Source organism: Sciurus carolinensis, chromosome 3 (assembly GCF_902686445.1).
Source record: "Sciurus carolinensis chromosome 3, mSciCar1.2, whole genome shotgun sequence".
Lineage (NCBI taxonomy): Eukaryota > Metazoa > Chordata > Mammalia > Rodentia > Sciuridae > Sciurus > Sciurus carolinensis.
Genome location: NC_062215.1, coordinates 162,625,740 through 162,769,918, shown reverse-complemented (window position 1 = coordinate 162,769,918; position 144,179 = coordinate 162,625,740). Strand labels below are relative to the sequence as shown.

The following is a 144,179-nucleotide window of genomic DNA, read 5'->3' as shown; positions in this document are numbered from 1 at the left end:
GTTTGTAGTCTTCAGAACATGGACAATTGCCTCCAGACCTATCTAACGTGCTCCTGTTTTGCCAGGCTCCCTAAGCCAGTGTTGAAGTCACTCTAGAGCCATATGCGGAGAGGCACCAGCCACGGATCCAGCTCCTCCTCACATCAGGACACAGAGACTCTTTCCTAAGGGCAGGAGTTTTTTAAATATCTTTTTTTCGTTGCAGATGGACATAATACCTTTATTTTATGGTACGTGGTGCTGAGGATGGAACCCAGTGCCTCACAGGTGCGAGGCGAGCACTCTACCACTGAGCCACAATCCCAGCCCAGGGCAGGAGGTTTGAAACCTTTGCTCTCCCTAACATTTCTCATTTCCTGTTTGTATTTGACCAGGATCAGGGCTCTGCCCAGTTTCCAGGTGGGTTCTGCTTTGGCACCTTGGGAATAATGGCAGGAAAACCCTCCCTTCCCAACCACAGTGAAGGAACTGCATGGGTCCAAAGGGTCCTGACCCACTCTGCACCCTGCCTTCCTCTGCACAAGGTTCCTCCTGAGCTGGATCTGGAGATCCATTCCCTCCATCTCCTCTCCAAGGACGTCCCATCCTCCACTACAGGAAGGTCTCTCTTGGGTCCAGGACCTCCCACCTACAATGTCTGTCCATTTCTGTGGAGCTGACTCTTGCTGCTGGCAGCCAGGACCTGACTCATCCATAGACTTGACACAATCAAGGGGAAAAGTGGTGAACTCGAGGTGTCAGTGGAAACTAAACAAACGAGTGCACAAAGGCAAAAAAAAAAGTAGAAAACTAAAACAAGATGAAACAAAAACAGAGCATCCCAGAGTTGTAGGGCAATAAGAACCAGTGGCTGGAAACACGGTGGTTTATCCCAGGGTCCAACTAGTCCCACTTACTCCCCAGAACTAACTTCAAATCCTCCCTCAAAAATCAGCTTCCAACCTTAATTTCTAAACCTTACTCCTCGGACAGCAAACTCTAATATTCTAATACAGAGACAGTCTTAGTAGTACTGAAAAATTTTTAAAAAAAAGTCCACATGGTATAGTTTAGGAGCCATTAAAATAGGATTGCCAGACAATTTGAATTTCAGATTTTTAGCATAAGCCAATGTCTTATGCAATATTTGAGACAAACTTGTACTAAAAATGTGTTCACTTTTTCTGAAATTCAAATTGAACTAAGAACCCACATTTTGACTTGTTAAATTTCAACTTTTAAAGTCACCATGCAACCCATTCAAAAACCACTTCCTTTCTGACCACCCACATTACCGATTCCTAAAATTGTCATCGGTTGGTTCTTCAGATCTCCTAGGTGTTCACCTAAGGAGGGATGCTTGGTGAAGCACAGGGCACAAGGCAGAGGAGTGATAGAGAAAAGTGGCACAGAGGTGATAGTTCCAGAACCAGCGGCTCTGCCTCTTAAAAGCTGGACCCCTCACTGATACTCTACGTCCCAATCTTTTTTTAAATTTTTTTTTTAAATTTTTACAGACTGCGTTTTGATTCATTGTACACAAATGGGTACATCTTTCCGTTTCTATGGTTGTGCATGATGTAGATTCATACCCTTCGTGTAATCATACATGTACGTAGGGTAATGACGTCTGTCTCATTCCACCATTTTTCATACCCCCCCTCATTTCCCTCTACATAATCTAAAGTTCTCTCTGTTCTTCTCTCACCCCCCACCCCCATTACATATCATCATCCACTTACCAGGAAAAACATTCAGTCTTTGTTTTTTTGGGATTGCTTAGTTCACTTAGCATGTTATCCTCCAATTTCACCCATTTATCTGCAAATGCCATAATATTATTCTTCTTTATGACTGAATAGTATTCCATTGTGTATATGTACCACAGTTTCTTTATCCATTCATCTGTTGAAGGGCATCTAGGTTGGTTCCACAATCTAGCTATTGTGAACTGAGCACTTTACAGAAGAAGATATACAGGAAATTAATAAATATATGAAAAAGTGTTCAACATTTCTAGTAATTAGAGAAATGAAAATTAAAACAACTCTAAGATTTCATCTTACTCCAATTAAAATGGCTATCATCAAGAACACAAACAATAACAGATGCTGGCGTGGATGTGGGGAAAAAGGCACACTCATACATTGCTGGTGGAGTTGCAAATTGATGCAGCCACTCTAGAAGCGGTGTGGAAATTCTCAGAAAACTTGGAATGGACCCACTTATCCTACTCCTTGGTTTATACCCAAAGGACTTAAAATTAGCATACTATGTCCCAGCTTTGTAGTATGTAAAATGATAATGACTGTTACCCCATCCCCTCGTGCTCTCAGATAATCCTCAGAGGGAACATGATCTGAAAACTCTATAGGATATATGCCCATCTGGTGGTGGTATTGTTACTTATGGAAAGAAACAGGAGGGAGCTGCCATGGGTCAGATGATAGCTAAGGGAAGGTAGGTCCTCAGATGGCCTTTTCTGTGTCTTGTTCCTCGCTGCCAGTAGTAATACCTCTTGCCATCAGACCTGCCCATTTTCCATCCCACCTCTAAATTGCATTTCATATCATTATTTGTCAATAGGATTTATTTTTGGACTTCACCACAAACTTTCTTGCTGGGCGCCACCAGGTTCCATTATGTAAGTGTGGCGGAGCTTGGCCTGCTCTCTGCTCAGAGGAGAAACTGCCAAGGGGGTCATGGGAGACAGCAGTGATACGGGACCCTGTCCTCTGAGTCAGCCCTGATGCCAGCTGAGTGAGGTAAGCCTCCGTCAGGGCCTCCATTCACCTGCTGGCTTCTGGCCTCTCGCTGGCGATGAGCCCCACACCCAGCAGGCTGGCTAGGGTGTGAGTAACAGGACAGGTTTGTTTCCTGTGGCTCCTGGCTGGAAACTAGTGGCCTGGATTCCATACATCAGTAAGAGGAAAGACAGCGAGCTGGCTCTGGCCTGGAGTTAGCACTCGCCACCCTGCTCTCCAGGCCACCTCTCTGGACTCCAGAGGTTCCGCAGCCTCATCTGGGATGCCCCAGGAGCCTGAGAGACTCTCCAGACCCAGCCCTCCCTCCTATCCCTCACCAACATAAGTAGCAGTTCCCAGTTTGCAAGGATATAAGGCTTAGGTGTCTCCTCTGAACCCGAAAAAGAAAACTCTCCAGAACAGAGCAAGCGACCCTGGGTTCAGGGTCTCTTAGGAGGGATTATTCTGTGTCATAGCTGAAAAGGTTTGAACCAGTCAGAAGACCTGCACACTTTGCCCTTAGAGGCAGGACGTGCATTGGAGAGAGTGGGACAGGTTACAAAAGGAGGCACAGATGGTAACCTCCCTTGAACTTCATGACCCTGAAGAAGGGATTATGTATACAGGCCCAGAAGGAAAGGAGCATTTGTGATTCTTTTACACCAGGAGGAAACGCCACGACACATCTGAATGTCAACTCGGAACACACAATCTCCACAGGAACAACTTCGAACAGAGCTGCCTTCTCCACGCCCAACTCTGGTGATTAAAAAGAAGCAGCAGCAGCAACGGTGGACTTCAAATTTCAAATTCTTTCATTCAGTACCATGTTGGCCGTGCCCAGGCCTGACAACCCCATCTGTGCATAGACCAGCCCATCCTTGCCCTTCAACCCTTCAGGGGCTCCCATATTGACTCTGGGTTCTCCAGGCCAGGGACCTGCACATGAATTAGTCAGATGCAAGCTCTTGTGTGCACAGAAATCATGGAATCCACAGCTCAAAAGCCTAGTCAGACAAGGAGAGGCTGGAGGGGCCCTGGGAGAAGGTACAAATGGTCTCCAACAGGATGCAGCCCCTGGGGCTCCATTCGGAGCACTAGCACCTAGTCTGGCCTGGGGCCTTCTCGTGCTGGCTCTCTCTGAAATGTCTTCTCTCTGTCCCTCCAGACCAGATCTTGTTTCACCAGATTTGGAACTCTCCAAACTCTTTCCTGCTGTGAACTGATTTATTTGGATGCCTCTGTCAGACCATGACTGAAGGGTGTCTGGCCAGCCAGGAGCCCAGCTGTGGCAGATGTTGCCTCGGAATGCCCTGCAAGGCAAGGCTCACACGGGCTCTGCTCACCCCTTCCCCTCGTTCCTCCCTCCCCCTCTTGGGAAAGACTTGGAGGGAGGCTGAGGACATCTGCACAACTCATGGGAACCAGGAAAGAGAATAGGCCATGCCAGGGACCAAGAGAGCAGGAAGGTCCAACGCTGGTACAGCATATGCCAAGGAACTGGGTCTAGACCTGTGGCCACCCATGCAGTCTGGCTATGAGCCAGCATAGAGCCCCCAGGTCCATCCTCTGAGTTCATGTCTAACTTCCTAACTTTGAGATTCAGCTAACCAACCCAGGTGAGTCTCCACCCAACGGATCTAAGCTCCCCCTCTTGATCACACAGCATCTGATCCTCCTTTAATAAAGCCCTTGAACCCCCAGTGGTCCCAGTACAGAGCTGATTACCAACCTGCTCTCCAGAAAAAAAAAAAACAAAGGTATATGTAAAATAAATGTTTTAGATACAGGGATGTGCAGCACACAATTTATAAATGAGAACGGAAATAAAAGTACTCTTTGTGGTAAATTCCACATAGCCAGTTGATTCTCAAAGAATGTTTTGGTGGATTTTTGCTAATCTCTGCGTCACCAATGAGCCTGTGGTTGCGATTTAACCATGATTGGACAAAGGCCTGTGTTTGCAAAACTCTCCAAAATTTAAGTTGGGATCTGGTAGGGGCTCTGAGGAGCCAGTTGATGCTGGTTCCAGGGCTCTATGGAGCTGGCCTCTGCCGGGTGCCAGGGGACAAGGCTCGTCTACCTATACACTCGGTACCCACCACTGACTGTCCAGTGCGGCACAGCACAGCAGTCAAGCTGCTCCTTGACGCGAGCCTGCTTGCGTTAATTCCCTGACAGAAGAGAGCCAAGTAAGTTTGATCTGATGGAGTAAGAACAGGTGTCCAAAGGGAGCCAGTTCAAGGATTGATGGTGGCAGGTGGTAGGTAGCCAAGCAGACTCCATAAGCAGAGTGAGTCAGACTGGAGGGAAGTGGCGGCATGGAATGGAGAGAGCAGAGGTCAGGGAGGGCACTCCCAGGGGAACCACGGACCGGTCAGGCGTGGTGTGCAGGGCTGCCTGCCCCGCACTCAGACCTCTCGTGGATTCTTTCACTCGGCAAATATTTATCATCCACTGTGTACAGAGCACTGTCACAAGTTAAACAAAGTCCTGTTCTGCTGAAGATTAAGTTCTATGAAAGAAGAGACTCAATAAAGAGCCAACAAGCTCCCCAGGGTGGAGGACGCTCTGAGGTAACAAACTTTCAATATAAGGAAGAACCTGATGCAGAACCTAATCCCTAAGGATGCCTTTTAAACAGGTGCTTCTCAAAGAAGAGTGAGGCCTGGTCCAGCCAAGGCAGTCTTTCATGAGGGACTTCTCAGGACTCTGGATGTGCTCTTGGGCAAATTGAGTCGGTGGCAGGTGCTACTAGGCTGCAGGACTTGTCAAACTTGCTTTATGGATAGAAGAAAATAAAGTGGAAGGGGGTCCTAGGTGAAGAGCCAGAGGACCTAGCGTTCTCTGCACCAGAAGTTCAGAGACTTCTGGAAACACTCCTTCCAAGTCCAGGTTATGGAGACCTGAGTAGGAAAAGTTCAAGGGGAAGGTTGATCCAGAAATGTAGCCCATTGGCCAAGCTCCTGCTGTTTTGCACTGCCCACCCCCCACCACACCCCCAAAGGGTGTGTGGCCCCCAGCCCCTGGTGGCCCTTGGCCTGCATGGGTGCTCCCACCACGGTCTTTCTAGAAATAGGGGCCACCCTTGCTATGGTGTAGTGGTCCCACTTGGCAAGCAGACAAGTCCCTGCACAAGTTGTGCATGGTGGCAGATCCCTGAGGCCGTGCCAGAGAGTGGGACACAGGGCCCCAGACGACCCAATAATTGTTGAATTGTTGAATTGGTTACCTGGGGATTTCTCAACTGTGCCCCATGGGCCCCTGGGATCCTCCAAGATGTGTTAGGGGCCACTGACAGAGCAACAAGACGCCGAGGGCTGGGGCTCTGTCCTCTCCCTCTGTCAGTCAGGGAAGACCATTTGCTTGACACGGAGGCTGCACCAGAAGAGTAGTTTGATACTTAAAAAGAAAAGCATGTTTCCAGCACACAGAGGGTTTCAGTGTGTGCCCTGGCCTGTCCACACACAGCTAGCTGCCTCCTAAACTCTTCTCCCTTTAGAATAGTCCTCCGCCTTCCCTGTGAACTTGGCAGTTGATCAGATACTCTTCCACCCCCAATTCTGAAGCAGGGAGGGAGATGGAGGGGAAAACTCAGACCCAGAGAAGTGAAGGAGCTACCGTCAGGAGCAGAGCAGAGGTGTCTGGACAAGCCCTGCGTCAGCCACACAGTTTGGAGGTGCCCCAGGTCCTCCCTGCCATTCCTTCTCCCGGCCCAAAGCCCCCTCGCCCTGTGGCTGCTGCCCGAGACCTCACGAAGGCCCTCTTTGCCTTTTGGCCCTCCTTCTTAGACTCGCTCATGGCGAATTCAACCAATTTGGGAGCCAGCTCTGAATGACAACTATTTTCCCCCAGATTCCAAATCCCTTGAACTGACGCTTCATGCCACACAGGCCGAGCCTGGGAGGCACATCTGGGAGGTATGTCAGTGGACCTCCCTCGCAGATGGGCTTTCGTGGGCAGGAGCGCCATTTCCTGCCCTTCCACTGGGATGGCGAGCCAAGAGCTTAACAGTGCCTGGAGAAGGCTACCAAGTCCCTCCGAGCCTGTTTTCACCTCTCTGCAACATGGGGAGACCCTGCTCCATCACTCTACCTGACCCTGCGTTATAATATCAGCAATGGTTGGAAGTGTCAGTTACCCTGCAATCCCACTGAGAGGCACAAAGACACATTGTTTCCTCTGCAGCGACCCAGTCCTGGCTCCCCCAGCACCCACCCGCCCAACAGACGCCCGACCTTGACCAAGGCATTTGCCACTGTGACTCTCACAGAAGCCCGAGATAGTCAGCCCTTATCTGTCTTGGGAATAAAGTTGCTGGAGTCTGATTAGAAAGGAGAGAGTCCAACAGAGGACCTGTATTTTCTGGAGGGGAGATGGCAGCGGGACTCAGCCCCACGGGTGGAGAAGGGGTCAGCCCTGTGAGCAGCTCCATTTCTGGCAATGGCACCCTCAGCAGACCTCGCTGGAGCCAGCCAGTCCAGTCAGACTGATTAGGCCAATTCGCTCTTTATCTGGGACCAGCAGATAAGGCTGCAGCCCCAGAGGGGTGACTGGGATGTGCCCAGTGGGAAGGAGACCCAAGGAACACTGTAGTTGGGGGGAGGGCAGGGTACAACAGTTCTCCCCAGAGCTTCTTTGTGGAGTCAGGGAGGTTTTCAGGCAAGATGGGGACACCAGACTTCCCCCCCATACACCACCTGGATTCCCGAGTTCTGTGGCCCTCCAGCTCTAGACTGCATCAAAATCTCCTGAAGGGCTCCGTAGGACACAGACAGCTGAGCCCCTCCCCAAGTTCCTAAGGCTCTAGATCAGGGAAGGACTGAGGATCGGCCCCACTGAGGAGTGTCCAGGCGATGCCGCTGCTGCTGGCCCAAGCTCCTCACTTTTCGAGCTGCCGCCGAGGCCCTAGTCAACACATCCGGCCTCAGGCAGCCCCGTCCTTCAGGGATTCCTCAGACATCTTGGCCAGTACTTTTAGGCAACAAAGGTCAGCAGAGATCTACACCTGAGCAAGGGCCTAGCAGGGATGCGCAGCCACCTTTCTCCCTGCAGGCTTAGGGTGATGTAGGACCGAGGGTGAGACACGCACTGCCCCTTCTCCACATTCCTCCCTTGAGGAGGTGGGATGAAGTGGTTTTTCAGCAAGCCCCTTCCTCTCGTTCTGTGAAAGGGGAAGGGATGCCAAGCTTCCCCTGCAAGATACTGGAGGCCACTCTCTTCTCTCTGTTAACCAGAATGTTGTATTAAACAGGAGGGTTTCATTTTTAACCCCTAGCTCCCAAATCTTCCATCCATTCACATCAGAATGCCCTAAGTACCTGCCCAAAGAATTGACTATCAACTTCCCAGCTCGGGTTCCTTCTCTTTGCCTCTTCCCAGACTTAAGATTAGAGCAGAATTTTAGTTCTGCAGATAGTGAGGTTTGATCCATTTTTAACAGTCAACTTGAAACCTTTTACCTGGGGCCCTCTGGTGCCCTCCCAGAACAGAAAATTCTCCACAATTGTCTCTCCCACTGGCCAATATTAGTCACCCAGGCTGCACTGGAAGGCACAAGCTTTCTTGGTTTCAACCAATTAATAGTGGGAGCTCTGGCAAGAGGCCCAAGGCCTACCTCTGAATTCCTAGCAGGACCTCTGGCTTCCACCATGAGGCCTTGCAGAGTTGCACAGATCTCTCTGAGGGGAAAATGGCGCTGCAGGCAGACAACCTGTACCCATCCCTCTTCCTGCTTTCAAATGACAGCCTCCAGGCAGAAGACTTCATCATCTCCTCTCTCTCTCCCCTTCCCCATACCCCCATTCCTTCTAATGCTACTCCCATCTAACTCCTCTGTGAACTCGGAAGGAGACTCAGAGAATGTGGATTACAATTCTGAGCTTCAGTTCCCACAAATGCGAGACAGGCAGGGTGCCCACCGACCCAAGCCCTGGCTGGCATCCTGTGGACTATGTGTCTCCACAAAGGTTGCTCGGTGGCAACCCTGTGTGTCCTCTGTGTGTCCTGCCACTCACAAGTGCTTTCCCTCATTTGTCTATCACTGGCAAAATCATGGAGTTGGCCCAAGGCATATTCTCCTAGTGTTGGTGGGTAAGTGAAGCTGAGACCCCAAGAGGAAAAACATCTGCAGAGCATTGCACAGTGAGTTAGTTCTTGGTGGGACTGAGAACAGAGCCAGGGTCCCCAGGCTGGAGCCCAGATCCCTTGCCTTGCAGTCATCTGGGCCTTGGTGTTGCTCCTGACTCTGATCTACCTGCACGTGCTCAGGTGGTCACAACAAGGGTGGTTGTATAAACTTTGCTGACACCAACCTAATCCATTCTCTTTTGTGATATTCGATCAATAGTATTCCCCACAGAGAAGAGGAAGGATCTAAATAACGAGGATACAGGAAAAGGAAAGGGCAGCCTGCAGCCCAAGGTGAGCTAAAGACTCCTCTAAGAACCAGGAAAAAGCATTCTCCCACCATCTCTCCCAGAGCCCCAAGCCTCTTGCAGGAAGAGCCGCAGCACGGAAGTGCCAGGCCAAGCACACTGCGTGAAGGGTGTCAGGGGCCAGGGAGAGGGAAGGGCCATCCATGGGTTGGTGGGGACAAGGGAGTGGTCCTGGAGCTGTGAGACAGGACCCATCCAGGGCCCCTCTGTGAAACAGACACAATCCCGAAGGACACCAAGAAGGGGCAGGATGGCAGAAAGATATACAAAGGGATTCAAGAGGATTTGGTCACCAAGTTGCACCATCCATTTCCTGGAATCCAATGGTAGTGAGTTCTGAGAATTCGGAGTGTCAAGGGCAGTGGGTGGAAGCCAAGCAGGGGGACACAGAGTGGAGATGAAAAACAAGCAGACAGCCAGCTCATGGCGGAAGGAGATGGCCTTGCTTTCCGGTCAAGTTGGGTCAGCAGGTCCGGCTCTGAGAGGTGGGAAGGGGCCTGGGCACCCCTCTCCCAACCTGCAGTATTCCTGTCCCCACAGGCAGCCCAGACTTCCAGCAACGCTCCTGACTCTCTCTCTGGGCCTGGAAAGACTCGGAGGTGGGGGTGGATGAGCTTCTCCCCGGGAGGCAGGGAACAACAGTCCTGTGGCACTGGTTCCCGTCCTCCTTCCTCTGCAGGTCTTCCTACTCCCCTACCTCTTACCCTCAGTCCGTTCTTCTCTCCCACTTGTCTTGCCCTGCACCCTTCACATTCTTCTGTTTCCTCTTTGAAACCCTCTTTGTCCACCTTCACCCACCCGTCTCGTGGTTTTACATCCATAACTCCCTGGGGATCCTTGCCCTGAACCCGTCTGTGACCAGTGAGTGGGTCTGGGCTGCGAGCGAGGAAGGGTACTTCACTTCTCTCGAGAGGCACAGGGGCCTCCTGTGCTCCCTCCCTCCCTCCCTAAGAAGCATGTCCCAGGCCCAACCACCTGCCACCGGGAGCTGAACTCACTGATTTCCCAAGCTGACACAACCTTGCCATTTGCCCTTTTCCCTTCCTCCCCCTTTACCCAGCAGGACCTAGGAAAGAGGAGGATGCTCCGTCCTTAACATGCACCAAATTATAAAACCAGACACGGCAGCCTCCCCCACGGAGCCTCCGGCTCCCTGGGAGAGGACTGCTGTTGCCTTTGGATGGTGTGGGGCACAGCTGCTCTGACCACACTTCCCAAACCAACGTTTTTGTAATGGGGATGTGTAGAGATTACATATTCTGTCCTGGGCTGGGTCTTGGGGGATACAGAGTAGGGGTTCAGACGAGCTGTGTCCAGCTGCTTGGGTGTTTAGCCGAAGAAACCAAGATGACATGGCGTGCAATGGCAAAGGGCTAGAGACACGACACACTGGCCCCTTCCTGAGGATCCCCCTCAGCACTTCTCCTGCTGTCTGACATCCTGTCATTAACCGAAGATTTTCTAAAATGCAAACGGAGCTGGATGTCTCCTACAGGAGCAGTTCCCAGAAAGGGCATCACCTCAAGATTTGTCTAAGCGAGTGCAGGAAAGACCAGCCCCTTTCTGCAAGCAAGTGTATCTTATTATCCCCCCTGACTTCTCTCTGGGGTCTGTTGGGTGGTACACTTGGTAACTGAGTCATAAGCAAATGATTTGGAGGATAACATTGTGATCCATTATCTACATTGATGCAAAAACTCCAGAAAATTCCTTTCTCATGTATGAGGTTCCTAAAATTAGTCTATGTTCCTGGACTTGTCTTGACCATCCTGTGACCAGTCTTCCAGCCTGGAAAGCCATGCCCACCTGGCCAGCTGAGGAACTTCCTGATTCTTCTTGACTTTCCTGATGTTCTCCTCCCCTGAGCTCCCAAAGCATCAATTGCCTGAATGACCATCTGGCCTCTGCAACCTCTCAGTTCACATAGCAGAGACCACCCAAATTCCTTTTTGGAGACTCTTTGCACACTCCTGCATATTTGGAGCACCCGTCTAAGTGTCTCTTCTTTGGAAGACTACCTTTGGCCTACGAGAGCTGTGTCCCCTACATACAAGCAGGGAGCCTGACATGGCTGGGAGTTTAGGATCCATGGGGCAAACTTTAGCTCCCTTGTTTCAGGACATATTTTAGTCAGGATCCAGTCTCAGAAGACAGAAACCACACCAGTTATTTTAACAAAGAGAATTTAATATAAGGAATCATTCACTCACTATGGAGAATGGAAAAGGATAAAGGGAACATTACAGTATCAAAGAGGTAGCAATCATAAGCAGCTCACATCCTTAGTCTGAAAGAACAAATGGAGCATTAGAATTATTAAATATGAAAAGCTTGGGGGTAGACTTGCACTGAGCTGATATGCAGCCCTCAGAAGAGGGTGTCAGGCAGCTGCTGATGGTACTTCTGAGGGAGAATCATGGACCTGGTTCTACAGGTGCTGGAAAAGTCACCAAATGAAATCATCAGCTGCTACTAAAAGGAACTGCCACTGCCAGACAAGAAAAGTCACCAAAGTACCTGGTTCTTGGGACAGTGCAAAACCATTGCCAATGGTAGAGATTGGCACAGGAAGCACAACGCGAAGAGAGAGCAAACAGGACGGAGCATTGCCTAAGCCAAACTGGAGGTTGCCTGCAGAGACCAGAGTACTCACCTACAGAGTCACCAGAACAATATTGCCTGCAACTGGCATGTTTGCATTCCAGTTCCAATTTGAAATTAATAGATGACAAAGCCAAAACTGAAGCACAGATCTTTTATTTTGATTCTCTATACCCATACTCTGATGCCCATATTCAGGAATAGGACCACTACTCTGGAGTAAGTTTAGATTTTTCAGGAATAGGATTAGTTTATTCCAGAAGACAGTAAAGAAAATGCCTACTTAAGACACTTAACCAACTAGAACATTGAATATGTAAACTGCAGACTGCCCCAAATAGAGAGAACTCCAGGGACCAGCTAGAACCACCTCCTCTCCTCCCATCCACAGGCCCTCATTAACAGATGAAGCAGTATCACAGGGACCACGCGGTCAGAGGGCAACAGGACCAGCCCTGGAACTGGAATCATTCTTTCATTATTTACTGCATGTCTTTTCTTTTGGCCATGTGTCTATGTCCTTGGAAAACGTCTGTCACTTAAAGTATCCAAGAATTGGGAAATGTGAAATGGAAGCTATGCGGTGGCAGAGAGGGCTTTTTCTGTATCTCTTTCAAGTTTCTCTCTTTATCACTTCAGGGGCTTCATTTTTCACTTATTTTATCTGTGGTTCTCACCATGAAACAAAGTTCAGCCAGTGGCTGTGGTTAATGGAGAAGTTTGGTGCGGCAACACAGCATGTCCTCCATAGAGATTGCATTGTCCCCCATAACTCACGGACCATCACAGGACCCTCTCAAATCTAGGCTTTCTGCTCTCTGAGGCCAATATATCTTAAGAACCTGGGTCTTGATAGTTAGGGTGTCTTTCTCTAGATCCATACCCCACCCTGGAAAAGGTATGTGTGCCAGGACTGGGTGGCACAACTGCGCCCCCTGGTGTTCTGGAGGAATGGCTTGTCTTAGACCCCGGTGAGGTTCAGTCTGGTTGGAAATCAGCATCCATGAAGGATGCTAAGGGAGCTAAGTTTGCTCAATGGCAAATTTTTTATTGTGCTAAATAACACATGAGGTCTACTCTCAAATTAACTGTACAATCTCATATTGTTACTATAAGTGCAAAGTCATACAGCAGATCTCTACAAGTTTTAAATCCATTGTATAACAGTTCCTCATTTCCTCCTCCAAGGAGCCCCTGGAAACTACTATTCTAACTTCTGCTTCTATTAACTTGACAACTCTAGATATCTTATGTAGGTGAAGACATGATGTACTTGTCCTTTAGAGACAGGTTTTTCATTTAGCATAGCATCTTCTAGCTCATCCATGGTGTTCTCCTAACAGGGTTTCCACAAAGGAACCTTTAACAGATCCAATGGGAAGCCTCACAGGAAATGGAGAAGTCCAAGTTTGTTTGGGGGTTGAAAATTCTCAGGTTCTATTCTCCACATTTCCAATAATAATAGGCCCATCTTGTTGTTGTTGTTGTTGTTGTTATGATGCATACAAATGTGCTCTGGGCTAAAGCAAGGAAGTCAGAGAAGACCGATGAGATCTTGGAGAATAGAGATGTGGCTGCATTTCTCCTTCACTTGAGTTTTAATCAACAGGGCTTGTGCTCACTAATTGGAGGCCTAAGTTGAAATTTGCTTTCTTCTACTCTTTGTTCTCCCCCCCTCCTTGATCTACATTGATAAATCTCTTTCTCTGAGTATCATTTTAACAGGGAAAAAGGAAAATCAAGGTCTTTGCAATTCTATTTATTGATAAATAGTTTAAGCCTTTTCTTCATTAGAATTTCTTTAAAGCACTTGGTAAGGCAAATTGAAATTCCAAGAGTCTCACTTAATTATGGAAATTTAAGCACCAGGTAACCCATTTATTACATGAACACACAGAAAATAGGGATGTGATGATAGGATGGGAATTCAGACCTTCAAATACTCAATATCCCAACATTGGGACTGTTTTTAAAACATCTGTTACCCGTAGGAGTACATTCCAAGACCTCCAGTGGATGTCTGAAACCACAAATAGCATGGAGCTCTGTGTATATATTGAGACTCTTTCCCTTTTTACCGAAAGGAAGAACTTCATGGCCTCTCTTTGACATATCCAAATTGCCAGCATCACTACTCTTGTACTTCTGGGCCATTATTAAGTAAAATAAAGGTTCCCTAAGCACAAGAACTGCAGTATTGCAACAACAGACTTGATAACACAGGCAGCTACTCATTGGCTAATGGGGACATGGTAGTATATACAGTGTGGATACACTGGACAAAGGATTGATTCATGCCCCAGGAGGAAGAAAGCAAGGTGTGAGATTTCATCATGCTACTCAGAATAGCGCACATTTTAAAACTTACAAATTCTTTATTTGTGGAATTTCCCATTTAATTTTTTTAGGCTGTGGTTGACTGTGGGTAACTGAATCCATAGAAACTGAAGTCAAGGGGGAACTTCTGTATTGTGTGCCATACACACATACATTGGTGGGCATTTGCACTTTTCAACTGATATCATAAAGAAGCATTTTCAGAATTCGGAAAAGGCAGGGGATTTAAGAAGGAGGTCATCCATTCCTTTTCTATTCAAGTAGAATAGTGCCCTTAACCTGCCTCCACTGTGCTAAAAAAATCTCCCAAGCTACAAGATTTTACAACCTCTTTTAGTTTCCACTCCCAGGTCATTGCTAAAATTCACCCTTAATGCTCTCTCACATTGCAGATGGGACTACAGATCAATACAACATGTTTGAAGGGCAATTTAGAAAAAAAAAAAAAATATATATATATATATATATATATATTCCCATAATTCCACTTTCAGTGTTATATCATAAGAAAATATAAAAATACTAACAATTACCAACAAAGATATAAATCTTTATGTATATACTTGACAAAAATAGATCTTTAGAGATGCACTAAATATAAGATGTTGATTAATCAATTATGTCAACCCAAATAATAATGCAGTCTTACACACACACACACACACACACACACACACAGATGTTTAAATGATACATCTTCTGTCTCAGTTTTGATTGAGACCCTAGAAAGTAAAGGACAAAATCACATGAGTAAGTATTCAAGCATCCCACATGGGAAAGTTGTGAGAGAGTCATGAAGGGGGCAGGGAACATCCCCAGGTGACACCTTCGACTATTGGGAATCAAAATCATGGTTCCATGCTCAGCCTCCCATCTGAAGGGGCAAATTGAGGTGCCTTCCATGGGGCTCCCCAGAGAGGATCCAGTGGGATGGAACCCCAGTTGTCCACACTCTTTATTCACCTCCTTCCCTGTTCCATGTGCCCTGTCCCCACCCTCCTTCCTACCATCTATTTCCCATTATGAATGAAGCCTGGACTCACATCCTTCTTTTAGATTCTGTGGGAAGGTGAGATAAAATTAAGTCACCCCTCCAAAAAATATAATATCATCTTGAGTTCAGGTTTGGGGACATCAAAAACTCAGGAAGGGGTTTATGTACAAAGAACCTATGTTTCATACCCCATTCAAAGCAAGAAAACATAAAAGGGAAATGTGGTTCTCTGCTGGAACAAGGGAGAGGAAATGCACTCACACACAAAAAGCAAGTTGTTCAGGAGCTTCCCAACTCAACGGTGTCGGCAGTACTGCCATCGCTATTTTCAAACACTAGGGACGCAGACACTGGAGGACAGGGTCCTGCCCCCAGACACCCACAATGCTGGAAACGGACTCAAAGGGCTGGGCCCTGTTTAAGGCAGTTCCTCTTCCCAACACAATCCTCATGCTGCCCTGTCATTTAGAAAGGAATCAGGCAGGAGAGGGCACGGCATTATGGCCACCAAAATATAATACTGAGTGACGGGACTGGGAGGGCTGAGATTTGCTGTCAGCCTCTTGTTCCCAACCTGGAGCCCAAGCCATATCCAGGCAACTGATTCTCTTCTCCTTGGTTATAATTCCTTGAACTTCCTTCATGGATTTCGAACTGTGCTTCAAGGAAAAGGAGGAATTCTGAGGCTAGGAATGAAGTGGCCCTGGCAGTGAAGGAGGCCCTGACAGAGAGGGTGCAAGGGTACAACCCCAGATTTTTATCCCCCACTTACCTGCCTAGGCTGCAAACTGACCTATTGACAAATGTAGGCAAGAATGAGCCACAGAGGACAGAGGCAACAAGGTGCCTTTAGGGTCCAGGCAAGTACAGTAAGTCACCTGAGCGGGAATTTGTGGAGATAAAGACAAATGGAAACCTGCATGTGCCCCTGACAGGAGCCCTGAGTGCTAGGAAGTTAGGATCCAGTGTTGATAGACATTACAATTTTGGGGGGGTACCAGGGATTGAACCCAAGAGCACTTAACCACTGAACCACATCCCCAGCATTTTTTATTTTTTTATTTCGTTAAGTTTCTTAGGGCCTTACTAAGTTGCAAGGCTGACCTCCTCTGGCCCTTAGCCTCCCGAGTTGACATTGCAAACTTTTAAAAGCAACCAAGAAGTCCACAATCTAAATTTTACATGGAAACACCTGATTTTTCAGTAGGCGCAACTAGTTGGAATGGTTTTGCTCACCCCATGGTGGCCTGCACTATATTTGGCTCCTAGACCAATATGTGGGCATAAATGACAGGAGTAAATTTATCCACTGTAATTGGAGAATGTATTGAAAGCTCATAGTACTGGACAAGCATTAAATTTCAAAATCAAAAAAAAAAAGGAGAAAGATTTTAGGAAACAAGTTGTAAATGTGCAAGAGGGGCTATACTCAAATTCATAGGCTTATGATCTTGAAAGTAATTTGGGGTCAGGTTCCACACCTGATATTATGTGTTATATAGGAAATGTGACTGTAATGTCATGACCAGTATTGCATCATACAAAGCCCTGAACTTATAAATAGCCTGTTGACTGCCTTCTTCCCGTCACTGGCTTAATTGCCTAAGCAGCATCTGGTTTAGACTAGTAGCTTCTCTGCCCCAGCCCCATTCCCCTGCACCTACCCACAAAATGACCCTTTTAACAAGAAACTACCATCCCAAGATTGACCACTGCATGAGGATGTCAAACAGAGGGCACACACTACCACAGCGAATTAATGGCATTTTTAGGAAAAGGAAGCAGAGAGACCTTTTTGGAGACCCCAAGAAGGAGAATCCAGCCTCCCTGGGGCTAGAGGACTACGGGGGTTTTAGTCAGCTTTTCACTGCTATGACTGAAAGACCCAATAGAACAACTGTAGAGGAGAAAAAGTTTACTTAGATGCTCACAGTTTCAGAGGTCTCAGTTCATAGAAGGCTGGTTCCGTTCCTCAGGGCACAGGTGAGGCAGAACCTCACAGCAGAAGAGTGTGATGGAGGAAAGCTGCTTGCATCATGATCAGGCAGCAGAGAGAGACAGAGAGAGAGATCTCCACTCTCCAGATACAAATATATACCCCAAAGCCATGGCCCCAATGCCCACCTCCTCCAGTCACACCCCACCTGCCTTCAGTTACCACTCAGTTAATCCCATTGGGCGATTAATTCACTGATGGAGTTAAGGCTTTCATAGCCCAATCATTTCTCCTCTCCACCTTCTTGCACTGTCTCACACATGGGCTGGGGGATACCTCACATCTAAACCATTACAGGGTTATGAAGGCCAGCTCTCCCTACCTTTGTCTTCATGTGATTTAGTCTGATTTGAGTCCTCAATTAAGCACATCCTAAGCTGTGTGATCTTAATTATTCAGGCTACTCAATTATAAATTTGGGGTAATGATGACTTCAATGGCACAATGAGATAAATGAAATAATGGTTAGCACAAGCTCTAATGCAGAGCTTACCGATCTACAGCCCACAGTCCAAAGCAAGCATTTTTGGAAAGTGTTACTGGAACATAGTCATGAACATTCACTTACTGTATCTGCTTTAACCCACAGACTGAAATATTTGATATCTGGCTCTTTACCTTTCAAGGGACCTTATCATCTCACATGACTCACAAAAGCTGTGTAAAGTATAACTTGGATCGTGATGGCTTATCTCATGCAGGACTTTCACCAATAAGTATTGAATGACCTGGACACTAGATTCAAACTTTCATATTTTAAAGTCTCCTCCACAGTTACTAACTTCTGTAAGTTTTCTTCTAAGTTTAAAGCTTTAGGCACCTAAGGAGATCTTCCTGTACTCTTATGCTGGTTCCTTGTAGCTTTTCCTTAGATTTTAAGCTCTTAGAGGACATGAACATGCATATGGGTGTTATTCAAAACTAAAACAAACTCTATATAAGTAGCAAAAATAGTGTGTGAATAGTCAAACTATGGAACCAGCCCAGGTGACCCAAATGGATAAATAGATAATGAAAATGTAGTATATGAACATAATAGTGTTTTGTTCAGACATGAAGAATGATATCATGTCATTTGCAGGAAAATGGACTGAATTGAGAACTTTAAGTTAAGCAAAATAAGCCAAACTCACAAAGCCAAGGGTCATATGTTTTCTCTTATATGTAGAAGCTAAAGACAAAAAGGGAAAAGGAAAGTAGGGAGGAGGTGTTTTGTGAAAATCAAAGGAAGATAAGCAGATCAACAGAATAGAGGGAAAGGACCAAGGGAGAAGAAGGAGGGGAGGGAAGAGAGATACACTGAGGAACAATATTGACCAAATTATATTGTTACATTGTATACATGTACAAAAGATATAACAATGAATCCCACCATTATGTATAATTAAAATGCACCAATAAAAAATATGGAAAAATAATAGATGACTAACATGAAGCAGGGAAGGCTTCCAACCCCCTTTGTCCTTGCCTTGTCCCTGAGGCTAGGACAGCGCATGCACATTGGTACAACCTGCTATCACAAGACATACTTATCAGATATTTTCACAACCTACCTCTGCAAGGTTCAGTTGTATTACCATCATATGACTTCAGTGAACTACCTCAAGACGCTCTGCTCTTGGTCCAGGGATACTGTCATATTATCTTCAAGCAATTAACTGCTCTCTCTCCCCAATCCCACACCAAAACCAAATGTAACTGCCAAAGAGAAGTACAGGTTCTGCACTAGGTAAGAATAGGACAAAACTCTGGGCCCACTGAGGTTGGCTGAGCAATTACAAGACAGTCCCTATCTCTTCCAGTTTCTGCATCTTTTATGTTCCAAGGGAGATAGGAGAATTGAGTGTCGGGGCCTCCAGCTTGCAGATTAGCTTTGTCACTTCTAGCATACAGTTTTTAGGACTGTACATGTGATCACTTAGGGAGGCAACCTGGGATTAGCAGAACTTCTGCAGTTTGATGGTAATGAAGTGAGGGTAAGAGATGACCTGGTATCCTTGTGTAAATAACACAAGGTTCAAGTTCAGTTACTCAAGGGTTCCAAATACCTGTACAAATTATTTGTCCCTAAATTTCCTCAACACTGTATTGTATCTGGAGTACACAATCAGGAGAAGTTTGAGAATGTTGCCCTTTAAAAATATTCCAAATACATATATGCTGTTCTAGACCTATTAGGTTTTTGTTCTTTCTCATGTTTACAGCTTCTGGGTTTTGTGTTAGGATGACCTGGGCTTGTTTCTAGAAAAATGTGTATCTTTGATCCTGCCAACAAATGAAACTTGACGTGTGAGCTGATAGAAATCTGGTTGTTGCATACCATGGATCCCCAAGCCTAGCCTGCATCTGGGCTGGTCTACAGGGGTTATCAAATCAAGTAAGCCCTTTGCACATCCAGAAAGCATCTTGATCTGTCCCAAACCAAAGCTCAACCAGAAATTTCTTTAGTAAATCTCTAAAACAGGAAAAAGGGCAAAAAATGGCATATTTCCTCCTGACTCACTTGCTTCTCTTTCCACCTACCACACCCCACTATCCTATGTCATGAAAAAAAAAAAAAGTTGGGAACTCCAGGGACCACAGATCACTCCTCAGCTACATATTAAAACTAAAAACACCCCCTCTTCTTTTCAGGGAAAGGAGAGAAACTTTATTTAGAGACCCTGGGGTGGAGAGGAAAAATCCATAATGATTATGGTGGTCTTGGGCCTGATGCAAAAGGGGCTTGTCTTGCCATCCATGGGAATCATGACTTGGTAAACCACAGATTCAAACAGTCGCTTCAGCCAAAAGATTGACGTATGTGATTGACTAAGAAGACAAACAAGAAAATGTAAAATGTATACTCCAGGAATCCACGTGTTCTCACATAGGGACTTTCCCACCTGAGTTTCCCAGAGATGCTACCAAAACTTAGGGTTTCAAAGTAGTTGAGAAATCCACCTTCAAGAGGTGGATCTGCTGCTTATGTCAATCTCTCCACTCATTGGACGAGTTTAGAAGGAGACTTTACAGCACAAAGAAGACAAGCAATGAACTTGGGAACTTTGGTTCTCTGCAGGACTGAAGAAGAAATGGGGAAAGAGTGGATGTTTTGTTTGTTTGTTTTAGTTTAAGGAGAATGAGAGAAGGGGTTGTTAGGAAGGAATTGGGGACATTCGTTTGAAAGGCGAATGAAGAGCTATGCTTTTGACAAAGGTATGCCATTTTAGAAAACTGGTCAAGCCAGGATGACAATTCCTCAGTTATGAGTTGTCCCCTTGGCAATCTGAAAATGTCATTGATACCTTGTATTTTTGTTCCTTTTCTGGCCTACTTTCTTTGCTTTTTGCCTTTGTGGGAAATCCATCAGGAGACATGCAGAACACGTGCATCTACAGACTTTGACCATCTTCTCACGTTCCCCAGCTCTGGCCATTAGTGAGGTCCTGGGAGACAGGGGCTGTTCTCCCTATCATCCACCTTGCTCACCCCAGTCCATTGGTCCAAATCCATCCACCCATCACCCCCTTTATATAAGTGGCTGTGACACGGGCACTCCTGGTGAAAGGACTTGATGATTTACGATGCTTTGTCATAATGACTAAAAGGCAAAAGGTGAGCTTGGTTGGGTGGCTGGGGAAGACTGAGATATTTGTATAAAATCAAGAAAGCACCCATGAGGCCTCCTTGAATCAATGGCCTACCATCAGTAGAATCCAGAGAAGCCCCACAAATAGTATGAACAAAGTAAAATTCCCTTGCTTTTCAAACACAAGGCCAGAATTTCCAAAGCCCTAGTCACTGGCTCATAGGTTTGCTTTCCTGATTTGTCTTGTTTCTGGAAAGCTGTTGAGCAAGTGCTTGAACAACATAGAATTTTTCAATGAATTTATTGAGGTACACTTGACATATAATAAGTTGCACATACTTTTAATGTCAGATTTGATAAGTTTTGACATTGGTAGATGACAAACCTATCACCACAAATGAAAACAATAAGCATATCTACCTCTTCCAATAGTTTCCCTGGGCCCCCTTGTAATCTCTGTCCCTGCCCTACCCCCACCTCAATATGGAAGTCAAAGTTCTAGACCAGCATACTACCCCTGGTTCATTCCCCAAGAACCCCACAGACACAGATTCAACTTCCAGAAGTCAGATGTCTATCTGGGAAGAGAAGACAAGCATACAAAGAGAGTTCTGGACAGATTCTAATAAATGATATAAAATGTACCCAAAAGATACATCACAGGAGTTCATGTGAAGAAATAACCATAGAGTTAGGGGCCCTTGAGTTTTGAGGAATGTATCGGAACTTAACAGGTAAAAATGCTTTAAAAATCTGTATGAATCACTGAATTTTCCTTGAACAGCTATACTTTTTCTAGTTTTTAAGTAGCCCAGTTTGACTCCCACAGCAAAGATTACCTGAGGAGGAGTATGTAGGACATGGCCCTGTGCTGGAGGAGAATGAGGCGGATTTGGGAGGGGGATATGGAAACTGAAATGTTATGGGGGAAATGAGCTTCTTCTTGTAGACAGTAAGGAGTATCCCAGACTTCTTAAGCAGAACAACAACAGCATCATCCTTGCTTTAGGAAGTTTCACTGGCTGCCATTTTGCAAGATAAGAGAGACTCAAGTGGCCCCTAAAATAACATCGTCCAAAGACAATAAGGATTGATCAAGGGACTGACCCTTTGGGCCACGGGAATGTGGGCACCAAGAAGGGAGACTCAACAAGGACTAGAAAGCAGAGGGCAGAGTCCTGGGATGCCCCTAGTTTCACGCCTAAGTTAGTTGTCTGGTGAGTGGTGCCACTTTGCAAGGCCAGCTTGGGTGGTGCCAAGAGATAAGTCACCCCTCTCTTCCTTTAAAGTGGAGCTAAGGAAGACTTCTCTAAAGGCAGAGAACTCTATGGTTTTCCTGACATTCTTTACCCTAATGCCAAAGGCAGGGAAGAAGATAAAGAGGAGGAGGTGGTGGTGTGGACCACGTATGGGTGTACCTGTGAAGTGCTCGAAGTGAGGAGGGAGACAGGGTGGGCTTCGTGAACAGGCATCACAAGGAACCCTGAGGCCAGAGGGACCCCAGGCTTCTGTCCCTGTCTTCAAAATCCTTAATTTCTTCCCATGAGTCTGGCATATTCATCTTGCACAGTGACCTATAGAGAATGTAGCTAGTTCTGGGGAGACGTGACTTTTCACCAGGAACAGAAGTCACAGGAAGGAGCAACTAAACCAGTCCAAACCACAGCTAGACGTGCAACAAGAGCATGAGGAAAGTCTGGAAGCTGTCAAGTGGGGCTCCTGTGCCCACCTGAAGAACCTTCTAGACTCCCCCACCTGAATTTTACAACCTCAGTTCTGTCTTTGTTTCTTTGTAGCTTGAGGAAAGTGTCACTACCACTTACACAGGACAGTGATTTACTGAGGAAACAAATATTTCTGCCAGGTGACAGAGTCCTCACCAAACCCCAGAATATCTCCACAGCATTATCCTTCACATTTCCTCCCGGAAAAGAGGACAAGACTGCCCAACAGCAGAAATTTATTGACAATAAAATCTGATTACTGCAACATTCAAAAGCAACTGGAATGTCTTTGGTCTTTGTTAACGTAAATACAACTAAATTTACTTTTTGAGATCTCCAAATGTGGGAATTCTGCCCAAAAGAACCCTGGGGAAACCAAATAGGTAGTGAGACTGTCAGGCAAGACTTCCCGGCCAGCTCCATCTCCTAGTAGTCTCGGGACACACAGCAAATTATACTTTGCTTTTCTCCTCTTCTTCACCCACAGTTGATCACCCTGAAGACAGGAAATAGAGGTTCAGCAAACCAAGTCAGAGAGATCAGACTGAATTGTGGTGTCCCCTGATCCAACCTTGCTCAGTGGAGTTAGTTCAGGCATTTACATTAAAAGGAATCCAAAAATAGTCACACCTCATGACATTTTGGTCAACAGTGAACTGCATGTAAAACAGTGGCCCCATAAGATTATGTCACCTGGTGATGTTATAGGCTAGAAGAGCTAAATCCCCTAAGGACACTTTTCTTAAAATATATCTTCACCATTAAGCAAAGCCCAGCCATATTGGTTATCTCCTCTGCCAATTCTCTAGCACTGGCATGATGGTCACAATGCTTTGAAATCATGCGTGAATGATTCATGAGTCAATTATGAAGGCATTGACCTTCATGTGCAGTAACCTCTCTTGGACCTTCTCCCCTCTCAGTGGCCACTCTACCACCAAGGGCCAGAAATCCTCAAACTCACCTCAAGTGACATGATTTCAAGAGGGCAAGGGCCACAGTACATGACTCAAGGAATATGAAGACAGATGAGATAAACAGAGAAAATACTCAGGAAAATAAAAGATAAGAAACAAACTGTGTTCCTCATGGCACAGTGGCAAGAAGCCTGAACTGGGGATCAGGAAATTTGGGCATGAGATCTAACATTGCCTATAATTTATGCCTTTGTCCAAGTTTTCCTTCATTCCCAAGTCTACTTGTTAGGAAATTGTTTCTCAGAAGCCCTCCAACTCAGAGTTCCTTACTGTAATTGGTAGATTGATTAAAATGCTTTTGTTCTTAAAGACCACATGAAGCTAAATGATTTGATACACGTTATATTTTCATGCGATCACCCTTTCTAACATCCCAGGATGCAGCCCTACTTCTGTCTTTAACTGATGGGAACTGCATTTCCAGTGTATCCTTTGAAGAGACACCTGTTTTACTATGTTACAGATGGTTTTAAGGTTAAGGGGGACGGGGGAGAATTAACTTTATTTGGACACTTAAGGATAAAATTTGAATTTTCTTGGTGAAGGACAAAACTTGAATTTTGTGTACCACCATACCACGTGACCTTACTGTTAGTATGACTTGGAAAGACAAGAGGGATGGAAAGAATGAACTGATTTTTCAGAAGACTAGAAATAACTAAAAGCAAGAAGTTTGCTGCATCTCAAAAGGAGAACTTATCATTTGTCCAGAGGATCTCCAAATTGACCACCTGCCTCTAAGAAGACTAAACTTCCTTTTTCCCAGTTCTCCCTCCTTTCAATGTTAGATTCCTTCACATGATCCTTGGAGCACATGTGTGAGAGAAAAGGCAAACAAAGTGGAGAGTCAAGGTCAGATATATTTTCAGGTCAAACAGAAAAGGCAATGTGGAGCAGTGGGCAGTTCTTGGCCTGGGGATTAGTCATCCTGTGTCTGTTCCTGGATCTTCCTCTGCCCAGATATGGAACCTCAGATGAACCTTGGCTGCCCAAAAGAGCAGGGACAGGGCCCTTGAGGAGTTCTGAAGGACTCCACTCTTGGGATGGGTCTCCCACCTTTTATCAGCCCAATCTCTCTGTTCCAAAAAAAAAAAAAAAAAAAAATTGATTATATGGAAAGACAATTTGAGAATACAGTAGAAAAGATAGGAGAGGAACCTGATAGATAAATGGAAGAGTATACCAACAAATCTGCAGGCAGAAACCGGGCCATCAGCAGAACCAAGATGTCTGTGTTTTCCAGAACTGAATGGGAAAGGTAAATGCAGTTGATGTTCCTCCTTCCTTTTTCTCTGGAAACCCCCTCTTGGCTTGGGTCTCTGGTCTCCCTTGATTCCCTACTAAAGATACCAGATGTGTGCGCTTTCTCAGTCACTTTGACTTCCCTCAGCCTGGCCCAGCATCCTCTGCCTGTTAGAACAATAGCAGCATCAGCAATACTACAAGAGACAGGGTGTTCATGTGAACAGGGTAGAAGGTCCCCACTCCCCAGCTGAGGTCAACATCTGGAGAGACTTAGATTTCAGAGAGGGATTCAGACTGAGTCATCAGCATGTGTAAGGGCTGTCAGCAACTTTTCCATGATCCCTCTTAATAAACCCCAAGTCCCAGCCTGCTGGGAAGATCCAGCCCTGTGAAGACATCTATTGGACTCCCCAGGAAAATTAATGCAGTTACTTTGAATTGGAGAAGTAAGATGGGATCCAACTAGAGATCTGTTACTTCCAAAACAGTAACACCCTACACCCACCCTTCCTAACCTAAGGACCCAGCCAGTGGAAGAACTGGCTTCCAAGTTCTTCCCTGCAGTGCTACCCTAACTATCCCCTAGGAGATAAAGACACCATATTGTTCATCCACCTGTGTCCAGGAAAGACAACACGTGGCCCAGAGAGAGGAAGAGCTAGTAGCTCCTCTTCTGAAAAGGCCAGGAATTCTGTCTCTCTAATGTTCTAATCCCTATCAGAAAATATCCACTACCTTTCATCAATCAGAAATAAAAATAAAAGCAAAGTGTCAAAAAGGAACAGAAACTAAGTTGCATTGGGTAAGCCAACACGTAGGTGGCAGGCCTACATATGAGGTTGTCCCTGCTGGTCCTGCGCTGGGTTATCAGAAGTAGCTCATGAATCCTCTCCGTCTGTTTCTTTACTCAGAAATATAAAATAAAATAAAGCCAACAGGAGTAAAGGTGAGGAGACAATGAGAAGACTGAACGAACAATGGCTCAGGGGAAGGCCTCACTCTGGGCCCTCGGAGGGTCAGGAGTGAGCTCACTGCTCTGTCTAAATTGCCCTGGCTCATGCAACACTGGAGCCGAAATGGAAAGAGAAACAGAGCAGGCAGCAGGGCCCAGCTCAACTTTGCTCTGTCCTCACCCCAGGAGGTCTGATTGGGAGCCAACTCAAACACCCCCAGCCCCACCCTTGCTGGACTGTGAAGCGCCTTCACCACACTGGGCTTTCTGCAGCTCAAATTTCTCAGCCGGGGTGTCTGGAACCAGAGCTGTTCCTCAACCCTGTGCAAAGGGGGCCTGTTTGTTTGTTTCTTCACCAGCTCCCAAACCTAACTATCTTCCCTGTGGATCTCAGTCACTCTTTGGCCGAGCAGGTGGTTCTAGGGTATGAGGGAATGGGGACAGAAGTAGTATCTAGTCTCAAGAACCATCCAGAGAACATTTCTCAAACCAAAACGGCCAGTTTCTAGCCACCAATTAGGCATTGGGAGTCAGCACAGAGCACCAGAGAGGTGTGATGGGACAATGTCCTTTGCTCCCTTCACTCCCTTCTCTCCACTTGCACAGAGCCACTCGGAATGTGTTCATCTGTCACTTTCCATAACATACCAAAGAGGCTAGACTGAACAAATATTTACTGACCACCTACTGTAGACCATGCTGACATCTGGGGGGGGGGGGGGGGGGAATGAAATAGAAACAAAAAACAGTCTCTAACTGTGAGAATGCTATTTCCAAAGCCAGATCATCTCAGATCACCTGGTCCAACCTGCTCCTTTACAAAGTCCGGAGAAGTCCAATGAGGCCCAGAACAGACACACCACACGGCCTCCTGTTGAGACCTGTTTAACACACATTATGCAAAATGGAGTTCCACACCATCAGAGTCTGTCATCTAGACCTGAAGTCCAGGGTTATGGGACAATGGTCTTTGAACAAATTTTAAAGGATGATGAAAATTTATTAAATAGGAAAAGTCTTCCTTGAAGGTGTGGATCAAAATGGAGAACAGGATCACTAAAAAGGTAAAAGAAGGACTTCATATTCATTGAGCAAATGTAGTCCACCAATACTTAGTGGGCTCCTATTCTGGGATAGGACTGTTCCCTGTGCCTGGGGACTGTACAGTAGTGAAGACAATGGTTAATACATGCTTTCATGAAGGCCGCTGGCTCGTAGACAGGACACTAGACTGGAGTGGACGAGAAGCTCCTGAGAGGCAAAGTAGCAGACTGTTTTATAGCTTCCTCCATCCTTGTATGAAGAAAAACCACTGAGAGAAGGACTCCAGAAAAACCTGCTTAGAAACAAGAGAAGGGGAAGGGTCACTTTTAGAATGATTTGGATGTGAGATGTCCCCCAAAAGCTCACATGTGAGACAATGCAGTAAGGTTCAGAGGAGAAATGATTGGGTGGTAAGAGCCTTAACCCAATCAGTGAATTAATCCCTGATAGGATTAAATGAAGTGGTAGGGTATGGCTGGAGGAGGTGGGAATTGGGGCATGGCTTCGGGGTATATATTTTGTATCTGGAGAGTCTCTCTCTCTCTCTTTCTGTTTCCTGAAGATGTGAGCTGCTTTCCTCTGCCACGCTCTTCCACCATGATATTCTGCCTCCCCTTGAGTCCCAAGGAATGGAGCTGACCTTCTATGGACTAAGACCTCTGAAACCATGAGCCCTCAAACAAACCTTTCCTCCTTTACAGTTGTGCTGGTCAGATCATTTAGTCACAGCAGCGAAAAAGCTGACTAAAACAGTCACTATGGAGGCCACTCAAGGAATCCAAGTTTCAAAATATGATTTGACATCTATAGGATCTGAATTTCAGGGAGTGGGGCTTGTACCATCTCATCTTCTAGTCAGCCAACCTTTGGTTAAGAATTCCCTGTGTATAAGATTATTTGAATAAGGATAATGGCAGTGGGGAGAAACACAAGGACAAAAAGAAGAAATAGCTCTTAGGTTCTACTGAAATTTGTTTCAAGGATTTACTATGAGGAAGAAGAAAAGGTTGATGACCAGCCTCCAGACACATAGACCCAGAACCATCATTCAGCATCTCTATTTAAAAATCTCAAAAGAACTTCCAACCCAATACGGTCTGCTTTAGCCAATGCATAATCATCTCTGGGCCTGTGCCTGGTCTTCACATCACTGAATAGCACAAGCAACCAGATAATTTCATTGCAAAGAAATAAAAGCCATACCCTTGACACCAGGTGGTACCTCCCACCTCCAGTCCTTCAGCGAGACTTTGCTTCTTGCTCACCTCTCCACATCTCCATCAACACCCCTGCCCCGTATCTAAGCCATTATGGAATCTTACTCTCTCCTGAACCAGTGTTACTGGCTTCAGCCTCTCACTACATTTGCTCAGCTCCCTACTTACCCTCTGCTCTCCACCCACCCCGTGGCCTCTCATCTCACCATGTCTCCCTCTTTGCATTTTTTAAGTCTTCCTAACGTGGATGGTTTGGTCTTTGCCTCTTTCTTCAACCTCATCCTGCACCATGTTAAGAAGTTTCCCATAACCCCAGCTTAAGAAATCACTGATTTGTGTAGCTAGCGGATTAATGGCTCTCCCCTGACTAGGCTGAACATTACACACACACATACTTGTTTGTATACACCGCTGTCTTCCTAGCACCTAAGTACATGGCATATCCTTCACAAACATAACTATCTGTGACTGAGACTTTTTAAAAATTGTCAGACCAATGGTTCTCAAGCAGGATGACTTTGCTCCCTACTCCCCCAGGGTCCCAAAGGGACAGACAGCAATGTTTGGAGATAGTTTTAGTTGTTACATCTGCCAGGGTTATACTAACATATAGTGGATAGAGGCCAGGGATTGCCAAACACCCCACAATGCATGGAACCCACCAACACTTACCCAGCCCTTGGTGCCAAAGGTGCTCAGATTGAGAAGCCCTGAGTTAGAGGAAAGAGAAGGAAAATGTATATTTTGATCATACTGAATTGGATCTCCTAGAGTCAAGTGCTTATAGAAATACATTCAATACCTCCAGATGCTGAGAGACGTGCGTATTCACACAATCAATGACTGATGTATGCCCTACAGGCAAGAGACGCATATTTTAATGGCTTCTGTTACTCTCCAGATGCCAAGCACAAGGCTGAGATTTAGTGGTTCAGTAACACCTGTCTGTAACCCTCACTTAACCTAAAAAGGACCTCAAAACTGAAGACCAGCCTTGAGCTGCCTTCAGGTGGCTGCCTTATTTCACATATTTGACCAAAGTGTAACAAAAGCTAATGACATCACAAAAGAGCCCCACCCACCTGCCACGCCCCTTGGCTGTCACAATGGCTAAGGCCTTAAATACCCTGACTCCTGGCCTCCGGGGCTTTGCAAAGCCCCTCATTTTGGCAGAAATTACAATGTCGACCAGCCGCAAATTAAAGAGTCATGGCATGAGGAGGGGCAAGAACCGAGCTCCCCACAAAGGTGTCAAGAGAGGCGGCAGCAAAAGAAAATACCGGAAGGGCAGCCTGAAGAGTAGAAAACGGGGCGATGATGGTGAGTGAGGGGCAAGTAGGAGAGCTGGTAAACTTGGGGACATGGTGCTCCCCAGACCCATCCTCCTGGAGGCAGCCCTTACCTGACCCCGAAGTCTCAGCCTGAGATTACTTCCAGCGACGCGGTTCCTGGGCAGTTTGGGCAGGAAGAATCCTGATAAGTTGTTCTAATGGGTGTCCCTGTTGCAAACCTGTCCTTCCCCTACAGCCAATCGCAATTACCGCTCCCACTTGTGATCTACTAGTGGGCCCTGCCTTGGTGGACTTCAAACAACACCAGGCAGCAACGAGAACAGAAGGGGGACTGCCAAGGAGACCTGAAGTTAGATCGAAGTCAGAGAAGAACCTATGGTGTGGATAAGATGCCAGTCGTGATGAAGTGAGGGATGTATATGTTGGCTGTTCCTCCCCAACATCTCAATAAAAATTTGAAAACTGAAATGTTTCCTTTGATCCTTTGGAAAAACTTGGTTTCCTGAGCTAGGGGTGAGAATTGGATGGAAAGAAACTATTAAAGATGACTTGGAAAATATTTATTTGACCATGCAATGGTGGTCCAACTCTAGCCAAGAAACATCACTTAGTTTTTTTTTTCCCCCTTTTTTTTGTCTCAATGAACCAGTCCTCTCCCCAACATGGACAGGGAAGAGAAGAAGAACTATCTGAGTTTTAAAGAGGCTTATCGTAAGTCAAAGTCTTGACCCAGAGCTATGGACCATCGGGAGGGGCTTTCTAATTCATTGATAACAGCCTGCTAGCCTAGACTTAGGTTATTTTGGTTTCTGGTTTGAGATGAACAAGTCTGGAGGCAGGAACATTGCCTGACTCTGATGTCATAAATGAACCTTAGCTGGGTGTGACTAGCAGTAGGAATTACCTCAATCTGGGTGGACCTTATTGATCATTTGGGAGAGAACGGTCCTTGGAGCTCTGCTCATTTAGGAAATGCCTAAGCCCTCACTTTCCCTGGACCTTGGGTTGTGACAGTTTATAAAGCCTCTGGCCAGGGATCTGACACCACCTCTCAGCATTTATTCACTTAGAAGGGGTCATTATTTAATGAACTGAAGAACCAGCCACCCACGTGGATTCTGGGGAGGCAAAAAGTTTCCAGCAGCGAGTAGTGGAGGGCTCTGTCTGCTGGTGACAGAGCAAGAGAAGAGGAAACTCCTCATATTGCCAATGAAACAATTGTGTTCGGGATTGGAAGACTGTTAACAAGGTGACCCACAGGGACAGAAAATTCGTGCAGGTCTTTTCACTTGTTAGAAGAGTTGCTTGGTGCTCACTGTCTCATGACCCTAGAGAATCTGCACACCATTCCAGAGTCATGTTCAAGTTGGTGGGGAAATCATCTTACCATCAAGCATACAGACCCTTCAAACTCCTCTTCAAACTGAGCTGGACTTGTACTGATCTAAGGTTTCCAGTTTCCTCCTCTAAAATGGGAATAGGGAAAACACTCCCTTTCTCTCCCTGATCCTCACAATTTTGCCTGTTTTACCTCCTAAATATTCCTTTTGTCTGTCCCTTTTTCTCAGATTGGTCTCAAAATGATCCTCTGTGTTTAAAGAAGTTAAAGAAGTTCTTTATTTCAGTTAATAAATGGTTATCATTTATTGAATGATCAGAATAATTCCATTAATGAGTCCATTAAATGGAATCCTTCCTTGAGAAACCGCAAAAGGGCTAATTGGAAAGAGTTGGAACCCACCCTGCCCTTGTGACAGCTGAGAAGTCCTCTACCTCCTTGCAGCCCCCCAGAACCAAAAAGTAAAAACTGTTATTTGGTTGTCAAGCTTTTGTTGCTCTTGCTACAGATTCTTCTAGATTAACCCTTTAGGTTGGGTTCTTAGAAGCAGAGATTGAAACAGATTTGAATGCAAGGTGTGCTTTGGAGTCTAACCCTCAGGAAGGAAAAGGAGCGCTATGCAGAGGAAGGGCTGAATGAAGCATCAGTCGATCGGGTAGGAGAGCCTGCTAGGTGTCCTGCACGTGACGGCCAGTGGGTTCCGGCAGGAGGCTGCTAGCGTGCTGCACACCTGCAGCCTGCCACCCACCCCTGAGCCTACACTTGCTTTCTGATGGCCTGCATTTCTTCCCCACCTCTGCACAGCTCACTGCTCTGTCCCTTCTACTTCGACTGTGTGCCATGGGCCTTCTGGTGTTCTCACGCAACTCAGCCATTGCACCCTGTGCCCTGTTGCCCCTGTACCGTGCCATCACCCAAGTTGCCCATAGGGTCAAAAATGACCTCCCTATAGGGCCACGGGTCAACAGGCAGGAACGAACCAGAACTACAGTAGCGCAGAGAGCCTGACATTAACTACCCACCGGAAACCGGCTATGACTGGAGGTCAGCCTGGTTAAAGGCCCTGTCACACTCTTGTGGGAAAAGAGATCCCTGCAGATGGCTCAAATGAAGAGACATCATTAAAGAGACTATTTGCTGAGGAGAGACACCTACAGCCTAGGATTGGTGGTTTCAGACCCTTAGATCGAAAGGGACAAAAGAAGCCTATGGAGAGCCAATGGGTTCAGGCAGATGGGCCCCAGGGGGAAAGACTGTGTGAAGGAGGATCACAGTGGTGACCACAATCTCAGAAGTAGAGACCAAATACCGGGAAATGTCCTCTGATCTCCTGTTGGCCACACTCATGTAGAAGCCAGTAGGCAGGGCATCCCAAGACCAAGTTCAAGGGACAGCATGTTGGAGAAAGCTCTGCATGCAGTAGTAAGAGCTGACACGACTTTGTAAGGGTGATGTTCTTTTTCTTGAGATTTCTTCAAGTTTGCCACGTTAGCATCCCATTTGTCTTCTCCCATACATTGTCACAGGCCAAAGTCCCTTCAGGAAGTGGACCATGACAGGATTCAAAACTAACTCTTCCAGGCTTCTAAGCCCTTAGCTATAGAAAAGCACATTTTCATGTCATTCGTGTGACGGTGTTTACCCCAACCCAAGACACCGTAATGTTCTAATGCAGCCTTGTATTTCTGCAACTGTCTAAACATTGAAACACTTTAATTAACCATGAGGACAGGAGCGTGGAAAACAGCCTGCGGCTAGTCAAGGTAGACAGATCCTCGCCCGGTGACTTCAGCCTTTACCCTCTTGGAGAAGTTGTGAAGGAACAGCAGCCGCCCGGAAAATTCTGTTTATAGGAACATTTTCCAGGCCCACATATTGGAAATTTTCCAAGACTGGTGTTGACTTAGTCCCTGCCCTCCAGGAACATTCATTCTGTCCCTCTTTATGGCTCCTGCAGGCCTAGCACCTGTGAGTCTTTGGACCATCGTGACACTCCTTAGGGAGATAGGAAGACCATTCTGTGTGATTTTTCTCCACCTCTCCAACCAAGGCAGAATTTGTCCCTCTCCCAGTTTCTTCTGGAACGTCATGTCCTCAAGTCATCACTTGTTTGGTCTTTTTGGAAAGTGAAAAATCAAATCAAAAAAAAAAAAAAACTAAAGATCTTGGCGGCAAACCCTTCTGGGTCACCTTGACCTTGGATACATGGCCTCTACTGCACTGGCTGCAGGTCCCTTGGGAGTGGTGAAGCTCAAAGGACCCATGTGCGGATGGAAGAGCTATGGGGAGCACAGTCGATCCCCACCCCTCACCCCAGGCCTCTTCCAGATGACCCTGGGTGGGTCCAACGTGTCTCTGCAGACAACCGCAAGCAAACAGGAAATTCTGGAGAAAAACTCAGGGCTGAGCTGGGGAGATGAAGGCAGAAATGGCAACTGAGAGGAGACTGTGTGCTCTGGGGGTAGTTGGTACAAGTCAGACACGCCTGGGGCTTGGCTGTCGGGGTCACCCAAAGGTTTTGTCCTTAGAGACCAGAGAACAGCAGCAGCCTGAAAATTTGGTCTCACTCTCTGGCTTTGAAATCTGAGCACTCATGGCCAGGCCAACCCCAGGGAAAGGACCAAACAGAACAGGGTCTTAATTCCTGACCTCTAGGTGCACCTGGTCTTAGTTTCCAGACTGGTCTGCTTGGCCAGGTTGATGAATGACACAGCTATTTTCCTCCAACAGAGCCTGCCTTTCCCCAAGCCCAGCCCCACCCAGGCTTTCTCCCTCTCCAATCTTTCACCAGGCCCAACATGAAAGTTCTCCTCCAGCAGAGCCCGGCGGCCATTCCTACTCTTAGCCCAGAACCCCAAAGAGGTGCAGATGAGCCAGATCTTCATGACATCCGGCACTGCATCCCAGTGTCTGTATTCCATCTGAACCCACATTCCCCTCTTTGTGACCTTGGTGGACCTATCAGTCCTTCCTTTACACAATTTTCTTCCTGTAAATGGGGCTACTTCATCTCTTTCCATGGCTCAACTCCACCATTGCTGTAGCCAAGTGTCCCCTCTGGCAGAAGGGAATGGGGCATTCTGGGCAGCTGGCATGGCAAAACATGAAATAGATGGGCACTGGGGAAGTCCCCATGTGTCTGAATGACTACTGTACAGTGGCGGGGTCTAGGTGATTTTTGAAACTCCATTAACTTCATCTTCCATATCTGTAAAATGTCAGTCATAGTATCTATCTCACAGGGCACTTGGGAGAACTTAAAATGCTATAAACTATAGGTCCTAAGTTAGTTGGAAGTCCTCTTTTTCTCTCAGTCTGGTATTTTAAGTATCTTGTGCCTGTCTGATCCTGGCTCGTGTCCCTACTTCCCAGTCTTTGGTCTCCAGATGCCATGCCACATAAGGCTGAGTCCTGCTCCTGTGGACAGGTTTCGCCAATGACCTATACCAGCTCTGCAGAAAGCTGACTGCAGGCTCCCATTGTGACCTGGAATCTCTCAACCTGTCCTGAGCCAACTGCCTCAGCTAGTTCCTGACATCAGAAAATACCTACACCTCCCTGGGGCTTGTTTTCCTCTCCTATCAAATGTAGGAGATGGGGATGATCTTGTCTTTCCAAACTGACCACAGACTTCAAGAAGCAAGACACAAATCATCCACAAGTGTTATGGTTGGGATGTGAGGTGTCCCCAGAAGCTCACATGTGAGACAATGCAAGGAGAAATGATTGGGTCATAAGAGTTTTAACAAAATCAGTGAATTTATTGTCTGATAGGGATTCAATGAAGAGGTAGTGTGTGACTGGAGGAGGTGGGAATTACAGCGTAGCTTTGGGGTATATATTTGTATCTGGCAAGTAAAGCTCTCTGCTTCCAGATGATCATGTGAGCTGTTTCCCTCTTGCCACACTCTTCCCCCATGATGTTCAGCCTCACCTCAAGCCCTGAGGAATGGAGCCAGCTGTCTATGGATTGAGACCTCTAGAAACCATAAACCCTTAAATAAACTTTTCTTCCCTGAAATTGTTCTGGTCAGATCTTTTAGTCACAGCATTAAAAAAAATGACTAAAACAACAGTGAGGGACATAATGATCACATCAGCGCACACATAGTCATTGTGGGGAGACACCCACCTTCTAACTTAGTATGCTATAAAAAGGTAAATCTGACCACAGATACTGGTGAAGGGAGACCAAGGATGGCTTCATAAACTTATTCCTTTGGATCATGTTTGTTTATTTGTTTGTTTCCTTTAGCAACAGGCAAGGATGTCTATAATTAATTAGCTATGAAGTGTTCCGGTCTAACACACAGGTGTTTTATTGAAAAAGACATACAGAGCTTGAATTTCACAATCTGTGGGGATTATGCTCAACAGTGCTTTAGAATAAAGCCCTGAAGAAGAGATCCACCCTTATACAGGAATAGAAAATGGAACTTTATTGAAATACTGTTTTCTTCAGAAACACAGAAGAATAATACCACACCAAGTATACGATGCTACTAAAAGTTGGATTGGGTAGAATCAGCTAGAAGTACTGTTAAGATGGAAATTCTGACACTGTAGGTCCAGGGTAGCCTGAAATTCTGCTTTTCTAAGCAGCTTCTGGCTGGTGCTGATGCTGCTGGTCTGGGTACCAGGCAGGAATACCCAGAGTGCACACAGTACTCAACTGGAAGTCCAAAGAGCAGGTCCCTCACTCAGCTTCTCTGAATTTCCATGGCAATTCATCAACCCTCTCTGGGACTGACTGTGCTTCCCAAGATGGAAAGAAAATTAAGGGAAGAAATGATCTCTCTGTTCTTTCCAGTTCTTAAAAAAAAAAAGAAAAAAAAAGTACTAGATTAAAGAAATACAGACAGTAGTCACCATCTCTGTGACTTTTCTTCTAGGAATCGGAACCACAAGGACAGGTAGAGGACCTGACCCAGGGCTTTCTCTGATGCCTCTGAACTCTGGGCTGTCCCCACCACTTCATGGAACTCATCCTTCCCAGAGACGTGTAAAAAGAGGGGAGAGAAGAGATGATGAAACGCCGCTTCACACAGTGAGGCTTCTCCCCCATCCCTCTCCCTTTTCTGTTTGCTCTCCCAGACTGCATATCATGAGCGATATCCCACCCCGCATGATGCTCAAAACCTGCCTCCATTTGCATTTGGTTGAGACCAACAAGCAGATTTAGCTAACCCAGAAGAAACAGAATCCACTGGGAAGTTGGGGAGGAATAGGAGAAAAACCTGGACAACAGACCTCACAATGGGAGCTAGGCAGGCAGCAGAGAAGAACTCAAGGCAGTCCTTCCTGACCGCTCCAGTCGGTGCCCATTCTTACATCACTGCCTTCAAAATTCAGAGCCCCAGGAGAGAGGATGTGTGGTCAAGTTTCTGTTACAGTGGAGCAGGGCTGGTCCTGAAGGAAAATGGAGAGACTGTCGCTGAACGAGAGGAGATGCATGCCGTCCAGATACGACAATATCCTCTATAGACGTAAGAAACTGCTTCCCTACCATGCAAAGAATCCGGCGGTACCAGCTGCACAGGGTAAAAACAGCATTTATAATCACAGAGCTGCCCCCACCTTGAATTCCTACATCTGTGAACACCTTTAAAACATTACACTTTTCCTATAAAACTGGTATCTTAGCCCAATAAATTAGCTTCAAGTATATAACATCTATTGTACTTTAGCCACAGAACCAGAAGTTGGCTTCATTCCCCACGTAGAAAGTTTTTAATCTCATCGGGAGGATTACGGCAAGTGGCCAGCAAGGAGAGAGTCACAGAGGTCATGGCAGGACTGAAGCTGGTTGGATGGCCAGACTCGTTCACAGGTGTGCCCATTTTATATTCATACCTCGGCAAAAGTAAGTGTTTCTGGAGATCATGAATTCTCTGGAAGTGTCCAAGATGGACACTGTGACATCCATGAAAGTCAGGAGTATCATGATACAAAGTCATGGTGGGTACAGAGGCCCCGACCTCAGGGAACTGCCTCTCCCTGTGTCCAACTCCCAGGAAGAACAAGTGCCCTCCTCCCCTCTTCTACTCCACACACCCAGAAAGCAAGAGTGTTCCGCTTTAGCGAATAGAAGCCCTCTGAGGTCAAGGTCTTTCTATCCAGTATGGAAGTCACCAGCTATATGTAGCTACGGAACTCTCGGAATAGGACTAGTTTGAGTTGTGATATGCTTTCACTGTGATACCCAGGCCAGCTTCCAAGATTTCAGTATGAAAAGAAAATGCAAAATATCTCTCTAATTTTTTAGGTTGACTATGTGTTGAAATGACATTTTAGATATATTAGGTTAGATAGCTAAAATTAATTTGACATGTTTCTTCTTTGCCTTTTTAAAATGTGGATACTTATACTAGAAAAATGTAAATGGCAAATGTGATTTGCATTGTATCTATTTCTATTGGAGCTGCCCTAGGCTTCCCTGGGTTGTGACAGTTCAGTGACTCCTCAGTGGAGTCGCTGAGCTGCCCTGTACTCGGAACACAAGCCAGCACCACGTAGAGATGAACCGAGTCCGTTATCCACCTTGCCTCTCCCAACTCTGTCTCACTTAGACCTCCTACTCCTTCTCTTGCTCCCCCCGCACCTTGTCTCCATTTGTCTTAACTTCATCTTTGAGGTCTAGGGTTTGGAAGATGGTCACTGCATGCTGTTTATTCTTGTAACATGGTCAGCCTGTTGCCCTCCATATGTCTAAATGATTGCATTTTCTAGATATCTGGGGGTAAAATTGCCCAAAGCTGTATATTTGTGTAGATTCCACCCAGATCATACTCAGCTTCTAAGGAAGGGGCTCGAAGTGGTTCATTATGAACGCATACAAAAATTTTAAAGGTTTTTTTTTTTTTTTGATGTATCAGGAAGTTTTATGTGACACACACACAGGGAGAACTGACATCTAATTATCACCATGGTCTACTAACATCGCACTACCTGCTAAATCTCTTACATGTATACGGAGGCAGCAAGCAGAGAAGAAAAATAAATGGGACAGCACCAGCTGTAAATCCTAAACATATTACTGTACATAAGCTAATTTGAAAATAAACCTTCGGAAGCTTTTACACCCAGGAATAAGAAGAGCAGCAACACTAGAAAACACAAGGCACCCTGACAGATCACACCACCCTCTCAAAATGGATAGTATTGTGATCTTTTTCTTATGGATGAGAACCTGAGGCACACGAAGTTCACCCAGTTTGTCCCATGGCTAGTGGGCAGCAGCGATACCGTGGATCCAGGCCATCTGCTCTGTTTCTGTGTGCCTAGCCACTAAGCTGCTGCACCTTGTCCAGGTAAGGGGGTTAACGCCTCTGCACAGGAAAGAACACACACCAGGTGGCCCAGTTAGTGACAGAGGCAAAACCAGAACTCTGCTCTCACTGCCCCCACATGGTCCCAGTTTCCTGCCCCTAAAACCAGACCACAACAGTGTCCAAAGTGAACGAGGATTTTGACAGCAGACCAAGGATGCTTTCAGGTGGAAGACCAGGGGAGCAGAATCCAGCAGTCGTTACTTCTTTTCATCAGGCAGAGCCAGGGCCAGCTGATTCAGACCCCAGGTAACAAGCCAGAGCAGAATGACCAAGGGCTTCAGCACCAGCCCCCTCTACGTGTCAATCTTGCCTCAACCACTGAACAGTTATGGAACCTTGAACGAGCTGCCCAGCCTCTCCAAGGTCTGTCACTGCTCTGTGCAACTGGGTTAAGAACACGTCCTTCTAGAATCAGGGTGGGAATTTGAATAAAACCCATGTGCAAAACAACTTCACACATACCATGTGTATCCTAAGTACTTTATAAATATTAGTTCCTCTCTGGAATCCCCCTGGATCCCTTCAACTTCAGTGAGAACCAAATAGGGACCCTGATATTTCTAGAAAAGGATCCTAAGTGGAGTAAAATAAGCGTGTAGCTCTAGAGGGTTACACGCTGTTCACAGCATAGCAAGTTGGGCAAAGTTAACCACAGGAGATTCGCCCCACAGCCTCACTGGCATTGCTAGAAAGAAAGAGGAGGATTTGGTGACTCTGGCATGAGTCACAGAAGCCCTTTGTGTCTCCCAGGAGAGAAGAGGGTGGGGCCTCAGGCTGGGGGAATGGGGGAGGGCTGGCAGCCTCAACTGTATCTAAGAAAGGCTGGCTTCATGCCCAGCCTGGTGTGCTGTAAGGGTGGTGGGTGGAGGTGTCCCGTGAGGTGGGGACAGGTGTGCGAAGAGCAAAGACTTGGAAAAAGGGAGAGACCTCCCTCTTACTTCTCTCATCTTGCATTTTAACTAATTAAATTCCATTTTTTAAATTACAAGGCTAAAAGGAGGCCCATTTTCTATGCCTCAGTTCCCTTGACTGATAGTCTGGTACTGGAAACATCACGGAGCCCTCAGGGGACAGCCAGGGCCCATCTTCTCCATTTCCCTAAATCAGCACAGACAAACAGGTGAGACCCCAAGACTCCCAAAGCCTGGCACGAACTTCTTTCTAGGTCTATTTGACTTTCCAAGGTCTCAACTAGAAGGTAATCAAAGACTGAGGGGAGACACCATTCTGCAAAGAGACCACTTGAGTGCCTCACTGTCACTTATCTCTTGGAAATTCCCACCATAGTTGACAACACAACCTCATGGGTTTTTTCCTAATCAATGGAGGCAGAAATTAGTGGGCTTTGTCACTTCTCAGTTTCTGGCTGTGTTTGCCGTTCTCCAGGTGCTCAGTCCCCATGGGTACAATAACATCATAGCTACAGGGCTGGGGCCCTGTGGCCCTAATAGAGCACAGTTTCCCTCAAGACAGCCACCGTCAGCTCTGTCTCATCCACACTACTTGCTACAGGGTCTCCCAAGTTGGAACAATAGCCTCCCCACTAAATCAATAAGGGTTTGTTGAATGTCTACTCTGTACTGTATTTATAGTTTCCCACAACCCTCTATGATGGCAGCCAGTGTTCCGTAAAAATCCGTGGAGAGAAAGGCTATTGTACCATATACCAGTGCTCGTGTTGAAAGAGTGGCCCAGATCACGTTCGCCCTTCAGACATGCCTCTGAGGTAAGGAAGGCAGCAACTCAAGAGGCAGGTCATCCCCAGGAGGGTGTTAAGCACCTGAAAGATGCAAAACATTGTCCTGGGGCCATCAGGCTGTACATTATGTGGCACTTAAATGTATCAATTTGATCAAAAAGGGTAGGGGAGAGCTCCATAAACCCAGACTGCTACCCCAGACCCAGACATTCCCAGGAGAACAGGCAGTGCCATGTTTCATACTCCACTGTGTTCCCAGATCCTAGGACAGTGCCTGGCACATAATAGTTACTCAACAAATATGTTGAGCAGGTGGACATCTGGATGATGGTGGCAGTTCTGAGAAGGGATCACATATGTCTCCCAGTAGGAGGAGAAGGGAACAACAACAGTGAGGAGTGCAGTTGGAAAGGATCTTAGAGTCCTTCTAAACCAGTCTCTCAGGTTTATATGGAGAATTGAGGGCCCAGGTCACATGGCAGAGTGGTTTGGGAGACCTAGATCCCTGTTCTGACAGAAACTCAGGGGGAAAAGAAGAACTGTCCATAGGGATTGGAAGTCGTCTTTGTCAACCCGTCACTCCTACTTCCACCTCCATCCCACGGACTAGGTCAAATCCTCTTTCTTTTATAATAGAAAAGCACTAGAATGCATCACTTTTCACATCCATGACTCTTTTCTTATGTAATCCTCTGATTGTAAGCTTCATGAAGCAGGGGGCTTGGTTTGGGTTTCTTTCTTTCTTGCCAACCATGGTAACCCAATAGTCACCACCATAACTGGATTACATAGTATTTGTTAAATGCATTTGTTCATTATACATTCCCTCTCAGTTACAAACTAATTTTCTTACAGACTCAAAAATGGTTTTCATTGAAAACACAGTCACCTGGTGACTGTAAAGTTGTGTCTGAGAAGATGATCAGAACTGAAAAGGATCATCCCTGTCTGAGGAAACTGGTGAGAACCAGAAAAATGTATGGTTATTGGAGCAAAGTAAAGGGGTTCTGCTTTCACAAAAAGAGCGGGTGTTTTTCAAACCTCAGACTCATACATCTGAGCTGAGAGAGTGAGCGTGCGGGTCTTGCTCCAGGGCATAAGTGTGGGAAGGACAGGAGAGCAGAAGATTCTGCTAGTGGAACTAAGAGGAAGCAGTTACCACCAGTGTCCAAGAGGTAGCTGGCCTGTTAGAGAAAAACCTGGACCTGAATTTGGGGATATTTGCACCCAGAACACCACTGGAAAGAACTCAGTATCCTCTAGACTCAGCACTAAGAGAGGAAGCAGTGCTAGCCAGGGCGAAATGTAACCAGGAGTTTTTCTTCAGGTTTGTGTTAATTTGTGCCAAGTTAGGTACCTATTGATCATTCTCCAACAGTAAACTTTGTACTAAGATTGTGAACTTTAGTTAGAAAATAGAGAACCATAGCATGATACTCATTCAGTATCAAGGAGGATTTCAGATTCAGAACTTGAATGAGAAGCTGAGTCATGGAGGAAAATTGGGGCAAGCGAAACAATGTAACCACCAAGTCAGGTTGGCACCCATAAGCTGCGAAGAACCAGGGAGCTTGTCTGCAGAGCGCAGGCAGGAGCTCAGACCAAAGATTTTTGAAACTATGGTGGGTAGAAGTTTAAACAACAGCAATGAAAATATGAAGAGTTGATCTTTCAAAATGCAAATATGAAAACTCTTAGACCCAGACATTTCTCCTTAGAGGTCTGCTATGGTTTGAATATTCGTGCTCCTCCAAATTCCTGTGGGAACTTAATTCCCACCATTCCCACCGTAACAGTGTTAAGAGGAGAGGCATTTGAGGGGTTGGAGGAAACTAGATAGGCCTGCTTTTGCTCCTTGGCTTATACCAAGTGAAGATACGGCATTTTCCCCTCTGTAGCTTTCTAGGTGCCATCTTGGAAGCAGAGACCAGACACCCAACCTGACAGTGCCCTGACCTGGGGCTTCCCTGATTTCACAACTGTAAGAAATAAATTTCTGATCTTTTTGAATTACCAGGTCTTGGATATGTTGTTATAGTAGTATGAACTAAGACATCATCTGTTCTAGAAAAATCTTTACACCTCTGCACATGAAGTGTTCCATAATGCTCACGGCAGCATGTGAAGCATAGAGTTGCTTAAATAACAAAAATCGGCCATCTGTAAAGTCTAATGAGGACCTCTCCATTGTAGTACACCATAGAGTACTAAATAAATACAGTAATATTACAGCTATCCCCTGATATAGTAGTCTACGGCAGTTAAAAAGTGAGTCGGTATGTGTTTGTGCACTGACACACACATACACCGATGTACTGATTTAGATAGGTTTCCAAGTCATATTTTTAGGTGGGACAAAGAAAGCAAGAAGGAATACAATGCATACAATATGATCCCATTTAAATTTAAGACAACAGAACTTTTCATATTTAAAAATAAGATGGATGAATATAAGTACATATAAATATATACATATGTATCAATACATCAATCTCACACATGTGTACACACACACACACACACACACACATAATTTTGTGTATTTTTAAAATATTTTCACCTAGTTGTTAACAGTGATCATCTCTGGGGAAAAGAGTAAAATTAAATGATGAACAAAGAAGACTTTTGATTTATCTATATTGTTTAAATTTTATTACACATTACTTCTATAATTAACTTTTTAAAAACTTCTTGAAGCTGCAAGCAATTTCTATCTGGCAAGAAATGGAAACATCAACAGTTCTTTAGAATAGAGTCTCTTTGTTCATAGGAAATTGCCCACATGAGGCTTTTAGTGAAATAAATGGACTGTCTGATGTGCTTGAGATGTTCTTGCCAGGAGAAAAAGTTCTTTGAGGGTGTTACTATTTCCTGTGCTAACATGTTCCTATGTTGGAGCAGAATGGACTGGACTAGGAGGTTATTGAGGACAGAGTCCCAGATGAGAAAGGAATGAGGGCCAAGAAGACTGGGGGGCATTTATATCTCATCCAACATAGGCAGGCTCAGTATTTGAGCCCTTGTGGTTACAGGTTTGAGAATAAGAAGATTGAAATATTCCCCCAAAATATTTCATGAGACTCTGGCTACAATCTATATGCTTTCTGTGCCTACCTACCATAGGAAGCCCTGAGTCACAAGACACCCTTCCTGCATGGAAACACTTGTGCAGACCACAGGTGGGTGGTTATTGTGAATGTTATCTTTTTCACATTGCATTTTTGAATAGATCAATAAAGTTACAAGTTTTCATATATTTATTTTGTATCTGGCTACCTTATTAACCTCTTGTTCATTCTACCAAATTTTAGTTCATTTGATGTTTTTTTACATATGCCATCTGTTATGGACTTAATTGTGTCCCCTAAAATTCATTAAGTTGAAGCCTTAATGGTTCAGAGTTCAGAAAATGACTGCATTTAGGGAGAGGACCTTGAGAGAAGTGATTAAGTTAAAATGAGTCCATTAGGTGGGTCTTGAACTGCTTTGACTGTGTTCTCATGTGAATAAGAAACTTGGACACACAGGGGGACAATTCACAACCTGTGAAGAGAGAGAAAAAGGTAGATATCTGCAAAACAAGAAGAGAAATCTCAGAAGAAACCAGAACTACTGACCCTTTGATCTTGGAATTTCAGCCTCCAAAACTATGAGAAAAAAATAATTTCTGGTTTACTTTTAATTTTTTTAATTCTATTTGTTCTAATTAGTTGTACATGACAATAGAATGCATTTATACATTTTGATAACTCATACATTAATGGAGTGTAATCTCATTTTTCTGATTGTACATGTTGTAGGATTTTATCAGTCATGTAGTCATACATGTACATGAGGTAATAATGTCTGTTTCACTCTACTATCCTTCCTACCCAATATCCCTCCCCCTCCCTTCACTCCCCTTTACCTAATATAAAGTTGTTTGTTTTTGTTTGTTTTGCAATGCTGGGGATTGAACTCAGGGTCTTGCGCATGCTAGGCAAGTACTCTATCACTGAGCCATATCCCCAGTCCAAGAAAATTAATTTCTGTTGCTTAAATCACAAAATCCATGGTATTTTGTCATGACAGCAAACCAATGTATCATAATACAATCAGAAAATAAAAAGAAGTTTGACTTCTCTTCCACCAGAATGCTACCAGTTATTTCTGTTTCCTGCCATGTCACAATGGCCACCATATTATAAAGTGTAGGGTGTACCATGAGAAAGAAGGTCCTCATTTGACTTCCTAATGGGGTCATTTTTATTGATTTTGTGATTCTTAATGAAAGAATTAACTGTGAAAGGTGTACATGTCATTTGACTAAACTTGTCCGGGGTTTCATTTGATAATAAGATTCAGATTTTCAGTTTCTAAATCAAACCCCTTCCTTATTCTATCTTCTCACCAAGCAACTGACTGACAAGAAAGAAAGAAACTGTTATTTCAGAAGAGAATGGTATTTACTACCCAGTGTAATGATTGCTTCTGTCTGGGGAGGAAAGTGTCCTTTCTGCTACTAACTCTTGTTTCCCTTCCTTGAGAAGAAGAGGGTTTTCTCTCAGTGAAATACAGAGCAGAAGAGCTACAAAACAAACACCCGCCTCTTTGGAGCAAGCTTCCAGCCCTTTCTGCTCTATTGTGTAGGAAGGGGCCCACGCTAGAGAAAGCCCTTGGTGTGGTAGGCAGCTTTGGGGATGGTCCTAAGGAATCTGGCCCCTGATGTTCAGGAGTGTGGTCTAGGCACTGTGGCTGACTTCAGTGAGCAAGACTCAGCAAAAGCGATAACATGCACCTCAAGTTTGTTGAAGACTCTGGTGTCAGTCTTGCTCACCTCTCCTGCTCTCATTCACTCACCCCGATGGAAGCAACTGCCATGTTGGGAGCCGCCATGTGGAGAGTGATATATGGCTGGGAACTTAGGGAGGCCACTGGCCATCAGCCAGAGGGGAACAGAAGATGTTGGCTCAACAGTCTGTAAGGAGCGGAACTCTGACAACAAGTGAGCCTATCAACAGATCTCCCCCAGCGAAGCCTTCCAGTGAGGTAGCTGCATGCTAAGAAGCTCAGAGCCAGGGCACCCAGTTAAGACACACTCGTCTTCCGGGTCCCCAGGAACGCAGAACTCTGATTTGGGGAGTACTTCTTACACTGTAATATGTAATGAATGCATTTGTTCAGCCTGAAAATACAAAGGCCTCAAAGCTGCTGAGAGTTAGTGAACCTATAGGCAAGGACTTTCCCTCTCTGGGAATCAGAGCCTCCTCTCTGTGGAATGAGGAATGTGGGAGAGAGATCTCTAGAATCCCTTCCAGCTCTCATGCTTTATGGCTCTCCTGAGGCAACCGCCCAATCTCTTCCTCCTCCCCTCATCACCACCATTCAATACCCGGTCAGGTGCCACCCCTCTCCAGGCCTCCCGCCCTTCCACAGGACTGCCTTGGCTGCTCTACTCAATCCTGCAGTGAGAAAGGAAGAGGGATCTTCCCGGAGTGAAGAGGCTCAGCCCCCATCCTCTAGCCCCAGCCTTTCCAGAACTCCAGGAGCTGACGTGAATGCACACTGGGGATGGCCCCACCTTCTGGATGGTTACTGACGGCTGCCCACTGCCACAAACAGCCCCCAGCCCTCCTCGAGCCTTATGAGACCCATGTCACGCATGCTTCTGCGTTCTTCCACAGGGGGTGCTAAGAGGAACTAAATGCCTGTCACTGGGCTTTGGAAAACACGTGGGCCCAGAGTCAGCCCAACGCAGCGAGCCCAGCAAGTGGCATCTCAGGAGACCAGGCCCGTCCTCCCAAAGTGCTGACATGTGCTTTCTCCAGAGCATCTGGGTCACGTCCAGGGGAGCAATCTGCATGCGTAGAGGGAGGCAGAGAGGCCATCTGCAGGGTGAGTCCAGGTTGGGAAGCTGGGACTCTCTCCTTCAAGCCACTGTAATACCGCTGGATTGCCTGGGTGATGTTGAACGTGATCTCAGTCTAAGCCTCGGTTTATCTTCCTCTAGGACAGGGAGAAATCCCCAAGCGATTTCTGCCTCTCCTAACACCCCTCTGGCATTTCTGCTGAAGCCTTCCTCCCACCACACGGCAAACCCCTCCTCACCCCCTGCCCTCACAGGCACGCCCCTTCCTGAGAGGGCTCCCTGTCTCCAGGAGGGAGACAGGGTCTGTTCCTCAAAGGTCAGCCTGGAAAAGGGAACTGCTGGTGGTGTAGAGTTCAGAGCCTCTCCCTCGACTGTTCGGAGGGACCCTTGTCTCTGCAGAGTGACCAGTAGTTCCAGAGCTGCAGCAAATGGTCCTCGTGTTCCTGAGGAGAAAATGAGGCACAGAAAAAGAACTGAGTTTTGCTAATGCATTTTAATGGTCTCACTCCACCTGCATTCGTGAAATTCCTCCCAGAGGCTGAGCCATCCCTTCAAGCTCAGAAGAGTGCAGGCCAGAGAGGACAGGCATCCTCCTGCCTCTTTCCACCACACAGAAAAGAAAATATGGCTTAAGTAGCTTGAGCGTTAGGCATTTGTTGGCTCCTCTGATTTAAAAAAGATGAAAGGCATCCTGGCTTCAACAGTTTGACTTCATCTTGACCCCCGTTCCCCTACTGTTCTTAACATGGCTACAGGCAGTCCCAAGATCACAAGCATCCTCATTCACATCTAAGACTGTCAGAACATCCTGGCTCCAGCACTCACAGCAAAGTCCCAACGTTAACCGGGATTTGACTAGCTTAAGCCACCCAGAGGTGATGGTTATTGGGGATTGGATATACTATTTAACTTAGCTCTCTCCAGAGTCAACAGCAAAAGCAGTTTCCCCTGAACATTTAAATTCCCAAATTAAAGTGGAAGCCTTTTGGAAGGAGCAAAGGGGAAAATGATACTTGGAAGACAACCAACAAGTATCTGTTATAGATACAAAATGGTTCTTTGAGTTTAGAGCCCCAGGTCTTTAAAGTGCTTAGTAACCACATACTCACCCTCCCTGGACTTCTGGATAATGACAGGAAATCACACTGTGTCCAGGCGAGCGTGCCTATGAACACATGCAGACACTTTTCCTCTTTAGAACCCAGTTCTTCATCTGGAAAGCAGGAGTTGGAGTAGGTGGTCTCTCAGTGCTGATCCACTTCCCAGGTTCCATGCTTCTGTGTAAAGCAGATCCGTCAATGGCTGTCTTGCTGGTTAGTCTCTGTAGCAGGCCCATCTCTGCACTTCTTAGCCCAGGGTATTCCAGGACCCACTGCTGTGGATTCTGTACCGAGGCACCCTTGCCAATTGATTCTGGAAGGGTTCCTCCAACAAAAACACAGCAGAGGTCAAAAGTTGGAATAGGGAATTGTGGGGTATCTTTCTTACTCCCTCTCTACTTTAGGTCACATTTAGGGCAGTGTCTGTCCCTCTGTGGCCAGGGTGGGCCGTCCTCTACATTTCCAGTTCTTGCTGGAATTCTGGTAACAATGGACCTTCCTCCTTCTCCCGAAGGCCTACACAAGTTAATGGCTTGCTACTGTTGTATTCTCTTGGCCTCAGAGTTTCTTATTGGTTTCTTTAAACCTGGCTACACCTCTGAAGTTCTTCTTCCTTAGTTTCTTGGTTCATTTGGGGTTTGGTTTTTCTTTCTTTTTCATTTGAACTACTTGATTTGGATTCTGGTACCCTACTACAATATATATATATATATTTACATTCCTCTGCTAATATTCTTCTAAGCAAAAAAAAAAGTAAAGATTTTTTATCCTCATGTTTTTGTAAACATACAGGCACAGAAATCAATGGCTACTCAAATTATAGGATCAGCCTAGTGCCTGTCAACAGATGAATGAATAAAGAAAATATGGTACATATACACCATGGATTTTTTTCAACCATAGAGAAGAATGAAATCATGTCATTTGTAGGCAAGTGGATGAAAATAGAGAACATCATGTTAAGTGATATAAGCCAGATGCAGAAAGACAAGCGTCACAGAGTGTTTTCTCTCATAATCCTGTTGCTGATCTATGCTTCCAAAAAACCCTGAAGGTACAAAGGGACTTTCAGGGAAGGGGATGGGGACTAGGGAAAGGGAGAGGGAGAGGCACAAAAGGGTAGAAGGGAGAGTTGGTACGATTAGCATGATGCGTACACGCATGGGAAGGTCACAGGGAGATCCACTGATTTGTGTGATTAATATGAATTAATATTTATAATAAAAAATAAAGAAATGGTTAGTACCCTCGGGACACAAATATGGCAATTTGGCTAAGTTGGTAGCAGTGATCAGAACGTTGGGTTGAGGATTCTGAGTCTTCCTAGCAGGTTGAATAGTGGACCCCAAAATGTATGCCCATGACATAAATCTCAGAACTTGTAAGTGTGACCTTATTTGGAAATAGGATCTTGGTAGATGTAATTAAGATCCTATCTTCCTGTGTTGAGGATGGCACCCCAAATCCAAAGTCCAGTGTATTTATAAGAGAAAGGAAGGTGGGCTTTGAGACAGAGAAAAAGAAGACCCTGTGAAGATGAGGCAGAGATGGGAGAGATGCAACTGCAAGGCAAGGATTGCAGAGGACCCCGTGGAGTCACCAGAAACTTCGAGTCTCCCTCAGAGTCTCCAAAGAGAACTGATCCAGCTGCCACCTGCATTTCAGACCACCAAGTATTGGCCTCCAGAGCTGTAAGAGAATAAATTTCTGTAGTTTTAAGAATAGTTAGTTTGTGATATTGTGTCGTAGAGCCCTGGAAAGATAAGAGAGGCTGCATTCTAACCTACAGCCGAATAGAGAGCCGCGCAGCCCGGGGCAAGAATCCACCGTCACCCTTGTACTGGTTTGGACTGCTTAGAGACCTGTGGGCCTGTGAGAATGTCTGGGATCCAGTGAACTTCCTTATGAAAACCTGTGTATGCGGGCATGCAAGCCTCCAATGAAACCAGTGGAATACACCATGTACGCTTCAGAGGAACCAGGAATGATCGAGAAGAGAGGACAGAGACAGAGACGGTGAGGTTCCCAGGTTTCATTGCAGGTGCACGCATGCACAGCTTGAAAGCAGAGACTGTCTGCTTCACTTCTCTTTTCTCCACTCATTGTCCTTGTGCCCGCAAGGCGCCTTGCACACACAAGACATGGGATCAAAGTTGGAAGAATGAATGGAGAATAAAATGAATTAATTGGCCACTTAGTGAATTCCCAGGCTGTGAATTGGAGCCAAGAGAAGCAGGTTGCTCTTGGATACACCAATAAATCCCTGTGCTAATCTACCCTTCCAAATAGGCGCACAAAGCTAGACTGAGAAACAGAAATCTGTGGGAACGTCAAAATTTGAACCAAATTGAATTACCTGTGCCGAGAACTGGTTCAGACTTGTCCAGGCCCCTGTCCACAACTCTCAGACACACTGTCCTTTCCAGCAGACTCGGGTATGCAAGAGGGACTGAGCTGACCCTGTTAGGTTATTTAAACATCTTAATCTGATGAGTGATTAAAGCAGTATTGCAAGTGGCCAACTCAAGAGCCAGCTCTCCTAGCCCCAGATCCTAGCTGTGCTACTGACCATCAGTGTGACCAAAGGGAAGTGATTTGCGCCTCTCTGCCTCAGTTTCCTCATGTGTAAAATGGGGATAATAATAGTACTAGTCCATAGGGCTACTGTGAGGATTACATGAGCTACTGTTTATTAACTGCCTAAGACATTGGCTGGCAGAGAAAGGGCACTACATAAATAACTGCTCTTCCTAGAACTTACTGCACGCAGGTATAACTTGACTGAGTCCACAGAGCTTATCCCTTGTACTCAGAGCATATTGGGGAGTCCAATGAAGAATCCAAGGACTGTATAGACATGGACTCAAGCCAAGGGTCCACACTCCTTTCCTTGTCGGGACAACAAGAGTCTTGGCCACATCTATTGACCGTGCCCTGGACTTCCTTTCCCCCATAGCAGTCCATCGGGAAGGTCTGAGGAGCTAGCGGCATAGACTAAGCATAGACAGAAGAGCAGTAGGGGCAGAGATTGCAGGAAGCCCCAGAGGCTTGGTATGAAATGCCTTCTCAGCTTTATGTAGACTTCAACTTTCTCTCATCCTTTTCTGAGCCGAGAACACTCATTTTGTGAAAAGAATAACAAAGATGCATATATGCCTATAAATGGAAGCTGAAGTGGTGACCGAGGGCTTCCTCCTGCCAAGGAAAACAAGTGCAAAGCACTGGAGCAGGAGCCAGGGGACCCCATGGAATCAGAGGCTCTCCATCTCCCTGGGACCCAGCTCAGGCCTGTGCAGGCCTGGTCGTGTGGGAACAGCAACCCCCTGGTCCTGCAGCAAAGGTCTGCCAGGAACCTTGGGGCCACGGACCAGGAGTTGCCGGGAGCTGAATGCTGCAATTTGCCATGGGAAAGGAGAGAGACAATTGGAGGCTGGTGGCCCAGAGAAACCACTGTTTAATTCAACAGGCATAACTGAATGATTGCCGTGGGTGAGGCCCAGAGCGGTGGGGCAGAAAAAGTGAGGCCATCGTGTCTCCCCTCCCCGAAGACCTAGAGGCACCGGGAAAGGGGTCTGTGAAGGAAAGGGCGAGACAGAGATGTCAACAGCCCTTTCCAAACATTGACTCTGCTCTGAATGAGGAAGAACTGGGTTTCCCAGGAGTGAGCGGTCACCCTCAGTTTGAGAAAGTGGCATTAGAAGTAACTCTTAAAGGAAGGGCAGGATTTGGACTGATGGGGATGGGGTCATGGGAGGGCACTCAGGGTAAAGTGACCAATGTGACAAGGTACAGAGGCAAGGAGACAAAAGTCACTTCCTGGGGAAGCAAGAGGTCTAACCTGTCTGGTTGAGCAAAGTGCAAGAAAAATGTGTAAGTGAGCAACTTAATGAAGGACCCTAAAAATTGAGCTGGAAAACCTGTGCCTGGCTTAGGAATCTGGGGAACCCAAGGAGCATAAGACCAGCACTGAGCATAAGGATAATTTATGGGTAACAAGTAAGGGCAGGTTGGGAGAAGGAAAGAATGGAGGGGCCTCACGATTATGAGCCCTTGGAAAGAAAAATACCTAAGCCTTTTGTGACACTTCAAAAATATCCTAGATTCCCTGCCACCACTTACCTATGAGGACCCCATCTGCCTCCCACATCTGTCCCATCTCGAGCCACCCTCACAACGGTCTGCCAAGGCTGGCTCTCTTCCTGGTTCTCTAACATACCAAGATTTTCCATCTCAAAGCCTTACCTCATCTCCAAGATCCCATGATCCATCCCTTCTCTCCCTGTGCACACCAGCTGTTCCCCCTTGGAGAAGTGGACTCTGGTCCGCTAGGTACCAGAATCTGAGCTGGTTTGTGTTAATCACCTTGATTCACAGGATGCTGCAGAAGTGATCCCAGACCAGTCTAGATCCAGCTTGAAGAAGACTGGCAGTTTCCTCCTCCTTCCTGCTCACTGGAGAAAGCCACCCTGACAGAAGTTCAACTATTTTGAGCCCCCAGGCCATCAGCAAGACCGTCCTACACATGTGAGAAGTCAAAGGAGAAAGACCATGGATAGCCAACTTCCGGTTTTTGTAACCAGCCTGACCCAAAGGCTAGACATGTGAGTCAAGGAACTATCTTGAATATTCAGCCTGGTCAAGCCTTCAGATGACTCCAGCCCCACGTGCTATCTGACTACCATTGCACAAGAGAACCCCCAGGAAAACCTAGCAGAGCCTAATCAATCCACAGAGCTGTGAGAAATATGTTCTTGTCATAAGCCACTAAGTTTTGCAGTAGTTTTGTCTTTCCTCTGAAATGTTCTTTCTCTCTCACCCTTGCATTTCAGAGGAAAGACAAAACTCCCCATGGCTCCCTTATCTTTCTGTCCTCCTCTCTCCAGGCTCAATTCCGCTCCCCCCGCCCCACCCTGCAGCATCAACAAAGGATGCCCATAAACCGTGGGAGCAATTTCCTGCTCACTGTGTAGCCCCTGGTCTATCTCAATGCAACCATATCTGCTGCCCCACATCATGGAGGGGACCAGTTAGTTTCAAAAGAGGAATTCACAGGGCTTCTCAATCACCTGCCTGGGAATGGTTGGGAGCTAGAGGAGGGCCACCGCCAGAGGCCCCCGGAGCACTGATCTCTGGCCCTGGCAGAAGCGGTAGCTGCTATTGCAATGTGCTTCTGCCATGACCCAGTCCTGGGGGAACATCTGCAGATCACTAGTTGTCTTGGAATAGGCCATGGGAAAGTCCAAGAGCAGCCACGGCTCTTGACAACCATCCCAGAATCCCACTGGAACTCTGTGCCAGAGTACATGGGGCCCTAAGGTCTTGGGTTCTATGCTATTTTATTCATTTTTAGTTTTTGGCTGGACATTTAGTTGGGAATTTAGAACACTGAAGCCATCCCAGGGCATTTAGTTCCAAGCATGCCACACAACTCGCAGCTGATAACTAGGGACCTGTGCTCAGCTCATGCTTATCAGCATGGCTAATAAGCAGAGCCCCCAAGAGTAGCTGACAGAGACCCCAGTCCAGGGAATCAAGAACTGAGACTTAAATCCAGATCCTTGCCTCTGGCACCTAAATCCTCCCACCAAGGCCAGGGAAACACAAGTTTCCATGAGGACAGACACCCACTTCTGAATCCCCAGTACCCGGAGCAGCCCCAGCACACCGTAGATCCTCAATAAGCATTGCCTGAGGGAGGAAGAAGTGCCAGGCTATACAAAGAGAATCTCCAAGTACAGGGACCTCCCCCAGAGAGAGCATCTCACTTAGGTTGTGATAAGAAGCCAAGGCTTAGCCAAAGGTAACCCATGGGCCAAATCCTGTGTTTGCACATACAGTTCATGAGCTAAGAATCTTATTAACATTTTACATGGTTGGGAAAAAAGAAAAGAAAAATAACATTTCATGATAAGTCAACAATGACATTCAAATCTGTATCCATAAATAAAGGTTTTTGAGAACAGACACTCCCACTCACACATTGGCACTGGCCGCTCCAGCGTTTGCAAGGCGATGCAGAGCTGGGTACTTGCAACAGAGACTGCCTGACCTGCAAGCTAGATAGATTTACTCTCTGGACCTTTACAGAAAAAGTTTTCTGACTCCTAACTCCATAGTTTTGGGTTAAGTGTTGTTTTCTTTTCTTGTTTGTTTGGTTTGGTATTTTTGACTTTTTGATTTTTGGTATTGGGGTCTGAATTCAAGGGCCTTCTACCACTGAGCAATATCCCCAGCCCTTTTTAATTTTAACTTTGAGACAGGGTCTCACTAAGTTACTGAGGCTGACCTCAAACTTGGGACTTTCCTGTCTCAGCCTCCAGAGCCACTGGGATTACAGGTGTGCGTCACAACAGCCAGCTTGAGACTTAACTCTCTCTCTCTCTCTCTCTCTCTCTCTCTCTCTCTCTCTGTGTGTGTGTCTCTCTCTCTCTCTCTCTCCACACTTCCACCTCATCCTTTTTAATAGAACCCTTTCTAGAATGATTTTAATTACCTTTATTGGTATGACTTATTTGTCTGACAGTTATTCTCCATGAAAGAAGAAATCTGCTTAAAGACCAAGGGGAACTAGGGAAGAAATTTTTGAAGTATTCCAAAAGGGGAACCTCAAAGAAAAACTTAGTCTACTTTTTGATATTGCTAAGAGCTAGAATGGGCAGGATATGAAAAGGGAATCTTTCTGAATTCTCCGATGGGCCACGTCTCCTGATGATGGAAAGCCACGCCTCTGTCCAGAGTTGCTTCCCGCCTTGCCTTCCTCCATACCTCATCCATCCTGGGCAGCATGAACATCACTGTCTTCAGAAGCCTCCCCACAGCCATTCACAGTGCATGACGCACAGCTCCCTAGAGCAACAGAAGTCATGGCATGGCTTGTCTAGGTTCAGATGTGGCAAGTGGTGTGCATCCCTCCCTTCCCACAAGCACAGACAACACCCGCCCACCTGTCACAATGATCTGGTGGTAATAAAATGCCACTCCTTGCCATCTATCCCTGGTTCCATGTTTGCCTCTTGACAATGAACTCCTTGCAAATAGAAATTCTATCATAGTCATTTTGTTTCCCTGCACCTAACCTGATAACTATGAGGCCTAACTTGTGGTAGGCATTCAACTAAAGTTAGACCTCTCCTCCTCTTCCTTTCCTTAGGCTGCTCTGCAGCTAGGAGGCACAGAATGGAATCCAAGGATCTTTCTAGTAAGGTGCTGCAAACTACCTCCCCCAAAACTCCTGTAATGGAAGCAAATCCTCCACAGGTAAGAAGTTGAGCTTCCCAGAGTTTCCATCACCTTGGTGTCAACCTCCATCTGGGATTTCCCAGTTACCCACAGTTTGTTGGCCCCTCTCCTAAGAGAGGCAAAAATTATATTCCCCTAACAGGGATAAATTTTTCTGTTTGCTGTCTCAAAGACGAGACCAAGACTGAGCACCAATAGTCCAAGTTTATTCAACAGTCAAAGAACTGAGACATAGGAGTCTAGCTCACAATTCAAGTCCTCAACTTGTCAGGGATGGAGAAGTCATGGGTACAGGGTAAAAGAGATGGAGGAGAAGGATAGGGCAAGAAAGGGGAAGAATACTCGTGTCTGTTCTTGGAAGAAGTGGAGACTTTCCAGGGATTTGGGTGCCGCCTTTCTTTGTTCCTATTATGGTTCTTCTTGGCCATAGTCAAGACATTTGTCAACTCTCATGGCACTGGTGGGGGCTGGGAGTGTCACTTAGCACCCAGGAATTATAACAGGGCTTGGTCTATCAGGGGCCATTTTGGATCTAGTTGGTTTCCACTGGTCTGTCAAAAAGGGCTCTCTGCCCATAAACGTCCTTAGAGAAAAGCAAGGTCAGGGTTTGTTTCCACTTGCTTAAGAACTGCCTTGGTTTGGTTTTCTTCTCCTGTTTGGATAGGAAGGTTCCAGCCCCATCTGAGTCCTCTTCCTTCACCTTGGGAACAAGCAAAAAGAAATGATCCCCTCTGCGGCCAATACAAACCCCTGATTCCTTTTGGAGCTGATGGAAAGAAACTTTCCATACTCTTCTTAAAGAAGAGGGAAAGACGATCTCCTCTTTCAACAGGTATTTCCAGCTGCTGGCAAGGGAACTGCAAGACATCTAACTACAATAGCCTGCCTCCCAGCTGCGGTTACCCCAGCAACCTGGAACTTTCACAGACTGCCTTGGATACAGAGGGCCTTGGAAACAGGCCTCCTAAGCAGCCACATTCTTCAGCACTGACTCCTTTTGCAAAACAGAACCCTCCTAAACTTCAATTTAATGGGAAAACTTAAAATTGCCTTTCTGAAAAATAACAGAAACCCCACTCAGTGTTTTTAATCATGTCAACCCATAATGCATGAATATGGACAACTTTGAATTTAAATCCTACAAGTGAAAATAATCAAGTGCTAAGCAAGAATTAAGAATGGGAGATGGTCATCAAGTAGACCAAAATGGAGACGGCCGCGAAGGAGATTTTGGGATGGTGGTCCACAAACCCGAATCAGAAGAGACTGACCTCAAAAACATGTTCAAATGCCAATATCTAGGTCCTCTTCCCAGAGAAGCTGATTGTTTAGGTCTGGGATGGAACCTGGATCACTTTTAAAACTCTTTCAGTGATTCTGATGAGTATTAAAATTTGAGAACCAACGGTCTGAAGACTGTTCCTTGCCCTGTCTACATAATACTCCAAAGGTCTACTGGGTCTTAGCTCCCTCCATTCCTGCCAGCCCACAATTCTAGAACCAGAGTAACAGGAGCTCATTTTTTTTTTTTAAAGGAAAAGGATGAAGCTGCAGCCCCTAAGTGCTTGTGTGTTTTGCTAAGAGCTGAACAAAGGAACCTGGGGGTGTGGAAGCCCATCTGGCCCTGGTCTGTTGGAAGGTTATGTCGTTTCTTTTGGGCTGGCTGCCTGGTTTCCGTTGGGGTTGATGCCTAGTTTATTTTAGGGGCTGGGTATGCAAGCTGGTAGGCTGACCTTCCTTGGCTGTTCCCCAGGGAGGAGGTTACCAGGCTCCTGCTGTCTCTGTTTTACCAGGTAGCCCAAGATCCCACTTGAGGAAGAGGCTAGACCATAATGCTCTCTGTTCCAGAAATATTCAGAGTCAATAGGAACATAAGTTTTATTCAAAGCCCAGCTTGAAGGAAGATGGAAGAAATTTATTGTTTCAAAACTTGCATCTCCAAGATTCCTGAAAATTAGCAGAACTTTTAAAGAAAGTGACGCGAGGCAGGAGAAACACACCTGTAGATTTAGTTATCCCGTGTTAGGCAGAATGGGGGCTCATGCTCTGCTTCTTTACAACCTTTAAGCATGGAGGATCACGGTCCGTTAGTTTCCTCCTCTCAGCAGGAAGACATTTGTTCTTAATTCAGAAGGGGCACCCAAATTCACTCTGTTTCATCAGGAACTACAAGGTGTGATTTCCAGGGTATCCACGTAATGGAAGCTGACTGGTAGTAATAGCTGGGACCTCTCTAAGCCTGGGGAGGAAGCCTTCTGGGAGAAGAGGTTCCCTCAACATGAGCCTTTGCAGGTGGTCCCAGCACTGCTACTCATAAGCCATGTTTTGGGGGCTAACTACTTATCGTCTCTGGGCCTCCGCTCTCTCAACTTTGGAGCAGGGATTGAACTAGGTAGAAGCAGCATAGACTAGTAGAAGAAATGTGGGTTCTGAGGCCAAAAGATTTAGGTTCAAGTCCTGGCTCACTACTGATTTGCTTTGTAATGTTGGGCAAGTGACTGGGCCTCTTTGTGCCTTGGTTTCCTCATCTATAAAAGGAAGCTAATGATTCCTCCTTAATAAGACCGGTGTGCCAATTAAAGGAGACAATGTGTGCTTGCCTTAAATGCCACTTAAGATCACACACACACACACATGCACGCACACATATGCATACTCCTTAACCAGCAATCTGATGAAGTGGGTGCCAAACTCTAGCAGAGATGGTAGAAGAGAGTTTAGGGGAGGGAAGAGATTTCCACACAGAGCATGTAAGGAGGAAAGGAAAAAAAAATTTTCAAAAGGCAACAAGGTTTGAGTTGGGTTTTGACAGATATTTAGAATGTGAATAATCAACTAGAGGAAAAAATCCTGCAGAATAGAAGAAAAATCAGGGAATCTGGGTCAGGAAATTGTGGGGGGGATTGTAGCCCTCTCTGCCCAGCTTTTTGGTCTTGCTGATTCTCTGCTGTATCTATAAAATGAGCTCGTGGTGAGAATGAATAAGATGGGGAAATATCTTGTATGGTGCCTGAAACATGGAAGTTGTTCAATAGATGGATGGGTGGATGGATAGATGGATGGATGGATGGATGGATGGATGAATTCCTGATGGGGATAGTGGGATGAATAAAAGAATGGAAAGAGTAATGCTCAAGCCATCATTATAGGTCACTAAATACTTTAATATAGCTCAGTAATTTCCGGAGTGTTCATGGAATGCTAAACCCCAAGATATTCTTGGGAGGAAATATGTGTTTTCTAGTCAATTAAATTTAAGAACAGGCAATATGATATAGACCTCTCTGAAAGATCTGCAATAAACATCAACATATAAATGATCCTGAAAAGTTCATTCTAGCTTTATCATACCTAGTAGTTCCCAATTTAATTCTTCAGAAACCTATTTCCCACAGTAAACCTGTTAACTTTGCACTGAAGTTGACAGGGATCTTCCTAGAGTGAACTAAGGGGTGAAAACTTTGGAAAAATTGCCTGGGCCTTTCTTTGTGCTGAACGTAGGAATGCATGGAAGCTCTCAAATGAGGGAGGCACACAATCTGGAAACCGAGAGACCTCAGTCCCCTCTGCCCCACAACACACACACACACCCTTCCAAGCCTTAGTAACTTGGGCAACCTTTCTTTATCTCTACTTTCTCATCTATAAAGTCATAGTACCTACCTCATAAATCATTGTGAGAACCAAAGGAGCCACGTACCTGAAGGGGGCAGCACTGAGCCTGGAGCACAGGAAGCACTCATTGAGGAGAAAATGGTGTCGTGGTTATTACGCCATCATCTGAATATTCTCTGACAGTCACTCTGCAACATCAGCATGTCTTTTCCTTTGAGCCCTGAGACAGGAATCCTACCACTTTCCACCTCCCTCTCCCCTGTGGGGTCAGCCTAGAGCACAACCCAAGAGCAGGCACTAAGGCATTGCGCGGAGGGCAGGATGGGGTCTGCTTTTGCTTTCTCTAAACGCAGAGCAAAGAAAGGGAGTTCCTTCAGAAAGAGGCCACCTTCTCTAAACCGGTCTGAGCCGGAAGTGTCAACTCCCACAGGCTGGCAGCTGGCCACCAAGAGGTGGAGAATCTGCTTGGTCACTTCTCAACAGTAAGAGCAAGTGGCTTAGAGAAGAAGCCACATATAATCCCTGGAGCTCAGTCAAGTGCCTCCTAAAGAGAAGAAAGTGGGGAACATAGAGCCACTAGTTTCAGGAACTGAATGTGGCCACAAGGCAGGGACAACTGGCTTCATGTCAGAGACTTCTGTTCTACTCAAATGCCACCACCCTGGCAGGATGGCCTAGTATCATCTAGCCATCAAACCCAGCTCTCCTCCCTTTGCTGAAGGATGTCAGCCACAGGCAACAGCACTCTCCAGGGAGGTTCATGGTCATTTCTCTTCCTTGATTCATTATTCACTTAGTATTGCATATTGATAATACACTCCAGTGAATAGAGTTGCACATAAAATGGGAAAAATATCTGCACTTAAAGAATTCACATTTTATTTGAAAAAGACAAATATGCACGAGTCAACAAGACGTAAAATACTGTCAGGCCATGGGAAGTGCTTTAAGGAGAAATGAATCAAGGGCAAGGGTGAGAGATGGATGGATTAGAAGCTGGGGAGACAGTCGAGCCCCTTCATGTGAGCTACCACCTGAATGGAGCAAGGGAAAGAGCCAGAAAAGATCTGGAAAGAAAGTGCCCCAATGGAAGGTCAGCAAGCACTGTGACCCTAAGACAGAGATGAACTCAGACTGTAGACCAACAGCCAAAATGGCTGCATCTCATGGCAGGAGATGAGGTCAGAGTTCACAGGAAGGAAGCTCAGCAGGCCTAGTCAAGGTCTTTATTTCACATGTGATTGGAAGACAGTTAATGAATGAACGGACAAAGAGCTCACTCTGACTATCATGTGGGCTCAGAGAGATGGCTGCCCAGTCTAGCTGGGGCATGGTGACTTGCACTAGGTGTGGGCAGGGAGGAAATGAGACTTGGGGAACATTTGGAAGGTGGAACAGCAAGACCTGCTGGCCAGTGGAACACAGCCTGTGTTTGAAATTGAGGAAGAAAAAGACACTTCCAGAGTAGCAGTCTTGATCCTGAGATACAGCAGCCTGCAAGGGGATCATTTCATGGAGGGAAGACAACTCTAATACTTTGGATGAAATGCCAACGGGACATCCAGGTTGAGATGTTAACCTGGCAGCTGGACATGTTTTCAGTCCATCCATCAACACTGCAATCATCAGCACAAATGTTTAAAGCCTGTTGGATTCCTGCTTCCAGGCTAGATCCAACAGCCGGATGATGCCTTTTGAGAATGAGACTTTACTAAAATATACTTAAGTTAAAAATTTATTTTATTTTGTGAGGGGAAACTGAAGCCCAGAGAGGCAAAATAACTCCTTCCCTCAATGTTAAGTGGCAATTTACATACAGAACTAGGACAGAGATCCATGTCTTAGGCACTGACTCCCAGCTACCCAAGTCTGGATCCTCTCTCTCCTGTTCTCAAAATTCTTTCACATTGATTTCTTGAGGTTGTTTGCACAGTATCTGGGTTTTTTTTTTTTTTTTTTAAACTCCCTACAAGGAAAGTTTCTTCTCTTCTTCTTTGTTTTTAATCTTACCTAATTTTCTCTACAGTTTAGGCTCATTTCTATTTTAATCATTCTTTTTAGTTTAAAAATGTGCATGTTACTCTACTTGCCTCTTAAGACAATTATGTCAGGTAAATAAAGTAAAACTTTGGGTTGCCGTTTATAGATGAGGAGACTGAAGGACTGAGGTCAAATGAGGCATATTCAGTCCCATAGCTAGGTTGAGACAGCCCAAATTAGAACCAAGAAGGACACCTTGAGTCTTAGCCCAGGCTCTATCGACCCTGTGGGCCAGAGAAGTCTTAAGCCCACATCTTCCCATCTTCGGCAGCTGTGGACCTCTCCGTGTCTCTTCATTTGCTGCCCTCAGGATAGCTGAAGCGTGACTGGCCCACCTGCCTTCTTCCAAGAACCTTCCTGACACTGACGAAATGACCTTCCGGTCTTTGCCTCTCCAGCATAGCTGCACCCTCACATGCACCTCTCGGGGTCACAAGAATAAACACAATGATGATCACAGCGCCCCACAGCCTCGGCCTTGTGGTTGAACTGTTGGTCCGCCCTGGAGGGGACCCATCTCCTTACCGCCTCAGAAGGGTCTGCAGGTTTCACTCAGGACAGGACAGTGCTCTGGGGGAAGGAACAGAGGATGGTGGGAGCTGAGTCAGTGCTGCAGTCCATATCCGTCTCGATCTCCATTCCCAGAAGTCCTTTCCACACTGAGGTACAGACAGCTTACACCCTCTTTTAGGCAAAGGATGTACTTTCCAAAGATTATCCCACTTCCAAAGATTATCCCAGTGGTCTATCAATATCCCTATCAATCAAAGTACTCTGACCACTTATCTCCAACGCAATACCCATAATGTCTGTCTAAGTATTTATAATGATATGCATGTGCTACATATCAATCAGTTATCGATACAACACAGTGTTCACGGAAGTGGAAATTGTGAAGGATGACATAAAAAAACATGAATAGAAGTGCTGACAATTGTTCCCTGGCCCTGTGACCCGTTCCACACACTCCCCTCTTCAGAGGACGCTTGCTCCATCAAAGTCTTTGAACTGAAGTCACAAACTGGCAGCCTGTAGGCCGAATGTAGCCCACAGACATGTTTTGCTTGGCCTAAACAATGTTTTCTAAATTTTCTGTTAGTTCCTACACTTAAAATTTGGACAAGTTCATATAAAAATCTAGAGGTTTTTCTCCACTTTATTCATAGCTTTATTCCCAGTGTCTGATGTATAATAGGCATTCAGTAATTATTTGTTTAATTGAATTTCCAGCTTCTCTAAAAAAGAAAGAAAGAAAGGAAATAAAACACTGGCATTTGTCCCTGGCTGTGACCACCTGGAGCTGAGCAATCCTTTAGCAGGGTGCTGGTCAGCAGTCCTGAGCCGCAGTCCCCACCGCTCCCTGGTGTTCCATATCCAGCTTCACTCATGCCTGTTACCACCTGGCACCTGTCATACCTGAACAATGTCTCTGTCCTAGGGTTTTCTCATAGTGTGATGACCCCATCTGCCACCAGCGGGTCAAACCAAATCAATATTCAATCTGGAGTCCCATGTCACAGGCTTGTGCCTGATTCTGCCAATTACCATGTTTGGGGAATTTGCTCTCTAAACCAGTTCTCCTAATCTGGAAAATTGGAATAGTAATTCTTTCTTCACAGATTGTTTGTCAATCACAATAAATAAGATAATATCCACAGGCTACTCTGTAAATTGTAAAATATTATGAAAATGTGAAAGCTTATCATTACCACAGCTGCATTCGGCCTCCAAAAGGACTAGCTGAGGGACAGGGATGGAGGCTCCTCATGCCAAGCCTAAGCTGACCACCCGCCCCAGCGTGATCCACCTCTTGGTGCACCCCTCCCCCAGTTCTACCACCACCACTTTGGATTGCTGTGTTTAGTGCATAGACAAAGGGACAGGCTAAAGCGAGGACAAAGTCACAACCCTGAAGGCTGGGCTCAGCCTCTAGCAATATGGACTCCTTTGTTCCACTCTTGCTCATTTCTAAGTCTCTAAGTCCTCATGCTTAGTGCACCATCAGGTGTAGATCCCCAGGCCTCCCTCCTGAGTGGCCAGTGTTGCACCCAGGGTCCCTGCATTCTGGATCCGCAGAGCCAGTCGCAAAACCTCCACCTTTATTTCCTGGGTTACAGATCCTTCACGAAATCCCAAGAACACTCTTCACCCCTTGGAAATATGCCCAAGAGAGCTGTCCTCCTCCACCTTTTCATCAGCAGGGAGACCATTTCTATCAGACACGCCTCTCCCCACCTCCCTCCGGCTCGTCCATAAATGCTTTCTCAGTGGTCATCTGAATTATATAAAATTACTAGTATTAAAGCTTTTGTGACCTAGGAACAGGGACAACTTCACTTAATTCAACTTCATACATCTACGCCAGTGGCCCAGCTTTAGGGGGTTTCTAGGATCTTCAAATTTTCCTATTTGAAACTGAAGCCAGTTGTTCTTAGACATTTTTTTGGTGAGTGAACAGTGGTGCTGAGAAAAACACTTCCTCATCTTAAATATGCCAGGGGTCTCATTCCTCTCAGACCTGAGTTACGGTTGCCAGATAATTGCTTGAACTACAAAGACACATCTGAATGAAGCAGATTTCAGTTTTTCTTTTTCTCCTTAAAGAGAAAAAATGATAAAATATATACTGTTGGTTTGGGGCTGAAGAAGAGGAAGCCTTTCCAAGGCAGAAGGCCATCGCCATAGGATCTTTCACCTCCCGCCATCTTGGAAGTCCCACATTTTCTCTTCTCTTGTTCTAGCTAGCTCTCCTGACTCTTTTGTAAGGGCACTAATCCATTTATGAGGGCTAGGTACTGGCCTAACCACCTCCTTAAATTTCTCCTCTGCATATCATCACCTTAAAGGTTAGATTTTCAAAACATAAATTTGGGGAGGACCCAAACATTTTGATCATTGGATAACCGAAATCTTATGGTGTTGTTTTTGTCAGCTTTTTCACCACTGTGACTTAAAGATCTGATTGAACAGTAGTAGGGAGGGAAAGTGTATTTAAGGGCTCACGATTTCAGAGGTCTTAGTCCACAGCAGTCTGGCTTCATTCCTCAGGCTCGAGGTGAGGCTGAACATCATGGCAGAAGAGTGTGGCAGAGGGAAGCAGCTCACATGAAGATCAGAAAGCAGAGAGAGACTCCACTTGCCAGATACAAATATATACCCCAAAGTCACACCCCCAATTCCCACCTCCTCCACCCACATCCTACCTGCCTTCAGTTACCATTCAGTGACTCCCTATCAGGGGATTAATTCACTGAGTGGGTTAAGATTCTCACAACCCAGTCATTTCTCCTCTGAACCTTCTTGTATTGTCTCATATGTGAGCTTTTGGGGGACACCTCACATCCAAACCAAAACATGTTAAGTTAAACATTGCTTTTGCTTGTGGGGGTCCTCTTTTAGAAGGCAAATTCTATGCATATTAAATGCTTCTGAAATGATTCCTGGGAATGCTAGTGTCCCAAGAGATGTTCTTGGGTGTTCATAAAAAATCAGTTCTTTGGTCAAGTCAAAGTTTCCTTTGACTGCAGGACCATAATCCATAGAGGGAGTTTTGAGACACACAGCATCACATTAAAGATTCAGACTGACCTTGCAATAAAGAACTCCATTTCACTTTGTTTAATCTAGTGTTTCCTAAATTTTCTTAGCAATGGAAACCTTTAATTTTTTTATCACTTCCTGTTCCTTTATGTCCCACAGAACACACTTGGTAAAATCCTGATCTAATCCTTGGAGGTGGGGGAGTGAGGAGTTGAACCCTTTCCTTCCTCTTGGGTATGTAGAGAAAGCAAGACCAGTGGCGTGCACCAGACCTCCCATCCATCACCATCAGCTCCACACCCCGCCCACACATCACTGACACAGGCTTGCAGATGACTTTCCTGCTCTGTCCAGGACACATGCAATGTCTACAAAAAGCAAGGGATTCCAAACATCCACTCCATCCTATCACTCTTCATGTATCTGGGCCCTGAGAAGCCCAACATGAGCCTACAACAGACACAATTAAGCCGAGGAGATCCAAGGGCCCTGCCCAAGAGGGAAGGGATTGGGAGGCCAAGTATGATATGTTCTCTTTAGTCCCATTGCCCAATTTTGATCAGGCACACCCTGGTCTCTAAACTCATGCACAAGGGCTTTAACCTAGTCCCACCCAGGTGGGAGCCCCTTGAGTCCCTTGCAGAAACCACGGACTTGGACGACTTGGACGTGAGGCCTCCTCATGTGATCCAGTTCCTTGTAATTTATCTGGATCCCACATTTTAATATTCAAATTTTTTCTACTCGTTATTATTTTCTTTCGTGAAATCCAGAAGGTTTGAAGCCATGTCTCAACCTTTCTCTATTTTTCCCTGCAGGATTAGTTCTCTGGGATAGGTACAGTGTAACACTGTATTTAATAAAACCTTTTTTGCTCTTACCCACCCCAGAAAGAAAGGGATATAAAATAGGAAATCTCTTTTATTTTGTTTTTTAAGTTTTTTTGTTTTTGTTTTTTCATTTGTTTCTTATTTTTACACACTGCATTTTGATTCATTGTACACAAATGGGGTACTTTTCATTTCTATGGTTGTGCATGATGTAGATTCACACCATTTATGTACACAGGGTAAAGATGTGTCTCATTCCACCATCTTTCATACCCCTGCCCACTCCTCCCTCTCATTTCTCTCTATGCAATCTAAAGTTCCTCCATTCTTCTCTCACCCCCCACCTCTCACCCCCATTATATATCATCATCCACTTATCAGGAAAAACATTCAGCCTTTGGTTTTTTTGGGATTAGCTTATTTCTCTTAGCATGATATTCTCCAGTTCCATCCATTTATCTGCAAATGCCATATTATTATTCTTCTTTATGGCTGAATAATATTCCATTGTGTATATATACTATAATTTCTTTATCCATTCATCTGTTGAAGGGCATCTAGGTTGATTCCACAAACTAGCTATTGTGAGTTGAACTGCTATAAACATTGATGTGGCTGTGTTACTGCAGTAGGCTGATTTTAAATTCTTTGGGTATAAGCTGAGGAGTGGGATAAAGCTTTTTCTCAGCAGAGGATACAATTGATAATGTGAAAAGAGAGCCCTGTGAGGGCAGCCACCTGAGCAGTGGCTAGAAGGAAAGAGCCCAAGAGGATATTAAGTGATGCTCAAGAAGTGACCGATACAGTCCACCCTCTTTACCCCTCAGGTCCACTCATTTCCCCCCTGCCTTTAGTCCAGTCTATTACAGAGTCCCTGGAGGGTGCTGAACAGCCAGTCTCCACAAAGATTTAATGCAGGAGTGAAGCCAGCTAGAGTCCCCATAGCCAAAGCCATAGTTAATATTCATCATCCCCTCCTCCACCACCCTTTATGGTCAACACTGGTTGATCTGGATTGCTTTCTAGGTGGGACATCACCAAGACTCAGAGGAGGGCCTGAGTCTTTAGTTGCCTTGCCCTTGTTAGACCAGTATGGTGAAATTACTCATTCATCAAAATCACTGATCAAGGAAGCACAAAGAGAGATTTTCAATGAATTCCATGAGATACAGATATAATCCTCTCTGCCTTACACTATATAGAAGCTACCAGAGTTCCTCATCTCAATCAAGGTCAACTGCTCACCACTAGTAAATAACTCCATTCTTTACCTGCTAGTCCACTGGCATGAGGAACCTAAAATGATCTGATAGTGAAGGCAAGAGTAGAGATCAAAAGGGGCAGCACCCTTGTCATTTGCCTTAGAGAAGTGCTTTGGTGTGCTAGTTTTCAATTAATGAAATGTCTGAGATCATAGATTCCAAAGAGGAAAGTTTTATTTTGTCTCACAGTTTTGGAAGTTGAAGTCCATGGTCAGTTGGCCCAGTGCCCTTGGGCCTGTAGCAAGGCGGCACATATCTGTTGCTGCCCGCGGCAACAATCCCGTGGATATTTGTTACTGCCTGCAGCAACAATTGCATGGGTATTTATCGGAGGTGGACTGGGAATAAACTACTTCTATTTCTGAGCTGCTTCCTTGCTTATTCCCTAGCTTATTGAGGAAAAAGAGGCTTGCTTGATTTTAGAGGAAGAGAAGCTTTGAGAGGAAGAGAGACTTTGCTTAGAGGAAGAGAAACTTTGCTTATCAGAGATCTATTTCTTCTTAGAGTTCTGCTGCTTCTTTCTGCTGCTTCTGCTTACTACTACTTCTTTCTGCTAGCTGCTTTTTCTCTCTGCTAGCTGCTTCTTTCCTCTGCTAGCTGCTGCTTTTTTCTGCTTGCTGCTTCTTCTCTCTGCTAGCTGCTTCTTTTTTCTCAATAAGCTAGGGAATAAGCAAGGAAGCAGCTCAGAAATAGAAGTAGTTTATTCCCAGTCCACCTCCAATAAATACCCACACAATTGTTGCTGCAAGCAGTAACAAATATTCACGGGATTGTTGCCGCGGGCAGCAACAAATGGTGGCCCATACAGGGAAAGGGAAATTGTACGGGGAAAAAGGAAATTGTATGGGGAAAAAGGAAATCGGAACAGTGGGGAAAGAAAACTGAGGAACCTTGCAGGAATAGGGCGAGGGAAAATTCCAAGTCTGCCTCCAGGAATAGGTACGGCAGGGAAAGTAGGAACCTCGCAGGAGTCTCTGGCCAGAGCAGTTTAAGGGCGAGGGATAGTAGGAAAGGTCACAAAGGACACAACAGTGAAGTGCAAAAATGCATGTATTTTGTGTTGCTTGTGTGTTTGTCAAATTCAAGTTAACGGAAGGCTGTCCCAAGAGACAGCAAAAAAGGTTTAATGGAAGGCTCCCCTAGTGAGGGAACGTAACAGAAGGCTGTCCCAAGAGACAGCAAAAGGACGTCCTATAGTAAATGAATGTGTTTCTCTGGAATGTGTGTATTTTGTATTGTTTGTGTGTTTGTACTGCTGTTAGTGTAGCCTTTGTACAGTAAAAGATGGGTTCAGAAATATCATTAAATCAGTCTGAAAGGATAATTCAAAAAGGAGGCGTGAAAAATATATTACAAGAAGGAGAAGAAGTACTGGAAGAGATTAAAAAGGAAGTTAGCTGGGGTAGCCAAACACAGGAAAGTTCTGGGGAGGAAGGAAACACTGGGGAGGAATTAGAAAATAAGGAAACCACTGCACGATCATATGTTCAAACTCTAGCAGAAATAAGCCCAGGGTTTATAGAGGAAAAGCTGCTCAATGTGCCACAAGGGGATCTTCATAAACAGGATCTAATAGCAACAGAAAAGAACTGTTAAAGAGAAGAAAGTGAGGAATAATTGCATGGTAGTGACTTAGAAAACAATTACTCAGAAAGTTTAAGAACAAGGGAAAAATGTAGGAGAAAACTAAATCTGATACGAAGAACCCCAAAATTCATGGAACCTGCCCATATAAACTTTAAAGAGGCAGTTATGACTGATTGGAAACAGCTACACAGAGCAGTGTTATCTGGAGGACAATATCTGAATTGGAGAACTCAAATCACAGTACGCGGGACACACCACTGAGAAGCACCTCAGATAGATAGCACCTAGTTCACAGGATGTGGGACCTACCTCTAAGAAGCAGCAGCAGAACTCTAAGAAGAAATAGATCTCTGATAAGCGTATCAAGCCTCTCTTTCTCTAAAAACTTCCCCTAAAAGCAAAGTATCTCTTCCTTTAAGCAAAGTCTCTCTTCCTCTAAGCAAAGTCTCTCTTCCTCTCAAAGAAGCCTCTCTTCCTCTAAAAAAGCAAACAAGGAAGCAACACAGAAATAGAAGTAGTTTATTTCCAGTCCACCTCCGATAAATACCCATGCTATTGTTGCTGCAGGCGGTAACAGATATCCGCGGCGACACATATCGTGGGAGTACATGGTAAAGGAAGATGCTTATCTTGTGGTGGCCAGGAAGTGAGGAGACACAGGAAGGACCAGGGTCCCAATAGCCCAGTTCAAGGGTTCATCCTTCAATGACCTAGTTTTTTCTCCCAGACTCAATCTACTAAATGTTCCATTACTTTCCAATAGCACCATGGACTAATGAGTAAGTCTTCAACACATGGGGTTTCAAAGGACATTCAAGATCTGAACTATAACATTTGGTATGCTGCAAACCAGTGAAACCCTGAAAGCATACTCACTGTCATAGATCTTTGAATCTTTGTAGAGTTTATCTCCCACTTTCTGGCGTGCATGGATCAGAGAAGGGCCACCTCCTGCTAACAGATTCAATTAGCATGACTTCATCAATGTAATGAGCAGAAAGCAGAAGAGGTTGTTCGACGGATTAAATCCCCATCACAGAGAAAACACCTAACATGTGGGCTTTCTTCCTTCTCTCATTCATGTATTTTTTCTTTTCTTTGAATTTTTTATTTGTTCTAATTAGTAATACATGACAGCAGAATGCATTTATGCATTTTGATAAATCATATAAATGGAGTAAAATTTCTCATTTTTCTGATTGTACATGTTGTGGGATCACATTGGTCATGCATTCATATGTTTACATGAGGCAATAATGTCTGTTTCACTCTACTTTCTTACCCCCATACACCTTCCCCTCCCTTCACTCCTCTCTACCTAATCTAAAATAACTTTATTCCTCCCTAGTGGCCCCCACAACCTTATTGTGAATTAGCATCCAAATAGCAGAGAAAACATTCAGCCTTTGGTTTTTGGGGATTGACTTATTTCACTTAGCATGATACTTTCCAGCTCCATCCATTTACCAGAAATGCCATAATTTCATTCCTCTTTAAAGCTGAGTCATATTCCATTGTATATATGTACCACATATTCTTTAGCCATTCATCTGTTGAAGGGCACCTAGGTTGGTTCCATAGTTTAGCTATTATGAACTGAGCTGCTATAAACATTAATGTGGCTGCATCACTGTAGTATACTGATTTTAAATTCTTTGGCTATAAATCAAGGAATGGTATAGCTGGGTCAAATGGTAGTTCCATTCCAATTTTTCTGAGGAATCTCCAATACTGCTTTCTATATTGGTTTCACCAATTTGCACTCCCACCAGCAATGTATGAGTGCACCTTTTCCCCCACATCCTCACCAACATTTATCATTGCTTGTATTCTTGATAATTGCCATTCTGACTGGAGTGAGATGAAATGTCAGTGTGGTTTTAATTTGCATTTCTCTAGTTGTAAGAAATTTTGAACATTTTTTCATATATTTGTTAACTGATCATACATCTTCTTCTGTAAAGTATCTATTCAGTTCCTTACCCATTTATTGATTGGGTCATTCATTTTTATGGTGTAAAGTTTTTTTGAGTTCTTTATATCTCCTAGAGATTAATGCTTTATCTGAGATGCATGTAGTGAAGATTTTCTCTCAATCTATAGGCTCTGTCTTCACATTACTGTTTCTTTTGCTGAGAAGAAGCTTTTTAGTTTGACTCCATCCCATTTACTGATTCTTGATTTTACTGCCTGTGCTTTAGGGGTCTTGTTAAGGAATTTCTGCTCTCCATAATACAAATGTGTTCCTAAAGGTTATGGGATGCCTCTCTCATGAGAGTTTGGTGTAATGGATTTTGTTCATGCCTCCCCTCTCAGGAGACCTACTTCAAGGATCTGAAGAACTGTGGGCTTCCTAGAACATGAACCTGACCATGTTAATGATTGTGAGCTCTTCAGATTTAGGAAGTTCCTAGCTCTTCAGATTTAGGAAGTCTGTGGGATCGAACTAAGTTACTTGAGTTGTATTGATCCAAGAAGGCTCTTAGCAATTCCCAGGAAGCATTGCTGCCTTTGGCCAAATTCTCTGGTCCTGGCACAATGAAGGAAGAAAAAGAACTCCACCAAGATTTTTGACTCGGTCACTCTTCCCTAAGGGTTGCCTTTCTTGGGATGTGTTGAACTCTCTAGAGTTTCTCATGCACAAATTGTAGCCCAGAAGAGCAGCAGCAGGTGGAGAGCCACCACCCTAGAGGCAGAGACATGCCACAGAGACATATGGAAATATTTTGTACAATATCACAGCTGACCTTTATCCACTCTTCTCCCCATGTTATTTTATCTTGACATTTACCATGCACCTGCTACGTGTTAAGCACTGTGCTTTTATGTAGATTAGCTCACTTCATGAAGAGCAGAAATTCCAAATTATCCCTGGGCTCGTAAGATGAGAGATGGTCTTGGGTAAGTCTCTGGCCCGTTTCCAGTTCTGTTAAGTGAGTGGGCGTGCTCTATGATCTCTCAGTGTTCTTCCAGTCCAAATTTGCTAAAATTTTATGCAGCTCTGAGATCTAGTTTCTTCTTCTAACAGAAGCCCCAGTGTAGTTTCCAAGCCTCTCCCAGCTTGAGTTTTCCCCAGAGTGGAGCCTGAGCCAAGGACTTGAGTGCAAATCCTTAGTTTTTGAAGTGAACCCAGGAAATGTGAGTGGGAAAATTGGAAGGAGGGAGAGAGAAATGGAGAGAAGGAAGAAGGATACCACAAAGATGCATTATGAGCTGGTCGCCTCTACAGGAAATGGAGGCTCAATCTCACCAGTATCCTCTGAAGAGCCATCTGGAATGTACCTGATAACAATCTCCTGGAAGGATGGAAAAAAGGAATATTTATTCATTGGCTCCATTGTCTAAGGGCTATAAGAAAATACTTGAAAAAGGCTAACTTTATAAAGAAGTTATTTATTTAGTCCACATTCTTGGAGGTTCTAGGGCATGGTACTGGCATTAGCTTTGCTCCAGTGAAGGCATCTGGTGGAACAGCACCATCATGGGGGTGTGTTCAGGAGCCAGGGGTCACGTTACAAAACTGGAATCCGGAGGGCTCCAGTGTGGCTCAGTGTTAGAGTGCTCACCTAGCACTTGTGAGGCACTGGGTTCCATCCTCAGCACCACATAAAAATAAATAAAATAAAGGTATTGTGTCCATCTACAACCTACAAAATATAAAAAAAAAAAAAAAAAAACTGGATTCCAGAGAGCATTTCAAGGGTTCTCACAAACTAACTCAGCATCCAATGAGAACTAGTTTCACCCCTTCCAAGGGTCGCACTCCCAATGACCAAGGACTTTCCACCAGTCCCCACTTCTTGAAGGCTCACAACACTGCTACACTCAAGATCAAGCCTCTGAAACATGAACACTTGGGGAACAAATCACATCCAAATCATAGCAGTTTTAGTCAGCTTTTTAGCTGCGGTGACTGAAGGACCCAACCAGTACTATTGTAGAGGAGAGAAGGTTTAGTTGGGGACTCATGGTTTCAGAGGTCTCAATCCACAGACAGTCGGCTCCATTCCTCAGGACTGAAAATGAAGCAGAACATCATGGCGGAAGAGTGTGGCAGAGGGAAGCAGCTCACATGAAGATCAGAAAGCACAGAGAGGGAGAGACTCCACTTCCAGATACAAATATATACCCAAAGCCACACCCCAACTTTCACCTCCTCCAGACACACCCTACCACTTCAGTTACCAGTTAATCCCTACCAGGGGATTAATTCACTGTGTTAAGACTGTCACAACCCGATCATTTCTCCTCTGAGCCTTCCTGCATTGTCTCACATGTGAGCTTTTGGGGGACACTTCACAACCAAACCATAGCAAGCCCTCATTCTTCATTAGTCAGGGATTGTCCCTCCCACTTCCGAGTCTCCAACCCTGCCAATGCCCAGCATTTCCATGCAGTAATATCCGAGAAGCAAACCCAGAGATACAAGATCAGGTCAGATAAGGGTTGTCAGGGCTTCAAGGTGGTTGCACATTGGTGTAAAAATTAGGCCACAAGGGTGTCATACTGGGATTGGCCAGATTTAGCAAGAATGCAGTGTACTCAGTTAAATTCTAATTTCAAATAAACAATGAGTAAGTACAAATATGTCTTGTGCAATATTTGAGACATACTTATACTAAATAAATTATTCATTGTATATGTATAATTCAAGTTTGGTGGGATATCCTGTGTTTTATCTGACAACTCTATGTGCCGGCACACAGCCAGGAACGGCTCCTGTGTTTGATACTTCCAGGACCCTTGCTAAGCAAAGCCAGGCAGGCCTGAACTTTCCACCGTTCTCCTCAGTGACTGGGGACATCTGCAATAAGACCAAGGTGTAAGTCCTGGGAAAAAAAGTACATAACTACTTATTTCCACTAAAAATGAGGGTGGAAATGTCAAAAACCAGTTTTTTTTCCTGCAAATCCTTTTGTTATTTTCAGTTAGACTTCTTATCTTGAAATATAACAAATGTGATTTATTTTATTTATTCATTCATTTATTTTATTTTTATTTTTATATTTTTTAATTTTTACTGACTGCGTTTTGATTCATCATACACGAATGGGGTACATCTTTTCGTTTCTATGCTTGTGCATGATGTAGAGTCATACCATTCATATAATCATATATGTACATAGGATAATGATGTCTGTCTCATTCCACCATTTTTCATACCCCCCCTCATTCCCTTCTATGTAATCTAAAGTTCCTCCATTCTTCTCTCACTTCCCACCCCCCTAACCCCCATTATATATCATCATTCACTTATCAGGAAAAACATTGGGTCTTTGGTTTTTTGGGATTGGCTAATTTCACTTAGCATCATATTCTCCAATTCCATCCATTTATTTGCAAATGCCATAGTATTATTATTCTTTATGACTGAATAATATTCCGTTGTGTGTATATACACCACAGTTTCTTTATCTGTTGAAGGGCATCTAGGTTAGTTCCACAATCTAGCTATTGTGAATTGAGCCACTATAAACACTGATGTGACTGCGTTACTGTAGTGTGCTAATTTTAAGTCCTTTGGGTATAAACTGAGGAGTAGGATAACAGGATCAAAAGGTAGATCCATTCCAAGTTTTCTGAGGAATCTGCATACTGCTTTCCAGAGTGGCTGCGCCAATTTGCAACTCCACCAGCAATGTATAAGTGTGCCTTTTCCCCCACATCCATGCCAACATATATTATTGCTTGTGTTCTTGATAATAGCTATTCTAATTGGAGTAAGATGAAATCTTACAGTTGTTTTAATTTGCATTTCTCTAATTACTAGCAATGTTGAACACTTTTTCATATATTTATTGCATTTCTCTAATTACTAAAGATGTTGAAAATTTTTTCATTTATTTATTAATCACCTGTATATCTTCTTCTGTAAAGTGTCTGTCCAGTTTCTTGACCCATTTATTGATTGTGGCCAACATCATTCTAAACAGAGAAAAACTGAAAGCATTCCCTCTAAAAACTGGAGCAAGACAAGGATGCCCTCTTTCACCACTTCTATTCAACATCATCCTTGAAACACTAGCCAGAGCAACTAGATAGACCAAAGAAATTAAAGGAATACGAATAGGAAAAGAAGAACTCAAGCTGTCATTATTTGCTAATGACATGATTCTATATTTAGAGGATCCAAAAATCTCCACTAGAAAACTTCTAGAACTAATAAATGATTTCAGCAAAGTAGCAGATTATAAAATCAATATGCATAAATCTAATGCATTTCTATTCAAAAGTGATGAATCCTCTGAAAGAGAAATTAGGAAAACCACTCCATTCACAGTAGCCTCAAAAAAAAAAAAAAAAAAAAAAAACACAAATGTGATTTTTAAGGGCACTTAAAGTTACTAAATGAGTTCTATTTTCAGTTGGGAAATTTAAAAGAAATGTACTTTAAAGAAAGCACTACCTAGACTTCCATTTTTTCCTTGTAGTTTCAAAGTTTCCAGAACTTTTAAATCAATCCACAAGCAAGGCCTCCTCAGCCCCAGTCCCATAAGAAGTCCAACTTCCCCTGACCAGGTCCTTAACCTGGCCAGAAAGACAGCTGCATTTGAATTTCCTGGCAGGGCAAGGGAGAAGCTAAATTATATGGTCACTTCATTTTCTATGATGGGACCTTGAGTTCCTCCCATCCACAGTCTCTGGACAAAAGACAGAAGCTGCCCTCACCTTCCCTGGGATCAGCCTCATGAGCCGCTGTCTGGGCTGTAAGGATTCCAGAGCACAGCTCCTATGGAGTCCCAGTTCTCAAAAGTGGATTGAAAAACATGGTATTCTCATATTGTCCAGGATCCTTGTCCATCAACAACAGTACTCAACCCCACAGGTGGGAAGTGACTGAGCCAAAGTCCAAAACTGAATTTTGGCATTTGGTGGAGCCAAAGAGGAGAACCCAGTGTTCCTGCTTCTTCTTCCTACTACCCCAACACCCACTTCACCCCACTCCTCTGCCTGACTGTGTAACCTCCTTAATATGGTTCCATTGTGGCAGGTGTTTGGAGGCAATGACAAGAAGAGTTCCCATTTATACCTCACAGGGACCATTTTAATCTTAATGACTCAATAGGCAGTTAGAGACCTCGGTCACCTGGGGTAGTAACCATGAACAGTTTGTAGAGGAAATCTATCTGAAAATCCTGGTTCTGTTAACTAAAAGTCATACAGCTTTGGACAAGCTAAATAATCTTGCAGAACCTCAGCTTGCCTGAAAAATGAACAGGCTACTATGAGGAGCAAAATGACTTCTCAGATACAACAGTGCAGAAAACTAAGCACGTGTATTACACTGTGGTTCGAGTGTACTGTGAAGAGGTGTCAGTTATGGAAATTGTCTGATTCTATTCTGAATGAATGACCTTGTATACTGTAGCTATGGGTTGAATTATGTCCCCCCAAAATATATCGAAGTCCTAATACTTAGGACCAAGGAATGTGAGGACTTGGAGAAATAGAGTCCTTATAGATGATAAAAATATGAGGCTACTGGGGTGGGCCCTAATTCATAGTCATCCATTATAAAAGGGGGGAAATTGGATGCAGACACTCACATAGAAGGAAGAAAATTTAAAACACAGGCAGAAACTGAACAGACATTTCACAGAAGAAAAATGATTGATCAACAAATACATGAAAAAAATGTTCAACATTTCTAGCAATTAGAGAAATGAAAATTAAAACTACACTGAGATTTCATCTCACTTCAGTCAGAATAGTAATGATCAAGAATACAAGGAACAATAAATGTTGGTGAGGACGTGGGGGGAAAGGCACACTCATACCCTGCTGTAGGACGGCAAATTGGGGCACCCATTATGGAAAGTTGTATGGAGATTCCTCAGAAAACTTGGAATAGAACCACCATTTGACCCAGTTATCCCACTCCTCGGTTTATACTCAAAGAACATAGTGAAATAAGACAATCCCCCCCAAAAAAACAAAGGCCAAATGTTTTCTCTGATAGGTGGATGCTCACTCACAATAAGTTGGAGAAGATGGTAGGGAAGAATAGAAGTACTTTGGATTAGACAAAGGGGAATGAAGGTAAGGGAGGGAAAATGGGAAAGGAAAGACAGTAGAATGAATTGAACATTACTATCCTATGTGCATGTATGATTACATGACCAATGTGAGTCTACATCATGTACAACAGAAGAATGAGAAGTTATACTCCATATGTGTATGTCAAAATACATTCTACTATCATGTATAACTAATTAGAACAAAATTTTTTAAAGATGTAAAAATAAATAAATAAAACACAGGCAGGATTCTGTCTGCCAGCCAAGGCATGCTGAGGCTACCAAAAGCCAGAAGAGAGGTATGGAACAGATTCTCTCTTGGCCCCCAGGAGGAACCAACCCTGCCAATACCTTGATCTTGAATTCCCAGCAACCAGAGCTAAGAGAAAATAATTTCTATTGCTGAAGCCGCCCGGATTGTGGTACTTTGTTACAGCAGCTCTAGGAAACTAATACACTCTCAAACATAGTCATTGGTGATGTCTGTGATCCCACCTCCCAGACTAGCCCTAGTTTCCTGTCTAACCAGGTCATCATGACCTGGAGCTGTACTGTCCCATAGAGGAACCACTAGTCACATGTGATTATTTAAATTTAAATACAAATAAACTGAAGTAAAACCCAGTTCTTCACCCCACACGCCACATTGCAAGTGCTCAGGGGCCACAACTGGCCCATGGCCACTGTATGGTATGGGACGGTGCAGATACTGAGGATCTTCAGCATCACAGAAAGTTCTATCAGGCAAGGCTGCAAGAGTGTGGTCACCACTCCTGTGAACTAAGGGCTCATTCGTTGATTCACGGCAGCCACACTTAGCCAGGCCCACCTCCTGCCACTCCCATACGTTCCCTTATTTCCTATGCCAAGCCACACATTCTCCTGGCCAGTACTACCACTTGTTCATGACCTTCTTCCTAAGGTTTTCTTTGGTGAGAATGCCCTTCCTACCCTGTCCCCCACCTAACCCCTGTTCCTGGCTGCCTTAGAGAACCCTGCTCTCTGCTCCGGGACCTCCAGGAAGAATCAGTGCAGCCCTCTCCCCTCCATCCGCACTTGCTGTCTCCTTGACAACATCTACTCTGTGACAGTTTCCTGCTGGTTTAGCATGAGGTGCTCTTGCTGGTCCATGAAACCCCTCATGGCAGGCACTGGGAGTCCCACTTATTTGCTTTTCTTTTTTTAATATTATTTTTTTCTCCCTGACAACAGAAAGTTGTATTATTTTTAGTGGACAAAAATATTTGTATGCTCTTGTAGAGTACAACGTGGGGTTTTGATAAGCACTGCAGAGTGATTAAGGGAAGTCAGTGAACATACCCATCATCTCATACAGCATGTGTGATTCAAATATCTAAAATCTACTCTTAGCATTTCAAAATATACACTACACTATTAACTATGGTCATCACACTGAGCAATAGAAACTCACTCCTCCTGTGTAACTGTAACTTTGTACCTTTTGAACATCCCGAAATCTCCCCTCCCCCACTCATTCCACTGACTTCTGTGAGTTCACTTTTCTTGGATTCCACATGTGAATGTGATCATGAAGCATTCTCTCTCTGAGTCTGGATTATTTCACTTAGCATACTGTCCTCCAGGTTCACCTGTGTTGTGCAAATGACAGGACTTCCTTCTTTTTCAAGGCCAAGTAGTACCCCACTCTGTCTAGATTCCATACTTTATCCTTGTATCTCAGGGTGGAGCCCAGTGCTCGACAGAGCGGAGAGCCTGGATCCGTGTCCCCTTCAGTTCGGTTCAGGTTTGGACCGGGGAGCGTACCTCTCTCTCCTGGCTCCCTCACCACCGTGGTTCCCAGTTCTGGCGCCGGCCCAGGTGTTTGCCCCAGCCCCAGGCCTCCTCCCAGAGCTGGAGAGACTTAGCGAGCCCCGAGGAGGAGGAGGAGCAGGAGCTCAGATCTGGGGAGCGGCACTGGGCAAGAGGTCCGCTGAAGCCAGCAGCCCGAGCTCCTCTCTGTAGGGGAAGGAGGGCGCCAGGCAGGAGGCGACAAGGCGGACACACTGGCCATTCTTTTTCAGGGGAACATTCTGTGACCTCTCTGGCGTCCAGAGCTGGCGGCCCTCCCAGCCTCCCACGTGGGCATTCTCCTCAGGGCACTGCCCCACGCGCCTGCCCCAGGGAGCCCTGGGCGCAGCAGAGCCTTCTGCAGCTGAGTGTCCCGTGCCTGCTGCCACAGCCCCTCACAAGGAGCGCGTCCACGCCGCGCCCTCGCTGCACCCCTGCGCTCCACGCCCACCATCCTTCCAGCTGCCTTGCTACAGACGCCTCTGTCACACTTGGTCCCCACTATGGTCACTTCCTGCCATCAGTCAGAAAACCCTGCCAGCAGACCCCTGTGGAGTGGCCTGCGCCCGCCCGCAGCCTCCAGCACTGGTCGTCACTGCCCCTGGACTCGCCGCGTCCCGGTCCCTTCCACGAGGTCCACACCAAAGCTTTCCGCCTCTGCTTTTTGGCCTTTTCCATCCATCCTGCCAGAATCCTCCTCCTAAAATACAAATGGCTCTTCTCCTGAGGCCTCCGCGCCTCCCGCTGCCCACCGAGGAAAACCAAAGGCAAACTCCCTGTGCACCACTCCCAGATCTGACCCCACTTGGCCACCTTCCCTTCCCGGGAATGCGCCATACACTTTCCCGCTCATCTGCCTTTGATCCACCTTCCATGTCCCCACCCCACACACAGGCTTCAAATTCATCTCAAAATAACATCCTCTGTGCACCCGCGGTGGAGGCAGGGACCCCTACCATCCTCACCAGGCTGCCTGGCTTCACATGCACCTCCACGCCTGTGAGCTGAGGAACCTTGAAAAATGGGTTGATTGCTGTGCCTCCGTTTCTCCATCTGCAAAGTGGGCGCATGGTGTTACCTGCAGGCAACAAGCACACAGAATGAGATGCATCCGAGTCACGCAGCGTGTGCCTGCACGTGGCTGGTTCTTCCCCCATGGGTGTGGCTCTTGTCGTCTCCCAGGCAGATTTCATCCACCCGCCTCCTCCTCCTACCACATTGTGTCTGAATCCAGCATGGCTTAACTCTCAGCTTTGTAGTAGGCTTGGTTTTTCCCATGGCAAAAGACACAGGGATCGAGTCTGGTTTTACCTGGCCCTTCCCCAGGAGGAGCTCAGAGGTGCTGGCCTTCCTCCTGCTCTTCCTCCTCAGCTCTTGCCACCACTCTCAATGAAGGCCTCCGAGGCCATAGGAGAGGGTAGAAGAGGAAGTGTGAGCAAGGAGGAGAAAAATGCGCATGCGTGTGCAGGAATATATGAAAAGATCGTGTGTGTGTGTGTGTAAGGATAAAGTGTATGTATTTGTGTGAGTCTGTATAGGAGTGTGTGTGTGAGCGTGTGTATATGTGGGTATGCCCAAGTGTGTGAGAAGGTTAGTGGGTACATGTGAGAGCATGTCGTGTGCATGTGAGTGTATGTGCAGGTCTGTGTGAGTGTGAGTGTATGCTGGACAAATCCCACGGGGCTCCATCCCCTCAGCTCTCAAAATGTCACACGGCCCCCTGCACACCAACACCATCACACAAAGCTGCAAAACCCTTGCTCCGCTTATTTCCATCCTACTTCCCCATTGCTACCTCGCAGAGAGCACACCGCTGACAAGAAATCAGGCAGGAACACAGAGCCCTTGAGTGATGCACCCCAGGTTCTTCTTGGAGGGTGCCAGTAGCCATTGGAGCCTCTCCAAGGGACTTATCCGACTGGGGGTGCAGCATTCTTCCTGCCCAATAAGATAAGCTGTGTTTCCCGCCTACGATCTGTGCCTGCATTTATCAGCAACAAATAAAACTGGCCCAAATTCTCACTGCCCCACAGCTAGTAAATGATGGAACCCAGATTCAATCCAGGAAGTGTGACCACATTGCCTGTCACGTAAAGTGTGACGGTATTGCTATGTGTGCAGTTGCTAAAGTGACCACCAGAAAGGGCTGTTTCAGGGCCCTGTCCCACCCTGGTGCTCCTCAGATCTGAGATAAAGAAGTATGTATATTCTGTGTGTGAGTGTGTGTGAGAGTGTGTGTGTGTGTGTGTGTGTGTGTGTGTGTGTGTGTGTGTGACTCAATAACAAGGAAATAAGAACTGATGACGTGGGCAAGGGTCAGAAAGAAGAGAAGAGCAGGAGCCCAGGAGGGACTCTGGTTCTTGAGTGCTCAGCCATGTCCGTCTGCAAAGCACCCTCTGGGTAGGAGCCCAGCATAACTGACCAGAGCCGGGAGGATCAGCCTAACACAGACCAGCGCCAGCTGAACCACAGGCAGCAGCAATTTGTTGCTGTGGAAGCCAAGCTGCTTGGAGCTGCCGGAGCAGCAGATGTCGGGGCAGGGCTGGGGCTGCAGGAGTTCAAGCTACCATTGGCCCATGACTGGTGTTACTCATGCTTCCAGAGGGGCTACGGGGGTGGTTCTCATAGTGGGGCCCCAGAACCACAGACAGCAGGACCCCTTGGAGGGCTTGCTAGATCACAGGTTCCTGCACCCCACCCCCTTGAATCACAGTGTCTGGGAGGTGACCCTGAAACCTCCATTTTTAACTAGCACCTTGAAGAGTTGAGGTCCCCGGAAGCAGCCCTGAGAGGATTCTTGTGCTGTGATTTATTATGGTAGTGCCCCAGCTCTAAGGGACCTGAGGAAGGAGGGAGCCGAGCAAGGCTGTGAGCTCAGGGAAAAGCTCTGCAGAGAGAGGCCTCCTGGGAATCTCTCCAGGAGCATCACCAGACTTCAGGGTCGGCCACCCAAGACATTCAGGTAGCCACATCTGATCACACCTGAGACTTTGCCAATTCGCTGGTTCAGACAGGGGCTTTCACTGGTAACACTAGTGATCCTTTGAATGAAGAATGATGGAAATGAGTTCTCCTTGTAAACTTAGAGTCCCAACATGTAGATTAGCCAAAAGAGTCTAGAAATAGACCTCACCTGGCCCGAAGGGGTATGAAACCAAGGAGACTGGAGCCTGACCCAAGGATGGCTTCTGGATGACCCCTAATCAACCCAATGTCCAGCCAGTGGTCAGGAGGATTTCTATTGCCTGATGCTGATTATCAGGGTAACCGGATCCTGCCTTTGGAACTGTGCTGTTTCTGCCTTGAGTGAACCTTCTGGGAAGGTCAGAGCACCCACAAGGACAGAGAGTAGGGGATATTTTTTAAGCTAGTGGAGCATGTGTGATCCTGTCTGTGTGGCTGTGAGGGCTGATTTAATGAGTGCAGGTCTGGATCTGGTCTGAGATGTGCTTTCGGTAGAGCACTGTGAGAGGAATGAGAGGAAACGGCTCACTTCGCTCCAGCCTCTTCAGCCCCACTCTTAACCCCAAAAAGAACCCAAGAGTTGTGCTTGAACAGATTGACCTCCGTCCGCTGTGACGAGGGGGACAACCTGGGAGTGATACACTTACTACAGGATCAACAAAAGGCATTTTCAAGTGTTCACAATAGCCTTGGGGTTCCCTAGACCACCTGCCTCAGATTATCCTGAAAATATCATCTCTGGCCCTTGCCCAGATCTGTTGAATCAGAATCAATATTGGAGGGAAGCAGAGAACTGTCAATTAGTATTTTTCATAAAGCACACCAGGGATTTTCTGCACACTAAAATCTGAGGACCACCACTAAGGAAATCTCTTCTCACCTCCCAATTCCCAGACTAGCCAGTGGCTAGTGTGGTGGAATTCCAGAGAACAAGTATTACCCATTCATCATTTTTTGACATCTTCTAGTCAACTTCTGAAAAGAAAGAGCCATCCAGTAGGTAGAAGTGGTCAGAAATAAGGTATTTGGAATTTTACAAACCCCACCATTAAGAATTCACACAGAAGGTGAATTGACCACCCAGTGCCAGCTCCCAGCTCTGCCCACCCTACAAACCTGCCCACATCCACCAAGGTCACCATCCAGTAGGTGACAGGAAGATGGCCCCTGGTGGACAGCAAGAGTCAGAAGCAAAGGCCTGACAGGAAGGAGATTTGACTGTGACTTTGGCACAATAGCTAAAACAGAGGGTCATCCCCTCTGGTGGCAGAGCCTCACCCTAAAACCTGAGAGCACTCTGAAAACAACACTGTGTTCTTCTAAATCGGGGGAGAAGCTGGAAGGAACTATAGCTAATGGCAGGAAGACAGCTTCCCAACAGAGCTTCCAGCTCTGACCCCAACAAAGATGCAGTTCAGGTTCATGCTTGTAGGACTTTGTGAAGTTCTGAAATCTAAGTAACTTCTCCCATAATTAGCAAAACCAAGATGGCAGATGGGGTGGGGAGGTGAGGGGCTTATCCCTGGTGGTGAGGAAATGGGAGCTGGGGAGAGATTGTCCTCTCTGAAGCCAGCCTTTGGGGCAGAAGCATAGCAAGGAACAGAATGGAGAGTGACAACTCCCAAAACCAGAGAAAGAACTACAGTAAGTAACAGAAATCTCAGGAGTTGCTGTCTCCTATGCATGGACTGGGAGGCAGGCCTTGAGCTGAGTGCCTCCCTCACCTGGGCCCAGCAAGCCAAAGATTATGTTCAGGTTTTCTCTTTACAGAAAAGGAAACTGAAACCCAAAGGGGTTGAATGCCCTTGGGTCACTCAGATGGAAAATGGTGGAGTCCTGGAGGTGACCTGCACAACCCAGAGTATTCCAGACACAGGGGAGACATGGCAAAGGTCCTAAAGTGGGAGGGAACAGGTGAGGCTCAAGAACCAAGGGGTGAACTATGGGAATGGAGTACAGAGCACAGGGGAAGCAGGGAGGGTGAGAGGTGAGAGGGGAGATACTGGCCAAGCTCACTCCTGGCTGGAAAGTTCTCAGAGCACAAACCACTTGTCGAATAACTGCTCCATGCCAGGCTGATGCTTGGTGCTCTCTCTGCTCCCTGAGATTTGTCAGCAGGGAAGAAAAGAAAACAAAACTTCATTAGTGGGGAACCAACTTGCAAAGTCAAGACAAAGTATATCTTGGAAGCAGACCCTGTAAACCCCACAGTCTCTGAGCCCAGTTGGTTTCAAGCTTCAATACTTGAGAAAGCAAAGGTCCAGGAAATTCCTTCCTTCTTTGCTTTCTTCCTTCCTTGTTGCTGACACCCACCAAAAGCCAGAAAGGAAGCAGTTTGCCAATCATCTTCTCCTCCATTATGTCCACAATGTTGGTCGAGAAGTGGAAATCATCATCATTCCTATTTTAAACCTGAGGAAACTGCCTAAGGTCCCAGAGCTGGTCAGCGGCCACGAGAGGACTTGAACTCAGATCTCTAAGTCTAAACACCTTGGATCTTGTTGTTTTCCCCGTACCCGATAGCCTTGCCCTAACCTTTTTCTTTTCTTAGGCAGCTGTTGAGCAAATTCAGCCAATGTCATGAGCTCTCTTCCACTCCTGCCAAGGTGCCCATCAGGAGGAGGACAGGCCAGAACAGTAAAGGACTTCGCTGGCATGCAGCCTGGGTGTACCGGGTCATGGGCCACTCCAGGGCCAGGCTCCAGCCTGAGCTAAATCTGCCCTCCTCCTTGCCACCTCTCACCCTGGCCAGGGTGCAGGAGACCAAAGGGAAGAACATGTTAGCCATCTGTAAATCTCAGGAGAGGTGTGAACACTGCAAACCAGAACACAAGGTGTACCCACTCTGGAGGGGCACCCAGGACTGGGGCTGGGGCCCAGGAAGAGGCAGCTGCCAGAAGGGCAATTAATACGGGAGGAAAAGGAAGTCAAGGGCAGAAGTACCCTCACCTGGAAAGATCAGGATATAGGTGGAGGATGGGATCGGGACACCATTTGTGGAAGGGCCAGCAGAGCGAGCATGGCTAGAATTGTCAGCCTCACCAGAGGCAGGAAAGGGAACCCACTGCCCCAGCCTCCTGAGGGTCCAGGCTGCACTGAGTGGAGGGAAGCCCTTACCCTGCCTCCCAGAGTGGAAGGGATCAAGGTGGGAAAAAGGACAAAGTTGACCTCTGAATGGAAACCTGGGGGAGGGGGTGAGTCATCTGGAAGACCCATTGGCAGCTGAACCTAGAATCCTGCCTGACCCAGAGCTTCACCATGTGTTCTTTTGGTTTCTGTGATGGTGAGATAAATAGTGAGGGAAATAAACCCAAGAAACATGCAGATCTACCCTCTCGCCTCCCTTAACCTTGCAGAAAGCAACCCCATTGGGAGATGGGGAGTCAAAGGAGTAAACATGCAAGTTCAATAGAAGGCTCCAGAATCTGCCACCATGACCAGTAGCTGGTGGCTGGCCCCACATCTTCCCACTCCCGCCCCCTGGCTTGGGAAAATTACCAGGATAAGCTGCCCCCAAGATGGGCGCCAGAACATGTCATCTGATCTCTGGAAACAGCAGCCCAACCGCTTGTCTCCACAGCTGTCAGGGAGCCTCTGCAGGACCAGGCTCTGGTGACAGGACACAAGCAGGTCACAGAGTCAGCTGGCTCTGACTTGGTGCATGCCAGAAAAGCTCCTCTGGCTTGGGGAAGTGGGGAGGAGGGGAAGGGATTTGCAAGATGGGTGCTCCTTTCTCTTCTCTCCTCTCCTCCTCTCCTTCCTCGCTCATCTAAATTTTCTCCAGACTGCAGACATTCTTTGTCCAGACTACTCACATACATGGGGCCCTTGTGACTATGACCTGGGCTGAGCAGGCCATCTTATAAGTCAGGTCAGAATTGTGTCACTTTTGGCCAAAGGCCATCCCCATTGTCCATGTACATACACAAAGTCCTTTTTGCTTGAAAAACAGATACTCGTGTGTATTGGTCTTCTCTCCAGCCCTAACCAGTGGGATGGAAGGTTTGTATATTTTGGGCTCTACATGACTCTGTTGCACCCCGAATAGCATTCTGTGTCTTTAGAGTGTTCAGCCAAGAACTGTGACTGAGTATGCACAGTAGGGATGTCCAAGGTTAACTCCCACTTGGGAAGAGACACCCAAAACCCAGGGCTAGACTCTTTACTGAAGGGCCTCCCTGCATCTTTCAGATCCAAGAGGGGAGCTGGTAGGGCTGAAACTCGTCACCTAGTGGTTGTGAGCTTCAGAAAGCAGATGACATCTGGGGAACTTGGGTCTATGGATTCCTAGTTTAGTATGTAGATTTCAAATAGAGCAGAAGAAGCCCCTGGAAGCTGAATCAAAGCACAGTGATTAGCTATCAAAAGGGCAGAAAAATGGGCTTCACCTCATCTCCACTCGACTCCAAGGCTCCTAATTGGCAGGACTGTCAATTCTACCTGTAGTTCTTACTTAACAATTATTATCTATTAATTTTAGATCAGAACAAAGGGCTAAATTTCTACTATCTAGTACCTATACAGTTGTGACAGTCTCTTCCCCTATCTGCTGGTCTGCTTCTTTCCTATAAAATACAGGGGTCTCTAAACCTTATCAGTCAACATGAGCTGATCAAGACATGCTTATGAATGAATCACAACCTTTCTTATTTTGATAATGGGAAAAGACCGAGGTGATTAGAAGGTCAGGGGACCCCTAGAAACTAAAGTGGAAGACCAATCCCAAATGGAAAAATCAGAAAGAAGAAGTGGCAGAGAACAGAAGACAAACTTCCAAAGCCTGAGTCAGGGAATCTAGAAGAGGCACTATGCTGTGAATTTCCAACAAGGCCAGGCCATATGCTGCTTTCCATCATTTATGAAATTGGTCTGTGTAGGTTTGGTGTGTGCACTTTGTGTGTGTATATGTGTGCGTTGTGTGATCTGATATTTCCTTCCCAGGGGGTTAGGAACATATCAGTGTCTGACAACATGTACCCAGAATATAGGTCACAGAATCATAGGACATTTTGCAGGAAAAGGCATTTGAGGACACACACTCATAGATACACACACAGGATGGTTTAATAAATGCGCATTGAAAGAGGACATGCATTCCCATTTTAAGGAATTGCTCATCTATTCAACAATTATTGCATACCTATTATATGCTGGGCCCTGGGCTAAAATTAGACCAGATGCACATATTCATCTGCTGGAGCAGAGAAAACTTGATTTAGGGCTGTTTAGTCATTTAATCAACAAGCTAAACTATTTTTAAAATAGTCCTGAGCGATGAATTTGTTTTCCCTCCACTGGGCCAACCAGGCACATGGGCCTTGGCATAAAAACGTCCTGAGATCCAAGTAGGGGTGAGGCATGTGGCTAAAAAGACCTTCAAGCACTTCCAGTCCTTTCCACGTTCCTGGAATGTTTTTAAGGAAAGAAGGAGAAAAAGAAACATCCTTTGGATGCACTGATATGAACCCCTATGTACTTGACTCTGTCTCCTCAGACATGGCTGGCCAAACAGTTTGCTAAAAATATAATGAAAGAAGGCAGGCGTGCGTGAGAGGGAGTGCAGAAAGAGTTTAAATCTAACCCTGCTCCTTCCTGACTGCCTCACACCCATAAATTTACCACAGCACCTGGACGTATCACTATCTGACTCTCTGTGCAGACATTTGGGGGGCACTAAACTTGGGTAAACATTTCTTAAGTAAAAGGGGAAAGTACTATCATTTCTATTCTTCCTTGAGCTCAAAAGTCTCTGAGAAACTTTCTCTAGCTTCAAGCAAGTCTTTGTCCTAGATGGCTGCTCTGGAGGATGAGTACCATGGCTAGAGTGGGCTGGGGAATGGTGTTGGAGCCAACGTGGGTCTGTTTCTCCAATCTGTGGGCAGCTCATCCGGGCTGGGGTTAGTTTGTCCAAAGGGAACAGAGGAAGAGAGTCCAGCAGAAGCTGGTTGTGCAGCAGAGGGGTTAGATAACTGGGCTCCCTGAGGCCGGCTTCAGTTCTACCCTTTCAGCCAAACCCAAAGGTTACTGGAGCAGGCTGGGCCTTCTTGGGTGAGGAGAGCTGAGTCATCCATGGGAAGGGACAGCAGTAGCTATAAATTATCCTGTGTTTAAGGATGGCTTTCTAAAACCTTGGCTTGGGGCTTAGAGTCTTTATTTATAACTCTCACAAGAATATTTTTCAAACTCATGACAGTGCACTCTGTATTGCTTTGGGGACACTCCAAGCACCTGGTCACTTCTATAATGAGCCCGGCAGGTGACAAGTCCCTGAAGGCCTTGAGTCTGCTATGACTCAACCCACACGTACATCTCCTCACTGCCAAGGCCAAGACCCCATCTCGTGCGCAGAAGTACAGCCAATTCTGTTGGCACGGCACTGCACGTAGACCCACGTGTAGCGTTAGCCAGAATCACATGTAAACCACTACAAGGTCCCTGGAGCTCATGCACTTCAGAGACAGCTTCTGCTCACCATGAAACTGAAGAATTACAACACAGAGAATTACCCCTCAGGCTAAAGAGCCCCTCCAGGAGTCCGATGCCCACCTCTCTGGCTCAACAGCTTTTGGCAGGTGACTGAACTTTGCACTTTGGCAATTTGGGTGGTGTTGCTACTTGTACCTTACAAGGTGGACCTAGAGAGGAACCATAGAACAGAAGCTGCCAAGAAGTTCATAATCCTGAGAATGACTCTGGTCATATCCTTACCAGTTAGGTGAAACAGCCTTGTAGACCACAGTTCTCCCTCTTGGATTATCCACAAAAGAGAAAAAAAAAATTGTTGAGCAGAGGTGAAACAGGGTAAGCTCGTCTCTCCTGCTACTAAATATTAGTACCCTTGATCCCTCCTTCGTCCACACTAACATGGCTTCTGTATCTTTCACCTCTCTAGTCTTTTCTTTTTCCTTCCCTACTTTGTAATTAGATAATTTTGTATATCTTGATAGACTAATGTTTGGTATTTACTTCCCTTGATTTATTTACCATTATTTATTCTTTTCAAAGCCTTTCTAAAATAGAAAAGGGAGCCCCATTTTCCCCACTTGACTGAGAAAGAACCCGATGCCTGGACCACAGGTGGCTGTGGCTGGTAATGAATCTGAGGCCAAGTCCCCACCCCAGACCCTGCCTAGCAACTTAATTCCGAGACAGTGAACCCAGGACTGCTGTGGCCCCTCCAATTCATGCAGCCCTGTGTCTGCACCCTGAGCTCTGTGCCTCCTCACCCAGGTGATACAGACTCGACCCACATCTCACTCTCCTGGGAAGTGGTACTCCATAAGGCTTTGAGGCTAGGTCTTATTGTATCATCTTCAATTGTCAGTAGAAGGGATGGCTAGGGCTCTACGTGAGAAATGCTGTTTTTGATGGAACCATAATCCTGGAATTGTGCAAAAATGCCAAAGTCCTACATCAGCTTCCATAGTACTTCCCCAGTCCCTCTGTCTCCTTCTCCCTTATGAGCATAAACCATGCACACACCTCTTGTTCCACCATCATCTCTAGCTCTCTTCCAAGCACAAGGAGATGCAAGAAATCACTTCTTCATCCCACATCAGCAAACCATCTTTTCCCCAATAATCAAATATTCCTTGAATTTCCACTTCTTCCACAAGTGTTTCCAGATAAACCGTTTTATCTATCAGCTTTATGAGGTACTAATTCTTGACACAAATACCTCCTCCTTATCTTGTCCTTCCAATGTTTATAATTCAGTTGTGCTGTTCCTGCAATGGGGTGCAAGCCAGGGGCTTGCATTTGTCCTTCCAGTTCTCTCTCCGACCTTCTCCCTCCTTCTCTGAGCCTCAGGAGGCCAACCCCACCTTAAGAGGATCCCTTATTCAATGGTATTCATTTGAATCTCTCCAATAGAACCCCTGAAGGTCAAAGAGAGTGAAGAAAGTCAAGTCTAGGAATCGATTCCCCTATCCCCCAGGATGACTGGCTCCTCTGCCGAAAGAATGCCGCAGCTGTCGCCTGATGCTCTCCGTAGAGCCACTGTATTAGTGTCCTGAGGCTGCTATAACAAATAACGATAAACTTGGTGGCTTAAAAACAATAGTTTTATTCCCACGGTTCCAGGAGGCCAGAAGTCTGGAATCAAGATGTTAGTGGAGCCAAGTTTCCCCTGGAAGTTCTGAGGGAGAACGTGCTCTTTACCTCCTCTCCCGCCCGGTGGCTGTCAGCATCCCTTGAATTGTGGCCTCATCGCTCCAGTCTCTGCATCTGTGGCCAGTCACTGTACCTTCTCCTCTTTTATCTGACTCAACTCTGGTCATTGGACTCAGGGTCCTCCTCATATCAAAGTCCTTAACTAAATTAGATCCTTAAAGATACTTTTTTTTTTTTTTCTTTCACCAATAAGGTCACGTTCACAGTAACAGGGATTAGGAGGTGAACATATCTAGGGGGACACCATTCGGCCCTCTCTGGGTTCCAGTAATTGTTCTCTCCTTGCTTTACAGTGGGATTGTAGGTGGGATTGTATTACTACTCCAGGGCCCTGGGCTCTCAGTGCCTGGGTTCCTTTTAACCTACCCGTGTTTTTGTAAAGAAATCTGTTTACTAAATTCTGACTTCCCAGCTTGAGTGAGAAGTCCGTCTACTGTCAGGACCCTGGCTGATATAGGCCTCTTTAGGTAAAGCTTCAGGGGAAAGAGAGAGTGTCACTCACCCCACGCAGCCCCTTGGCAAAGCGAGGGAAGTCAGGACCCAGAGTCCAGGAGTAGAACATAGCAGACAGGTCATGCACCTCACGCACAATTCCTGCCTGAACTCGGCCACATAAGTGAAATCAAGTAGAACCCAAAGGATTCCAGGTTCCTTCCAACACTCGCTGTGATGAGGGTCCAATCAGAACTCCATAATCCTCCCTTTTCAGAGGTTTTATTTTCCCACAGTTTCAGTTACCCATGGTCAACCGCAGTCCAAAAGTATTAAAAGGAAAATTCTAGAAATAAACAATTCATAAATTTTAAATTCTGTGCCATTCAGAGTAGCTAGATAAAAATTATTGAGCCACCCCACTCTTGTCCCACCTGGGATGTGAATCACCCCTTTTTCCAGACTAGGCTACCTCAATGTTGACCACTTTTTACTGGATCGAGTGTGGTGGCATCACAGTGCGTGTGTTCACTGGCCTTATTTTACTTAATAAGATTCCCAAAGCACAAAAGAAGTGATGCCAGCAATTCAGATACACTAAAGAGAAGTCATAAAGTGTTCCTTTAAGTGAAAAGATGAAAGTTCTTGACTTAATTTGCTGAGGTTGCAAAAATCTGCAGTAAGACCAAATCTCTCTGTGAAATGGTAAAGAAGAAAAAAGAAATCCATGCCAGAAAAGGGAGAGTACAGAACATTTAGATATTTAGGGAAGAGAACCAACCCCAGACAAAGCCTAAGTTCCTTCTGAGGCTGGGTTTGTTTTTAATGATCTTTTAATGATCTTGCTGATAAAGTCTGCCAGCAAATTCTACTAAGGCAGTGGAGTTGTGCTGAAATGTTTCCCTCTGCGAGGACTCAGGGGTACAGGATTACAACTGCAGTTGCTTCTTCAGTGCCCACCCTGCCTACCCTATTCCCAACACAGCTAAGTGATTTACACTGGACCCACAGGCCAAGGTGCAAGCTCACCACAAAATAAAAGAAATGAATTGATTTTTTTTCTTTCATTGGCAATGGAATCATGGCAAATGTCACTTAAATTTTTCCTTGCTGACATCCACAGATCCATGACCATCAGAAATCACAGTGGGAAAAAGAGGTGGAGTCAGAGCTCAAGAAGAGAAGGAAGATGGGAGAGAAATGTTACAATTTGGTAAAAAGAGGGGGTCAGGAAACCTCGCTTTTTCTAACCACCAGAACCTCTGGCTGGCACTTTCCTTGCCTCCTGGTGCTGGGAGCAGAGATCCGACACCTCAGGTTCACTGATGGAACCCTGACAAACAGACCAGGTAGGAGCTAGTGGACCCAGGTGGGATTCGGCAGGAGGAACTAATAGAAAAAAAAGAGAAACAGGCATGTAGTATTATTTGACTAAACAGGCTCCTGCTCTGTGAAGTTGTCTCTGAACTTCTCACCCCACCCATCCTCATCAGCTCCCTTACTGTGACTTCACTTTCTACAATTTTATTATCCTAGGACATCTCGGTCAGTATAGTATAATAAGGTATTTCAAGAGAGAGAGACTATGTTCACATAACTTGTATTACAGTATATTGTTGTAATTGTTCTGTTTTATTATTAGCTATTGTTAATCTCTCACTGTGCCTAATTAACAAATTAAACTTTATCATAGTCATATGTACATAGGAAGAAACAGTATGTGTGGGCTTCCATACTTTCGAGCATCAACTGGGAGTCTTGGTAGACTTCTCCAGTGGATAAGGGGGAACTACCATTCTCTTCCTCTATCTTGCTGCAACTGCTTGTGGCAAGAACCATTATAGAGGACTAATCGTTGTCTGTGTATCATAATGGCACATGTGTCTAAAATAGAGTACAAAAGCTGTCAACAATTCTTGGCCATCAAGAGGTGGAGCCTCACTTGTCAATAAATGAATGGAAATGGAGAACATCATGCTAAGTGAAATACCAGACTTAGGAAAATCAGGAGCCAACTGTTTTCTGTCATATGGAAGCTAGAGTAAAATAAGGGAAAGAAGGCCAGTAGGCTGAGCAGGGAGAAGGGATTAGGTATCACAAAGATATAGGAAAGATCAGTGGGGTAAAAGAAGAAGGTCAAGGGGGAGAGAAGAGGATGGAAAGGGGAGGAAGTAAGGAACGCATTTAACACAATCAAGTTATATGCATATATAAATATACCAGATGGACTTTTACCTTTATATATAAGTAGAAAGTACCAATAAAAAATAAATAAATGAAAGAAAGATCAGTAGAGTAGAGAAGAGAGAATGGGGAGACAGAAGAGGAGAGAGAAAGTGGGGAGACAGGGATTGAAGTCAAATTCCACGCATGTATGATTTTGTCATATGAACCCAATTACCAGGTATAGCCATAATGTTCTAATATAAAATAATCAATTTGGGCTGGGGATATAGCTCAGTTGGTAGAGTGCCTGCCCTGCACACACCAGGCCTGGGTTCAATCCCCAGAACCACACACACAAAAATAATAACAATAAATTTTAAAAATAGGTGGAACTTCTCCCCCATCCTTCAAGTTCAGGTTGGCTTTATAACTTGCTTTGGGCAATAGAATGTGGCCAGAAGCCACACCATCATCTGTATCATCAGATGGATACCAAGCCTGGGCTCAAGAGGCCTAGCATGCTGTCCCACCCCTACCACCTAAAGAAGCTCAAGTTCACCTGCAGGAGGAAAGAAATCCTGCAAGCCACCACTGACCAGCAGCTGACCCACCACCAGTCCACAGCACATGAACTGGGGTAAGTAGCACCTGGTCCAGTTCAGACTCCTCCATGGCAGTAAGGGAATGTTGTCACAGATTGCAAATAGACCTCCAGGGTGGTTCATCCTGAAAAAGCTAACCTATGCAATATCTCTGTCCCCCACTAGCAAGGGAGGGCCAAGAAGGCTGTTAATCTCCGGTCTCTCTATATCACTCTTCCACTTACAGACCTGAGACATTCCAAATTCTCAGCCCAGGCTCACAGAACAGAGCAGCATAGAGTGGAGTGGAATGGAACTCTCAGCCATTGGTAAAGGGCAGAGCTACCACGAAACACCCCATGCGTGCACTAATGTCACTACCTGGCTCTTCTCCACCTCCCCAAGGCAAGTGCTTGGGAAAAAGGTTACCTGATCACCACCGCCTTTGTCTATCAGTTCACTCAGAGCTGGATTAATCCCTGCTCAGTTTCAACCCCCACCTCCTGCCACCCCATCCCCAGTCTGGCTGCCCAGATGATGTAAGCAGTAACCAATCTTGCAGCCAGCACAGTCAGCCGGCTGGCTCACTTCCGTGTCCATTAAGGAAATCAGACACTTTAGAAAGAACTGGAAAATATTACCAGTCACCCACTCCACTCAACTCCCCCTCCCCCACCCCTTGCCCAGTCCACACTCCCTGGCCATATACACACTTACCTCACCCGAAGAGACCAGAGATAGGAAATACTAAGATCAAAGAAAGAAGAAAGTAGAATTGTAGCACCATAGGCCTCAAGGGCTAAGTCATAAGACTTCTTCAGGCACAAGAATAGATTGTGGGAGAGAAATTGGAGGCATCCAGAGAGCCCTGCTGGACCATCCCTGGTACCCTCTACTTCAGGACCTTGGCCACTTGACACAAATGAAATGGCAAAGAGGGGTTAGCATCAGTGCTGTGGAGGGGACCACACAGAGGATCCCCATCGCTTATTTGAAGTTGTCAGAATTCCCGTGAAAAGGACATGGTGGAGATTCAAAGCTGATGACTTAAATACAGGCAGAGGACCTCGCCCGTTTGGTGAGTTCAGGGTTTTCAAAAGTTTTCAACACCTGTAATATTTCTCCCAACAATAAGTGGAGATATAGAGAATTCCGCCATTATAGTCAGCCTTCCTACCTTGGGAACTTTGGAAGGAAGTCATACTCCAGGTTGGACCCTCAAAGCTACAAGGCCCAAAACCTTTCACCTTCCTAGGCCTCAGTTTCCTTACCTGCAAGTAGAAGTGAAAAATGTACCCCTACCTCACAGACCTATGAAGTAGAATAAGATCATGTCAATAAAAGCCAGTCGCACAATAGCTTATGAAAAAATAAGCGTTGAACAGGAATTCTCTATACTTTTCACTCAGTTTTGTTATGACCCTTAAAGTACTCTAAAAAAATAAAGTTTATTTTTTAAAAAGGACAAATATAAAGTTGAAGGGATGCTTGTTTTGGTTTGGATTTCAAATGCTTTTCAAAAGGTCTGTATGCTAAAGTCTTGGTCACCAGTCTGTGGTGATGCTGGGAGGTGGGACCTGGTAGAAGGGAGTTAGGTCACTGGGGCTGTGCCCTCGAAGGGGACGTTGAAACCCTTACTCCTTCCACACTCTCTCTGCCTCCTGGCCTCCACGAGGTGAGCAGCTTCACTCCACCTTGCACCCTCTGCCATGATGTGCTGCCTCCACATAGCCCAAAGAGCAACAGAGCCAAGAAATCCCTGGGCCGAAACTTCTGCAACCAGGAGCCAAAGTAAATCTTTCCTCCTTTTAAGTTGGTTATCCCAGGTATTTGTCACAGTGATGGAAAGCTGACTGGCACAATGCTCAGTGGTTGGGCCTCATTTATTCAATGCATGCAGCTCCCTGGAAAGGAAGAGCCAAATTGCCAGTGGCCTTTGTAGCTTAGGAAGTCTGTGAAAAAGCAGATTCTTAATCAATCAGGGTGAGGGGATGTATTTACTCTGGAAAAGGCTCTGGCAGTCCCAGCCTAGAGATAAATTTTGAACAAGGGATGAGAGACAGCACCTTGGAAGGAAAATGACTCTCAGTGGCCATGCATGTTTCTCTCCAGCTCTGGGCCAAATACTGAGGAAGGCTATTGAAGGAAGGGAGGACACTGAGCCAGGTGACTCTTACTCTGTCTCTCTGACACGCCTCCCACCTACTTCTAACAGATGCGTCCCTCTTGCTCGGGGATGTCCTCCTTCAGCCCACCCCACGCCACTCATACTCTACCAGAGGCCACCAGCCATGAAAAGCTGCTTCTGTCACCTCAGCTTGGGCACGCGATTCAAGGTGGGCCGATGCTGGCCTAGCACTTTCTGAGTCAGACCTCTCGAGGAAAGGTGCTTCGCTTCCTCTTCAGGGTAAAGATGGCCGATGTGGAACTCGTGGTTGCTGGCCCCGTTGGTTCCAACCTCAAAAAGAAAGTCGGTCTGGGTGAACAAGATGGGCGCATGGGCAGAAATCCCTGTGAGGGGCAGTGAGTCCTAGCCCTTCGTCTTTTCCCTGTCCCCAGTTGTCCATGAGGCCAACAAATCCCTTCTAGCCTGGGCTGATGATGGAAATTCTGCTATTTGTAACTAGAACAATCCTGGCTACTACAACCCTGTCTCTTTCCTCAAAAATCGTAACTCACTGGAAAAGAGGACATTACCAACAAAGCAGTTAGAAAGTCATGCAAGATATCCCTAGATGGGGGTAGTTTTGAGTGAACTTGTCTTTGTATCTCCCCCCCCTTCCTCCCTTCCTTCTTCCCTTTCTCCCTTTCTTCCTCCCTTCCTCCCTCCCTTCCTTCCTTTCCCTCTTTCGTTTATGGACACTTAAACTAGCTTAGACTATAGGAATATTTATATGCAGAACTAAAAAATATAAAGAAAAATAAATATTCCCTTAAAATATATGTTTCCTTAGAATTTTGGAGGAAAATTCTTTAGGAATCTCTCCTTTGGGCTCTGTGTTCCATCTCCAGCACCACTTAAAAAAGAAAAAAGAACGGGAAACTCTCCTTTTATAGAACACTCAGTTTAATCATAGAACATTTTCTAGAACCTTGGAAGATCCTCATGTCACCTGTCACCCCTGAGGATTCCGTCCCACTTCATTCCAGAGTAGCAAAGCTGATTCAGCTTCCAAAGCTCTCCCCCAAAGAGCATCCCACAACCTCCCTTCCCTTGCCCCATTCCGGTACTTAAACCCATCCTCCCCCGCCCGCCCCTGCTCCCTTCCTGAGCACCTGTTGCTACAACAAAGAGAAGCTCAGCACTGAAATTTCTGGGCTTGTCCAGGTGATAAACTGAGTCCATTCAGAAGAGATAATGCCATTTGTTGGTTTAGCTGCTTTCAATCATCAGGGAAAGCTCTGGGTGGGGAGAGGTATTCAGAGAGCTCTGTGGATATAAAAAGGTGATTATATTTAAATAGGAGACCTGTCACTAAGCAAAGCACTCCACCAGCTGACATGCAGGCAACTTCAATGGCCAAAGTACAGCAGGCAGGATTTGTGTGACTCTGAGCTCAGACAGCTGCAGCTCTCCTAAGGGTGCAGGCCTTTTTCTGTCCCTCCGTTCTGACAGAAGAGGCCTCAGGCCACCCAGCACACAGGCTGTCTTGCAAGGAACTTTGTCACCCTGTATAAACTAGCAATTCAGGCTGCTGCCCTCAGTCTCTGGGAAGTCAGGTCTGCAGGAACTCCTCAAAGACCTGAAGGTTTAGGAACTGTGGACACAACTAATTTGAATACTTAGAGACTGGGGTGTAGCTCAGAGCTTTATTTGCCTGGTTTTGCTATTCTAGAGCAGGGTCAACAAACCTTTTAGGCAAAAACTTTGGGGTCAATACCTTGGGGTATGCAGGCCATGCAGGCTCCAGCATAGCTACTCTACCCTGCTCTTGTGGAGTAAAAACAACCACGGGACAAGGAATGAGTATGGCTACACGCCAACAAAACTTTATTGAGGGACATGGACACTTGACTTTCACATCAAGTTTACATGCTGTGAAATATTATTCTTAAATCAGATGCGGTGGCACTTGCCTGTAATCCCAGCGACTTGGGAGGCTGAGGCAAGAAGATTGCAAGTTGAAAGCCAGCCTCAGCAATTTAGTGAGACCCTGTGCAACTTGGTGAGACTCTGTCTCAAAACAAAAAGGACTGTGGATGTGGCTCAGTGGTTAAGTGCCCCTGGGTTTAACCCTGGTACCAAAAAAAAAAAAGAAGAAGAAGAAAAGAAATATTATTCTTTTGATTTTTTTCAACCATTCAAAAATATAAGTCATTCTTAGTTCATGAGTTGTACAGAAACAAAAGACGAGAAAGATTTGGCTCATACACCATAGTTTATTAACCTATTTCAAAGGGTCCTATTTGGGAGAGAAAAACTTACAGGGCAGATTATCTGATTTAGCTCCACAAAGAGTCCTAAATATATAAACTGTGGTTAATACCTTGCATATACACAGCACTATAATATTAACAAAACACATCTATGGTCTTATTCAAAACCCACTGCCACCCTGTGAGTAAGGTTTAGGTTAACATCTAGATGGAAAAACTGAGGGTCAGATCTGCATATCCAGAAGCACACAGTAAGTAGGACCAAGTTCACACACATATTCCACCTCCAAAGATGGAGTTCTTCCCACTCCATCTTGGAGAAGGTTAGATTGTTGAATTCACTTCATCAAGTACTTATAAGGACTTTGGAGGCAGTATATGGCGGCTAAGACCTGGGCAAAGACACAGAAGCAGGAGAGTCAGGGCCTCTTGGGTGTTCCTATTTTCCTTAAGGTCAAGGACACACAGGAAACTGATAGTTAATCTTCTCATCAGGAGCAGGATTTGCCCTACCCCAGGGCACAGAAGAAGCCAAGTCCTAGAGTCGGGTGTGATAACCCAGCCCCGGTCACCATGGCTGATGCTTGGATTCGTAAACCTCCAGAAGCTCAGCAAGTTTCTCTGGAGATTCAGAGGTCAGTCAAAGATCTTTCTCAGATGTCCGACCCAGAATTTCCACGGTGGAGTAGGCTCCACCCAGGAGAACGCCCTACCCCAGACATTCTTCCACCTGAGAATCACTTCAGTTTTATGCCATTCTTTAGACAAGTCACTGGACACAGCAGGCAGCTATAGGTTCTTATCTCCACTGTGGTGCCACTCTGTGGTCTGACTTTTGGCCAGTCCCTTCCTGTTTCCATGTCATATTGATCTGTAAGACAGGGTAGTAATGGCCATGCAGTAAGGACTTGATGAAATGGGTGTGTTCATGTAGCATCTAACATCATGCCTGTGACACAGTCTGATCTCAAGGGTGGCAGTGACTTCATCTTTATGTCTTCTTGTCTTTGCTGTCCTGTCTGCCCAGGAAGCTTTTCTTGCCACCATGATCTTTCTGGGAAAACTTCCCTAACCCTCAACCTGTTATATACACATTCCTTCAGGTGGTCACACTCTTACAGGACAATGGGTTGAATAGTGTCCTCCCAAAAAAGACACATGGAAGTCATAAGCCCCGTAGAGGGCATGCGACCTTACTTAGAAATAGAATTTTGGCAGAAGTTATAAAGTGAAATGAAGCCATTAAGGAGAGTCCAATATGACTGGAGTCCTTATAAAAATGGATATGTGGATACAGAAACACACACACACAAATTATAGACACAGGAGAAGATGCCATGTGACTGGAGTAACATCTGTAAGCAAAGAAGCTCGAAGGATTGCTGCCAAACACCAGAAGCCAGAGAGCAAGGAAGATTCTTCCTAGGGGGTCAGCAGAGATGCGTGGATCTGCTGACAACTTGACATTGAACTTCTAGCCTCCAGAACTATGAGATAATGCATTTCTGTTGTTTTAGGCCACTCACTTTGGGCAGTCTGAAGAAAACAATACAGGTAAGTTCTCATTGACACTTCCCTGTGGCACAGGACTTTTCTTTACACGTCTGTCTCCACTACTAGGTAGCACACTTATCTCTGTGTCCACAGGCATATCCCATAGGTCTGCTGGGAGATGGTTGGCCATTGCTCCTTAACTGAATTAAAGTTCTTTCGCCCTACACTCTGTAAGTGCATGTAATGGCTTTGTCGTTTGTTTTAGTCAGCTTTGTTGCTGCTGTGACCAAAAGACCTGACAAGAACAATTAGAGAAGGAAAAGTTTATTTTGAGGCTCACTGTTTCAGAGGTCTCAGAACATCATGGCATAACACTACGGTGGAAAAATACGCTGCTCGGGACATGGAACCAGGAAGCGAAGAGAAAAAAAGAGACTGGTTTCCTCACCAGGAACAAAATATAAACCCCAAGGGCACATTCCCATTTATCCATCTCCTCCAGCCACACCCTACCTGCCTACACTTACCACCCAATTAATCCCTATGACAGGATTAGGAATTAGGTTAAGTTCTCATAACCCAATCATTTCACCTCCAAAGGTTCTGGCATTGTCTCACACATGAGCTTTTGGGGAACACCTCATATCTAAACCATAATCTTGGCCCAGTGATATTACATCTTCAGGAGGTCAAAGTTGGGCTATATTTTCTGTTTCTGTGTCCTACAAATTAAATCCTCAACTAGCAAAGGCTCAGTGGTCAGCCATGAGGTCTGCTTTCTCTTGAATTTATAACTCTCTGCTCCTACTTCTTTCTCATCTCAAGCTGGGCTGGCTGCTGCCTGGCCCTGTGGCACCTTCAACATCCCTTGCCCAACTGGTCTCCCATCAGCAGTTCCCTTTCTCTTAAGAACAGCCAAGAAAAAGTTGAAATGCTCAAAAATACCTTTTACCAAGAGAAAAAAAGCCAATGGAAAAGGAAGTAGAAATGGAAGCCTTAAAGCAAGCAGGTAAAATGGTCCAGAGTCCCATCCTCAGCACCAGCCCACAAACAAGACACCAGCCTCCCACTTCCCATCCCCACCTGTGGCCCAGGTGGGACCTTAAACTAAGTTGTTCATCCTTCTAAAATCAAAAGAGAGTTAGGTCCTCTTTGCTGCCAAATCTGGTGGATGTTGCTTCCCAGTTGTAACCTCCAGCTTCAGACTCCTTGAAATGCATCCTAGCCCCTCTGGGTTCTTCTGAGATCTGCTCTGGGCTCTGCTTTGCTGAGTGTGAAGGAAGTCCTCACCCCGACCTGACTGGACAGTTCCAGCCTTTCCACCTCTCAACAGTCAGCAGTTCCAGGAAGCCCCTCTTTCTATTGCCCCCCTTCTCTACTTTTTACAGATGCTTGTTACATATTCACCAATTGTATGTCAAGATCAGGTCTGCCTTCATTCTAAGTAAAGAAAGTGACTTCATTTATTTATTCAACAAATATTTATTACAATTAAAGTTTGAATGGTTTCCTCCAAAAGATGTTGAAGTCCTAAGCTCCAGTACCTGTGAGTGTGACCTGATTTGAAAGTAGGAGTTTTGCGGATGATCCAGTTAAATTGAGGTCATTGGGGTAGGCCTTAATTCAATGTGACTGGTGTCATTATAAAAAGGGAAAGTTTGGACACAGACACATACAGAGGGAAGAAAATGTGAAGACCAGGAAGAATGTCATCTATCAGCCAAGGAATGTCTGAGGCCACCACAAGCTAGAAAGGTCTGGAACAGATTCCCCCTCTCAGCCCTCAGAAGAAACCAATCCTACCAGCACCTTGACCTTGGAATTCTAGCCTCCAAAACTGCGAGGCAACTTATTTCTGTTGGTTAAACCACACAGTTTGGCGGGGGGCAGGAGTGGGTTATGGCAGCCCAATGCTAGGAAAGGAACACTAGGACCGACCAGGAGTCAAGTACCTTCTAAGATCAAAACTCCATGGCTTCCTAGAGTTTATGTTCTTGAAGGAGACAACAGAACAAGAAACAAAGACCCAAATGTGCAGAATAGTAGGTGACAGTAAGTACAGTGGAGAAAAATAAAAGGGAGAAAGGAATTGAAAGGTGTCAGGAATGGGAAGTGTTGCCATAGAAAACACCTCTCTCTGCCGAGGGCTGTCCACCAAGAGCACGTTGCAGCAAAGACCTGAAAGAGTGAAGGAGGGATCCAAAGAGATACCCACAGCTCTGTGGTCCAAGTAGAGGAAACAGCACAAGCACTGAGTGCCACTCATATGCCACAGAACTCAGCGGGGGTCAGGCAGGAGGGGAAGGGTTGCTGGAACAGCCTGGAGTGCATGTTCTGACATCGGCTCCTGGTGAGATGATGTGCAGACTGTAAAACTGCGAAGAGCCTTCACTATGAATGATGCCTTTTCAATACGTCTGTAATTGATGATTGATTGTGCAAGTCTGGTAAGAGTGTCAACTCATTTCGTCTATTGTTTGAGTTACACTATGATTTTTATAAACTTATTGTGTCATTTTCCCCATTTTTAATCAATGTCAGAGCCCTCTACAATGGAAGAAGAGGCCCTGCCCTCTCTGACCTCTGAGGTCCTGATACCCATGTCTGGCAATGGGTTCTGGCAGTGAAAGAAAAACAATGTGCAGTCATCGCCCTGGAGAATAAGAGGCCTCGGTAGGGGAAGGGGGAATGTAAACAAACCAGTCAATACGACATTGTAAATACTCTGTGAGGAGCTTAAGAGAGGCCTTTGGAGAGCTTGTGAGTGGAAAAAAAAAAAAATTTAGTACCCGAGGATCTACAGGCAAAATTCTATATGAACTAGTTGTTTCCAGTTACCATGGCGCATTACTTGCTCAGTCAGGCCTGATTTAAAGCACAAATCTATCCCGTATGGCTTCATTCTCCTCTGAATGACAGGGTCTCCTTACCCAGGACCCTTTGGGGTCACCTTCTTAAAAAGATGTAGGAAAAATCTTCAGCCAAAGGAAGCTGCAAAGCCCTAAATCTCTTAGCTCCCAGGTCCTCAGCTGAATCCTTGGTCTACTCCTGAGCAGCATGCCCAAGATGCTACTAGCCTCCCCTTGACCTCGCCATCTCCCTCTGCAACTCCTACCTCGGTGCCTCCTCACTGCCAAAGTCATCGAGCCTCTTCCCTCACTTGCCCCCACTTCCTCACCACCCCCCTCACCTGGCCTACCCTTCCTGCTTGGTTCTGTCTCCAGAATTCTGGCAAAACCCTAGGCCAAGTTGTCAAGCCCCCAAGGATTTTTGTTTCGGCTTTTCATTAGCTTCCTGCCCTGGTTACTGTCCATGGCACATGGACCATGGCCTCCTCCTGAAGGTTCCTCCTTCCACTTTCCAGATGAATCCTTGGTACAGCTCCTCTGCCCCAGGCCACTCTCGTTGTCTTCTTCTTTGGCTTCCCTTCCTCTTCTCCCCTCAACTGTGGGAATTCCCTAAACCCCAATCCAGTCCCTCTCGATCTACCACGCTCCTCTGTCGACCCTCTCATTCCCTCATCCCACGGCTTTAGCCCTCCTTGTACATCAGCTGCTCCACCCCTTACCTGGTCAGATAAATGGACAATCTACTGCTATTTTTTTTAACACAACTGCCTCAAACTCAACATCTCTCAGTGCGAACACAATGTCTTACTCTCCAAATCGTCCCCCATGGCTACTCATTCTTATTGCCACAGTCCTCTCTCCCGAAGACTGCACACACACATACACACACACACACACACACACACACACACACACAGTCACCAGGCACACCTTCCTCCTGTCATAAGACCTTTACATGGAAAGCCCTCTTCCTTTGGCTTCTGCTAACTCTGCTTCTATCACCCTCAGTTCTTTGTCCAAATATCATTAGGAAAATCTTTTCTCCCTCTCTGACTATAAAATTCACAATCTGTTGTAGGAGCTCAGAGTCCCCTTGCTCCTCTCCAGGACTTACCAGAGTTGAAATTTTACATTGTTTAATGAATGGATTGATGTCTGCTTCCCCCACCCGTTACCTCCAGGAAGGTGGAACCATGTCTGCTTTTGCTCATCACTATATTCTCTGCCTCTAGCATGGTATCTAACACTCCACAAACGCTCAATAAATATTTGTTTTCAAAAATGGCTTTCCTTATACCACTCTCTGCAGCAGACTTTATTTTGCAAAGATGCTCACAACAACATTTCTGGTCCTGCATGCTCTTCCTCCATCAAGAGGTGGTCTCTGCTTCCTCTTGCCTAATTTGGACAAAACTTTGTAAGTGCCTTGATGACTATGATCAGTGGGTAGGATGCTTCAGGACTTCTTACACTGGTAGGAAAGGCATCGCAGCTTCCTGGCTGTCCTGGGATGGTTACTCTTAAAACCCAGTTGCCATGCTATGAGCAAACCGGGTCTATGTGGAGAGGTCAAGAGCACATTCTGGAGACACAGCTGACTGCCAGCATCATATGCAAACACCTAAGCAGACAAGTCTTCAGGATGAGTCCAGCCACAGCCACTAAGTCACCAAGACCTCCAAGTCTTCTAGCTGAGGTCCCAGACACTGGAGAGCAGAGACAAAGCGCGCCTGCTGTACCAAGTCCAAATCACTGACACCCTGAACTTGTGAGCATGACAGATGGTTGTTTTATGTCACTAGGCTTTGAGGTGGCTCCCACTGAAGTGCCTCCCACTGTCTCTAGGACCCAGTCTGAGATACTTGTCTTGGCCTTCCGGACCCTCACAACCTGGTTCCAAATCTTTGTCTTCATTTCTGACCCTCTAGAGAAAACTTCTGTTCCTGTCGGATCGACTGTGCATTGTCTATCAGTGTCCTCCATCCTTCCTCCCATCACTCTGTCCACACTGTGGTCCATGCCTGGGGGGCCTCGTGGTGCAGCCTCACCAAACTTGCTTCGTCACTCAAGACTCAGCTGTCGGAACCCCTTCCCCAAAGCCTCTAGGAGCCCCCCGTTAAACACTGCTCCCAATCTCTTTGGCATTTAGACCTGTCATTATCTGTCTCAAACATTTTCTAAAAGGAAAAATCAGGATTCATGGTCTTACATTATTGTTAATAATCTGTGCTTTTACTGTCATGGATAATTTTATAAAGAAGCTAAAACTCAAATCCACCAAGTTATATACTTAACTTTGCCTTTGCTGCAAAGTATGAGTTCAAAAACCTCATAGATACTATAGTTAGCCCCTTTTACAGATGAGAGACTGAGGTTTAGAAAGATTCAGTAAATTGCCTATAGTCATATGCTTAATATTTGGCAGAACTGCAAATTAAATCCAAATCCTTAATTACTACTTCACCTGGTCATTAAGCATGTACCATCTTGTATTATGTTTTCATATTTCACTTTTTCTTTTATATACCAGTTCTTCTTGACAAAAAAGGAATGCATGTGCACGATCAAAAAAACATAGCACAAAAAATGTGATATAAACATAGGTCCCTCTCCAAACCCAAGCTCCATTCATCCCCGTCTCAGGAAGCAACAGATCTTATAGTTCCAGAAATATTATGTGTACACATAGGCATCCCTGTGTTATACAAATGGAGCATACTATTGACAACCATTCTCCTTTCATCTCTTTCCACAAGCATTCCACGTTGACATCTGTACAAGTCTCTCTATTCTTTTTCTCAGCAGCCTAATGTTCTATGGTGAGATTGAATTGTGGCATATTTAACAAGTTCACTATGGATGAACCTGTGGTAGACAGAAGCTAGAGAAAGACAGAGGGGGATGCAGGGTTCGATGGAAAACTACAGTAAAACGAGAAGGGCCAAGGCCAGACAAGTAGCGCTGAAGGAGGAAGTGCCTGATTCCCAGGGACGTTGCAAAGAAAGAGAAAGCCTGGCTGGGGAGTAGATGTGAAAGCAGAGGAGGCTCTGAATACAGTGTGTGAAAGGGGGGCAAGGAGAAGTGGGGGGAAGAGGCTACTGAGCTCCGACTCGGGTGAAAATTTGCTTCCACCCTCTTCCCCCATGACTTCACCGTCGTTCCTTATTCTTGTCCTCTTTTGCCAAACCCACCATTAAAAAAAAAAAAAAAAACTACCCCACCCCAAAGAAAACAAACATGTTACTATTTATTCATTCAGGAAGGCCCACTGGACACAATAGACAGCAACGCCAGGCTAATTAAATGAAATGGGGTAGGTGTAATTCAAAACGCCTCAGGAAAACATAATCTGCCACCAAAAAAATTCCCACCGTTCAGACCACAGGGAAATCAAACCAGCCTCCCTCCCAGGTTCCCAAGCAGAAAGGCTGGGACTCAGGGCCGTGAGACAAGAGAAGGTCAACGTTCTCCTCCCTCCCTTCCCAGCTCCGCGCACCCGGGCCCCCACGCCCCTCTGAGCCTGCTACCTGACATATCAAGAGCTGCTCCCTTTGTCGGCTGGATTGTTTAGCTAATTCGCCCATGGAAAAGGGTCGGTTCAGATTCCAGGCTGAGGCAACCAGACACTTACTGCAGAGCCAAGCCTGAGGACTGTATCTCTTTCACCACTTCCAGACACACAAACGGCATCCCTTCTCCCCATGGCAGGGAGGGACCCAGGGGTGCTCCAAGAGAGAGTCACCTCTGAATTTAGGTATGGACGGAGTGATGAGGTGAGCGCAACTTTAAGGATGCTCTCCTGGGTGACAAGGACCTAGCCCTCACCAACCACCGCCGTGGGACCCACCCTGGTTCATGTCTGCTGTGCACAGTGCAAGTTTGGGTCAATTTTTTGATCTCTAAAGTCTTCATCTCCTAATCTGTAAAATGGGGAAATTACCCCTCTCCCAAATGGGAGCACCCTTGGAAAGTACTCAGCATCCAGTAGGTGCTCCAAAAGTGTGACTCTGTTCCCTTCCGCAGAGAAAGGGTCTCCATCCAGCTGCTCCAAACCAGCTCCAGGGCTCCTTCCCAATGTCCAGTGTTAAGTGGGTGACCTCATGCAAAGGGTGATTGATGGGTACTAGGTAGGCCCTCCCCCACCCTGTTCGAAACAGTCCCCACGTCCCTGGTGCCAACGTCTAAAATACATCTGTCGTGACTCAGCTTTTAGGACCCACAGGCTCTCAGGACCCGTTAACTGCAGTGGCTCTCAGCCCCAGTTTCTCCCATTTGCAGAGGGGACGAGTGTGCTGACAACCTGAAGATGCAGCTCTCCCTGGAAAGGAGGTCAAGGTCCATCCTCAGAAGCAGAGCCACACTGGGACCCTCATTCCCTCTTTGTCAGGGCCAGACAAGAGCCACGGCCAGAGACTTTGGGGCTAGGAATAGCTCTTCCCCTCTCCTCTCCTCCCCAGCCCTCTCCACCCTGGGTGGAGCCAGGCCCAGGCACTTGACCTCGCCTCTGGGCTCTAGTTTCCAGCTATTTCATCACCTCTGGGTCCCTTCTCTGAACCCTCTCCAGGTTCCCCTTGTGCCTCTCGAGCTGCCCATCAGTCAACACCATGGTTCCTGCTCTGCACAGATGACTGTACTCGGAGCTGGACGAGGGACCGCAGCCAGTCTGCCAGGGTGGACAGAGTATCCTGGGAGATGACCTCACAAGCCCTCCTCGGGGAGTATTTTTAGGCACCACTTCCCTCCTCCCTGTCCCGCTCAGCTGAACTTCCAGTTGCAGCGCAGAACTCTCCCAAATCTCTAAAGGCACAGTCACCCTGACTGGTTTCCAAAAGCTCAACTACAACGACCCCTCCACTCAACTCCTCACCCTTTCCACGACCCTTCTTTTTCCAAAAATAAGGTTTGATCCCCACTTGCAGATATCCAGGAATTCCAACATCTCCCCATTGGCAACGGTTCCACCTGTGGCTGTGCCCCTTCTTTATGTGACTGTGATGTGGTTTCCTTTGTTGCTAATCTAGGTACAAGTCACATAACCTGGAATCTAGTGAGCAGGCCTTTTCCCCAGGGTGTGCGGAGACCCACATCCTCTCTGACAATTCCAAGTCAGTAGCATCCAGAGATCTCGGGCTCAAAGAAGCAGCAACCCACAGTGATAAGGACTTGAGGTTGGGTCCCAGGGTGTCAGGGGCTTCCTGTAGTCTCTCTTTCACTTTGTCTCTCTTTGGAGAAGTTGTTTACTCTAATTTCTATGCACGGTCTTGGATAATTCACAAATAGACCCAACTATACCAATAATATGCAAGTTGGGGGTAAATTGCTTGATCTATTTTTGCCCTCATCTCCTAATCTGTAGAATGGGGGAAATTATCCTTCTCCCAAATGAGAGCACCCATGGAAAGTTCTTGGCACCCTGTAGGTGCTCTGTTAAGTATGACTGTGTTCCCTCCCACCAGAGAGTATACCTACCTACTTCCATACCCACTCCAGTCCTTCTTTCCAGGATCCAGTAAAAAAGTGGGTGGCCTCTCAAGACCCTGAGATAGAAGGGATTCCAATGTTACCAGACCTGGTACCCCGTCTCCTCCTCATCATCATGCTCTGCCTTTTTGGCCCTATGCACCTGATCTAAACTGAGTTCTGAGAAAACCAGGCCTGTAATGATAAATACTAACAACTGAGAAAGTCCTTTACCACCAGGACAAAGGGGGAGGAAGGGACAGCTCAGGCTAGAAGGGTCCAGTCTTGCCCTCACACCTCCCCCAACTCCAAGAAGCCAGGGAGCCCACCGAGAGTGCCTCTGTATGTATACAGCCAGTGGAGAACTTTGCTAGGCAAACAGCTGGCACTCAACAAATACTTGCTGCTTCTTTCTGGATGGTCAATGCTACTCACATCCAGAACAGGCTGGAGTGGGAGGAGGCAGAGCTTTCCCCGGGCCCTGCTCAGCTGGATAGGATTTGAATCTGTGGCAAACCAGGGGCAGCTCAGCTAAGTTCAGAGCTTGGCATTGAGCACAACTCAAGAGTCTCAGGTGACAGATTTGTGTGTCTCCTCTGTGATATTCTTTCCCAGAATAGCTTCTGCCCACCCCACCCCTGCCCCCTGCCCACATTCACTGACAGTCTCTAGATCAAAGGCTCCATGGTGAGCAGTCCCCATCCCAGATCCTAAAGGCTCTCTTGCACCTCTGAGCGCCCTCTCCAAGCACTTTGCTCAGGGCTCTGGAAGGACTCTTATCTCCCGCCACCATAGTGCAGGTGGACCCCCAGGATGGCAGACCTTTTTGGCAGCCATTAGGAACATAGCTGCATCTCGTGGATTTGCAAAGTCAGAGCCTCCTGGCAGGAAGTCCAGACAGGCGACTGGAAGATAGCATCTTCCAGGGAAGATGGTCAAGAGGACTGATCCACACAGCATATAGGAGACATTCTCCAGGGGTCCCAAAACCCATCTAGGAGAAATTAGAAGGGCACTGGGTAGAGTTCCCAAAGACAAATCAGAGCAGGGATGTGGGGACATTCTGTAACCCAGAGTTCCCCCAATCAGGTGTGACACAGCAGACAGAATTGCATGGATGTGTTCAAGGCCCCTGCCAGGAATATGTGCCACATCACAACCTCCAGTCAGACCATCCTCAGATGCTCTCTGAACTCCCTCCCCCACAACAGAGGTAGAGGGCAGAGCCCAGTTCTGAAGAAGGGACCTCTCACCTGAGAATGTTCAGATTACTGAGATCAAAATGGCAAAGGAAGCCAAAGGCAGATGGCCAAGGCACATAGAGCATAGGGGCCGAGCTGGGGAACCCCAGTGCCAGGCTACCTGTGGCAGGTCTCAGCTCTGCTGCTCGCCTACCCAGCTCTCACCCTTCCATGCCTCAGTTTCCCCATCTACAAAATGAGGATAACAACACTGATCCTTCAATTTTATTGCATGCCTTAAATGAGTTTATAGAACGCAACATGTCTGCCCCACAGCCATTGTTATTATTCAGAAAAATACCCAAACCAGAAAATTCCAGGTGGAACTTGATGTCATTGTGAAGGCTTTAAGAAAGAAATGCCAGGGAGGGGTGAGAAAAGGAAGAGTCATATAGGAGATATAAGGAAACCCCCTGAATACATGCTGAAGTGAGAACAAGCAAGGAGGAATGTGAATTTTATGATTCCATCTGAGAAAAATAAATAAAACACAGATTTAAATATAGCACATTTTATACAAGGAATACTCATGGAAGTGGTAAGAGGATTGGGGCAGTGGGATGAGCAAAAGGAGAAAGGTTGCTTGTCACTATAAGCCCTTTCATGTTCCATAGTTTTCCCATGGGTATATAGTGCTTTTTATTTAAAAAAAAAAAATTAGGCAAATGATGGATGAATGGATAGATGGATGGATGGATACATGTAAAAACGAATGGATGGGTAGGTGGATAAATAGATGGGAAAGTGGGTGGAAGTGGGTGATAAATGAGGAAAAACTAAGACAATTGCTTAAACCCATTGTTGTGACTGGCTCTGTTATGCCAACCACTACAGAATGTGACGGTGAGTCTACCTTGTTTTCAATGCCGGGAATAAGAAAGAAAAAGAAAAGGAACCCCGGAAGTTTACCTTTGGGTCTATTGGAAATCCTTTACTCAATCACACCAACTGCCCCCTCAGTCTCACATGTCAAATCATTTATAAAGAGGGAAAGGGCAGAGGAAGGTGACCTGGTCACCTGGGAAGATACAGGAAGTAGCGCCATTGGGTGGAATAGGGACAAGGCAGTAGTGAGAGGGCCAGGTGTGCAGAATGTCTAAGAAATTGTCCCTCAATGGGAAGCTCCCTCAGGACTCCATGATGGCTGATCCCATCATCATGACAAGCACTGGAGGAACAAGAAGTGGCCTCTGGGGCTGAGATGGTAAAGTACTTGCCTAGTACATGTGGGACACTGGGTTCCATCCTCAGCACCCCAAATAAATAAATAAAATAAAGATATTGTGTTCATCTACAACTAAATATATATATATATATATATTTTTTTTTTTTTCAAGTAGCCCCAGTGATGCATCTCCTGTGGGGATTGAGTTCCAAAGTCAGTGTCCAGGGGAAAAACTCCAAGTGGTCAAGATAAGCTTTCGATTTCCCTCCACTGGAGAGCACACAACACCTCTCAGCATCTGTTTTGACTGCAGTGTAGGAAAAGAGATCCATTCCTTTGAGAATATAGCCAGCTAGTGGCTCAACTGTGGTTAGAGCCCATAGTGAGAACACCAGAGTCGTCCACCTGCTGAGCTGCTGCCCCAAGGTGATGTACCTGGGGACAGAGACCAGGAGGCAGTGGGAGATTGACAGCACCCATCTCCATCTCAAGCTCACATCAGTGTGCGCACCAGTCCAATTTACCCACTCTTTCTCCCTCTTTGATTATGTATATTTAACTTCCTATTATTCAATGTGACTCCCTTTTCATGGCTGTTCATTGCCTAATGACTGAAATAAAGCATCTAATAGGGAGAGGTAGCTGATCCAGAACCACCACTTCATGGGGAAAAAAGAGCATAGAAGAAAAGGAAGTGTTGGGCTCCAGGTCTGTCTCAGTGGTAGAGTGCTTGCCAAGCATGCGAGAGACCCTGGTTTCCACCCAAAGCATCACACAATATAAATAAACTCTATCATACTCAGTGACCAAAATCATTTTCAAATAAAGGAGGCAGATATTTACTCTTGTGGATGGACCTGAGTTTCTACAGCTGGAGGTCAGCTGGATCTAGAAGATTCTAGACTAAGCTATGCCAGGCAGAGAGGACAGATGAGACCGTGTCTTCTATCCCTAATTAGAATGAACAGAATAAGCAAGTACCCACCATTTGAACTGTGAGAACAGAAAGAAATCACTCAGCATCATCTCAGAGCCATTAATTTTCCTCCAGAAACCCAGAGGAGGTTCAGAGGGACAAAGAGAAGCATGTACTGCATCCCTGCCACACGGCAGGCAGACGGTGGGATCAGGGCTGAGGTGTCGAGCGAGGAGGCGCAAGGTCACAGGCCCAGAGAGGACTGTCCAACAGAAGCAGCCGAGAGGTGGACCTGCACCAACACCTGCTTTAATGTTTAGTGCAATGAACAAGTGCCAAGAGGGCACTGAAAGGAGAACCCAGGGAAGTGACAGATGTGGCTGTTCGGGTAAGGGAACTCCTGTGGTAGGAAGGGGTCCAAGGTGTGAGCAGCGTTGGTGTTCAGGGGGAAGGAGCTGAGGTGGCTGGCACCCAGGGTGGATGGCAGGGGTGGCACACAGATGTGGCTAGAGAGCTGAGGGTTGTCTTTAAAAGGAAAATATGGCGGTCCTGCTTGTTGGTTACTCAGATAAACTGCCCATTTTCCTGTTCTAATCTCTGCCAAGAATAGCCTTGAAGTTCCCCCAAATACTGCTCTTACCACATCACTCCAGAAACACTGGCATCAGCCTGCTTGTGGAGTCAAGAGCCCACTTGGATTTCTGAGGCTTGAGATTGGTGCCCTCTCACCTGCTCATCATTCTTCTGCAGGAATTCTCCTCCAACCAGGGAGACCCACTCCATGCCTCTCCCATGCCAAGACTACTCCTCCTTCTAGACCTTCACTGATAAGGTCTTGAGCCTGGAAAGACCCCAGGTTGCTGCTGCACTGCAACCCGGCCCCTTCCTCCTGGCCCAGCTCCAATTTCACCTGCTCTGTGAATCCACGCTTGACTGCGCCAGAGGTCTCTAACCTCCACTGCAGGGCCTCGAGCACTTTTTATTTTTCTTTAATAATAGCTTTATTGAAATTTAATTCACAAATCATAAGATTTGTGCATTTAAGATGTGCATTTCAATGGCTCTTAATGTATTTAGAGTTGTGCAACTATCCCCAATCAATTTTAAAACATTTCGTCACCCAAAAAGAAGCCTCCAAAACCAGGTGTGGTGGGACATCACCAATAATCCCAGCAGCTCTGGAGGCTGAGACAGGAGGATCACAAGTTCAAAGCCAGTCTCAGCAAAAGTGAGTGCTAAGCAACTCAGTGAGACCCTGTCTCCAAATAAAATACAGAATAGGGCTAGAGGATGTGGCTCAGTGGTCTAGTGCCCCTGAGTTCAATCCTCTGTACCCCCCCCCAAAGAAAAGAAGAAGAAGACCCAAACCAGACTCCCATCCCAGACTCCTCCACTCCCTCCCAACCCTCCAGATTAGCCAACCTCTAATCTATTTTCTGTCTCCACCGATATTGGTCTGGACCTTCCACAAAAACAATCATACGTATGTGGTCTTTTCACTCAGCATCATGTTCCCAAGGTACAGCTGTACTACAACATGTGTTGGGACTTCATTCCTTCTTATTGACAAATAATGTCCCATTGCTTGGGGACACCACATTTTGTTTATCTGTTCATTAGCTAATGAACATTTGCCTTGTTTCCATTCTTGGTCTATTATGAATAATGCTATGAACTTTCATGTACGAATCTTTGTGTGGACAAGTCTGCTCTCCTGGGTGTATATACCTAGGCATGCAATTACTGAATCTTACGGTAAGTTTGTTTAACCTTTTGGGGAATGGTCCACTTGTTTTCCACAGAGGCTGCACCATTTCACATTCCCACCAGCATGAGTGAGGACGTAAAGTTTCTGCACACCCTTGCCAACAGTCCTTGTTATTACCATCTGGCTTTTTGCTTTTAACCATCTCGTGAGGGGGAAGTGATATCTCATTGCAGTTTTAATTTGCATTTCTTGGACAGCAAATGCCGTTGAACATATTTCATGCATTTATTGACCATTTATATGTCATCTTTGGGGAAATGTGCATTCAGATCCATTGCCCATTTTTATGGGGTTTTTATTGAGCTATAAGAATTCTTTATATATTACAGATAAGTCCCTTATCCAAAATATGATTTGCAAAATATTTACTCCCATTCTGTAGGTTCTCCTTTCAGCTTCTTAAAGGTGTCCTTTGAAGCACAGAAGGTTTTAATTTTAGTGAAATCCATTTTAACTCTTTAACTCTTGTCTGTGTGTTCACTTGTCTATATGATCAGGATATTTTATCTTGTTGTCCCAACTAATAATGAGTGTTCATGAGCTGTGTTCTCCACATCCAAAGGCAGAACAGAAAATGAACCAAAAGCCAACAAGCCAAATGAGATGGTAGTAACATTTTGTTTGGGAAGACAGGAATGCATAGTGGAGAAGAGGAGGGGTCTTGATTGAGAGATGTGGGTTCAAACCCCAAACTCTACCACTTCCTACAAATTATGTGACTTCAGATAAGTTGCTAACTTCTCCAAAGCTTAGTGTCAAAATAGGTAAATATAAAATAGGTATAATAATGCCCACTGTAAGCTCGGGGCATGGCTAGTGGCCAAATAAAATCAGACAGAAAGCGGCCGAAGCAAGCTTTATTGGAATTTGGCTCTCGGGTGAAATTCTCAGCTGCCCCACCCCCAAAGGTCAGGGTAGGAACCGGAGAAAATTGCACATGACCGTGATGCCCAGGGTCTTTATAGGCCGGAATGGGCTGGGGGCCTGCTGAGTGACAGGTAATTAAGGGTCAGTGTAGTTTTCCTGCCCTTTTAATTGGTCGCTGTGTAGCGCACTGCCCTTTGCCTCAGTTGCTCTGCTCTCCCTCTTAAAGTCGCCCAAATTTGGACATAACACCCACTTTAAAGGGTTTGGGTGAGGACAAGGAGATTCTGCATGTGAGGGTTAGTAGAGGAGCTAGCACTGAGCAATAGTTAGCTTAATTGTGGACTTTTAATTTTCTTGGAATTAAATGAACTTTATATGATAAACACCAGTTATCTCATGCACTAATGGGTAGTATAGGCTTGATTTTAAGATTTAAAATATACAGAGCTCTATCCTTAAAGATTCTAACTGCAAATGCCCCACAGTATGAATTTCACATAATAAAACTATTGATGATGGAAAAAAGAGAGCAAAACTCCCATTTTATCCAACCTCTTCATGCTTCAAAGCAGAAAAGAGACTTGCCTCAAGTCACCAGGGGACTGGTAAGTACCATCCCACATCTCTTATGCAGTTTCCTGCTAAGGTCAAGAGATTCAACTAAGCATCAGTGTTGGCAGCTAAGCAAGGCAGGCACCTGCAGGGGCAAACTCCTCCACTTCTGGGGAGAAAGTTGCCTTCCACCTTTAAAAGACTGTAAATGCACCTCAAAGTTGTTCTTCTTTTTTGTTGCAGTTGAAACTCTGGAGAAATTCAGGAAGACCAAACAAGGTCACCAAATCACTCTAACTCATTCTTTTAGGCAGCCTTGAGTAAACTCAGCTCATTGTAATACTGAATTGATCATGCCCGGGGCGTTTGTGACTACCATCTTTCCTTTTTAAACACGTGATCTATAACCTTAAACTGAATGTGCTCGGAAATATGTCTGCCATCTTTCCTGTCTGAACATGTGCTCTATGACTTTATACTCAGCATGCTCAGAAAAGTACACCATAAACTGAGCATGCTCAGAAATGTGCCCACCCCTGCATTTGCTTTCCTATATGAACATGAATAGGCACCCCAAATATAACCCCCATGCTTCTCCTGTGTTGAAAATAACCCCAATGCTATCCTTATCTGCTGCAGGTAATAAATCTTCCTACACTCTTATCTCCTGGTTGTGCTTTTGGGCTTTGCGCTCACCAAGATGCACACTCATTGCATTTGGTTACACTAGGTCTGACATATCTTCAATACGTGAAAATATTTCCCTGGATGAACTATGAATCTGGTCAAATGTGAAGATTCACAAGTATTTATTTTTTTTCTTTTGAATCCAATTTGGTGTTTGGCAAAACAACTAGATAAAATATTGCTGGTCTGCCCCAGACCCACCTCCTCCCTGACATACACTGGACACCACACTGAGTTCTGTGCAAAAGAAAACCAGACTCCCTGACCTCTGAGACCTGACAGGAAGTCTGGCTGATCTACCTCCAGGCTTCAGGAATGGAGGGCAGAAGAGAGGAGAGGCAGGAGGGACCAATACAGAATGGGAGAGCGGTGGGGTGAGGGGTGGGGGGTGGGAACTGGGAAGAGTGTGGACATTAACTAGTAAAGATCCCGCTGGGTGTCCTAGGCTGCGTGGAGGTAGGGGCAATTGTGAATTTGAGTGCTGTTTACACTTCTCCTTTAATGCTAATCATGTGTTGGTTCAAGTGCAGTTTTGCCTTGGGGTTCCAACCTTGAGTTGAGATTGAGCCTCACTCCTAATGATAAACATATCAAATCCTAAAACCACTTTGTTGATTCTTAGGCACTGCTGGTGGCCCCATAAGACCAAACCTTGGGAAAACACTAGTTTTCAAAACTCTTGCACAAGCAGATCACCTCCCACCCCTATCTACCCCCACCTGGATTGGCAAATTGTGCTTCTCTGCTGTGGACATCATTGGTCTCCAAGTTTCAATAGGCAGGTCCAGGTAACTTCACTGAAAGAGGGTAAGACCAAATACAAACATAATTCCCTTTAAAGCTGACCTGGGGGCCTTCCTGTAGGAGCTATGGTTTGCCAGTCCTAAAATCTGCCCTGTGAGTGAATATAATCATGGAATTAAGAAGCCAGAAAAAAGGCACATTTCTCCAAAGAGAAAAATCTTCTAATAACTAGACTGGGGAGGCCTGGGGATCCTCCTTTCTCTTCATGCCTTTATTAGTCTTTGCACCTTCACGTTTCCTAGATTAATAGCTCTTTGGGGTGATGGGGTGGGGGTCATGACTCTTCCCAAAGCTTCTCTTTCCCACTCCTCCAGTTCCCGTAGGAGAAAGCCCTGGGGCTCAGAAACCAGAAAGGGAGCAACTGAAACCCCTAAAGCAGTTCCCCAGAAAGGCTGGCTGAGCCCTGGGGAGGCCGCTCCCCTCCCCCAAGCCCAGGCTGGCCCCAGCCTCACTCGCGCTGCCTGGGAGAGCTAAAACAAACAGTCTTTGGAAATTCAGTGAAAGGAAAGGCTGAGTCAGGCCTTCTGTTTAAACAGTCCCCACCTGTGCGCCCTCCTCCCCGGCCCACCCTGCTTCCCCCACTTCCCTTTCTCTTTTCTTTCCTTTTCCCCTTTGTTGCTCATTTTCAAAAGGGCAGAGTTGACAGCTTTGCCTTGAGCAAAGCCTGGTCCTGCTGACCCGGCTCTCCGTCCCTCCTCCAGCCCCGGTGGCCTCCCACCCCGGGGCTGCACGTGGCTGTCTGGCCTACAGAGGAGGCGGAAAGAAGAGAGAAGGGCCTTAGATCCCTCGAAAGTGCCCCATCAGCCTGGTCTGGCCCCAGCTCCCAGCTCTCAGCTCTAGACTCAGCAGGCCCAGCCCAGGCACCACTCTGCCCAGCAGGGACTCATCTGCCCAGCAGATGCCTGGGCAGGAGAGAGGAAGGAGGATGGAAGGAGGGAGAGGGAGCAGATCTAGTGGAACCTGACAGAGGATGAGCCTTCTAGTGACTGGAACCCTCAGTGACCCCATAAACTTGACGCAAGTGTAAAAATAACTTTTTAACATATGAGGAGATGAATTTCTTGCCCACTTTCAAAACTGAAGGAAAGGAATGCTTCCAAAGCCTCAGAGAGCCATGAGCCTTGAATGTGGATGAAGAGATCAACATGACCCTTTCTCATGCCGAAGCAAAAGTGAGATGACAACTCCCTCAATGAAGGGCTGTCCAGGACAAGCGAGCTAGAACCCCTTTTCCAACACGCCTCTCACACCAGGCACATCCCACTCCATCCAACCTCTTCTAAACTCTGTGGGGGCCCCTGCCTTGCGAGCTGAACCGTGAGAGAGTCCGTACACCACCTGACAGCAGGGAAATACATACCTGCCAACACCCGCTGTGAGCACGTGCACATGGAGGCACGCGCACGCACGCGTCTAACCAATGGTCTCCCCCAAACTAAGTGCCCCTCTCACCTGAGGGTGCCACGCCTCACCCATTTCTTTCCTCATTTTATACATAAAGATGGGAAAGAAGAAAGAATGGGTTGTCATCCTTCCAAAGATTTTCAAACATACGACCAAAGAAAACATGCCACTGACTGAGACCTTGGAAACACCACCAACCTCCCTCATTCATCCAACTGATATTTGTTCTGCAAGAACATTAGAAGTGTCACTCTAGGTCAGACCAAAGTTACCTTGCAACCCAATGCTGCCAGCTCCCCGGGGCAGGCGGCCACATCCCTAGCAGCACAGGCTGGGGCCGTGGTTCCCAGCCCATGTTCCCCGACCTTCAGGCCTGCCTCCAACCCTACATGTGTACTCTCGATTTTTCTGCCCAGGGTATCCACACTGACCGGGCAGTGATGACCAGGTGGCTCTGAGTCAACTCCGTCGTTTAACTCCATTTGAGCAGGTTTTGTCTGCTGTGAGTTAAGAGGACGAAGTGCGCTCCACAGAAAGGGACATGCTCAGTGGACCACGTGAAGTCAGAATCATGAAGAGATCTCCTCACCAGGATCGCAGCACTGAAAGGAACCCCAGAGAATCATGGGACAGACGCCAAAAGATAGTATCAACTGCGTTGTCACCAACAGAGACTCATTAAGCCCTATCTTAGGTTCTTAAATATAATCGTATCAAGCATGTTTTCAATATTATGCCACAAATAGAAAAAGGTTGGAAACTAGTGGGTTTGGAGCATATCCCGATCCCATCACCCTCAAGTAAGCTTTTTTGGGATCCGCTTGTACCACCTTTGAAAGATAATAATATCTACTCAATGTATTAGTGGGCCTGGAAAGTGTGTGCCCTTTTCTAGAAGTTCCCATTTTATGCTCCTAGGGATGCTCCTTTCTCATAAGGAAGGAATTGAAAATCACATCCAGGTGGACCCCATTTCATCCTCCAAAAGCCTCATAAATATGTACCGTATGATTCCTCAGCCTCCCCACTTTCAGGATGAAGAATTTTCTGTAAAAGTAGATGGCAGGTCTCCCATGAGCTAGATCACCTGGGGACCATCTATTCTTTTTATTCAAGACCAGAATGAGTTTGTACCACAGCTGCAGAACACCAACTCCTGGTCTCAATGTCCCTTTTGCCAAAACTCACTGACGGGCCCCTCTCTGTCACAGCTAATGGCCCTGTCTCCAGACAATGGTCTGCAAAGACTCTTAGTTTCTGTTTCTAGGGCTGCAACACTCCAATAAAAGTTAAAGAAATCTTGCCTGACCCTAAAAGTCAAGATGAAAAAGTTCCCACCTCTCAAATAGGTGCAATAAACTTAACATATATTTTTAATTATAAAAGCAATACAAGTTCACTGTAGAAACTTGGGAAATTGAGAGAAAGCAACAAGAAAACCAAATTCCCTCATATTCTCTGCATATATCTGTATATAGATATTTTAACACAATCAGGCTCACACTGCAAAATACCCCACCTACGTTTTGGATGTAGTAAAAAGACATGAACATTTCAACAAAGACGTTCCCCTTGACCAAACTTAAGCCAGGATAACTGTTTTAGTCAGTTTTTTCACTGCTGTGACTAAAGGACCCAACCAGAACAACTGTAGAAGAGGAGAAATTTCTTTGAGAGTTCATGGTTTCAGAGGCCTCAGCCCATAGACAGCAGGTTCCATTCCTCAGGTCTCAAGGTGAGGCAGAACAACATGGCAGAAGAGGGTGGCAGAGGGAAGCAGCTCACACGATGACCAGAAAGCAGAGAGAGGCCTCCGCTTGCCAGATACAAATATATACCCCAAAGCCACGCCCCCAATTCCCCACCTGTTCCAGCCACACCCCACCTACCTTCAATTGCCACTCAATTAATCCCATCAGGTGATTAATTCACTGATTGTGTTAAGTTGAAACCCAGTCATTTTTTTTTCTCTGAACCTTCTTGCACTGTCTCACACACAAGCTTCCAAACCTCGCATCCAAACCATAACAATAACTTTCAGCCCTGGAGTCTTTGACCTTGGCATCTGTCCTTGTCAATCCTCTATCACCCAGGTGCATTGAGTATCTTGCTTAGTCCATTTAGAAAGAATCCCCTCGCCTTGACAGCTGATCAAATTCCTCATCTGCCCCTTTGGTTTCTGATCACTCCAGCCTGGCTTCAGCAAGCATCCAATCTAGTGTCCTTAGCCAGAATTCTCCCTTCCTCCTGATGCCTCTTAGTAATTTTCCATCCACTGACCCCACCCCACCCTGCTCCAAGGCTATAAAGCCCCATTGGTCTATGTTGTACTCAAAACTAAGAGCCCGGTTCTGTCCTGAGGTCTCTTATTCCCTAGCTTTGCCTGAATGGAATCTGTTTTTACCGTATCACCACTGTCTAGCTCTCGTTTTCTCTAGCGATTGTCTCCTGTCGTTTATGTGCATTTCCTCCAACATAATTGTTCATGGCAACTGACATTCTACCATGTGGATGTATCCTGATTTTTTAAACTGATCCTTTTTTATTTGTGGTTTAGTCCATTTTTAATTTTTCACTACTTCAAACTGTCTTCTCAAAAAACATCACATAGTACGCCATGATGAAAAAGGTTATCAAATTTAAAATGACTCATAGAATGCTAATTTCATGAATGTATGACAAGTATCTAATTGACATCCATTTAAGCTGATGACTTTACCAGTAGCAATGACAGAAACAAACAGAAAGTCCTCAATTCCTATGAGGCCCTAAAGATAGTGCTGCTTCAGTGGGTTTGGAGATGAAAGTACATCAACCAACTGCACAGACTTTACCAAATCTAAAATAAATGCTTGGGAAGATTCACCACTGAGTTAGGGTCCCACTGAAAAAGAAGATATCATCATTTGTAAACAGCACTTGGGTTATTTCAGAGACCTAAATCCAAGGAAGAAAGTATCGCTGAAGAGATGCTGGCCAGGAACAGAATCCATGAGCCACTGGGTGGCAAGCAGTCCTCCCTAGAACCCAGGCCTATTTTTGGAACACTGAGAACAAATATTCCATGACCGTGATGAACACCAAGCTGGCCTCCCTGGGGAAAACGAGGCTGGGATTGCCACATCACGGCCATTTCACTAGGCCGCCTGTTATCTTGAAATGATGCAACGGGCCTGTGGACCCAGCGCGTACCCTGCAACCTCCGCTCCCTGACCTGGACAGGGAGGTGTTCCATCATCCTCCTGTACACTTGCAGAGAGTTCTCTCTGCCCGAAACACCCTTGCCTTCTCAGGGAGACCTTCCCGAGCTCCTGAGGAGGAGAGGCAGCCTCCAGAGCAAAGCCTCCTGGACCCGCCCCACCCCCACTGTCGGTGTAAACCAAACCTCTTCCCCAGAGCGGCTTGGTAAAGACAGAATCCTGGAAGAGGGCTCCTCGCCTGGTGTTGCCACCTCCAGGAGCCAGAATCTTGATGATCAAGCAAGCTTCCGCGGTCTGGTAACTACACCCTTTAACTGTGACACCTGACACTGACCTTTCTGAAGATGGTAAAAGGATTTCATGAGAACGGCGGAGGCCAGAGAGGTTAACAGCTTGGAAATGTCAGCTTCATTCTCTACTGCGCCCCTGAGGCGGGTGTTCTCTAGGCGTGGCCAGCTCCCCCCATCTGCTCCAGGAAGACCCTCAACCTCAGGGAGCAGCTGAGCAGGCCTGGCCTTCTGGCCTCCAAGTTGTCCTCGCCTGCGTATCTCACATCCCCAGCTCTCAAAGTTTATTTTTAAAACCTGCTCTAAAAATAAATAAATAAATACACCCTGCCTTCCTAACAACACGTGCAAATCACAAGGCCCTGTTGGTTCAACCCAGCAGCTTTCTCTCTAACCTGGGCTTTGAGATCTCGGACAGCCACTGTCCTCCACTGCCTGGTTTGGAGGATCCTTTCTAATCTTTTTGGCGGGAAAGGGAAGTTCCTACCTGGAGACTTGGCTGGGAAGAATGGGCTGTTCATCTCAGGACCCATTGCAACTTAGGAGCATTACTGTTGAACGACTTCATATCGGTTTGCTTGCAGACACCAGAAATCGTAATCACACTGTGGGGGTTTTGTTTGTTTTTTGTTTGGTTTGGCTTAGTACTGGGAATTGAATCCAAAGGTGCTTTACCACTGAGCTACATCCCCAGTCCCTTTCTTTCTATTTTTTTTTATTACATTACTTCATTTTATTTGTTCTATTTAGTTGTACATGACGTTAGAATGCATTTTTACATTTTGATAGATCATACATAAATAAAATGTAATCTCTCATTTTTCTGATTGTACATGTTGTAGGATCACATCAGTCATGCAGTCATACATGTACATGAGGTAATAATATCTGTTTCACTCTTCTATTAAAAAAAAGTCCTCTTCTTTTTGTGACAGCATCTTTCTTAGTTGCTGAGGCTGGCCTTGAACTTGCAATCCTCCTGCCTCAACCTCCAGAGTTGCTGGGATTACAGATGGTGCTACTGCACCTAGCACACACTACATTTTAATTCAGAATTTCCATGCCTGTGTGGCAGTTCCTGGAGCCCTGGGACCCATCCAAACTATCTTCAAATTCACAGCAATGAGCTCAGTGCCTGCAACCCCAAATAAGTAATAGTTTAGATGAATAAATGAATGAATGAGGCTGACACACACTGGATATGATGTGGAGCATGACCCAGGACATTGGAGATTCATTAATCACACCCACATGACCCTCTCTCCACTATGTTCCAGCCTCAGGTGCTCACCAGTCACTGCAAGTCCCTTCCCTTCTTTGGAAGATAGCCTATCCTTAGCTGCCTCTGCCACCCATTTCCTTAACTCAGTCATCTGGGTCACACAATAGAACCTTCTCTGTTGGGTGCCAGGGTTGCTTCTTACTGTCACCCCTGTAGTCATTTTTCTCAACAGAAAGTATGTCATGGCACCCAGAGATATAAGGTTTAATCCCCCGTGTGATGACTTCTGTCTGTAATTACCAGATGTAGCAGTCAGGATGGACAAGCAGGTTGTGCTCTGTAACAAACAACCCCCCAAGGCTTTAATCAACCCAGGTTAGTTAGACATACTGCAGTGGATGGCTCCTTCCTCCAAGATCCAGGCTGGTGGGACAGCCACAGCTCAGACCTTGTTGTTGTCAGTGATGAAGGACATAAGGGAACGAGCATGGTGAGTCCCACACCAGCTCTTAAGCATTTGACAGGAAGGGATATACATCCATTGACCAAAGTAAGTCATCCACCACATATGAATTAAAGTGTATAGAAAAAAGTTAAATCACCGGGCACGGTGGAGCATGCCTGTAATCCCTGCAGCTTGTGAACTTGAGGCAGGAGGATTACAAGTTCAAAACCAGACTCAGCAATGGCGAGGCACTAAGCAACTCAGTGAGACCCTGACTCCACATAAAATACAAAACGGGGCTGGGGATGTGGCTCAGTGGTTTAGTGACCCTGAGTTCAACCCCCAGTACCCACCCACCCCCCCCAAAAAAAAAGAAAAAGAAAAAAGGTAACTCTACCCACTGCCCATGAATAGCCCTGATGACCACTACTTAGTGTGTCTTCCATAGAGTAGGAACTCAATTAATCTATGTTTGACAGGGAGAAAAAACATTTACTTACCCCCAAGGGCAAGGGTAAAGAGGAGACGGTTGTTTTATAGAAAGGAAATGAAGCATGCAGAGAAAAGGCAAATAAGCCTGAGTTGCCCTATGTTAAAAAAAAAAAAGAAAGAAAGAAAGAAAAGAAAAGAAAGAAAGAAAAGCCTGGGGGAAAGGTTCAGGATTCCAGAGTGGAAGAAGGAAGCTGGGACTTTATCTAGGGATAGGGAAATAGGAACCAAAGGGGTAGAGAATAGAAAGAGAGAGAAAAAGGTGGTGGTTGGTTGACGTGGAGGTGGTTAGAGGACATCTAGAAAGTTCTGCTCTATGTGATATGATATGCCCTCTTCCGGCAGGTCCTCCGACGTTGGGAGCATGACTTGTGGGTTTGCAAAGTGACAACATGCTGAGGCTAGTCTTGGGGCAGGCACAAGGCGAGGCCAGAGGCTGCCAAGAAGATCCTATTACTGTCTGCAGGCCAAAGTCAAGTTTCATTCTGTTTTGTGTTCCTGATCTGGCTCCGGCTAATCTCTCTTCACCCTCTATGACACCCCAGCTCCCTCCAGGGCATGCAGGCCCTACCCCATCATCCCCCAAGGGCTGTTTGGCACTTGCCCACCATGCCGCGGGGCTTCTTGATCTGCCCACCTCCTTAGCCCCCTCTGTGACTGCCCACTGTCCACCTCCCCACCTCTCCAAGTCCTCCCGTTCCACCAGCTACATCTAGAGGCCACCGAATCCCTTGACTCACTAAGATAAGGCACTCATCCCCCTCTGGCCACAGCCATTCCGTTCATGAAGGAATGCCACCACACTGAAAGCCTTTGTTGACATGCTAGCTCCTCTAAAAGACAGAGAGATCCTTGAGGGTAGGGGAAAGTTTCTGCTAAGCCTGACTTTTTGACCCCAACTCCCATGACAGCATCAAGTAACAACCCAACAACACTGCAAGTAATAACAACAGGGACAAGTGGCACTTCCTGAGCCCTCATGTGCAAAGCACCACCTGCTGAAAAACCACCCTGCTGAGCATTACTACTAGCCTCTTTACAGACGGAAAACTGGAGACCCAGAAAGTAAGTAAGCAACCCAAAACCAGCAGCTCTGGAGTCGGGTGGGCCTCGTTTTGAGCACCTTCTTTATCACTTTACCTGTGTATGGTTAACTCAGTGATCAACAGCTTCTCCATAGTTCAGAGCACACACTTACTTCCTGGTGGAGCTGAGCACTGAGATAAGACGAAGTCTTCCTGAGTCCAAAATTATGTCCTTAAGACCAATGTCTTAACCACTCGGCCATCCTGGTGCATGCCCCAAATTATGTTCAAAAGCCCAAGGTGCTCATGGCGGAGACCACCTTACTTTCACCAGACCATCATGTCTCATCCCTGGGGCACATTTCCAGCCTCCTGATTATCAGGTGTAGCCATGTGCTCAGCACTTGAGGAAGGAATGAGGGCAGGAGTAAAGAGCGCCACCTACAGGCTGGGGTTAGGAGATGGTCCCCTTCAGCCCCCTCCTCCCACCAGCCCTGCCATGGTGGGCACACTAGGCTCCAGTGGAGGACCCAGGGCTGTGGATGAAAAGAGACACTAGGCAGCTCATGACTTCAGAAAGCAGAGGCCCCTCCCCGCAACCCCAGCCTTTCTCCCTGGAGATGTAAGAAATAAACATTTAGCATGTGAAGCCACTGAGTTTTGGGTACTGATCATTACCACACTTGGCCTGTCCTGACTAAAACAGTGCTCAACAGGTGTCTGATTTTAAAAAGCAGTATTTGGGGGTCACAATGCAAGAGTTGCCTTGTGTCCACAGGGGCAAGGAGATGGTCCACAGATGTGCTGAGAAGACTGGACATCCATTCATCCATCTGATGCCACACACTCCATGGTGGGCAGCTGGCTAGGGACTTGATGAGTGAGTCGGATGAAAGAATGATGGTGGCCAGAGAGCTGGGCGGAGCCCCTGGGAGCTGACGGGAGAAACAAGCGGCTCAGTGCCTTGGACAGCACCTCGGGTGGGACGGGGCAATCTCTGGGCATGAGAACGACCTGGAGGAATCGAGGCCACCTCCAGAGAGGGAAGGAGGTAAAGCTCCTACTCAGCATGCAGCCAGGTGTAAGGAGCCTGGGGGGCCAGGCAACCTTGGCAGCCCTGAGGCCTCATCTGAGATCTGGGGAGTCCTTTCTCAGGTAGCCCTCTGAAACATGAGCAGGTGGCTCCCGGCAGCTGGCTGCCACTCCTGCCCGCGCACTCTCTCTCTGTTTTTCCTTTCTCTGACCTTTCCTCTCCCTTCTCCACTCTGCAACTCACAAGTCACCTCATTAGAGAGAGACTGACAGGCTGTTGAGGAAGGACTCCCTAAACTGCAAGTGACCGTCCCTCTACCCACCCACATATCATGCCCTGCATATCTGAGTGTCAATACCCAGAATGCCACGCTTGTCACACCAGAACCTCTGGCCAGCTCTGGCCAGCTTCTGGAGCTGGGAGTTGGCAGAGCTAGGTGTGCCTTCGAGGGCAAAGTGTTTGCTTTCCTCCCTGCTGAATGGATTGCTTCACCTGCAGCCGCAGCTCCCTTGACACAGTACTACAAGAATGGCTCAAGTTGGCACAAGGCTGAAAGAAACCCAGATGTACTAAATCCAAAAGGTCGAATGTTCTCTCTGATACATGGATGCTAAGCACGGGGGAAGGAAGAACAGAAGTTCAGTGGAGTAGACAAAGGGGAATGATGGGAAGGGAGGGCAGATGGGAAAGACAGTGCAAGAAATCTGACCTAACTTTCCTGTGTACATATATGAATACACCATAGTGTACCTCAACAGCAGGTACAGCCACAAGACTAGGATCCCAATTAGAGTAAGAGATAGTCCATGTTTGTATATCGAAATAGATCTTACTGTCATATATAACTAAAAAGAACAAGTTAAATATTTGTTAAAAAGTAAGTTATTTGACCAGTCTTCAAGATCCCCCCCACTGCTCACCAAGTCCGTCCTCCAACACAGCTCCCACGTTCTTGCTCAAATGAGCCTTCAGCCAAGCCTTTCCCAAACATTATGGCTGCAAGAGAACCTTCCTAAAACACAGATTGGGGGCATTTTCTGCCCATCCTTATATAATTTCAGGGTGGATAGTCTCCACCTTGGGTTCTGAGAGAGCAAGCAATTTGGCATAAACCACACAGGCATGATGAGACCCCAACTGTGGTCCCAGGGTCTTGGAGTTCCCCCAACTGACTGCCTGAGAGGTATCAATTCACAGCTCCAGAGAAAAACCTGGAGAAAGTCAACTTCTCGAGGTCAGGGAGAAAGAGAAAACCAAACATTGGATAGGAATAAGCACCAGGAGAATACCCAAGAGAATCACATAAGGGGTGATGACGTATGTGCATGGGGGAAGGGAGATGGGCGTGAAGAGCAAAAGGAAGAAACAGCAAACTGAACATCACCTCCATGTTCAACACCATCCAAACAACTGCTTTGGGGCAGAGTAAACTAGACAGATCTATCCCTGCCCCTTTAGGAATATCAAGCATTGTCCCTGACTCAAGCAAATATTTAATAACTCAATGATTCATTCATTCGGTTAAACCTGCCATGCTCACCTTGTGCCTGGTACCATGGTGGCAACTGGGGACATACAAATGAACCTTAGCAAGGTTCTAACCTTAGCAAAATAGAGTCTTCCTATGCCAAAGTGGCGAGCAAGCCCCTTTCTCTCTACCACATTCAGATGATTGCTTTCCAGATTTGGGGGATGCATCCCTGGGTCTCCCATGTTCCCTTGTCAGGGCAGCAGTAACCCCAATGTCAAAGGGATAAAAATGCACTCTGGACCCACACTGCTTGCATTCAAAAGTAGGCTCTGCTCCTTCCCAGTGTGAGGACTTTGGGGACTTCCTTTATTCTGTGCCTCCTCAACTTCTTCATCTGAAAAAATGGAGCTAATAACAAACTGTCCCTATGGAACCAGATGAGCACCAAACAAGTTGGCACAGGTGCTGCTCTGATGGCATCTGATACACTTCAAGCGCTCCGTAAACACCAGCCATCGTCATCATGGCCACACTATTAACACAAGTCACCTCCAAGCCTAAGGAAGCAGCAGCCCCTGGTCACAGACCTGAGCAAGCTAAATGGTTCTCACAGAAAACTAGACCATGAATTTGGCCTCCTAGCACGCGGCCGTAACCAGATAAATGTAGAAAAGCAAGCATGTGTAACATCTAGAAGACCAGGGGATGGTTTGGTTATTGGAATGGTGATTAACCAGTAAGTTGGGAGAATTTCAGATTTGAACTTGACATCTGAAAGTTCTATTCTTGCTCCCTGGCTCTCAGCCACTGCATTGCTGTGGAGCAGAGGATAGGTGATAGGGCAGTTACACAGTCACAAAGAGATTTGGAGAGAGTGCTCTGGTCCAGAACCAGGAAAGTCAAGGGTCCCAACGTGAGGTCATGGTAACTCTAGCTCCTGGAGAGGCGATGGGTGGCCACGGCTGAATGGCTTCACAACCTTGACGTCTTAGTGTCTTCCCATCTGCCCTTCCCCATCCCAGGGCTTGGGGGGGGGTCAAAGAGAGCAATTGGGAGGGCTGAGTCCCAAGTCCCAGGATAATCCCTTTCTCTGTTCCCTCAGATCAGATTTGGAGAGGAACACAGGTGCCTTTCACCAGTGGATTCTGCAATTCTTCCACATCGGCCTCAGCAGCCACTAAGTTCCCACCATCTTGAGTGGTTAGAGATGGGGCTGGGACCAGCTGGCTGCCTGAAGCAGCGCCTCTGTACAGAGACCTGTCCCAGAGGCACTGCTCTCCCTACCCTGTGAAGGTTGGGCTAGAAGGGAGTAAGAGTGTGTGTGTGTGTGTGTGTGTGTGTGTGTGTTGCTTAGGAAAAATCAAAGGAGAGACACGCAGAATGAGAAAATCTCCCACAGATCTTCTATTCAGAAAAATGCGTGATTCTCATTCAGTGTTCTTAAATTCAAAAGACAATGACAAGAAGAATATCAGCTGTCCAACTGATACATCCCACTTCCGACAGAAACACACATTGTAAAAGAGATTCACTTGGAAACATTTGGGAGACTGAGGGATGAAATTGGGGCAATCTCATCATGGGTAGAATTTTGGTATACTTCTTTCAGTTTTCTTCCTTATATATCTTAAATACATACGATTATCATCATATTATTCACACTTTCTTGGATGCTGTGATATCCTTTTTGTTAACATTATACCACAAGAATTTTTCCATGTTTTGCACATTCTTCCCTTCCAGTTTTCTCCTAAGACCAAGTGCAATTTGAGGACTGATTGTTGAAGAAGTTCAATGTCATTCACAATGGGAAAGGGAGGGTCAAAGTCACCATGTTTAAGCTCCTTCCTGCAGGGTCACTTCCAAATACAATATGGAAGGCAGTCTTTTCAGTTGCTTGATGGTCCAAATAAAATAAGAGGAAAGCAATGAAAACTGAAGCTGTAAGGGAAATTTTGCTGACTATAAAGATAATTATGAATGATTGAAGTTCCCTGGATCTTTCTGTCCAGGGTGAATTATGGTCAATTCTTCCTGCATGCCAAGAGATACACAAACTGTGGCTTCATTTACCCAAAAGCATTTAGTACTTGACAATTCTTAATAGGTCCTTTTTCAGTTCCTTATTTCCTCTGAAAAAATAAATTCACACACATTCCCATTTCCTGAAACCACCATCCCAGTTCCTAAGCATGCCCACCCTCTCTTCCTCGCTGTCTATAGGTTGGCCATTGTCTGTAGCATTGAGAGGGCCCTAAAATATTGCTTTTCCTCTGGGATTGGGGGTTGCTGGAAAATGTAATTTTTAGCCAGTACTAGCATCTTCTGTTTCTGCCAGTACTTAGCTTCAACCTTCCTGTTCTCTACAGAGAGATGACAGAGTAGACCTTGATAAAGCATCTAAAGTAGAAGTGTGTTGGCAGAACAAAGAAGTGGTTGTTAGATGAGTCAGGCACTGCTTGGTGGAGGGAACAACCTTTGGAGAGGTGAAGGTCCATCTGAGGACAGAGGTCCACAGAGAACAGAATCTTCCAACCTTAGTTTGGGGTGGGGATTAAACACATCTTGCCATTCAACTCTCCTCCTCTGGTCCCTGGGGTGGGGATGGAGTCACTAAGACCAAGAGGAAGAGCAGTACATCCTTCCTCACTCTCCACCTGCCACAGAGACTTCAGTGGCCAGTAACCGGGCCTAAAAGGACAGAAGACCCCGTCCTGTGGGGTCTTTACACCAGCTTCTTTAGCAGAGTCTAACCCTGCCTACAGAACCATGTGAGTGACTCGGGAAGGCAAAACCTGGTAGTCACAACTTGGAAGGAAAAGAGTTTCTTCTCTTCAAGACCAATTTCCTGAAGTGCTGGGAGGAGGATGGAGAAGAATTTTTTCATGGTTATGCAATTATCAATGGCAATTATTAATTATGCAATTAATATTTATGCAATTATCAATTTGAGGAATTGAAGGATACTGTTAATAACTGATGTCCTTCCTGCTTCTTCTTTAGAGACTCCTTCCTAACTCTGCTTCAGCTTCTAGTACCTGCGTTCTCAGGACCTTCGCCCAACTGCCCGTGGGTGACTAAGGGTTGATAGGTGGTAGGGAATGGAGGAGGAATGGAAGGTTAAGCAGGATAGTGTCAAGATAATAGAGGCTCTGACCAATATTGAAGAAATAAATGTTATTGCTTGCTCACAGAGCAATAGGGCGACAATTTGGAAAGGTATGGTGTTCTAAGTCCTAAGTGGTTGGATGTTGTGAGGGAAAGGAGTTGATGATTCCTTCAACCAATTTTTTTTTTAAGTTATAACATCTTCCTGTGGTTTGGATGTGATTTTTCTCCCACAGGTTCACATGCTGGAAGCTTGGTCTCCAATGTAATGGTGTTGAGGTGGTGGAACCTTTCAGAGTGGGGTCCAGTGGAAGGTGGTTAGGTCTCGGGGGTGCCACACTCAGAAGGAATTAATGTAGTTCTTGTGGGATCCAGGTTACCTCCCAAGAGATGGATTGTTGTACAAAGAGCAAGACTGGCCCCTCCCTCATCTCTGACTTCCTGTCTCACCCTGTGATCTCACGCCATCACCCACACACCCACCAAGATGTCATCACCAAGACAGCAAGAAGGGCCTCAAGAGAGCTGAGCAGATGATGGTGCCATGCTCTTGAATCTGTAGAATATTAACAATCTAGAGAAGATCTCTTTTCTTTATAAAGTTCCCAGTCTCAGGATTTTACTATAGCAACAGAAAACTATGTTTATATGTTTATATTTGGACTAAAGGACCTCAAAAACTGTCTTGAAAATTCCTCTCTTTGCAGATGAAGATATCTAGGTTCAGGCAGCCTAGATGGGCTGCCTAAAATAATGTGTCCAGTCAGGGCCAGCGTGAGAGCCAGGCCTACAGCCCCTGTCTTCTGAATCCAGATCTAGAGTGTTTTTATTATCCAGACTCATATTCACACCATGTGTAACCCGGCAAGCCTCACCAGGACATTGCCCTGTCCCCCACACATCTTCCTTCAAAGGAGGGTTATTTCCCATCCAGGCACCCTGGATGCTAAGGTCTAGCCTAATGTCACACAGTAGGTAGAGAAGCATACATAGAGGCAGGACAGTGACCACAGAGGACTCTAGGAAAGTCTAAGGGAGAAGGCAAATGGTTGGAAATAAATAAAAAGCAAAGACCTCAAAACATTCTGAAACATTTAGAAGTTTATGGTGCTACTGGAGGAAAAGCTAACAGTGGGGCAGGGGTGTGGGCGGAGCCAAAAAGGGCCTGTGCTCTATACTCCTCGTCTTCCTTCTCTGTACTTTGTTCTCTCCCAGACGCCAGGTTCCTCTTCTTCATGAGTCACACTTTCTTCAGGAAAGAATTGAATGGGCACATCCACACTGAGGTGGAGCTGACTGACATTTCTCTCAGCTTCCACAGGACCTCAGAGCCAAAACAGAACATTGCTGACCCAATGTAGAAAAATAAAAATATAAAAGCTAAGTGATAAGCATCATCACCATCTACGTTGTAGGTCAAGAATGTAAATCAAGGCACTTAATAACCTGCCTGGCAAATTGTAAGCAACAAAAATATTATCACTCAAGAGTTACTCCCAGACTCCACTTCCCCTCTGAGGATAGCTTGGCCTAGGGAGGCATTTCCAGAGCCGGATCCAATGTTATTTCTGTCATATGTCCTTTTGGGATGCTCTGCCACAGGCTTACCTGGAGCCACTTCCTATTCACCCCAAGTGTTTGAAACCATATCTCTTCCAATAGGCCATTATCCATTCTTTACTGGAACTTGGAGCCAGGGTGAGACAACATCCCCTCTCCTTTCCTTGGCCACCAGAAGACTAAAACACCAAGCTATAGTTACATGTGATTAGAGAAAACTAAAATGAAAGAGTTATCTAGGCTGGACTAATTTTCAGTGAACTCTGAAAGTGGAATTTCTCAGCTCCCAGTGGAAGCATCTAAGGCTCAGGTTTTCACGAGGAAGAGGTGGTGTGGGCAGGGCCACCACATTGCACAATCCTGGGGGCCCTGAGCATGGAACAGTCATACAGTGGCTCTCCTGGCACTGTGGGAGTATGACCCATGGCCTAAGGGCAGCTTTGCCTCACCCCTAAGTCAACCCACCTACACTCAGGTCATGGACATGTCCTCAAGCACTGCTCCTTCAAATTTCCCTATCCTGAATGCCAGTCTCCTTCAGGAACCCTTTCTCTCCTTTCCATACAAAGAGGTCTCAGCTTCCTAAGTCAGTCCTTGAACTCTCTCAGGTAGGACTGTTCATGCAGCCTCTGGTCAGCTCCAGCATGCTGGTGGCCACTCAGGCTTAAAGACACCAGTAGAAGAAAGGGAGCCGGATGCATGAGCAAGAGTGACTGACTATAGGTCCTCTGTTCTCCCAATAGTGAGAGCTGTTCTAAGACAGGCATTAAACAGGGATGGGACAAAGAAGAGTACACACTGGGAAAAGATTCTTGCCCTACCCTTTTGGTCAGTGAGTACCATTATTGTACAAGCATTTGATTTTCCTCTCCTGTGGACAGCCAGCTCCACAAAAGGGTTACACTTGGGTCGACTTGCTATTCTGTCTAAGACCAACATTTAAGTGCACAATTCCCCAGATAGCAGAACCTCTCTCGAATACATGCATTTTTAACAGGGACTGTATTGGTGTTGGATCTTAACAGTTATAATGACTCATGATCTCTAAAGCATCACACTATGTGAACAGAGTATGTGGGGGAGGAGAGGAAATGATAAAGAAATCAATGTATATGAACATTCCTAAGGGGGTGATAATGCAGGGAAAAAGTTGATAAAAGAGGAGGAAAACGAACGGAGGAAAGTTTCCAATCCTTACTTCCATAATAGTTATTATTATTATCACCACCACTATCATCATCAAAACATGTTATGCCCATCCCCGAAGTTAATCCCCCTAACAATCTTAAGGGCTAGTACTATGATACTCATTTAAGATGGTGAAACTGAGTCTTAGAGGTAATGTCCAAGGCCACACAGCTAGCAAAGGTAATGATTCTAATTACCCCTACCCCAAAGTTTATGGTTTCAACCTTCCTACATCATCAGCCCAATAAAAGGGGGTGAACAAGAGTGAGTCTCTAAATTCTACCATTTGCTCTATCAACACATGTCTGACTCTAAGACCATGCAGAACAGCAAGATTCTAAGAAATGAGACAGACCACACCTGGGAAAAGCAGGTTAGCCTCTTCCTCCTAGTCTAAGAGGCACACTGAGACTAGGAGCCTCGACCCTGGGGCAGAGAGAAATGAGAAGAGAAGCGTGGCCCCTAGGATGTGCTCAGCTACTGCTGCTGAAACCCCAGCATGGGGCTACAGCCAAGCCCAGGACATGGGGTGACCTTGATGCAAACAGAACTTCCCTGGGCAGTGCTTCTGCAAATATAAACACGAACTCACCGCATGATGGCTTCAACCAGTTCATGTAAACACTAAAGGGAGAGGAAAAATTCAAAGAAAAAATATGCTTCCCAGAGATGAAGCAGGGGAGGCAAGTCCAGAGCTACAGAATTCTCTGGGCCTGAGACAAAGTCACAAGGGCATTTCCAAACCTGCACAAAGGGAGCCTCAACCCCCTCACAGTGTGGGGAATCCTTTACGTAAGGCAGCCAGATCCCCGCATGATTAGCTTTCCCTACACCAAAAGCGCGTCGCACTAGACTTCTACAGTCCTGGAGCAGGATGTGTTAGATGTCAGAGACCTTCCTCATTGCCAGATGTCTTCCCAGAAGGAAGGGGCCTCAAAACGACCATCTCAGTTAAGGAATGTTGCACTGCTTGGAGGCAGGGGGATAGACGCAATGAACTCCAAAGAAAGAGCACACGCTCCTCCCTGCCCCTACTGTTTGTGCTGGCAAAGAGGATGCTTTCCTCCGCAGCCCTGTGTGAGCTGTGAGATCGCCAGTGGACTCTCTGGGTTTTTGCAGATAATCCAGGCTGAGTCTGTGAAAAGAGGCGCTCTCCAGAGCACCGGGAAATACCGTGCTCTCTGGACCAGAGCTCTATCTCCAGCTTTCCAAGGCACCTATTACCTTCAAAGAAACCAGCCAACAAGAAGGTTGGACACTGGTCCCAGTAGACAGTGGGGGACAGGATGCTCTGTATTGCTGTCATGGTCTCCCCAGCATTTCCAGAAAGATACACACACACAGAGTTCTGGGAAGTGGCACCAATCAGGATAGTCAGAGGCCCAAAGAGGACTGCAGCTGTCTCTCCCGGCCACAGCCCTGCTCTGGAATTCATTCAGGGACCACGGCCTCCTGGTGGCTCAGCAGGGCTCCTGGTCCATCTGGGACAGCAGGGGAACTGAGGGAAAGATACTTGGGCAGTCAGGGCCTAGGGGAGACTGGAAGAGACCAGGCGACAGTCTAAAGAAGGAATAAGGACAAGTGCTTTTCATATGGTACATACAGCAAACTCAGGATGCTCTAGGTGGGTCAGATCAATAACGGTAAATTCTCCAGCAACCGAAGATACTGGAGGCAACCAGTCTAGTGGGCTCCTAACTCCTCCACCGCTTCTTGGCAAATGGCATGACTTCTCTGTACCTGAGTCTTTATGGGATTAATAATAGCGCGTATCTTGTAGAGCAGTTATGAGCATTAAATGAATTAATATTTGTGAAGTGCTGAGAATATTTGTGAAGTGCCTGGCAGATAACAAACATTATTAGTATTTGCTAAACAAACACAGGCTCAAATGAATTTGCCTAAGGTTTAATGCCAAAGGGTTTCTCTCCCTATTCTTCTTTTATTCATTCATTTATTTGCTTTATAAATATTTATTGAGTGCCTTTGCCATGTCAAGCTCCATGTTAATATGTCACTATAAAGATGAGCAGAACCAACCACGGCTGCCCACTCTTGGAGCCAAGAGCCTGAATGTCACCTTTCTTGATTAGCTTTTCCTCCAGGTTCCTCCAAACTTCTGTCAGGTTAAACCGGCCCAACCTAGATCAAATCTTGCCAGGGAGCACACGCTCCTGAACACAGAATCTGAAAAGGAAAATTGCTTGTGGTTTGCAGCTGCCTCAATCTTCATGCACAGGAGAGAAAATTGCTGGAGTCACTGGAATGAGCCCCCACGTTCAGAACGCAGATGGCGTAGACCTGGCTCGGTAGATTGCCATGCTCAGCATCCACACCGGCTCTGAAAGGGTTCCCTCCCCTGCAGTGGCCCACACTCCAGAAACTGCATTGCTCTGATTCCACTCAGTTAAGGTTGGGATGTGATGTGGGATCCATTTAACCTGATACACTCATTCAAGACTGATTTGAAATCAAGTTATGAGGAATGAGAGGACCCGTGTGGGATGTCTGTTTACCTGTAGCAAAAGCAGGTGGATCCCGGGCAGGTAGTAGTGGCTGCAGCTTCCTGAAGCCAGCAGAAGCAGCAGCTCCCATAGAAGTCACTCCTGGAAGCTCAACCTAGAATCTTCCTTCAGCCCTCCCAATTGGTCCATGATGTGTCTACACCACCTTAAAAATCCCTTTCGGCTAAGATGAGCTGGAGTGTAACTGGAAGTGGGAGAACCCTGAAGAAGAATTTACCACCCCAGTCATGTAACTAGGGGTGAGCCAAGCCCTAAACCTAAGAAGAAAATAAGAAAACTATATTCCCTAGGTGCCAGAACAATGATGATATTCGTTTCTTTATTATTTGACTAGAACCAACTGCAGAACCAGCCTTGAGAATTTAGCAAATCCCTCCTTGGCATTTTCTTTATGGTGAACAAGGCAGAGAAAAAAATGGGAAAACTAAAAAGTGATCCAACCACTCTGGAAAGCATCTGGAGAGTCCTCAAAAATCTAGAAATGGAACCACCACTTGTCCCAGTTATCCCATTCCTTTGTATGAACCCAAAGGATTTAAAATCAGCATGCTACAGTGACACAGTCACATCAATGTTTATTGCAGCTCAATTCACAATAGCTAAGCTACAGAGCCGAAGAAAATGTGATATATATACACCATGGTATATTACTCAGCCTTAAAGAAGAATAACTGTATGACATTTGCCAATAAATGGATGGATCTGGAGACTATCATGCTAAGTGAAATAAACTCATCTCAAAAAACCAAAGGCTGAATGTTTTCTTCTCTGATGCATGGAAGCTAATCCACAATAAGGGAGGGGGGATTAAAAAAAAGAAGAAGAAGAAGTTCAGTGGCTTAGACAAAGGGGAATGAAGGGAAGGAAGAAGGATGGGAATAGGAAAGACAGTGGGATGAAAGTGACAGGACTCTCCTATGTACATATATGAATACACCACAGTGAGTCTCACCATCGTGCACATCCACAAGAAGTTAATTTTTAAATAATAACTATGGGTAAATGGTAGAGTGATCACTAGAGAGAAGGGAGCAGCCAGAGGGGAAGGAGAGGTACTGGGAACTGAATTAGAACAAGATATATTCCATGCTTTTTAATTATGTCAAAATGGATTTTACTGCCATGTGTAACTAAAAAGAACGAATAAATCTAAAAAAAAAAAAAAAAAAAAAAAAAAAAACTTATAAAAACTCTGCTAACTGCCAGAGGGTAGGGTCAGTTCTATTCTCAGACTGATCCCCTGCTGTGAACAATAAAACTCTCTCTTTTCTCAAAAAAATAAATAAATAAATAAGTGGGAACAATTTTGGTTGCACAGGCCATGGTGAGGGAGTGAAGGAAGAGGAGGTGCGTACAATACTACCTTCTTCCCCACCTTGCCCTGATCGTGCAAGACTTCTCTTGAACACACTCTAAGTGTGTCCCTGCCCCAGGGTCTTTGCCCTTGCTCTCCTAGCTGCTGGGAAGTGACTTCCGGTCATGCTTCCCTAGTCCACAGTCTCTGCAGCACTGATCAATTACTTTAGTGATTGGTTTGCTTATGTGTTTATTGTCTCTTTTGCCCCATTAGGACATAAGGTTTTGGAGGCCAGGAGCTCTGGTTTGTTCACGCTGAATCCTTCCTCTGTACAACATGCCTGGCAAGTGGTAGAGGCTTAAAACAAATTTGTTGACTGACTAACTTCTTCACAGACTCTGATTCCTCAAACCTACTTCCCAAGGGCAAGGGCTTTGGAGGGGACCACAAAGAGCCAGGAGACAGGCAGGGCTGAATTCCATCCCAAGTACATCTTGAGAACAGAAGGGACTCATGGGTTAAAACCAGGAGGTCAACGGCAGGGAAATCCTTCTCCCTTCAGAAATTAATAAGCTAAATCAGATGGAAATAAATTTAATCTTCTCTTTCTTCCCTTATTACCCTAATTGGTTTAAATTTGTGGCAACTTCCCAGCATTCTCACAATGGAAAGCAACTCGTGTTGCGTTGGAAGCCCAGAAAGTAATTACCCTGTGGTTTTATTCTAATTCACTAACAGATACTCTTCAGCTTAAAGACCCCTGAGAGGGAAGGAGTAAATAAAGAAGACTGGAAAATGTTTATTCCATTCCTTTGCTTGTTGAAATTTTTAAACTATGACAAATAATTAGTTATGACCATTTTCTTAAATTAAAAAAGCACATAACTTAGAGTACAATGTAAAATGTAAATAAGCAGATGCAAACACAAATACAACTGGCCATCTCATTTGCTAACCTTTAACGGGTTTCAAATATTGCTGAATAGTCTTGGTTTTATTCCAGAACTGAGCAAATTAAATTCTTTTTTGATTATCCTAACTTGGACATAAATTCTCCCCAGGGCTTATCCCAAGTCGACTGTGTTTTGTGTCTTCATAGCAGTTTTTGTTTAAAAAAAAAAAAAAAAAAAGTGCGAGGAGCCTCCAACAACCCTGTTCTCTTTCTAGCAAGAGCGACCTTGACCGTCCTACTTGCAATTTATTAGAGAAAGGTCCAATTTGTTCTTTGAAGTCCCTCAGCTCTTTTCCTATTTCCTCTCTCTCCTTAATGCCTGCTATAGATACAGAATGTCCTATGAAGAAAGATTTCAGCAACGGCCATTGACACCAAACTGATGACAAACAGGGAAGAGCACTATTTAAACAGGCAGGAAAGGATTTTCAAAAGACAGGCAAAGTGATTCTCTACCATATTCGCAGGTACACACACACACACACACACACACACACACACAATACCCAAATTTACCTGCAAGGTCCTGCGGAAGTCCTGAATAACACAGCAAAAATGTTATAGCATGATTTCCATCCAAAGGAAAAGGTTCTGGGAATAGTCCCCAAGAGATCAGAGGTGATTCCTAGCCGTGCCATCCCCTCTTCCTTCTCAATTTGGTGATGTGGGTCTTGGGTACAGGAGGCTGTCCTCAGCCCCAGGGCTCTGGAGTCGAATCCACCACTTGCCACACAGTGGGGAAAACTTTCCACAAATTCATTCACAGAAACAGATGTTCAGAGCTCGGTTTACAAAGAGAGTTAGAGAGGTAGAGGAAGGGGGCTGGAGAATGCAAAAGGAAAGGGGTGTCACTGATGAAGGTCACTCTCAAAGGACATCCAGGCCTACCAGTCCACAGTGTCCATATTCTCTGTTGTGTCTCTCTGTCTGCACAGCACACCTCTATGTGGTGATGCCCCTAAATCACACGTCTGCTACATCCTCTCCAAGTTTCTTCTTCCTTCTTGGTGGTTCCTCAGGCTAGAAGAAACTTCTATGGATCATCTGCGGTTTATAGATTAGACACAAAAGTAAAATGTCCTCCAAATTTTGGGATCAACACGGACATGCCAACTCCTCATTTTCCTAGAACTGTGTCAGTTAAGGGAGCTCTTGAGGACAGTTGTGGGGAACCCAACTCAAATGGCTGAAACAATCAGGAGAGCCATCTCTTATCACCATAACAGCAAAGGTAGAAGGCCTTACACAGTGGCACATCATCAGACAAATGGCACCTCAAGATACCTTGAGACACTCCCTCTCTATCTTGATCTTTCCTTCTCTCCAGCCTTCTATCTGCCACATCCTTATTGTCCCTTGTGGCTGGAAGAGACTGTTAGTGGCAACAGAGGTGAAAAGTTTTCATATCCAACCAGAGAAAGCAGAGAAATCTCTGCCCCAGAAGTAGAAGTTAAAATTCCCCAACATCTACACTATTGGGCTAATTTAGATGACCTCTATGACCAATAGCTGTCACCAGATTAGACCAGTGGTTTTCCAGCTATTCTGACTTGGGACCCTTTTAAAGCTCTAAAACTATATAAGAATCCAGAGAGCTTTAGCTCAGGGGAGTTGTATCTAGTGATATGTATTGTATTAGAAACTAAAGCTTGGAAATTCTTCTACTATTTATCAATTCATTTTAAAGCTATTATAACCTCATTACATGGTAACATAAATAATATACTTGTTAGGAAAAATAACTATGTTTTTTTAAGAATCTAGTGAGAAGCACAACTTTGGGCCACATTTTTGCAAATCTCTGTCATTTCCAATTTAATAGAAGGCAGCTCACTCTCAGTTCTGCTTCCACCCTCCATCTGCTGCAGTATCACATGACAGCGAGCCCCTGGAAAACTCCAGTGAGTCTTCAGGAAAGAAGGAGAGTGAAAAAGGCAAAGGGGACTTAGTAGGAATAGTTGACCTCCTAGAAGCCTTCAAGGGACTGAACAGCCTGGGGACTGTTGGCTGACCAACCGGGATTGCCCTCTGGAGTCGGGGCTGGGGTGGTAGCCAAATGAACGGAAATGGAAGGGGCACTGGGTTTGGGCAGCAACCAACAGTGTCTCCTTCACAGGTATTAAAAGCAGAGGCAAACAACTGTCGTCTACTGTCATCTGCATTTTCTTTAAAAAGAGCATTTTGATATCAAAGATACAGCATGAATAGAATTTTATGATAAAAGGTAGTAGCTTTGATTGCATATGTATCATTTTATGAAAAATTCACTTTGATTGGAAATGGAACAAGAGCGGAAAGGAAGCCTATGTGTAGGATGGTCTCTGACTTGAGAAGGAGGGGACTCAGGTGGGTTTTAGCAGGATAGAGGCCACATGGGGAGCGGGTGGCGGCAGGAATGAAGGATACCATGGTGTGGACATCATGACTCACTCTGGAAGTCAAACTCAACACTCAGACTACTCAATGTAGAGCTTCAGATCTCAGGGGAAAGATCTCAGCTACAGGAAAAGCTCTGCAGGTTTCAGGTTTGTGGATCCTAACTGAAGCCTTGGGAGAAGAGAAGGTGGCCCAGGAGGACAGTTGAAACAGGAGACAAGAGATGGCCCCAAAGAACCCTAGGGACAGCCTGTATCTTTAAGGATGCATAGATGAGCAAAGTCAGGCAAAGGATAAAGAAAAGAGGTTTCCAGAAAGATAGGAAGGCATGTTCCAACTGATGTCTGGAGAGAGTTCACGGAGTGTACGAATGGAGGAGCTGGTGTGTGAGCCCAGCCTGAGGGACTGCGCGTGTGGGCAGGGGACTGGCTGTGGGCAGCTCCTGGCTCACCTCATTCCTGAAGTGCCACAGCCTTGAACTTCCTCCCTCTTAAAAGACAAAAACAAAATGCAAGAAAGTTGCACCGAGGAAAGAATCTCTAAAGATATCTGCAATGGCAGTACAGAGTTCCGCTGTATGGGTGCGCCACTGAGTGACAGTAGTGCCCACAATACAGCAGTAAATGAAGAAAGCAGTGTGGGAAGGATGACTCCAGCTGGGGGACAGAGCCATGCGCGTTGGCATGCAAACCAAGACATGAGCGCATACATGTGTGTAAATGCAAGCACAATCAAAGAAGGCCCCAGGGGTGTATTTGTTAGGCAGGGCTGGGCTCTTGGGTTCGGCTTAGCTGTGTGCAGCTGCTCGCTCTGTGAGCTGATGAGCTTTGGAGGGGATGGGGGAGGACTTCAGTGCCAGGTGGCTGGGGAAGAGAGAAAAGAGAGAATGAGACAATTTCCACCAGGATTAAAATGTCGGAGAAAGCACACAGATGTTTGAAGAGTGTGGACAAGGCAGGATTTGCTGCGCCGTGTAATGCAAACATCTCTATCATCTCCCAAGGAAGCCTAGAAAAATCTTCATTACTCGGCAATGCTTTGGGAATTGAAGTTGGGGGGAACGGTGATTGCCGTCCAGATGGCTCAGATCAAGGACCACGGAGGCATCCGTTTATTTGTGTGTTACAAGATAACATCACTATTAACTATTATTTCTCGAGCACTTGCCATGTATCAGGAGCCACTCTAAGCACTTGGCATGGATTATCTCACTAAATCTTCACAACCGTCCCATAGCCGAGGTGCCATGATTATCCCCATTTCAGAGATAAAGTAACTGAGGCAGAAAGAGGTTCATCGCTGTGCAAGGCTGCAGAGCTTCTGGCTCAGAGATTTTGCTTTTGGCCTCCATATTACTTTGCCTCTCAGTAAACTAATATGTCTATTAGAAATGAGAACAAAACCTCAACCACAATTGTCTCTGGGTAATGAGAATGTGGGTGATTTTCATTTTCTTCTTTTTGTACTTTCCGTATATTTCGTATCTTCTATGGTGATCAGGAATTACTTTTATAATAGTATGACAATATAGTGAAAGGAGCTCATGACACCACAATTACACAGATGTCAGTTACCTCTCATCGGGGCATACATGAGACCTCTCTTGAAAGGATTTTACATTGGAATAAACAGTGAATTCATAAGGAGATCAATTTCTTATCAGAAAGTGGGTTGGGAATTGTTAGAAGAGAGAGGACATCAAAGTCATCTGCTGCTCACTGATGCCTGGATATAACCTCTCTTCTCCCAAAAAAAACCCATATGCTAAAGGCCTGGTCTCCAGCCTGTGGTGCTGCTGGAGATGGAGCCCAGTGGCAGGAACTTTGCTCACTGGAGTCATGCCCTTGAAGTGGATATTGGGACCCCATCCCCTATCTCTTCTTCCCTTTGCTTCCTGGCTGCAATGAGGTGAGCAACTTTGTTCCTCCATGCATTCCCGCCATGATGTTCTGCCTCATCACAGGTCCCAAGACAGTGGAGCCAACCAACCATGACCTACGCTTCTGAAACCATGAGCCCCAGTAAATCTTCCCTCCTTGTCAGTTGAATTACCTCAGGTATTTTGGCAAAGTAAAGGAAGTCGGCGCAGTTCCTCAGAGCAGCTCCCTGGGAGGAAGGGAATTTAGGGGATGGAGACCCCCATGTGTAATCAGACCCTGTCTGGAGGCCACAGCTATAAGGAAGCTTGTGTTTGAGTGAGAGAGTATGGGACCAGGGGACCCACAGTGAGAAACCTAGAGAACTTGAGCCTCTGCCTGATCCATCTCAATACCCCCCTAATTTAGCACAGTTCTCAATACATTTTTAACTAATTTATTAATATGATTTTCATTTCCACAGGTGATCTACCAAGAAGGAAAGAGTTAAGACTACCTCCCAGGAGGAAGCTGAAAAGCCCATGAAACCAAAGCACAGGGGGCTCGGAGACACTGCGTTTGCCTCCCTGGAAATGTTTCCCAGTACAACAGCTTCCATCCGCTTTAGTTGTGTGAAGAGGCAGAGGAATGGCCATTCTGACTCGCAAGGACCCTCATGATCTGGACAGAGACAGCATCCCTAGTTAGGAATCAGACATGAAGAAACTTCTAGTCCTGGCCTGAAGCCCTAGCTTGGAGGGGTTCTTAGAATGGCAGGGTGTGATGGAACTTGAGGACTTCAGGTGTGCAGCTCCCCACAGACCCTACCACAATGTCACCATTTGGCAACCTAACCTCTAACCTCCATCTGACTCCATCCAGGACTGTGGGATCTGATGGGTTTCCCAAAAACCATATCCTACTAAAAGATCCTTGATAAGATATTTAAACCTATCTGTCCATCCCTTGAAGGACAGATGTCCTCAATTACTCTAGGACATAGAACCTACTGGACATCCAAGACATAATGTTTACAAGACTCAGATCAGTCCTCTCTCATACTGGGGCCACCATCTCTCTTCAGACTAACCCAATCCACTTTGGCGGGTGCTTTCTATAAGCAGCAATATTTCCAAATAAGACAAACACAGCTAACTCTGTGAACGGAATTAAATCTCCAGCCTTCCTTAGGTGTCCATTTCCTCATCTGCGAAATGAGAAAATTAAACCAGAGGATCTCTCACTGAAACCTAATCTTAGACTAACACCATGAACCTGGGATAACACTGGCTGGTAAAGTGGCAGGTGGGGAGAGAGAAGGCACACAGGATTTCGTGGGAGTCAAACTGAGCTCCAGGTAGCAATGGTGCTGGCAGTGAGCAAAACTGTAACTGGGAGAGTGGGTGTATTCACATGTGGGAGCTGGGTGGCTGCCAAGGGTCCAGTACACAGAGCAAGGCCAGGTCTCAGTTCTCTCGGGAACACGCCCACCTGGGGGGAGGGCCCCACCTGCCCAACAGCTGTCAGGGCTGGGGACAGGGCGCTCAGAGCTTGACGCCAGAGCTTCAGGACGCACGTCCCCCTCGTCCCCCTCGTCCTCCTCGTACATACAGCTCTGCGTCTGCAAGAGGCTTGGGGCGACAAGTGACTATTTGGGGAAAACTTGGCAGGATCTTTTCTAGGTGAGATTTCTAAAACTTTTTCACAGGGCTTGGGAAAACCCTGGGCAGATCACAAACGAGGGGGGAAGAATAGAAAAGTCCAAGGGGTAAGATATCAGGAAAAAGCAGGCAAAAATGAGAACATCGCCAAAACAATGCACCCATGGTGGGGTGGCATGACTGTGGCCCTGAGATGCCCCCACGGAGGTCCTCAGTCCTGTCCTAGCACAGCATCAGAGCAGGCAGCCTGGAGCCACGAGAGGTTCCAGCTGAGCTTGTCTGGCTCCAAGTCCCGTCCCACCCCTGATTCACAGTTGTGTCATTGGGAACTAATAATTAACCTTACTGAGCTCATTTCCCTCGTCTGTATAATGGGCATAATAATACCCACCTCCTAAAGTTCTTACGGGGATTAAGTGAGATTATCTTAAAAAGCACTCAGTAAACCTAAGCTGCACCCAGTCATGTTAGCAGTGGGGACAGGAATCACAGTCACCATTGTCTCCTTAACTTGCCCTTGCCTGGTCCTAATCCGACAAAGGTGCTATTGCTCATTCCTGATGTTCAGAGCAGAAGATGGAAAGAGGAGGCAGGAGAGAAAAAGGATTCCCAATGATGAGCTAGAAGAAAGAGTCTTTTTCTTCTCGGCAGCCTGTACCCAGCTGTGCCTCCCAGGGCTCCTGGCACGGGGCCTGTGCAGGGGCAGCCTGTGACCCATGGGTGGGTCACCCCAACTCCAGCCCAGCACTGCTGGAGAGACCCAGAGGCTAACCTCCTTGGTGGCAGGAAGGGGCTCTGAGGTACAGAGGCGAAGTACACCCTCAGCAGAGACGGGAGAGGTATTTTGTGGCTGATGTGAAGAGGGAGAATAGGAAAGCATTAGCTAAAATACAGTGCAGAAAGTAGAGTTCTCAGATAAAATACAGGGCTCCCAATTAAATCCAAATTGCAGATAAACAAGAAATAAGTCTGTAATACAACTACGTTCCAAACAGCACATAAGAGAGACTGTAAAAAATGTTGTTTCTGTGAAATCCAAACTTAACGGGACGTTGTGTATTTGCATCTGCTAAGACTGGCAACCTTGGCAGGAAGCATGGTGCCAGCAGACTGGTGAGAGTCCTCTGAGGTCAGGAAGTGGAGGGGACTCGGCCGTGGAGGGGACTCGGCCTGGCAGGGGCTGGAAGCGGGGACCAAGATCAAACAGTGTGTACAAGAGGAGCTCATGGCAAGGGAGTGATACCCAGAACATACAGGGAATTCAAAAAACTGAACACCAAAGAAATAAAAAATTAAAAATAGGCTTAGGACCTAAATAGACACTTCTTCAGAAGGAGATATAGAAATGACCAAGTATATGAAAAGCTGCTCAATATTAATACTGCTAATTGAAGCCTCAATGTGGTATCATCTCACTCCAGTTAAAATTACTATCATCAAAAAGACAAAAAAATAACAAATGCAATAACAAATGCTGGTGAGAATGCAGAGAAAGGCCACTTCCTGGACACTGTTGATAGGAAGGTGAAGTGCTACAGCCATCATGGAAAACAGCACAGAGAGTCCCTACAAAACTAAAAATAGAACTACCATTTAACCCAGCAATCCCACTGCTGGATATGTATTACAAGATGAAAATCCTTATACTAAAGAGATATCTGTACTCTCACGTTTGTTGTAGCACTATTCTCCATAGCTAAAGTATGGAATCAACCAAGAGCTCCATCAATGGATGAACGGATAAGGAAAATGCTACACACATACACAATGAGACATTATTCAGCCATGAAGAAGAATACAATCACGTCAATGGCAGCAACATGGATACAACTGGAGGTCATTATGTTGGTGAAATAAGAAAAAAAACAGAAAAACAAATACCATGTGTTCTCACTCACTTGTGGAAACAAAATGTCCATCTCATAGAACGAAGTGGAACAGTGGTCACTAGAGACTAGGAAGGGCAGAGGGGAGGAGGGAAAGAAAGAAGATGGATAAAGGACATCAGAACAGTTAGTTTCAGTTTTCTGTAGTGCCATAGGGTAACTATTGGTTACAATGATCTATGCTATATTTCTCTTTTTGAAAATTTTTTATTTGTTGATGGACCTTTATTTTATTCATTTATTTATATGCGGTGCTGAGAATCGAACCCAGTGCTTCACACATGCTATGCAAGTGCTCCACCAAGCCACAACTCCAGCCCTACTCTATGTTATATTTCAAACTAACAAGAAAAAAGGCGTATGAAACTCCTAACACATGAAAATGATCACCATTTGAACAGACAGAAGTACTTATTACCCTGATTTGGTCATTATACATTGTCTATACATATCAAATTATCACACAATACCCCACAAAGATGTACAAATATTATATGTCATTTTTTTAAAGGGGGAGGGTGTCATGGCATCTTCTGTGAAGATGGTGGGACTGGTCAGGCAGAGGCAAGAAGAGAGAGCTCTGCAGGCCTGTGCAAAAAAGACCTACTGTCTGAAGCGCACAGTGCGCTCTAAACACCCCTGGGACCCACGCAGGTGGAACGAAGGGTATGGTGGATGTGGAGGCAAGACAACCAGGGGTCTGGTGACTGTGACCCTTACTTGGAACACATCTGTGCAGAACTTCCTTACATCTACCATGTGCCAGTCTCTTCCAGAGGATGTGGAAGCAAGCAGGAAAGCGAGCTCACGGTTCTCCTGTGCTACCCCATGCTAGCAGGGAGTGAGGGCATTTCAGATAAACAGGTAAACAGTGACAAGAGCCAGAGGTGACCAGGACTGGCCAAGCCCATATTTACCTGGCTAATCTGGTTTACCATTAGGTATTTCTCAGATGTTAGCTCCTGGAGGAAGCCTCCCCTGAACCCTCAGCCAGAGTCACTCTCCTCTGCACAAGGCTTGGTACCTGTTGGGATGGAGGGCTTACTTCTCCACACCACCCACCACACCACCCACCCCTGGGGAAGGGCTGTTAAGTCTCTAGTACTCAGGAGGCACTTAGTACTTAATACATGCTAAAAAACTATCTGTGGAAGAATTCTCTGGGCTTTGGATTTGGGAGGCATCTGTGTTCATTCTGGTGGAGGACCTACTCCAGTTAGACTTATGGATCTGTGAATGCAGAAAGAATAGAGGACTTAAAATCAGATTTTTAAAATTGCAATGTATGGATCATTTGTTGAATAAGCCATGGATGGGAGTATTCTTGCCCAGAAACAGGATATGCATCATAACGTTCCATAAGATTCTTTGGTTCAAAGTAAAAAGAATCCACACTAGAAAACTTGAAGAAGAATTAAAAAAAAAAAAAAAAAAAAAAAAAGTCAAGTCACACAAACAAAAACAAAATCCTCTTGACAAATAGGGATTATTTTTTGGCCTGACAGAAGTGACTCACAGGATCAGAGGGAAAGCTGGTACCAGATTTTAAAAGGCCAGATCCAGAGCATGTCATGTATTTGTGGAGCAGGGAAGAAAACCAGCCTCTCCAGAGCCTCTTAAACCCCTTACTCATTTCAACTAAGTCCAGGGAGAGAAAACACAGCTGGCATAACTCAGGGCCCAGACCCACTTCTCACCTTTACAGGTCAGTTTAACTGAGACCACAACTGTGCTCAGGGGGAATCTGCCACGGGAAATGAGGATGTGATGTTAGAAAAAAAGAAGATGATCCTGCGCGGCCAATATTCGAGTGCCCTTTATAATTATGGAGATTTACCAATCCATCAGAATGTAAGTATGGGGACAGGTGACCCAAGGAGGCTACAGAATCAGCAATTTCTAAAGAAAAATCATTCATGAACCCCTTCCTGGGGTTATCTGAATGGAACATTGACTGGAAATAGGAGAACGGGGCAGGTAACATCTTTCACCATTCTTTGTAGATCCACAAAAAAAGTCAACATTTCAGGAGAACAAAGAAATTATCCATCACTGTGTCTTTTGTATGTGAGAGTGGGAAATCATGCTGTCTCATTTTTTGGTGTGGTGGTGACAGAAGGGCAGGGGCTTAAGGGAATGCGCTGTTGGGATAACCAGTTTCGGGGTTAATGGGTGACGTCTAATTTATGTACAGATGTGTGTTCGGCGTTGCAGGTGCACGTCAAGATAAACATCCAGGTACGTGGTTGTGCTGCAGGCAAGATGCCCTCCTGTTACAGCACCTGGGGTTTGCAGATTTGGACAAGGCATCTCCACCCCAGCAACTGTCAAG

At 45.8% G+C, this 144,179-nt stretch overlaps 1 protein-coding gene and 2 long non-coding RNA genes across 3 annotated transcripts; 1 reads left to right on the top strand and 2 right to left on the bottom strand.

The window, feature by feature from the left end:
• Positions 1-28,999: 28,999 nt before the first annotated feature.
• Tnp1 (transition protein 1) lies at positions 29,000-29,374 on the top strand. The gene is made up of 2 exons (XM_047543051.1): positions 29,000-29,138; positions 29,346-29,374. The coding sequence occupies exons 1-2, from the start codon at positions 29,000-29,002 to the stop codon at positions 29,372-29,374; spliced, it is 168 nt and encodes a 55-aa protein (XP_047399007.1).
• A 14,038-nt stretch (positions 29,375-43,412) lies between these two features.
• On the bottom strand, positions 43,413-50,840 carry LOC124980357 (uncharacterized). Its single transcript, XR_007107787.1, has 3 exons — positions 50,790-50,840; positions 46,437-46,752; positions 43,413-45,770 (listed from the first exon to the last, which is right to left on the bottom strand). It is a non-coding gene; the product is annotated as an uncharacterized LOC124980357 (long non-coding RNA).
• Positions 50,841-59,192: 8,352 nt separating this feature from the next.
• Positions 59,193-117,989, bottom strand: LOC124980818 (uncharacterized). The gene is made up of 4 exons (XR_007107877.1): positions 117,801-117,989; positions 93,959-94,112; positions 92,995-93,140; positions 59,193-59,891 (listed from the first exon to the last, which is right to left on the bottom strand). It is a non-coding gene; the product is annotated as an uncharacterized LOC124980818 (long non-coding RNA).
• Positions 117,990-144,179: the final 26,190 nt, after the last annotated feature.

Bases quoted from the DNA above. Each gene is read 5' to 3' on its own strand.
- Tnp1 (XM_047543051.1), top strand. From the start codon at position 29,000: ATGTCGACCAGCCGCAAATTAAAGAGTCATGGCATGAGGAGGGGCAAG. The intron at 29,139-29,345 runs GTGAGTGAGGGG...CTTCCCCTACAG, and splicing joins TAGAAAACGGGGCGATGATG to CCAATCGCAATTACCGCTCC.